Raw genomic sequence first — 114,580 nt, forward strand, 5'->3', positions numbered from 1 at the left:
GCCAGAGCATGACTAGCCACCTCCACATATGACACACCCAAAGAGCAGACTGGGCAGGCACCAGACTTTACCTGTTAAAGTAAATCCTGCTCCACAGAATCAGCCCCTGCACAGCAGCTCCTCCACTGTAGACACGGCCAGTTCTCACAACGAATCAGCTCTCCCACTGATGTCCAAAGAGCAACCAGGCTCAACTACAACAGGAGGGTACACACACCCCACACAAGGGACACACCTGGAGCACTTGGCTCAGGTGACAAGGGAGAGGGCACCACCGGGCTCCACCAGACACCTTCTACATAAGGCCACTCTACTAAAATTGGGAGACATAGCAGCCCTACCTAATACATAGAAACAAACACAGTGAGGCATCCAAAATAGGGAGACAAAGAAACATGTCCGAAATGAATGAACAGAACAAAGCACCAGAAAAAGAACTAAACAAAATAGAGACAATCCACCAGACATAGAGTTCCAAACACTGGCTATAAGGATGCTCAATGAACTTAGGGGAAGAGTAAATGAACTTAGTGAGAACTTTAACAAAGAGATAGGAAATATAAAAATAGAGATAGAAAACATAAAAATGAACCAGTCAGAAATGAAGAATACAATAACTGAAATAAAGAATATATTAGATGAAGCAGAGGATAGAATCAGCAATTTAGAAGTTAAGGTGGCAGAAAACACCAAATCAGAACAGCAAAAAGAAAAAAGAATCCAAAAAATAAGAACAGTTTAAGGGACTTCTGGGACAACATCAAGCATACCAACATTTGTATCATTGGGGTACCAAGATAAGAGAGAGAGTAAGGAATTGAAAACCTATTCGAAGAAATAATGACAGAAAACTTCCCTAACCTGGTGAAGAAAATAGACATACAAGACCAGGAAGCATAGAGAGTTCCAAACAAGATGAACCCAAAGAGGCCCACACCAAGACATATCTGAATTAAAACGCCAAAGGTCAAAGACAAAGAGAGAATCTTAAAAGTGCAAGACAAAACTCCTACAAGGGAGCTCCCATAAGACTGTCAGTTGATTTCTTAACGGAAATTTTGCAAGCCAGAAGGGATTGGCAAGAAATATTCAACACGATGAAAAGCAAGGACCTACAACCAAGGGAACTCTACCCAGCAAGGCTATCATTTAAAATTGAAGGAGTGATAAAGTGCTTCCCAGACAAGAAAAAGCTAAAGGAGTTCAACACCAACAATCTAGTATTACAAGGCATGTTAGAGGGACTTCTTTAAGAAGAAAAAGAAGGGAAAAATATGAACAATAAAATGGCAATAACTATATGTCTATCAATAATTACTTTCAATGTAAATGGATTAGATGCTTCTATCAAAAACATAGGGTGGCTGGGGTGGCCGGATGACTCAGTTGGTTAGAGCGTGAGCTCTTAAAAACAGGGTTGTTGGTTTGATTCCCACATGGGCCAGTGAGCTGCACCCTCCACAACTAGATTGAAGACAACGAGCTGCCGCTTAGCTGCCAGAGGGGCAGACGGATGGCTCAGTTGGTTAGAGTGTGAGCTCTCAATGACAAGGTTGCCGGTTCAGTTCCCCCATGGGATGATGGGCTGCGAGCCCTGCAACTAAGATTGAAAATGGCGAATGGACTTGGAGCTGAGCTGCGCCATCCACAACTAGATTGAAGGACAATGACTTGATTTGGAGCTGATGGGTCCTGGAAAAACACACTGATCCCCAGTAAAAAAAAAAAAAAAAAAAAAAAAAACATAGGGTGGATAAGAAAACAAAACCCTTACGTATGCTGCCTACAAGAGACTCACTTTAGATTGAAAGACACACACAGACTGAAAGTAAAGGGAAGGAAAAAGATATTACATAAGAATGGAAATGGGAAAAAAAATCTGGGGTAGCAATACTTATACCAGACAAAATAGACTTTAAAACTAAGGCTATAACAAGCAACAAAGAAAGACCCAGTAATCCTATTTCTGGGTATTTATTCGAAGAAACTCAAAGCACTACTTCAAAGGGACGTGTGCATCCATATGTTCATTGCAGCATTATTTACAATAACCAAGATATGGAGGTAACCTGGGTGCCCATCAAAATGGGTGAATGGAAAAGAAGTGGTGGTATATATATACAGTGGATTATTACTCAACCACAAAAAAATCAATGAAAACTTGCCATTTGCAACAACATGGATATACCTAGAGGGTATTGTGTTGAGGGTATTCAATCTATAACTAGATTGAAGGACAATGACTTGGAGCTGATGGGCCCTGGAGAAACACACTGTTCCCCAATGTTCCCCAATAAAATTAAAAAAGAAATACTCCAAACAATGGCCTAGGGCCCTAAATTATCTGGCTCTATGCCCATGTCTCCAGCTTCATTTCATTCCACTCCAGTCTCTCTGTATTCCAGGCATACTAACTTCCTTACTGTTTCTTGAACAGAGCCTTCACACATACCCTTTCCTTTGCCTGGAATGTTCTTTTCACTCCATCTTCTTCACCTTGCTGACTCCTATTTAATCTTCAGATCTCAATTCAAACATCACTTTCTCCATGAAGCCTCCTGTACTGACATGCTAGGCTGAGTCATATCTTCACCACCACTACTCCCCATTATAGGTTCTCAGGGCATGATAGATAGCTCCCTAATTGCCCTTATTATAGTTATATTTGTGCATTTATGTGTGTGATTATTTGATTATTGTCTGTCTTCCCTACTAGACCGTAAGCTCCATGAAGGCATCGACTAAGTCTGTTTTTGCTCACCATTGTTCTCTAACACTTAGTCTAAGTCTTGGCACACAGTAGGTACTCAATTAATATTTGTGGGATTAATAAATCACTTAGTGATCCTTGTGTATAGGAAATACACAAAAGTAGGCCAGCTAGTATTTCTCCTTTTGTTATGGCTTCCAGGAAGCTAACAATCATATTTAAAGCTTAATCACAGCAATTATATCAACCCACCAAAAACAGCATATTTGAATTCTCTTTTGATCCTAATAGTCTACTCCTAGTTTATTGACCCATAAAATCTGTTTTGGAATAAGATGTTGTATGTGTGTGTTCATATGCACATGTATATGGATACAAAGATAAATCACTACCTAAATGCAGGGTTGAAAGATTGACACAAACGAAGACCTCATCTTAATCAATGACTAATGGTGCTAATGATGAAGCCAGTATCTCACCAAGGTGTCATTACCATCTTTTCTCTATCTGTGTCATATTTCAATCCTTTCACAGGGCTATGGTTCATCTGTGGATGATTGCAAGGTCACTGGGTAGAGATCTTGTTTCTCTAGATTCTGTAACATGTCTATGGGCTGTTGATTAATGTCCTTCAACTCACAGAACTTACTGTCTTTTTTAACATATCTTTATCTTGTGAAATGTAACACACATCCAGAAGAGTTCCTAAAGCATAAAGATACAGCAAGAATCAATATTTATAAAGAAAACACCCATGTGACAACCACCAGGTTAAGAAATAGATCATTGGTATTTGTTGTCTGTATTATATGTTGGATACTGCTTTATGACACATATAGTATTTACTACTTGACTTTTAGTGCATATGTATCTAGTCTCCCCACTTAGACAGTAAGTTCCTTGAGAATGGAAGCCGTGTTGTATATTTCTTTGTACCTCCTACAGTGCCTAGTGCAGTGTCCTAAGTATTGTAGGTGCACAAAGCATTTTACATGATTATACATCTTAGATTAACTTTATGACTCTGAGAAGACCTCTGAGGACTAATTTTGGCAAACAAGAATTGTTTGAGGAAGTACAAAATTATATCATTTGTCTAAATCAGTGTGTACAAATCAAGGGATAAGGATAACTAGTATATTATGATGTGGGCAATAAGTCCTGCCTTCTCTTGAGTTCTGGCGCTTGCCCAATGTATAAAGCCAGCCTAGGACTATCACAGTAGCCTCCTAACTGGTCTCCCTTTCTCCAGTTTTGCCAATCAGTTCTTCGTGTCAAGATTCAAGTAATCTGTGTAAACAGATTTTGCTGTGTCGTGCCACTGCTCAAAAACCATTCATGCAGTGGTTCTCTGGGTGTGATGTACCTCAGAACCACCTGGAAAGCTTGTTAAAAACCCATACTTCTCCCACACAAAAGATTCTGATTCAGCAGGTCCGAGATGGAGTCCAGACCTCTACATCTATAAGAAGCACCACAGGTGATTCTGTTGCAGCTGGTTTGGGTACCATCCATTAAGAAATGCGGCTTCAAAGGCTCTTTATTCCCAAAGATTGAAACTTCAGCATCCTTAGCGTTGCACACAAGGCTCTTAATGGTGGTCCCTTTTAATGCTGGCTCTGTTTTCCTTCCATGCCACTCCACTCCCATGTCACTGTCACCATCATTTGTAGCCTGAATTGCTACAACAGTGTTTTGACTCCTGAGTCCTAACTGCTTTAATTGCTCTCTGCTCTACTCTTTTCCCCAAGCTGGAGCCAGAGTAACCTTTCAAAATTGCAAAAATGTTCATATCACTCCCCTGCTCATACCCTTAATTGGCTCCTGACCATCTAAGGGACAGTTTCTCCAACTGATTCATGTGGTACAGCATCTGTATGTCATGGTGTCCTTTCCAGAATGCCATAAAATAATTGATCTATTAAATCACACCATATGAAATAAAACACTTTTCAAAAGAACACTTGTGCTAGCAGAAAATATGTCTGCATCATATGTGTGTGCAATATAAAATTATAGCCATAAGCACAGATGTCCATGAAAAATTAAACTGTTGAATTAAGCGTGATCAGCACTGGGATTGTCTGTTTAATATTCATTTGCTACTCATTCATTCGTTTTGTTGCTTGCTAGCAGGTAAGCAGGAGCATCTGCTGAAAATTTAGGAAAATTTTACGGCTAAAAATGTTAAAATAGAGAAATTTCTACCCATTAACTGATTTTTTGTTTTCACTGTGAGCATCCATCTGATTTGCACCAGGCATGATTTCAGACTGAGCAGGCATTGTCCCCGGAGAGCACAGCCTGAGAACCCCCACTCTGGGACATAAAGTCTAAGCTCTTTGGCATGACCAATGAGACCCTTCCAGATCTGACCCCATCTTATCTTCTAGCCTCATTTACAGCCACTGTCCCTTCCTCTGTCACTCTGTCCAGCCAGCCAAGGCTTGGAATTCCCTAAATGTTATCTGTCCTCTTTTTCTGTGAGTTTACACATGCTGGTCTTCTACTGTCCCACATCCCACCCCCCTTGCTGGCCAGATATACTACTACTCATTCTTCAAGATTCAGTCCAAATGACTCTTCTTCAAGGTGCCTTCCCTCACCTCTCTGGGTCCCTACCTCCCTAAGGTCTTGGTCCTGACTGATTATATCACTTATCACATTACTGGTTGTTCGTGGAGCTATCTGGCATGGTAGGAGTTCTTTTCACCCATTTTTTTCGTGAGTCCTCTGGCACTTAGCACAGTGGCTGATGTGTAGTGGGGGTTCAGTGCACATTTGTGGAATGAATGAGTAAAATTGCAGAGGCAAAGTTTATCTTTAGAACCTCACAGCTCCCTACAGGGGTTCCCTCTACATCTTTTGTGGCACCTCTTCCTCAACCCCAGGCATTCTATACCCTCATGCTACCCACAGTAGAAATCCACCAGGATCTGCAACTATTGCTACAGTCCAGGATTTAAACTTTTCCCTCTATATCCTACCAAACTTACCAGTCCTGTGTCCCATCCCCCACATCTAGATTTCAGATAAAACAGTGGTTCTCAAACTTTAACATAAATTAGAGTCCCCTGGAAGACTTGTTCAAACATAGATTGCTGGGTCCCAGTCCTGGAGGTTCTGATGAAGTAGGTCTGGGGTGAGGCCTAATAATTTGCATTTCTAATAACTTCCCAGGTGATGCTGCTGCTGCTGATCCGAAGACCTCATTTTGAGAATCACTGGAATAAACTAATATAAAAGCAAGGGCAGCAGGTAACAGTGCACAAAGGAATCCTTAGCTCATCTTGACTCAGCCCTTTAACTGAGTTTGGGATTCTATAAGCACTGTCTGGATTTGGTTTATCCCACATCATTTCCCTTCTGCTTCACCTTACCCTCCTCCTTCCACTTTCTGATCTTTTCAGATTGTTCTCAGAGCTTCTCTACTTTAGACCAACTCTACTATCTTCCTCTTTCTCCTTTCATAATGCCAAGGTTTCATGACAAAGCCCTATCCTTAGTTCTTAGTTCCATTTCATTGCTTTCTTCCCCCTTCCTGCTCCCCCCGCCCCCAGTCTAGGTATCCCTACCCCAGCAGTCAGAGTGACCATCCTAAAGCTTGGCTCCAATGAGGGCCCACTTCTATCTAGCAGGGGTGGCCATTTCCCCTCCCCGAGGAGTCAGGTTCCACAAACAACATTACTAGCATGCTAATGACAGCGACCTGCTTGTTCTGGGAAGTTGCTGCTTGCTCCAGCTTCCTTAAGGTCAGTGGGAACACTGAAAATTACATGCTTCCGTTCATTTATTCGCTCAACAAACTTTGATTGAGCACCTGTCAGATACTGTGCTGGGCCCAAAGGATCCCGCCAGTACACATAGAACATGAACACATGTTCATGGCAGTCCTGAGACTCCACAACACCTCTTCATGAGGGGGTTCTTTTGGCTCCACTCATCAACTCATCAACAGGGACAGACATTCAAGGAAGAAACGGACCACTCATGAGCCCTCTTGCCTCAGCCCTCCTTGTCTGCCTAGGACCAAATACTGGGAGACACAAACCCAGTGAGTTTCCAAACCTCTTTGTTGAAATAAGCATGATAATCCATACCTCTCAGTTACTGATCCACTGCATTGAGTGAGGTAAGGTATGTGAAGCCCTGAACATAGTGTGCTAAAACCTCTCTACACATACTCACACCTACACTGACACCACACAATGACACATAACAACACACACATTAACATGCACATAGTGACACACACATCTACACACAATACTGGCATACACAGGTTTACGTACATACCGACATACACTGAAAATACACACTGACGCACACATGGACACAGACACACACTGAAACACACACACACTGGCAAACATGCACCAACAAATGCAAACATAGGAGTAAACACATGCCAATACACACAAACATTGAGACATACTGAAACACACAGACACACAGTGGGCACGAACAATGACATACAAATGCACACCTAATCACGCATCAACACCAATCCACACTCCACGGAAACTGGGAGGCCCAGGCACCAAGGGGACTTGCAGATGCAAAAGGCAGGTCTTGAGGGGGGACCAAAGTGTTGCAGGAGACATGAATTACACACTTGGTTCCAGCCTGAAAGGTCCAGCGTTTTGGAGGAGGAGGCCTCCTCGAGGTTCTGAGGGTCCCTACCGATAGGCCGGCGGAGTAGGGCACATGGGCGTGGCACCAAGCATTCCACTCTAAGGCATTGGTCCGAAATGTCCGGAGCTTTGGTCAGCGCGGAGCGCTAAGGCAGGAGGGTAGTGCGCCAGACAGGCAGGATTTCCCAGAGCCGGGTACTCTGTCTGGCCAGCTCCGCAGGCCCTCCCCCAGCTCCGCAGGCCCTCCCCCAGCTCCGGGTATCAGCTCTCAGCTCTGGCTTCCAAATGCTTCTCTTCCCGCCACCACCCCATGTCCAGATCAGAGCTGGTGACCTCGGGCCCTTCCCGGTCCACCACGCCTCAGTCTTTGACAGGGAAGATCTGTCGGCCTCCCAGACAACCAGCCTGGAAGCGGCAGGTCACCTCTGACTCCCCGCCCCCATTCGGTCCCGGCCTACCCTTACAAGGGTTCCTCATATACAGCCTCATTGTGTCTTCTGTTACCCCTACCCCTCAACACACACACCCAAATCCTCTGTCCTCCAGTTCATGACATGCTTAGTTGGTCGCTTCCTGGGTGCCAGGCCCTGAGCTAGGCACGTGGGGATGCATTGTGCGGAGTCCTTGTTCTCCAGATGCACTCCCCACATAAGGAACCACCCGCGAGACGGGAATGTCCCAGCAGATGGAATCAAGTGCCAGAAAAGCGCTTCACGTGGCCACTGCATGTCTCTGCCTTCCCTCCTTCTCCCCAGGTCTGGGCCTCTGGGTCGGGTCCCTTCTCCCTTTCTCTCCCTGGTTTCCGTTTTTCGGCTTTCCTTCCTCCTGCCTCCCCTTCAGCTCCTCCCGCCTTGGGCCGCTACGGGGCCACCTGCCGCGCCCCCATTCCAGATCCCCTGCGGACTCGTCTTTTGCCCATATGCCTGCCTCTCCCGCGGTCCCGGGTGCTGTTCCAGGGTTTGGGTCCCTCTTTGAGACCAGGGCACCTGCCCTTTTGAAGAGTGGATTGGAGTGTCCCGCACGCTCAGGCCTCGAGCGCGCCAAATCTGCCAGGTTTCGCCAGTCCCAGGGAATTAAGCTAGGGGCCACTCCCGGGGGAGGGGGATGGGGCCGTCAAGGCTGGAGAAGTGGAGAGGTGCCAAGGGCAAGGGAGAGGGCCCGCGGAGGCAGCTGACCAGGAGGAAAAGGAAAGCAGATAGGCATAGCCTCTGCCTTGGGAGGTTCTCTCTTCTGTGCACCGCCGGCTGTCTAGTCCCGGGCTCTCCCAAAGTTAGGGGGCAATCAGGGGGCGAGACAGAGCCACCGGAGGCCGCTCCCGGTCACTTCCCATCACCCCGCTTGACACAGCTGGGGACCTTTACCCCCAAGCCCCTCCTCTGACTCCCGGGAGGTCCAGGCTCGAGAGAGAGTGGGCGGTCTGAGCCTCGGATCCTAAGCTGAGCGTCTGGGGCCGGAAGAGGAGAGGAAACGTGGAGCCGGTCGGTATTAAGTACCCAACAGTGGTGGCTCCGCGCCACGAAATTACAGCCCACGGCAACCGAGCCTTAGAAACCCCAGGGCCGAAGGGGCGCATAATTTCTGGACCGCTGGCCTCGGACTCCAGATGTCACAGCTCAGTTTCGGGGCCGCAGTGCGGCTCCCCTCACCGCCCCTTTTCTAACCTCCACCCTGGAGCGGCAGGTGCCGCAACTGCCCTCCCCCTTTCCCGCCTCAGTAGCACTCCGGGGCCATGGGGGTGTAGGGGGAGGTATGGTGGAGCATCGAGACTCTAGAAGCGGGTGCTCGCATCCCAGCACTCTAATATCTCGGTGGAGAGGAAGAAGGGTTTCAGGGGGCGGCGAGGAGGGAAAGGAGGACTGCAGAGCTCAGCAGCCCAGCTGTGCGCAGGAGGAGGAGGGGCGGGGACTCCCTTCCAGCCTTTGAGGGTCTGGGGACTCTAGGATGTAAGGCGAGAGCAGGGGGGTGTGACAATTCAGCAGAGGTCGGGACGTACCACGGAGCCCAGTGGCTGGGGGGGGCGGGACGTGGTCACCGAGGGGATCCCCCGCCCCCCTTTCGCAAAGGCCAAAGACAGAGGTTTCAGGGACAATTGGTAGGGGGCTGGTAGGGGGAAGCGGGGCGTTAAAACCGTCCCCTCCCTAGACCCCACTTCAGAGGGTGCGATAGAGGGGAGGTTGGGGTTGGAGCAGCGGCGAGGGGGCCCCTCCCTTGCACCCCCCCCCACCGGACTTGGTCGCGCCCGAAGTGTAACACTTTCTCTTTGTCGGAGGATCTGTGCTGTTTTCTGTGCTGGAGCTACAGTTGTGGCGACGCCCGTGGCAGCCCTGGCGGACGCAGGAGCGATGGCAGCGACCGATATAGCTCGCCAGGTGGTGAGTGCGGGGCTTGGGTGCCAGAGCCGGTATTGGGGGCTTGGGGGCCTGGGCAGGGCCGAGGAGACCTGGCCGCCACCTACGCCTCCGAGAGGAGGGCAATGGGCAGCATCCAGGAGCCAAGGCACGGCGGGACTTCTGATCCCGGGGTCAGCGGCTCAGTCCTTCAGCTTGTTCTGGAGAACAGTGGCGGTGGCGGGTTGGTGGGGGGCCTGGCTAAGACTGCCCGACCGCGGCTCAACTTGAATTACTCAAGATCTGCAGTAAGCGCCGCCGCTTCCCTCGCTGCAGCCACCGCCCGGCCGCTGGGGCGTTGCGGAATGAATGGCCGCACAAACCGCCAAGCCGTCTGGATCCATGGCACCATGGCCTGTCTTCCTCCATCGCCAGGCCGCGCCCCTGCGCACAGCTGCCCGCCGGGACCGAAGCCTTCTTAGGAAGAGGGGCGCGGGTCTAGGGTTAACCCGGGGCAGGAGGCGGTGAGTGGTGAGGGGGGCGGAGAGTTGACTGGCGGGGGGGAGGGGTCCTCCTTAAGCGTTACCTGTGTGACTGCGTCTGTGAGTGTGTAGCAAGCACTGTGTGCGTCTGAGTGCACGCGCGCGCACTTGTGCCCCCCGGGCGGGCGGCGGCGCCCGGCTGTTCTGTGACCCTAGATGAGTCTGCTAGTTTCTCTGTGTGCCCACCTCCAGGGTGTGTGCCCGTGTGTCCAGACGCCTCTCAGCTTGTGCTGCGTGTCTCTGGGTCCCATCTGTGCGTCTTTGTGGGGTGCAGCACACGGGCCTATAGGTGGCTGGCTGCGTATTTTGGCAGGTTTCTCAGCGCCAGACCCGGGTTGTGCGGGCCTCCGGGGGTCTGTCATGGTGCGTGGTGGGTATAACTGGGCTTGTGCGCCAAAACCTGTGGAGCAGGCTTCTTTCTATGGGGATTCAGGAAAATAACTGAGGTTTGCAAAAACGGTGCTGTATCTCTTTTTGTTGGCAACCGACTCTGGAAAAAAAAGTCTTCATTTAAATAACTGAAGTTTTCCAGCCTGAGATGTGCAGAGAAATCCAATTGAAGTGACCTGAGGCTCTATGCTTGTTTTTTTAGACCAAAAGTTTGGTTGCAAAGGGAGGGCATGATTCCATTTGGGGGAACAACCTAGACTTTCTGTTCATCCATGGGTTTCTGGGATTTTCAGAAGCCCACAATTACTAGCACCCTGAGGCCAGAAAGGAGACTGAAGTAGGGGTAGGTCAAATCTCAAGATGCCAAATACTACTTGATAAAAATCTCTGAAACACACACACACACACACACACACACACAAATGTTTACTTATTAAGGGAAATAGCCCATGCAATGCAATTCCAGTGCAAATAAAAAAAAATAGCCTCTAGGTGTTTGGTGTAATTGAAATTGATTTGTTTTCAAAATGTGAATCTGGAATTCGGGTGTTTTCTCTACAGGATATGTATGAATTTATTCTACCCTCTTGTCCCTGTTTGAAAGGGCATGGTGATTTCTTTGGAACCTCCCCCACTCCCTGCAGACCCCAGCATGGAGTTCTTTATGTAGTCACCATGTGGAAAGACCCAGATAGGAGACAATGCACTGGGATAATGGAATTTGAGAGAATTCTCTTCTCAAAATTGGCACTGCAATATTTATTACTTTAGTGTTTTGAGGGTTCCCAGAGTGCTTTTCTGTTCCTGGTTACATGCATTTTAGAGATGGCATGGCTTAAGTGGAGGAATTTAGTTTCGTGGATTACACTTGCCCCATCCTTAGTGATCAAAAGGGATGCTAATGATTTTTCTTGTCAGCTAATTAATTTGTATTGACCTGTCCATACTCTCTCACCAGTCCCCTTGCCTGGATTAGGATTGCAGGGCAGATGTTGCGAAGGGGAACATTTTAGAAGGTTGTATTTCACCTCGGGCACAACCCGGGCAGCCCAGAGATCCTCTTTGTTTTGCAGATGGAGGTGGGGGTGGTTTAGGGCCACTTGGTTTGCTTTGCATATTTCCAGTTTGCTCTGGCCGGCCATACCATACTATTTGATGAAGGACATAGTAATTGTATGCCAGATTCTGAAGTTCAAAGAGCAGCCTGAGCACTTGAGACCTTGTTATCATGATAAATGGGTTTCTGGGAAAACTGACGTCATTCTCCATGCCCCCCTCCCCCAGACAGTGAAGCTCTTGTTTAATGTGTCATTTGTCTCTGCTCTCCTTTGTGTCTGCAAGAAGTTGTAATTCCCCAGGGGAAGATGGAATTAACTCAGGAGAACTTGGATGTCTGGTTGCAGCTTGTTTCTTCCAGGAAACATGTACCCAGGGGTTGGGAAGAGAAGACTGGAGAATAAACCGAAATGTGCCTGGCTTAAAAGTTCTTTTTAGTGAGCTCTGAGACATGGTGCCATGCAAGTAGTTCTCTGGTATTGTCGTGTGTGTGTGTATGTGTGTGTGTATGTGGGGGGGCGTGTCCTTTCCAGAGTCAGTGGAGTGTCACTCTGGTTAGTAAGGTAACATTGTTAGTGATTAAACACAGGCCTTAGAGTTGTTGGGTATGCATGTAACTTGGAAGTTCAATTCTTGTGTACATAATACAATCCCATCTTATTTGAATGAACACCACAAAGATTCTGTATGACAAAACGATTTTTCCATTGTGACCACAAGTGTTTATTTGATTGACTACTAAGTGTTCAGCACCATAGCTAGCCCTGGTCAACTATATAAAAAAGTAGTTGACATAGCTCTTGGCTTTTAAGCTTACAGTCTGTTTGGAGAGACAAATTGTGGATACAATAATTAAAGAACTATAGCAAATTTTTGGAATGCTCCTACTCCCAACCCCTGCCTATGAGGTGTGTTGGCTGCTATTAATATATACATACTCTGAGAGGTTACATGACTTGTCCAAGGTAACCTAGCCAGGCACAGTGCAGGCCCCAGAGGCTGCATTTCCTAGCTCTTGCATTAAGCTGTTTCTTTCATTGTTGGATTTTGGGATACAGACTGTAAGTACTGGCTCATAGAAATAATGGCTCATTGATTCTGGCTTCAAACAATCCCACAGTATGGGCGATGATGCTTTCCTCCAGTAGGGGCCAGATAATGGTCTTTCTCCCTAACGAAAGAGTTTGCAGGGGCTAACTGCCCTAGCTGGGGTTGGCCTGTGGCCACTTCCCAGAGCATCTGCCTACAGGTGGCTGCCCTCTATCAAATGGCACTTCACCATGATTACCTTTGAAGTTTCCTGCCACAGCCATCTCCACCACCTCACACCAAAAATAATATTGTACCCTAATCAGGGAGAGCAAAACCCCAATATTCACCAATACCTCTACTGGTGATACAGCACTGAAGAAAATTTACATGGCCCTAAATACTAAAGCTTCTTGAATCTAAGTGAAGGTTATATGGATGATCATTGTACTATTTTCCAACTTTTCTGTGTGTTTGAGACTTTTCAAAATAAAAAGTTGGGGGGAAATTGCAATGCACACCCCTAGATACACATGACCCCTTCCCTCAGGGAGTTTACAATCTGGTAGTGGAGACAGACAACCAATAACTTTATAATTATCATGTGGTAAGTTGTGCACAGGAAAGCTATTGCCTGCTATGAGAATTCATTTAAAGGGGACCTAATCTAGCAGTGAATGGGTGTGGTGCTTGACAGGAAAGGCTTCCTGAGAGCTTCAACTAGGAAAAGGGTAGGTGTGAATATGGGTGGGGTCTCACCTCTGCTACTGGGCTGGGAACATTTCCTTTGTTAATTCATGCACTTTTATTTTCATTCATTTCTTCAACATGTGGGAGAAACTTTATTGGGCAGCGACTCTGCCAGGCCCTGTGCCAGGTGCTGGGGATCTAGTGGTGGCCAAGGCCAATAGGACTCTGCCTTCTCGAGCTTCCAGATGAGAGGCAGAAATAAGTCCCATTTCCTTTTCCTATCCAAAATCCCGGAAATGTGTTAGCGGTGTTCTTATTCCAAAACTGCATTATAACTGAGCGATCTGTTTGTGTAGTATAATGAGATTTTGATCTTCAGTTGTGTGCATAGCATTTACATTGTGGAGTCTCTGCTGTAAATTTTCTATTACTTGCTGGCTTTGTTATCCAGCACAGCCCCTCCTTTTGTGCGCGGTAAGGGAGCTAACCCTTGTATTAGCCTGAACAGAACTAATTAGGAAACTAAGTCACTTGGGAAAAGGTATTCCAGAATGAAATAGGACTGATTTCTAGACATTCCTGGGCTCCTGGATTATCAGAGCTGTGGTTTTGTATTAGCATGAACAACTGAGAGGGGCTTCTAGTTGCATGTGCATTAAAACCACAATCAAGAAAGAAAGAAAACAAACACTATGGATAAGTGTAACATGTTTCTTTCAACAATTTCAAAATGCTTCCATATGTATGATGTCATTTTCCCCAAAAGCTTCTTAGACAAGTGTTATTGTTTTCTTCATTTTATGGGTACAGGGAGACCAAGTGACTTAGTCCAAAGTGTTATTGCTGGTCAATGGATGAAACGATGAAACACCTACCAGATGACAGATTCATATAAAAACAAACACTCTGGCCTTTTCATGATGTTTCTAAAAAATGAAAATCCTGCCACATCCCCTCTTGTTCCTCTCTTCACAGCACTTCCCCCACACAGCACACTCATGGGGGTCAGAGGATAATATACTTGGGTGCATTGAAGGCTCTCTGATGTTAAAAAAAATCCGCAGTTTAGATCCAGATAGCACAGTCATGGGTTATGTGTGGGTTGTCTTTCTCCCCCCCCCACCCCATATTGCTTTAAATAAAAACCTTGGAGCCACTAGCCATGTAATGATGGATTATTTTAAGCAACAACTAGTGGGGGGGAGCAGAATAAATTAGAAACACAGACCCTTTCTCCTAGGTTTGGCAGGAGGAGGCTTCTGCTGCTGTGATTTGGGATTTGAAACTGTGGGTTTCTCTGCTGCCTGCACAGAGGAAGGAGGCCACATGCTCAGGAGGGTGAGACACTCTCCTTCAGTGTCTTCTCATTAGAGGCAGCCATCTGCTGAATTATGCAGCATGATCTCAGCTGGCTCTGGAGTTGGCTCATCCGTTCCACTCACTTAAAGGTGACTGGGGAAAAGATTTGTGGGTCTTCTCAAGGACAGGACTCCGGGCTCAGCTTTCTCCTGCCACGGTCCTCTCTGACCTCTGATGAATGCCCTGGGGTAACAGGAACAGAACTCTGCTTTTGCAGCCCTGATGAGGTGTGAGGTTTCCTTTCACAGCAGAGACCCCCAGCTCTGAGCACTGGCACTGAGGCAAGAATGGTTTTCTCAGATCCCCCTTAAACAAGACCAGATGGAGGCAGAGGCAAATTCAGGCTCCCCAGAGGACAGTTGGGCACTCATTCAGAGGCCTGTGAGTAAACTTAAAAAAAAAAAAAAAAGCAGTTTGGAGATAACCATGGCCAGAACACCTAGAAAACTGTTTAAATAGCCTGGCTTGAAGGAAATCTGTCTGGCTTTTCTGGGAAAGTTGACCCACCCTGAGCAGAGGGTTGTCTCAGCCTAAGGTGGAGATATTTTACCTAGAATTTGGCTTGTTGGGTTAGGTAGTCCTGGGGCTCTTGAGCAGAGCTAGGCAGCTGAGCAGGTCGAGGCTTAGGTTGGAGTCAGAAGACAGGGAAATGGGAGAGAGAAAGCAGAAGCAGATCAAAAGCCCCTCCATGACATCCACTGCCTCAGTTGCCTTCTTGTGGGCCATTGCCACCTTGGTGAGCCCATAGTCTTCCGGGTCAAGTTCCATGACCCTTCTCCCTCTGACTAGCATCAAGCCACAAACCCAATGTCCTGGAATTTTAGCAGCTTTAATAAAGACCTACAATCTGCCACTTGAGGCAGCTTTTCCATTTGAGAATGGCAGTCTGCTTGACTGGGCCCTGGATCCTAGCACCACTGTCTGTCACTAAATCACTCTGTGACTTGGGACAAGTCACTTCCTCTCTCTGAGTCTCTTTCCTCTTTTGTAAAACAAGCTGGTTGGATTAGGTGATTTTAAAAGGTGTTTCCAGCTCAAACATTGTATGAGTATTGTGTTTCCTTGTTCTCCAGCCCAATTTCTTTGAGGTCCTTGCTTGCTTCTGCTTCTGAATGAGATGGCAGAATGTAACTCCACCCCTTCCCTGTTTGGACTCCTTGAGCTGGGTGGGGAGAGAGTTGGAGAGAAGGCAAGTCTGGACTTTTAGCTCAGCAGGGTCTCTGTAAGTGGAATAGAGACAACCCTTCAGATATTGTCTGTCGGTGTAGGTGTATTTAACCTTTGTCTTCCTATAAAGGTACACAACAGCTGAATTTTTGTCTGTTGAGTCCAATTTTTAATGTACTAGGAGAGCTGGCTATTTAATAGGATTCTGCTGTGAATCCTTTTATAGAATGAAAAAGTCACTATGGAATTGATCTGGTGAATTAAAATCCAGAGTTTCATCTATTGGATTTGTCAAAAACGGGCCTTCTCCCTGTATCGTGAGGATGGTCTCCTTTGTGTGTCCCCAGGATCCCATAAGTTGCTCCCCCACTGAAGGGCATTTCTGGGGCCCCTAAGGGGATACTGCCAGCTTTTGCAGGCTTTATTTCTCCTTCACAAGCACCCCACCTACCCACCGCCGCAAATTTTTCTCTCCCAGTTCAGGGAATCGATACTTCAGTTTCTGCTTAGCTTAGTTTAATCAGCACGAAGGACATCCTGACATTTGATGTGTGAGGCAAATTGGAGTTTTTGTTTGTTTGTTTACCTCTGGGAACGTATCAGTGCTTTTGTGGTTATTATGGCTGATAATAGAGTGGCATCCACACCCTTGACAACACTGGAGGCAGCAGATGGGCCTGTCATCCACTCGATTGTTTCAAGAATTATTGCTATATTTCAGGATATGTCATTTGACTTCTGGCTTACATGAGTCTTTATAAGTTATAATAATAAGTTATGTATATATCATAATAATGTTATAATGTGGAGAATAATAATGTTTTATTATATTATTGGTAAAATAAATGTTTTATATATAATAAAACTGCCGGAAAGCTGAATACTCAACTGAATTTTCTGAATATCTGTATTTAAATCACCTTTTTGGTTGTGGTTAAAGATTTTGTGATAATATCTGAGGCCACTTTCTTGCCTAGGAAAGTATCATCATAGAATCTTTAAAAAAAAACCAAAACATTTGTATTCTGATTATAAAAGTGAAATATGCCTATTGTAGAAAATTTGGAAAACACAGAAAAGCAACACCTACAGCCCCTCCCCGCGAAAGTGACCATTGTCATCATCTTGGTGTGTTCTTCGAGGCTTTTAAAAATGCATATATACTTTTTCCAGGATTGGGATGATCCAGTACATACAGGTTGTCATTTTGTTTTGTTTTGTTTTGTTTTTGTCTAACGGTATTTGGTAATCACTTCCCCATATCATTAAATATTCTTGGAAAACATTTTTATCAGCTGCTTAATATTCCATTGTGCATCATTGAATTATTCCTTGATATTGACTGTCCTGCAGATTTGCAGGGCCTATCAGAGATCGGTCTTCAGGGCTGGGAATGGATATGGAGAAACGAAAGGTGTGAGAGATCAGATCCACCAGTAAGTGACACATGGGGAGAATCCCATTTCTGTGTTTTTGTCCTTTCCTAGCCTCTACATGCAAAGGCCAGAAGAGAAAGTTTAGGGAAAGCCCATCAGCAATGAGCTCCGAACTTTTTGCTTTCGTCCCATCCTTTAGAATGACAGCTACTAACTTTATTTATTTATTTATTAGTTTGAGGTGCACAAAACAATGTAATAGTTAAACATTTACCATTTATATTCCTCACACAGTGATAACCCCCTTCCCCCCATCCACTACCCCTCTGACATCGCACACAGCCATTATATTTCCACTGTCTCTATTCCTAATGCTGTACTCCGCTTCTTGCAACTATATATAAAATTGTAGTTGACATTCACTATTCTTCAGCTTCAGCTTCAGATGTACAGTGCAGTGGTCAGGCATCTACATCATCCCTGAGGTGGTCTCCCTAATGAGACAAGTGTCCATCGGATACCCAACAAAATCTTTATAACATTATTGATCATATTCCCCAAATTGACTTTCGTAACCCCGTGGCAATCTTGGTTACCAACTGTGCTTTCTAATCCCCTTACCTTCCCCCTTATCCCCAAGCTCTTTCCCATCTAGCAACGCTCAATTTTTCCTCTGTGTCTCTGAGACTGTTTCTGATTGGTTCATTCATTCATTCTTTTCTTTAGATTCCACATATAAGTGAGATCATATGGTATTTGTCTTTCTCTGTCTGACTTATTTCACTTAACATAATGTTCTCTAGCTCCATCCATATTGTTGCAAATGGTAAGATTTCATTCTTCTTTATGGCTGCGTAATACTCCATTGTATAAATGTACCACCGTTTCTTAATCCAGTCGTCTACCGATGAACATTTCGGTTGTTTCCATGTCTTGGCTATTGTGTATAGTGCTGCCCAGAAATAAATCCATACCTATATGATCATATAATCTATGATAATGGAAGGAAGAATTTACAGTGGGGTAAAGACAGCCTATTCAATAAATGGTGCTGGGAAACCTGGACAGATACATGCAAAAAAGGGAAGCTGGACCACCTCCTTACACCATATACAAGAATAAATTAAAAATGGATTAAAGACTTAAATGTAAGATTTGAAACCATAAAACTCCTAGAAGAAAATACAGGAAGAAACTTTACAGACATCACCCGGAGTAAGATTTTTACTGATATATCCCCTCAGGCAAGAGAAGTAAGAGAAAAAATAAATGTGGGATTACATCAAACTAAAAAGTTTTTTCACAGCAAAGGAAACCATCAATAAAACAAAAAGGGATCCTACTGAATGGGAGAAGATATTTGCCAATGATATATCCGACAAGAAGTTAATATCCTAAATTTATAAAAAAACTCACTCAACTCCAAAAACAACAAACAACCCAATTAAAAAATGGGCAGAGTACATGAAGAGACATTTTTCTAAAGAGGCCTTACAGATGGTAAACAGACATATGAAAAAATGCTCAATCTCACTAATCATTAGAGAAATGCAAATAAAAACCATAACAAGATACCACCTCACCCCAGTCAAAATGGCTATCATCAATAACTCAATAAACAACAAGTGCTGGCGCGGATGTGGAGAAAAGGGATCCCTCGTGCACTGTTGGTGGGATTGCAGATTGGTGCAGCCACTATGGAAAACAGTATGGAGGTATCTCAAAAACCTGAAAATGGAACTACCTTATGATCCAGCAATTCCACTTCTCGGTATCTATCCAGAGAAATCCAAAATTCTAGTTCGAAAAAATTTATGCATCCCTATGTTTATGACAGCTACTAATTTTAGCCACTCCAGTTTTAAATGGAGGCAGGAAATTCTCCGATGACAGAGATGCATGCTCAGTTTCTAGTGGCCTCAACTACTGCTTGCTTACTACAAAGGTAGGAAAAGGGGCAGGGGGTTGAGGGGGACAGGAAGGATTTGCCCACTTTGGTGTTTATGGGACTCTTTATTTTCAGAATAACAGGGATGGGAGAAAAATTCACAGTTGGAACCTCTATCACTCATTCTTTATAACATGAACCTTCAACTATTCAATTAAAAAATGAAATTGGTGTGTCTTCAGAGGAGGAGGCGGAAGAGAAAGAGAGCGGTGTTTCTGCCTGTGATATGAAATGTGGTATAACGTATTTCAAAACCACAGGTGACTGCAGATGAGGAGAAAACAGGAAATGTAATTGGGGAGGGGAGTGGGGCTTTCCCAGTTCTCAGGAGCATGCTTTCATTTTGCCTTCCTTTTAGCTCCTCTCAAACTCTGCCTCCTAGTTGCCCCTGCTGCAAAGCTGAATGAGAACTCTCTTTTTTTGTATTAAAAATGTTTTTAAACCAGAGGGTAAAGGGGGTGGGGGGTGGGAGATGAGGGTAAAGGGGATCAAATATATGGTGATGGAAGGAGAACTGACTCTGGGTGGTGAACACACAATGGGATTTATAGATGATGTAATACAGAATTGTACACCTGAAATCAATGCAATTTTACTAACAATTGTCACCCCAATAAATTTTTTAAAATGTTTTTAAATTACATAGGTAATATTTGAATACGTTCATGCTGTAAAAAAATCAAACAATACAGAAGCACACTGACTACCCTCCTGAATAAGCCTCTGTTTTCATTTCCCTCCCCTGAGGTAGTCACAGTTCTTGGTTTGGTGGGTGTCTTTTAGTCCCCTTCATTTGTGCACAAATGTATATATAGAGAGCTTTTTGCATATGTCGTGCGGGGCACCCTGCTTGCTGCGCCATTTGTCGTGCGGGGCATCCTGCCAACTACGCCAAGTGTCACACAGGGCGGCCTGCAGGGTCTCAGCTCCCACTCCCCACATAAGAATGCAGGACATGGTGAGGCCAAAAAGGAACACCCACGGAGCCATAGGTAGGGGAGTCATACCACTATACTCTCACTGGTGGCTGGGTTGGAGACACAGGAACCAGGAACAATACAATTCTCAACCCTCACTGTGCCGCTTGCAGACTCAGCCACCATCTTCTTGCTAGCTCCCCCCCTTTTTTGCTAGCCTAGCCACGGCAGTTATATTCGTGGCTAATGGCTCACTGGTTACAGCTGACGGCCAACTAGCCACAGCTGCTGGCCATTTGATCAGTCGATGGCCATTTACTACCTGAGCCAGCACCTTTCTATGTGAGGCCGAGAGCCTGGAAACTGCTTTTTGGGGCTCTGTCCCCACACTCCACCCCTACAGGGTCTCGCCTCACAATCTACGCGACAAGCGTCTTCCGCGAGGGGCCCTGTGCGAGGAGCCTGGAGGTGAATGCTGTTTCCTGGACACAGCCAAGCTCTCTGGTCACAGCCAGGGTTTCTCAGGGCACCACCAGTACTTCTGGGCACAGCCAGACTTCCTGGAATTCTTAGGGTACCACTAGTCTCCCCGGACACAGTGAGGGCCTCTCAGGTCACTGCCACTCTCTCTGGGCACAGCCAGACTTCCTGGACACAGCCAGGGCTCTCAGGGCACTGCCACTCTCTCTGGGCCTCTCAGGGTACCGTGCTGGAACAACAGCGGCTCACAGTCAAGGTGCTGACATATTCTCGATGGCGGCCGGTCAAGACACAAAAGCAAACATCCGCCAGTTCCACTACATGGTGGTATGTTCCCAAACAGTCAAGCGGTCCATTAAATTAGGGATGGAAGGCAATTCCCCATAGTCCATAGTCATTTGCCAGGGCTGTCCTGGGGGTGAGGGATGACGTTGACTTCACCCTCAGCTCCCACAGAGGACTCAGCAAGCCTTTCCTCCTGGGACTACAAGTCCTGCATCCGGGCTGCCTCAGCAAGCACTTTCCAGCCCACGGGGCCGCAACAACCTTCGCTTTCTCCAGCCTTTGCTGGTTGGGGAACCGTCCACGTCTTTCCACCCCTCCACGGGGTTCCAGCTCTCAGGCAGCTGCTCTTCCTGGTCTTCCTGCAACTGAGTGTTCATATGCACAAACTGCTCCACTGCCCTTCGGGGAGCTTTGGCCGACACCGTACCCTGCTCGCTACGCCATGTGTAGTGCAGGGGACCCTGCTCGCTGTGCCATTTGTAGTGCAGGGGATCCAGCGGGGTCTCTGGTCCCACTCCCCACATAAGAACGCAGGACATGGTGAGGCCAAAAAGGAAAACCCACGGAGCCATAGGTAGGGGAGTCATACCACTGTATTCTCGCTGGCGGCTGTGTTGGAGAAACAGGAAACAGGAGCAACACAATTCTCAACCCTCACTGCGCCGCTTGCAGACTCAGCCACCATCTTCTTGCTAGCTCCCCCTTTTCCTGCTAGCATAGCCACGGCAGTTATATTCGTGGCCAATGGCTCACTGGTTACAGCTGACGGCCAACTAGCCACAGCTGCTGGCCATTTGATCACAGTCGATGGCCATTTACTACCTGAGCCAGCACCTTTCTATGTGAGGCCGAGAGCCTGGAAACTGCTTTTTGGGGCTCTGTCCCCACAGCATATATGGACTCATACTATGCATACTGTTCTCGAACTTCTTTTATCTACATTATATCTTGGAGATGCTCACATCAGTACCTATGGACCTACCACATTCTTAATGGCTGGAGAATACTGCAGAATAGGCATGTACCATAGTTTAGTTAAATAATTTCCTACTGTTGGACATTTATATTTTTTCTAGTTTTCCAGTATTATAAACAATGCTGTAATGAAATTCCTTGTACTACATGGATCTTTGTAGAATAGATTATGAGGGGAGATTGCAGGGTTACAGGAGATGGGCCATTTAACATTTTGGTGACTGCGGCCTTTCTAGCATCTCGGTTCAAGCCTTGAACATGGTACCACCTGCTACCTGCAAAATGATAACTTGAGGTTTTAGTGTCAGATGTACTGGGCCGAGTTGCCAGTTCCATCTCCTTTGGTGTACGTTGTAATCCAAAGAATGTTCAGTTAACTGCAATCAAACTAATCAGGACTTCAATTAATCAGGCCACCTTACAGAGTAAGAGGAAAGATATATCTGAGGTTTAGTGGGGGAGGGGAGAAACTTCTAGGGGCTACCGTGGGATCAGTGTACATTCAATCCAGTGTCCCGACCTTTTTACCTCTGCATATTTAGCTCTGACCAGTGAGGACTGATATTCATAATGATGACTTTGACATCTTATAAGATTCATCAAAGCAAGAATGAATCGTACTTGCTAGACAGGATTTCCTAAAACAGGAACCATATATACAAATACTCATACTACATTTTTGAAGCTTTCTCAACTACAAGCATTGAGACAAAAAGTTTGCTGCTTAAGTCTTGGTGAGGAAAAAAACACATTAAACAGATCTCATGTCCCCTAGTCCCCAAACCTTCCATTTAATTTAGATGCACGTATTAGACCCTGGGTAAAAAGATACAGAAGAAATAAAGATTCTAAATGTCACCAGTGACCTTCACCAAATCCAGATCAATGGTTATTTCTGTGTATTTCTTCCTGACTTCAGCCTTGGCCTCTGGTCATACCCCCTTCTTAGAAGAATCTTCTTCATGTTCCCATTCCTTACTTGTGTGCATTTCCTATATTCAATCTTTAGTTCTTTTCTCTCTGTACTATCTCTTGGAGAACACATCCAGCTTCATACCTCTCACTCCTAAATTTATATCCCAGTCCTTGAAGTCTCCTTGAGCCTACAATCCCATATTGCTAAGTATTTATTGGATTTCTTCTCCTGGATATCTCACTTAAAGTAAAAACTATCTTATTTTTCTTAATATACAAAATGCTTTTAGATACCCAGAAGAGAAAGACAAACACCTATTTTTTTAAAAAAATGGACAAAGACATGAATAGGCAACTCACATATATGTATATATAAACACAATACACATACATAGTTGAACAAGAAAATAGTTCACCTTCACTAATAAAATGCAAATTAAGTGACATGATGCCATTTTCATAATGGTTAAAAAGCTTCAGAAAGTCAGTGCTGGTCTATGGATAGGTAAACAGACACTCTTGTATATTGGTGGTGGAAATAGACATGTGTACTCTTCTCTGTTGAGTGATCCTCAATGTGTACCAAAGTCTTTCAAATGTATGTGCCCTTGGACTCAGTGAGCTTCAATTCTAAGAATTTAGTCAGAAAGAAATAATCAGAAATATATGCACCTGTAAGAATTATTGTTTATATTGTTGAAAACTTGGAAGCATGCTAAATGTCTTGCAGTGGAAGATTGGTTAAGAAAATCTGGTAAATTCATACAATGGAATGCTATGTGGCTAATAATAGTTTTAGAAGTATACTTAATTACTCAGGAAAACATCCATATTATATTATGTGTCAGGTTATTAGTCAGGTAATGAGAAGGAATATACAGAACTATCCCTATTTTGTCAGAAAAAAAAGATATACACACTGGAGGGAAATATATATAAATATTAACATCGATTATCTCTGGAGAGTGATATTATGGGTGACTGTGATTTTTCTCCTTTACAATTTTTCATGTTCTAAAATTTCTACAGTGAACGTTGATTATATTTATAAGATAAAAAGCCTGACAAATGAAGTTTCTTTTGATAATAGCTTATTTGAAACCAGACTCCTCGACTTCCCCACTAAACAAGTTCCCTTTCCTGGCTTCCCTCCTTCATGGTGCCATCAATCCAAGCTCCAAGGCCTAGCACCTTGAAGCTTTAAAGCCTTGATTGCTCCCTCACTCCCTTTGCTCAATCGCTCATTAAGTCTCATCCCTTCTTTAGGAAGTCTCTCAAATTTGTTCCTCCCTCCTGTGTCTCAAGTCAGATCAGTGCACTCTAACCAGCATTTATTGTCTGGTTAGATGTCACTCTGCCAGTTCAAAGTTATTGGAATTACATTCCCCAAATATAAATGATAAATGTCTAACTATTACATTGTTTTGTGTACCTGAAACTAATAAAAAAAATGTTTTTTAAAACAAGTTATTGGAGGTGTCTACTCATGTCTTCCTGCCCCTTATCCTCTCTCTCCTCCAATCAATCAAGCACCCTGCTTCTGGAATGATCTTTTGTTTGAAAACACCACTAGTATCATGGCCCTTCCTGCTGAAAACACTCAAAATGGCTCCCAAATCCCCTGGCCTAGGGAGTAAAACTCATACCCTTTCTTCTGCTGTTTAGGGCTCTTTCCAGCACTGTGCTAGGTGGGAGGTAACGGTGGGCACATGGGAGGTATTTGGTAAGTCTTTGACAATGAAGTATATCTTTAAGAATAAGGTGTGGAGTTCTTTCCTTTCCCTGCTGCGGCCACAGCCATGAGTATGCTCAGGCTTCAGAAGAGGCTTGCCTCCAGTGTCCTCCGCTGTGGCAAAAAGAAGGTCTGGTTGGACCCCAATGAAACCAATGAAATCGCCAATGCCAACTCCCACCAGCAGATTAGGAAACTGATCAAAGATGGGCTGATCATCCGGAAGCCTGTGACTGTCCATTCCCGAGCTCAATGCCAAAAAAACACCTTGGCCCGTAGGAAGGGCAGGCATATGGGCATAGGTAAGCGAAAGGGTACTGCCAATGCTTGAATGCCTGAGAAGGTAACCTGGATGAGAAGGATGAGAATTCTTCGCCGACTGCTCAGAAGATACCGTGAATCTAAGATTGGCCGCCACATGTATTACAGCCTGTACCTGAAAGTGAAGGGTAACGTGTTCAAAAACAAGCGGTTTCTCATGGAACACATCCACAAGCTGAAGGCAGACAAGGCTCGCAAGAAGCTTCTTGCTGACCAGGCTGAGGCCCGTAGGTCTAAAACCAAGGAAGCACGCAAGCGCTGTGAAGAGCGGCTCCAGGCCAAGAAAGAGGAAATCATCAAGACTTTCCAAGGAAGAAGAGACCAAGAAATAAATCTCCATCTCTTTTACCTGTACGTAGTCGCCTGTACTTAAACTCAGCTTTGCTAGCCATTGTCCAGCATATGGATCGATAATTCAATAAAATGGCTTTCATCTGCCTTAAAAAAAAAGAATAAGGTGTGGAGTTCTCCCCACTGCCCTCCACTATCTTCACTTTGAAAGTTCCCTTTTTTCACCTTTTGGCACTTAAACCAGAGGCCTTGGAGCGTTTGACGTTTCATGGTGCTGCATTTGGAGACAGAAAGAGGCAGCCAAGGACAATAAAATATGGCTCAGGAAACCTCAACTCTGAGGTCCCTTCTAATTTCTAATGCCTGCTACGTAGGAGGCTCCATCGAGAAAGCACATTAGTTCTTAAATTTCTGTCTCCCTGCAGTGCTGAGGACCAAGAAGGAACTGTGGGAAACTTACATTATTTTGTTTGCTTTAATAAAAACAATAAGGAGGAAGGGCTGAGGGGATGTGGAAAGCGGTGAATGTAGAACAAGCCCTGAATGATGTGGCCCTCATGAAAGCCAGGTGTCTTCAGGTGCCCTTCTGGGACCCAGAATACTCCAATCTGGACTAAATGATGGCAGATGGTTGTGTTTCAGGACTACTCCACTCGGAGTGTGTGTAGGATGGGGTGTGTGAGGGCGATGAATTTGCCAGGTGGCAGTCACTGGCACCTAGCCTTGTCTCTCACTCTTGGAGGATTTGATAGTAGTAATGGGAGTGGGATCTCAAATTGGGTAAAGGGGTTATCTGGGAACCAGTTCTGACAATGTCATCTGCTGTGAGGCTCCCCCACCAATGCACCCCATCCCTCTCAGTGTGAAAGTATATACTTATAGCCCTTGTCTAAAAGCAGGTCCAGTCCAGGCTAAGGCTAAGAGCTACCTGCTAACAGCCTGGGATGCTGGCTCAGGTCTCCTGGCACTAACCATGCCCTTCTTGGATTGCTCTTGGCACCTTTCTGGTTATGGAAATCTTGGTATAGCCCCTCCTCACAGAAACTCTGACTGCTTACCTAGCCCCCCACCCCTTTTGTCTAGTTTAGCTGTCTCCAACTTTTCTTCTCCTCCTTTCTCCCCTCCCCTGTGGCCATTGGCAGTTAGCACATGTTTTGAGTACATGCAGGCCCCCTTTGTCCTTCCCCGGGCTGTTTGGAAGCCTGCATCAGTATGAAGTTCTCCCTGTTATGGAAAACCATTAACAGTAAGAAGCTTTGGATTTGCAGGCAAAGCAAAGTCCCTCTGTTTTCCTGGCTGTGAATGGCTTGGTTGACTCCGTGGAGACAAAGGAATCAGAGGAAGCAGGGAGGCAGCTCTCTCTAGCTGGAGGGAGCTGCAAGTGTGCCACGGCATCACATGTTATTTGGGGAGTCCAAGTGGAAGGATAACCTCACAGTGCAATAAGAACAGCAGCTACTATTGATGGAATGTTTACCACATGCTTGTCACCCTGTTCAGTGCTTGAGGAGTATTATCCTATCTAATCTTCATACCAGTCTTATGGAGTAGTAGTTACAAGATCCTGATTTTACAGATGGGGACACTTTGAGAAGTTAAGTAACTTGTCTGAGGTCAGAAGGTGGAGGAGGTGGGATTCTAACTCAGACCTGCCTGATTTCAAAGCCTAGTCTCTTAACCTTTACACAATGCCACCTTTGTAGAACCCCAAAAGACCCTAGAGAGAGGAGTAATTGAAGTCCCTTTGTAATATTTACTGAACATTTATGCATGTACCAGGCATTGTGCTAAGTTCATTACATATATGAGCACATTTGAGTCTCCCAATCACCTGTAAAATAGGCAATATTATCTCATATGACAGACAGGGAATAAAATGGAGTCTTTGAGAGGTTGCCCAGCTTGTAAGCAATTTGAGTTGAGAGTTAACCCAAGTCGGTGAACCTCTGGCACCAGCGGTCTCATCCCCTGACCTTGTCCTCCCATCCCTTATAAGCCCCTCTATAGTTTGCTCTGTCTGGAATTATGGTGACATTCATTATGGAGTCTGGGCGGGTGTTACTTCCTAGCACGGGGATATTTTTGGATGGAAAAGTGAGACCCAGATTGCTTGTAAGCACGTTTTCATTTTCTCCCCTCCCTCCCCTTCCAAATTAGGGTGAAGGTTGCCGAACTGTCCCCCTGGCTGGACATGTGGGGTTTGACAGCTTGCCTGACCAGCTGGTGAATAAGTCAGTCAGCCAGGGCTTCTGCTTCAACATCCTGTGTGTGGGTGAGTATTTCCATAGCAGGAAATTCTGTTACAGAATATGGATCCTTAATGGCTGGATGTGGCTTTGCAGGTAATTAGGTTAAATACTGTGTCATTCTATTCTAGTTGCAAGAGTGTTTTTATTCTTTTATCCCTCTGCTTGTTTTTGTAAACAGTCAGTTGTAATGACATTTTTCCCTGGTCAGACCAGACTATGGGACCATCCCTTGGGGGAAATTGAGCTGTGTGACACCCAATGGAAATTTTGCAAGGGAGCTGGCTGGCTCAGCTATTGCTGTCAGGTTCATTTTGACTGCAGAAAATAGGAGCCAGAGCAGAACTGGGAGGGAGGCAACAACTGTGGGCAGTGGGCTGGGTCTGTCTGTTTCCTCTGCAGCCCTGCTATGCTTGGTACAGTTTGAGCTCAAGTGCACACAGCTGTGTGCAAAGTTCTTTTATCCCCTTTGAGTATATCTCTGCCTGGACTTTTAGTCTCAAGTGTGGGAATCACATCTTAATCAATTCTAATGTGCTAATCACAGCACAAAGAGAGTTCGATAATATTTGTGAAATGAATGAATGCGTTAACCCCACAAAAACCACTCATTATGCTTCTCAAACACTTTCCCATAATAGCAATTTGGGTCCTTACTAGGGCTTTTCAAGGTGAGCAGAGCAAGTAACATTCCATCTTCATCAAACAGATGGAGACCCAGAAACTTGGGGAGGATAAGGGATTACTTGAGGCAACACAGAATAAGTGGCAGAGCCATGACAAGGACCCAGGTCTACGTGATTCTTTGTTCCTCCCTCTACTTCTCTAACTGCTGCCAACAATGTCTCTTGAGAACATGAAAGCATTTTGGAAACTGTCAGGCACCAGCTAAATATGAGGAACAACAGTTTCCTGACATTCTTTAAGAATCTCTCCTTGGACCTTCAAAAATCCCAAATTTTTAAACACTATCATAGCATATAATTTTCACTATACAGTGCAGTAAAGCATACCTGCATATTTGCAATGATCTACTTCCAAATCTTAATGATTATATAAACACCATAATAAAGCCAGTTTTCACCCTGATTGGAACACTCAAACACTTCTGCTAATTGCCTTTTCTCATTTTTATATAGAGCATATGGGGATCTCATTCATGTTGAGGATCTGAGCCACTCCTGAATTGGCTCTTTTATTCTTTAATGTAGTCTAAAGTTCTGTTTTCTAACTAAGGTCATTCATTTTCTTGGACTCTATTTTTTCTTCATCTGCATCCACAGTACTCTTTTCCAGATCATTTTCTGTAGGAGAATAACTGCATACTCAAGGGCAAGTAGAGAACAGCAAAGTCACTTTTAAATATGGACGGCAAGCAGTCAGCTAGGCTCACTCACTAGCTAAATGACTTACACCCACACACTGGCTTTGGAACCTATGAAATGAAAATATATGCTTCACAGAATTTCATGTCATGGGCCTTAGAGTCCAAATCTAGGCTGTTAATTCTTAAAATGCCAGAAGTACACCAATGGTTATGATTATTTGCTATTAGGAGAGGGATACAAAATAAATAAGTCATGGTGGGTGACATAAGATCAAATGCTATCACCTCCAATATTAGTGCTCTGATATTTGGCTCTACTCTAATCTTTGACTGACGGCCAACTTACTTCACATAATATTTGATTACTGAAAATTTCCACACAAACTTACTGGATTTTCTTAGTATTTCTCCCAGAGCTCCGTATGAACTGTAGTGAAGTTGAGGAGATGAGGAGTGAAATGACAGACCCACCCTAAGCAACCTTTTAACCAATTGGGTGGGCTAGTGAAGCTTTAGGAGGGAGGCCATATAAATCAGAGTGACCCTCTGTGGATACATAGGGTAATTGGACATGTGGGCCACAGGCTCCCTTAGGGCCTGGAGGAAGAGGCAGCCAAGCTCATGGCAAAGTGAGTGGGAGAAATAGTAAACCCCTATCGTCAAGTTTGCATCCAGCCATTGTACAGCTACAGCTGCTTCAGCATGCACCTACTGGAATGGAAAAGCTCAACTGCCTGGGACAGACCCTCCAAGAGTGGAGGGGTAGAAAGGAGGCCCTCACCCACAAGCAGTTACCTACTCTCTTTCTTTCTCCTCATGTAAAGTTTCAGGTAATGGCTGTCCTAATAGCTCCCCTCTTAGCCCTATAGGTGCAACCGTTCGATGCACCAGCCTGGACTGGGTTAATTTCATTCTTTATCCCTGATCCAAAAAAGCCTACAACTCATGCATCCTGCTCCCGAGCTGTACTTGTGACCCTGTCATTGCTCAGAGAACCCACAATTTGGGCCAAAGTCATGAGCACCTTATACTGGCTCTAAGGTTGCAATCTCAGTCCCGCCATGGGGCTGAGTCCTGTAGCTGACTTGGCAAAGGGTTCATAGCTTGTCTGCTAAATGTGATTTTTTTCTTTCACAGGACTTTCAGTGACCATACTTTCATGCCTACCTACTGCCTGTGCATAACTGTCAGGTTTACTTCCTTAATGACTAGGCATAGAATATGTTCTCCCAGAGGATTTTCTTTTCTTTTCTGATAGGGCATTTTAAGTGTACAATTATGGTAGCACTAGCTTCCATTATTAACAGAGACCTAGGCTATTTTTAGCACAGTATTGTTTATCTTGGTTCTGGACTGCTGATCACAGGCCCAAGCTGAGCAGAGTGGCTACCCTACATGCATACGAGGCCTGACAATTAAGTTCACGACCTTGTTGCACTGATGTTGCTAACCTTTTTTTGATATCAGAGGGATTATTCATTATGAATTTGTACCAACTGGACAAACAGTTAACCAAGTTTACTATTTGGAAGTGCTGAAAAGGCTGTGTGAAAAAGTTAGGTGACCTGAACTTTTCACCAAAAATGCATGGTTCTTACATCACGACAAGGCACCAGCTCACACGGCACTGTCTGTGAGGGAGTTTTTAGCCAGTAAACAAATAACTGGAACAAATAACAGTAAACAAATAACTGTATTGGAACACCCTCCCTACTCACCTGATCTGGCCCCCAATGACTTCCTTCTTTACCCAAAGATAAAGGAAATATTGAAAGGAAGATATTTTGATGGCATTCAAAACATCAAGGGTAATACGATGACAGCTTTGATGGCCATTCCAGAAAGAGTTCCAAAATTGCTTTGAAGGGTGGACTAGGCGCTGGCATCTGTGCAAGCTTCCCAAAGTGAGTACTTTGAAGGTGACCGTAGTGATATTCAGCAATGAGGTATGTAGCACTTTTTCTAGGATGAGTTCGCGAACTTAATAGTCTGACCTCGTACGTGCATGTGTGCATGTTTTTATGTGTGTACGTTAGGATTGGGAGAGAGAATTTTTATGAATCCAGAGCCCAATTTACATGTCATGGTACCAACAAACGGCACCTACAACAATTATTTTTAGAGGGCTAGGCGCACAGTTATGAGCATATTATGACTTTTCTTCAACAGATTCTGTAAGGTTGACAATAATTACTGAAAGGGGTGAAGTTCCCCCCGCCCCCGCCATGAAAACATCTACTAGTCCCTTAGCTTGGAAATCACTAGGATCCCATGATCCTAGATATAGTACAGGAGGCCTCAGAGGAGCCACCAGAGCCAGCAGTACAAATGTTTTGCTGGGAAGGAGCCCCAAAGAGACTCAGCCTTCCGAATGTGCCAGCAACAGTAATGCCTATGAGGAAAACAGAGGGTCATAATGATAATATTTACTTTGAAGCTGTTCAGGATTCCAGTCGCAACTGGGTTCTGCTGAACTTGGAGAAAAAAAAAAACATACAAGAGAAGCAGGATTGAGGCTCACTGAAGGAGAAGGGGACGGGCAGCTAGTATTCTATCAAGGTCAGTGGTCGATTGGGAAAGGCAGCCTACTCACCTGTCTAGACAGGCTGCCAACAGTGGTGTGCTTGTCAGTGTCTCACAATCCGATGTCAGGAGAAAAATTGCCATGGTTTGCAGCACTTGCTGATTTCTGTGATGTCGTTATTCCCACGATAGCTGGTTTTTAGCTGCCAACCTGAGGCTGGACAGAGCAAGGTCACAGAGCCAGGCATGACCGGTCCCTGCCCATAGGCTCCCTTGGCCAACTGGAGTTCCTAAGCACTTTCCTTTTAGATACCTCCCTCTTGAACTCAGAGATGTTTCTCTTGCTTTATTCCAACATTTGGAGCTGGAAGAGACTTTAGCTCCATGTGACTTGTGAGCTCTATGCAAACAGGGATTGGGGCTGTCTTGTTCATTGCTGTACCCCTGGCCCCTAAAACTATGCCTGGCTCCTATTAGAGGCTTTGTAAATCTTTGTCAAATGATCAAATGAAGCAACATATCATGACTATGGGATGCACTAGAGCATATTGGTTATAAGCATGGGTTATAAGCATAAGCAATGTCAGACTGCCTCGATTCACATGCTGCTGGCTCTGCCACTTACTACTTTGTGACCCTGGACCAGTTACTTTGTCCATATTTTATCGATGAGGAAGGTAAGTTGCAGAGAGGTTGAGAACTTGGGCAAATTCACACAGCTGGGAAGTGGCTTGGTTAACCCATTTGTAAATTAAGGACAAACAATAGTAGCTACCTTATAAGTTTATTTTAGGGGAATAAATAAGGAAATATGAAGTATTTATGAGCAGTGCCTAGCATATAGTAAGTACTCCATAAATGATAGCTGTTATTATTACTACTATAATCTGCTCATTTTATGGAAAAGGAGACTGGGGCCCAGAGAGAGAAAAGGGCTCAACTCAGGTCACACAGCCATTTAGTGATAACCTGGCTGGGACTCTGCATTTCATCATTGGCAAGGACTTAATTGCTCAAGGTGCCAGAGGATACAAATATTAACATCAGATGAGGAAAAGGGCTAAGCTTTTCTTTATTACAGTGGTTTTTGACTCAGGATACAAAGATCAACATCAGATTATCCCAGGAAGTATAGTTTGAAAAAAAAAGTATATTTCGTAGTACGTGTTTTAAATCAAAATTCTTTTTTTTAAAAGAATCCGTTGTTTCCAGAATACTATCTACATTGAGCACAGCGAGATGAAATCCTCTTGCATGGTGGCAGTGACTTAAAAAGGGTTAAGAAACCCTGCTGTCCATTATGAGGAGGACAGAGAAATTGACCCCTTGGGACTCCTCAGATTTCCTGCTGGAATCTAATTTCCAAGTCCCTACCTTCTTGCTGACCTGATCAGAGTTAGGCCACATGTGTGTCCCTGCCCCCCACTGCCCACTCAATGCTGGGCCCAGGGCAGCATGGGAAGGAACAGCATCCTAGGCTCAGGTTGAGCCTGTGCCAGCCATTGAGAGGGCCCACCCGAACCCCCACTCCAGGCTCCACATTGATGGAAAGCTGGAACAGGAATATTCAATAGCCATAGGACAGCTCACTTGATTTTCTGCCCTCTTCTCATGTTGCATTTATCATGATTCCTTAGACACCTGCGAGTCCTTTTCTTCCAGTCATTTGTCATTGGGCATCTAATTTTCACAGCCCGTTTGTGCTGGCAGGCATTCAGGTGGTCATTTTCCCTGCTGCCCCTCCCTGCTTCCCTGCCCTGCCTGCTGGCCTCCATTTCTCCAGCTGTGCAAACAGGGTGGGCCCCTCACTCTGTAGTTCTGCTCCTGAGACCTGTGTGAGTCTCGAGTCGGCAATACAGGAAGCTGCCCCCTCCCCTGCTCACTGAGAACCCTTAGGATCAGTGAACCAGAGAGCCAGCTCTGGGTGCTGGAGAGGCAGGGCCCATCACTCTCTAGCAGCTGTCAGGCATTCAGCGAAGACCTCATGGAACAGAAGAGGGGGTGGAGGTGGAGATGTACACAGCAAATTCATTTGGCACATACAGACAAGCTAAAATGTAGCTTGAACCTCAGTGCCCAGAGGGAAGGCGAGTTAGGGTAGAGGAGCCACCCTTGTGTTCCTGCCCCAGAGATGCTGGCCCAGTTTGCAGTTAGCTGCACCTCCACCTTAGGCAGGGAGGGGGTGATACATTCCATTGCTTGGCCAAGTCTGTCACCTCCCCTTGCAAAGGCCTCACCTCACCAAATTTTTCTTGAGATCCAAATACTTCCTGTTCCTTTAGGGAGGAACAAAGGGGCCTCTTCTGGGAGAATCTTTGCTGTTAATAGGTGTAGCAGACCCGGGCTGGAAACATGATCTGTGTGAGGAGCCGTGTCCCTGCACTCTGGCAATCAACCCCATTAGTCAGACCTGGCTACAAAATTGGGCTGGGGGGCTGGGGAGTTAGGCTGAGTTGAATGTTTCCTTGTTCTCTCTCTCTCACCAATCTCACAACACGCAGAAGCTCTCATCATCAACAGATACCTTAAAAAGCACCTCCTGTATTCATAGCTCATTTTTCGGGAGAAAAGAGACGTGGAAGATACAAAGCCAAACGTGCCCAGATAGACCATTTGCAGTCATGCATTGTGCAGCTCTAACTCTAGCCTTGGACCGCTTTGCTGATACATGCTATCGGTTCCAAGGGGGCATTTACTTGGCCAGGATTTGCCCAGTGCAAACCCACTCTTGCCTGTGAAGACAGTCAATGCTCACATCTCAAGGTTTGGAAGGGGAAAGGGGAGAAGAGGAGTGATAAGCAGAATGGCAAGGTAGTCTAGGTATTCAAAGGGCAGTCCAAGGTAATTGACAACTGAATCTTGTATTCCTGAATCACTTGGGATGGGGGCCCAAATACAGTCTGGATCCATAGAGATTATAAGCAGCTGAAGGGCTCAGTCCAGTTTGTGGCCTCACATCAGATGCTGAAATTCCGTGCCACCAGTTTCCCTCCAATGTTCTCATTCCCAGAAGACTCCTTGGCTCATGGCAGTGCCTTGACATCCCTTGGGTCTTCCAGGAATAACTTTCAAAAACCTTCACCAGTCCCCACAGCCCTTACCCTACTTGTCTCCTTGGTGTGAAAGTCAAGACTTTTGAAATTCCAATGGTTTAATTTATTAGTATCATGCAGCATATTAGTTAAAAAAAACAAATGACTGGTTTGTTTGAAATTTAAAGGGAAGAATAATTTGTGGTCTGCTACATTCTCTCCTTATTAGCTAAAAATGGTCTCACTGACAGCTCAACCCCCTGGGAGGAGAAGCTGAGGGATGCACAGTCTTCTCCCCACTGGGACACACATCTGGGCATCTGCAGAGCACTGTGTGGGCCAGACAGGGAGGTGATGTGGGTATTGAGAGGAAATTTATTTGATGAAGGACTGCTGTCCCTTTCTTTTAAAATGTAAAATAAGCTTTTAATTTTTATTGCAAAAGCTATACATATTCCTTGTAGAAAATTTGGAAAATGCAGAAAAGCATAAAGCAAGAAATGAAAACTATATAACCCCACCACCCAGGCCTAATCATTGGTAAGAGTATATTGTATTTTCTTCCAGTCTTTTTCTAGGCACAACTCTACCTCTTCATCACTGCCTATAACATAGTTTCTTTTTCTAACTATAAAAACAATGCATACTCAATTTTCTAATACAAAATATGAGGAATAGAAGGAAAATTACCCCAATTCCATTATCCTGAGATGACTACTGGTAATATGTTGGTGTGGTTCCTTTCAGTTTTTTTCACTTAACTGAGATCAAACAGTCTGTGTAGTTCTATATGCTTTTCACTTAGTGTCTTGTTGTGTACACTTTCCCATGTCAATGAATATGCATCCAAAACATGATGTGGAATGGCTTCACATTCATCGTGTGAACGGACCATAATTTATCATTTTGCTTTTCAGGAGAGACAGGTTTGGGCAAGTCCACCCTCATGGACACCCTGTTCAACACCAAATTCGAGGGGGAGCCAGCCACCCACACACAGCCAGGTGTCCAGCTTCGGTCCAGTACCTATGACCTCCAAGAGAGCAACGTGGGTCTAAAACTCACAATTGTTAGCACAGTGGGGTTTGGGGACCAGATCAACAAGGAGGACAGGTAAGGAAGGGGATGGAGTGGGGAGGCTGGTGGGAAGCCACGGGGAAGGGCTCATGACAAGAGTTTTGGAGAGACCGCAGATGTCATGGTCCTGCCTGGCTCTCCTCTCAGAGTGGTGTGGGCAAGCAGCAGATACCTCACAAGCACCATCTCCACCCAGGGTCCCTGTCTAGAGCAACTGTTCTTCACACGCTTTGCCAAAAGAAGAGTGTCTTTACAGGATACATGGTTGAGGTTTCCATTTGGCAGGCGTTTATTGAGCTCCTACCTTGTGTCTGGTACTGCTGTACTCTAACAATCTGAAAAGGAATAACTTTGTCTCTGCCCTTCAAGCACTCACCGGGAAGACTGGTTTTAAACAAATTAGTTCCATCGAGTGTGATATGCTCTGTAAAGGACAGGGTACAAAGAAGTAAAGGACAAATTACAATGAGAACACGAAGGAGAGAGCAGTCAGTTCCATATGGGGAGATCAAGAAACCTTCACAGAGGAGGTGTCCCCTGAGCTGGTCCTTGAAGGATGAGCTATTTTGCTAGACAGACAGGGCAGGGAAAGAAGGGCATTCCAGGAAGGTGTAACAGCTTGGACAAAGGCAAAGAGATGTGGAACATTATGGCATATTCTAGGGAACTTCAGCTTGCTCTGTTTGGCCAGACCAGAGGCAGAGTTACTGCAAAGCTAATGAAATGAAACTTAAGCTTCAGAGCCCTCACCTACACAGGCCCCTTCCAAGGCCTAATTTTTAGTCATAATGTTGTACTATTTTTCTTGGGACCCTTCAAATCATATAAGCTCCACAAAACCTGAGTCTGTCCCTAAGCGAGTGGTTGGAGTGAGCTGGGGGAAAAGTAAGGGAGATGAGCCTGAAAAGGTAGCAGGAACCAGCTCCTGGAGGGATTTATAAAACATGCAGATGTGGAACCACTGAAAAGTTTTAAGAAGTAGAATGATGTCGTCTGATTGGCTTTTGAAGAAGGTTCTTTGAGATAGACTAGAGAGCAAGAAGAACAATTAGGAGACGATTGGACCAGTTGGATCAAGGCCAGAGGTAAATCAAGTGCTGAGATAGGGACAAGGAGATAGATTTGATCAATATTGAGTAGATAGAATCAACAGGACTTAGAGTGGGATTGTGAAGGCAAAGAAGAATCTAGATTTCTGGCTTTGGAGAGTAGACAAATGGTAAGAGAGGTAACACAAGAGAACCAGCTTTTAAAGGAATCAACTGTTTTAGACATATTGAGTTTGAGTTGTCTATGGGCCTTCAAGAGACATGATGACCTTCAATGGTAGGCAGCTGAATATACAACACAAAGGTTAGAGGTCAAGAGAGGGTCTGGGCTAGAAATAGAGATTTGTGTTATCAAGGTATGGGTGATCTCTCCCAACTGTGGACACATGTAAGATCACACAAGGATCAGAGTTGAGCAAGATAAACACTGGGCTAAAGACAAACTCCTTGAGATGTTAAGTCAGCAGATGGAGAAAAAGACATCCTGAAAAGCAAAGGAGCAGAAGTAAGTAGAGAGGTAGGAAGAAGTCTGGGGTATTTGAGAATGGTGAGTGAATGAGGGATGGGGAAAACTCAGAGATGAGGATGTGATGAAGGCTGGGGCCAGGGAGGGGTTGGGGTCAGGCACCATCTGCATTTAACTAGAAGTTACAGGGTAATCACATACACTCCTTCCAGAAAAGGCCATTCATCATTTTGAGCAGTGTCTGCTCATTCTTTGAGGATTCTCTTGCTTCTTAGATGAAATGTATCCCAAGTTCTCCTATTTCTTCCTTGAAGTTACAACAGCTACACCCATTTTCTTATAATTAATAAATATATTTAGCTTCTTTATAATTGAACTGATTTCTGTTTTCTATTTGAAATTCTAAACAAAGGACAGCTCTGTTTTTTATAGGCTTGCTTTTTGTGCTAATCTTATTTGGTTGAGAATAAATTAGACCCTGGGGAAAGGGGATATTTAGGTCACAATGTGAGTGCTTAATCTCAGCTGCAGATTGCTCAGGATCCCCTCAGTTAAATTCCTCACAGTTCTCAGTAACATACATTCAGCATATTTAACATTGGAAAACCCCTTGATGATGGTTTGGGAGGACTGAACTGATATGGCCCCTTAGAGGCTAATCTACTTCCATTATATTTGTAAGATCCTTATTGTTTTCCCTGATTATAAATATGATACATACTCATACAAAATCAAACATGGTAGTCCTCCTTATCCATGTTTTTGCTTTCCGTAGTTTCATTTACCCGCAGTCAACGCAGTTTGAAAATATTAAATAGAAAATTCCAGAAATAAACAATTTATAAGTTTTAAATTGCACACAGTTCTGAGTAGCGTCACAAAATCTTGCATCATCCTTGTCTGTCCTGCCCAGGATGTGAATCATCCCTTTGTCCCACATATCCATGCTGTATATACCACCCTCCCGATAGTCACTTAGTAGCCATGTTGGTGATCAAATCGGCTATCACAGTATCACACTGCTTATGTTCGAGTAACCCTTATTTTACTTAATAATCACCCTAAAGCACAAGAGTAGTAATGATGGCAATTTGGATATCCCAAAAAGAAGCTATAAAGTGCTTCCTTTAAGTGAAACGGTGAGTACAGTACATACAGTACAGTAAGATATTTTGAGAGAGGGAGAGGGAGAGATCACATTCACATAACTTTTATTACAGTATATTGTTGTAATTGTTTTATCTTATTATTGTTGTTAATCTCTTTCTGTGCCTAATTTATAAATTAAACTCTATCACAGATACGTACGTATAGGAAAAAAAAGTATATATAGGGTTTGGTGCTATCGGTGTTTTCAGGCATCCACTGGGGGTCTTCGAATGTATTTCCCGTGGATAAGGGGGGTACTACTGTAATATAAACTTAAATAAGTAGAAATGAAAAGCCTTTCTGAAACTGGGCTGGGAAACAGAGGTGAAGTAATACAATAAAAGGCAGTGATTTCTCCATACTGACAGGGCAATTTGGGCATAGATGTATCAGTACAGCTGCATGGAAACAGCATCAGAGTGCCTGCTTTACCCAGGGTGCATGGATAGACTGAGAGCAGTGATGAAAGCCATATCTTGGGGAAAGCCACCATTGAAAAGATGCTGGAGCAGAAGGAACCCAAGAGGGAGACAAGATAGGCTGGAAAGGGGAATGCTTAGGAACTTAGGCTTTGGTCTCAGACAGACCTGGGTTCAAACCCCATCTTGATAACTTATTGGTCCAGGGATCTTGGACAAGTGTTTTGTGCCAGTCTCAGCACTAGTGTTGTAGCTGGATTGCCCCTTGTGGTTCTTATTTTGATTGGAAGACACCCTCAGCAAAAACCACCAGGAAACTTTGGGGTAAAAAAAAGTTTATTATTCATAGGTCCTGTAAAGCACAAGGTACACTGGCCAAACAGTGAGGTCGCAGGTAGAGAAAGAGAGAACACATGGGCCTGGGGTCCTCCTTTGTTTGGAGTTGAAGTTCTGGGGCTAGGGTTTTGTGGGCTCACGTTTTATTGGTGAATTTAAAACGTAAGAGCAGGAATTTAAATTGTGGGAAGAAAACTAGAATTCTAAAAGGTCAGTTATGGAAATCAACCAAAGTCTCTAAAACAAAGGAGCTTCCCCTGGGAGTGGGAGCATCCTGGCTCTTTATCTTTCTGTGGCTGGTCTTTGAAGTGGATGCCTCTTTGAAGTAGATGCCTCAGCAATCAAAGCTTAAGCCAGACACTTGCATTACGAAGAAGAAAAAACAACTGTCTGGGCTTACATTACAAGACACTTAAATTCTCTGAGCCTCAATTTTCTCACCTTTAAAGTGGAGATGGTAATAGTACTATAGACCCGAGAGGGTTGTGGTAAGACATACTTTACATGTATGGCATATGAAACACTTAGTGCCTGGCACACTTAAGTAACTAATGAACAGACGATATTGTTATGATCATGACTTTTATTGATAGAAGAATCAAGGGAGAGTTGTATCACATATGGGAGAAAATGATGAATAGTATCCAGGAAGATAATACCTGAAAAAATATCCATTGGGTTTGGCAACATGAAGGTCATTACCACATTTAAGAATAATTCCAAGGACATAGTGGGTCGAAGCTGGATTGTCGTGAATGAATGGGAGATAAAGAAGTAAAAGCATCAGAATAGCAAAAAAAAAAAAAAAAAAAAAAAAAAAAAGCAATAGAAAAGAGAAGTGAGTCCAAGATCAAACTCATGTTTATATGGGAACTTAGCATAACTAAGTCAACAGGGAAAGAATGGACTTTCAAGAAAATGTGCTGGGAAAATATGCCATCCATTAGGAAAAAATAAGATGAGACCCTCCTACACAAACAGTGACCAAAAAATAGATTCCAGTTGGATTAAAAACAAATTCTAGCACAAGAGCCCATAGGGGCCAAGCCTCATTTGAGCGGTCAACCCACACGCAAAAGATCATCCACTGTGGGCAGAGCCAAGACTCACAACTAGTCAGCCTAGGAGTCAATTTCACCTACTGACAAGCCAAAAATCAATTAAAGATCAACTTTAACAGGACAATACACACAAAACAAGGGTCACCTTTGGAGCACACACACAGGAAAACAGGAAAGTGGTGCAAGTCAAATATAAAGGACACATACTACATGACACATACTACAAGATCACCCATAAAAAACCAAGAACTCTAGGGGATCTACCTAATCCTTCGAAGCAAACACAGAGAGTCAGCCAGAATAGGGAAACAAAGAAACATGTCCCAAATAAAAGAACAGGAGAAACCTCCAGAATTGGAATAAAATGAAATAGAGGTAACCAACCTATCAGAGACAGAATTTAGAACACTGATGATAAGAAAGTTTAAGGAGCTTAGTGATGACATAAAGAAGGATAGAGAAATCATAATGAACAACCAGTTAGAACTGAAGAATACAATAACTGAAATAAAGAACACACTTGAAGAAATTACCAGCAGGTCAGATGAGGCAGAGGATCGAATCAGCGACTGAGAAGACAAGTTAGCAGAGATCACTCAAGCGGAACAACAAAAATAAAAAAGAATAGAAAACAATAAAATGGTTTAAGAGACCTCTGGGATAACATCAAGCTCAACAACATGTGCATCATAGGAACACCAGAAGGAGAAGAGAGGGAGCAAGGGACCGGGAACATATTTAAAATAATAATGACTGAAAACGTCCCTAACCTGGTGAAGGAAACTGACATACAAGCCCAGGAAGTGCAGAGAGTTCCAACCAGGATGAACCCAAACAGGTCCACACGAAGACAAATTATAGTTAAAATGGCAAAGGTTAAAGACAGAGAGAATCCTAAAACAGTGAGAGAAAGACAGTGGGTTACATGCAAGGGTGTCCCGACCCGCAGGACACTACACGAGGGACCCCGAAGTACCTAGAAGGGAGGAAAATGGGAGACACAAAGACCGGAGACAAGACAGGAGTTCTGATCAAGTCTCTCTTTATTGCAGCTCAATCATGGGTTATATACATTTTTGTGCTGGGTGGAGGGGCATTAACGTAAGCAGGGTTGCCTCAGGCTGATGGTCTTAAGCCATCTGGACATACCCTACAGAATGTGGGTGTTACCTAAAGACCCAAGTAACTTCCTCTATCTCATGCTTCTCAGTCATGTGATGGTGCCTTACAGGCACCCGCCCACTACAGGTCCCCCTTTTCTGTTTTATAAAAAAGAGCTCTGAGCCCCTAGGGAACTGTGCCTGTCTTAGGTTGGGACAGTCCATCTCTGTGAAACCTGGTACAGCGACAGGTTTTTGATTTTTTATGTTACTTAGAGAGCTGTCCTCTTACCCGTCATTGGCTATCCAGTTCATCTCACAGGGGAGGAGTCCTGTTTTATGACTCCTGTTATTGGAGATAGGGATCTCCTCGCTCTTGCATCTCCAGTCGGGTGTAATGGACCTGTATGGGCTTGGCCTGCAAGGCCTCTATTTGTTGTCTGAGAAAGCGCATGAGTTTATTGAGGAGTATGGGTCCCAGTGATAGTAGGATAAAGCACCCGAGTATGGGGCCAAGCAGGGGTAGTAAGTAGGGTAAAAGTCCATTGAATCCGGTCCAGAGAGGGTTGGAAAGGAGGTCTCGTCTTCTTTTTTCAAGGTCTTCTTGTAATTTTTTGACTCTGTCACGAACAATTCCAGATTTGTTAGCATAAAAACAGCATTTTTCTCCGAGGGCCAGACAGATGCCCCCTTTTTCTGCAGTAAGTAAATCTAATCCCCTCTTGTTTTGGAGGACAACTTCTGCTAGGGAATCAACCTGATCTTGAAGATCTTGGATAGTTTCTGAGAGTACCTGGACATCTGATATGAGTTGTCCAGATAATTTATGGTATTGTACTAGGGAATGTCCTATCCCCGCGGACCCGGTGGCAAGTGCGGTGGTGATGCCTAGACCCGCTAATAAGGGAATAAAATGGACTGCACGTTTAGTGCGTCCTGCAATATGTTCGAAAGTTGGGATAGGGACTGGCTCATCTCCTGGAATGATGGATACATCTGGGAGGAGGGAGCCTAGGGTACAAACTCCTGTCCAGTTTTGTGGTAAATAGGTGTAGGCATAATTATTTCCACAAATATATACCAATCCATTGGATGCACACATAGGAGAGGATTCATTAATGAAGGAGGAGCAATTTGTAAAGGAGAGGCTTCCTAAATTAACCTCGGTAGTATCGTTTTGAGTGGGAGAGAGGATGCACGGGGTATTGTTAAAGCCAAGGGGTTGGACTAAAAAAGGGAGAGCTATGTTGCATGAATTATTGGTAGTAGGTGACAAAGGGGTAGGGTATAGCTAATGGTAAAGGGGTGCCTTGTAGTAAACACAGCCAGCAGTCTGTGGCGTAGGATGAATTAACAGAAAGCAATAACTTGTGGGTAGAACTAAGAATGTCAAAAGTCTGAGGATCAATGTCCACGTGACCCGGTTTTTTAGGGTGGGCCAAAGGGTGATAGGTAAGTTTAGGGTTAAGGGTCTTTTGTATTTCAGCAAATTTTTTAATGCGTTTTTCATTGGATTGGAGATCGGCTGGACCCCCGCCGTCAAAAACATGTGGTATAGGGGATTCGATCTGCCAGCAAATATTTTTTCCTAACATATTAGATGCCGTGCAGGGTGCGGGTTTATAGGAGCCAATGCCAACCGCAGCAGGGCTGTTAGACCAGTCAGAATGAGGGACAGCGGGAGCAGTGCTTGTCATGACAGCCGTATAATAAGAGGAGTTATCTTTTGTACATGTTTTATAGGTATTGTAACAAGAACTATGAATAATAGGGTAAATAGTAGAGCATTCAGCGGGACAAGGCTGAGGTTTTTCTTGTTTATATTGGGGAGAGGAAGTACAGACCCATTCTTGCCAGCTATTAAGATATCATCCATATAATGAATAATATAAAGAGAGGGCCACTGAGTTCGAATGGGATCGATGGCCAGAGCAACAAATTTTTGACAGAGTGTTGGGCTGTTGGCCATGTCCTGAGGTAAGACCTTCCACTGAAATCTCTGCATGGGCCCTTGGAAATTAGTTATAGGTATGCTGAAAGCAAAACGTTGTCTATCTTGAGGGTGTAGAGGGATAGTGAAGAAGCAGTCTTTGAGATCAATAATGATTTTTAAGGATCCCGAGGGAATAGCTACAGGGGTAGGTAGGCCTGGTTGAAGGGCGCCCATAATTATCATTGTTTTATTGACTTCCCTAAGGTCTTGGAGAAGTCTCCAATTTCCAGATTTCTTTTTTATGACAAAGATAGGTGTGTTTCAGGAGGAATTACTGGGCTCTAGATGCCCTGCCGCCAATTGTTCCTGCACTAACTGATTGGCAGCATTTAGTTTTTCTGAACTTAGTGGCCACTGATCCACCCATATGGGCGAGTTGTCTTTCCAGGATATAGGGTCAGCATGGGGTGCAGGTTGGTCAGAGGCCACTAGTGAAAATGTCCTAAGCCTAATTGAGGTGGGCGCTGGGCAGTAGACAGGGGTTTTTTAATTCCCTGTCCTTGTTTTCCTAATCCCTGACCTGGGAGAAACCCTTGTTTTAACATCTGGGTGGTTATCTTGGAATTGGGGCTGAACATGATTACTCCCATTTGGGATAATATGTCACGGCCCCACAGATTTACTGGGAGGTTGGGTACAACGTAAGGTTGTACTGTGCCAGAGTTATTTTCTTTATCTAGCCATGTTAGGAACTTTGCACTTTGTTTGGGGTTAGTTGTTTGTCCTATGCCTTGTAGGTGAGTAAGTGTGTCAGAAAGGGGCCAAGAAAGCGGCCAGTCTTCTTGTCTAATAATGGTTGCATCAGCACCAGTGTCAATAAGACCTTTAAAGGTTTTTCCATCAAGTTTTAAATCTAGCATGGGCTTATTGGGGGAGAGATTTTGAATCCAATAAGCATCTGAGGATCCAAAATTTTTGTTGTTTCTAGGCTCATTGTTGGCAGATTTATGGGTGGTCTGGAGTGGGAGAAGGAGTAGTTGAGCTATTCTCTGTCCCTGTTGTATAGAAATGAGAGAGGAAGTGGAGGAGGCTACAATCTGTATTTCTCCCATAAAATCATTATCTATAACACCAGGGTAAATATATAGGCCTTGTAGGCTCGAACTACCTCTTCCGATTATTAGATCAAAAGTGTTTGGTGGTAGGGGTCCGGTGACACCCGTAGGTAGTATCTGAGGTCCCATGTCAGGAGTTAATATTGATTTGGAGGAGGGACTGAGGTCCAGTCCTGCACTGCCGGGGGTTGCTCGGAGGAGACTTGAGACGGGAAAAAGTTTTGTTGTGGATGAGCAAACCGAGTCGCCCCAAGGTTTGGATTCTCTGTAGGGGCCTGGGGCTGGCCCCTCAGGAAGTTTCCCTGCTGGGGCAGGAGAGGATTGCCGTGGGCATCTATTTTTGATCTACATTGATTGGCCCAATGTTTGCCTCTCTTGCATCTGGGACATACTCACGGGGGCAATATGGGTGTGGGAGTGGGTTGGCCTAATGGTGTCTGGCGAGGGGTTGGGCATTGTTTGGCGAAATGTCCGGGCTGGCCACATGAAAAACAATTGTTTTTGCCTTTAGACAGATTAAGTAATGAATCTTTTAAAGCTGCCCCGATAGCAAGGCCCATTTGGTGACCAGGACCAATATCAGTGCATAGGCGAATGTAATCAGAGAGTGAATCCTTTTTTCTAGGGCGGATGGCTGCCTGACAGGCAGAATTGGCATTTTCAAAAGCTAATTGTTTGAAAAAATCACTATCAGTTTCTGTGCTACCAAGGAGTCTTTCAGTGGCGTTGGTTAGGCGACTGATGAAGTCAGCATAAGGTTCATCTGGCCTCTGTCTAATACTAGTGAGTTGAGTTGTGGCCGGCCGCTTAGGGAGAAGTCTTTTCCATGCCTTAGTAGCGGCAAGGTGAATTTGAGAAAAAAGGCCAGATGGATATTGTAGTTGAGCTTCATTTGTATCGTAGGGCTTAAAGCCCCTGAGCTTATCATAGGTCCAATCAGTGCACTCGCCTCCCGCTTCTGCGTTGCGGCGTGCAGTTTCTTTACAGGCCTCAGAAAACTCAGATTTCCAGAGAACATAATCGCCCCCCGATAGGGTGGCATGGGCCAAATAGTGCCAATCATGGGTGGTTAACCAGAGGTCGTCTAGGGATTGTAAAATTGAGAGTGTAAAAGGGGCCGTGGGGCCATATTCGTCCACCGCTTTTTTGAGTTCTTTTGTGGTTTTTAAGTCAAGGCGTTTATAGTGTCTGGAGGGTTCTTTATTGTCTCTGTCGGGGTCTTCATCACTATCTGCACTGTCTCCTTCAGTTTTTATTGGGGGGAATTCAATAACGGGGAAAAGATTAAGAGAGGGTTTTTTATTTGAGATGGGAAATTTTTTTGTAGGATTTATGGAAAGGGGGGGAATTTTTTGAGTAGCAGCAGAGGAGAGTTGTAAATCTAATTGTTGAAGTTGTTTAAGGAGAGTTAGATGTTGTTTTTTGAGTTGAACGGTTCTTTGTAATTGTTGGACTTGGTGGGAGAGGAGAGTTTGATCAGGATCGTGGATAGGAGCTAAAGGCATTTGGGGATTATAAGGAGGGGGCAATTGATTAGAGGCCAGAAACTGCCAGACAGGATTATGATATTTAGCGGCAGCTTCCTCTAAATCAGCCTCGTCTTCAGGGCTTAACTGATCGTCCTCAGGTGGGCTAGAATTTACATTAAGATCAGGACAATTAGGTGGTAGGGGAGGATATAAGGGCTTACTAGGATCTTTTTTGGTGGTCTCAGGATCTTCAGGAGGCATTGAAATAGAAATAGAATCTGAATCGTGGGAGGACTTAGAAGAGGGGTCCTGTAAGGAGGAGGAGGGGTGGGAAGCGTTTTGTAAAAATGTGTTTCCTTCTTGTAACACTCGGTCGATGTCAGGGGTGTAGCGATCTACCATAAGTAGCTCATTAATGCAATGCCAATAAGTGAAAGCAGTGATGGGGATTTTTTCAGGGCCAAAAGTTTTATAAAAGTCATTAAGGGCATCTCCAACCCTTTTCCATCTTTTGTGGTCTATGGTTCCTTCCTGAGGGAGCCAAGGGCAAACATCTTTTAAGAAATTAAAAAAGATAACTAAATCTTTTTTCTTGACTTTAACTCTCCTTATTTGTAAGGACTCTTTTAGTCCTGAGATAAACTTGTCATGAACACTAACCTCTTGTCCCATTATGATAAGGAATAAAGACTCTCCTCACGTAGGCAGTCGGTTGGTACAATCCGCCAACACGGACCCAAACGAGAGGACACGGATGGTAACGACCCGCAGACGAATGTCTTTTGGGACTCACCCGGCCGGAGCGATGGGGGTGTTGGGGTGAGAGGAGAAAAAGCCCTTATGTGAGCAATCGGTTGGTATAATCCGCCAACACGGATCCCGAGAGGCGACGCGGCTGGTAACGACCCTCAGGCGAAAGCCAGTTGGGACTCAACCGGTCGGGAAATCCTCTGGGTGGACGATTGGAGCTCAAAGTAAGCAGGCAAAATCTCGCTCAAACGGTCCCAAACACCTAGAAAACTGTCTCGTTGGTGAACGACTAAAACCCAAAGTTAGCTGAGAGCAGATAAAAAGGGAGACTGGGACAACAGGTTAGGGGAACCCTAGTCTAAGTGTCTGAGGGGAAGCCTGTAGACTATACATAAGTCTAGAACACAAATATATGTCCCATTTTTTGAAGGAGTCGTCCGCTTACCTGTACAGATCTCCCACAAGTTGGGTAGTCTTATGGTGATCAAAGAAGAAATATGCTGCAGCTCCTTAGACCGGACGAACTCAGGCGTCTCGTCTTCTAGGAGACTTCAGGCCCCACGTTGGGCGCCAGTTGTCCCGACGCGCGGGACACTACATGAGGGACCCCGAAGTACCTAGAAGGGAGGAAAATGGGAGACACAAAGACCGGAGACAAGACAGGAGTTCTGATCAAGTCTCTCTTTATTGCAGCTCAATCATGGGTTATATACATTTTTGTGCTGGGTGGAGGGCATTAACGTAAGCAGGGTTGCCTCAGGCTGATGGTCTTAAGCCATCTGGACATACCCTACAGAATGTGGGTGTTACCTAAAGACCCAAGTAACTTCCTCTATCTCATGCTTCTCAGTCATGTGATGGTGCCTTACAGGCACCCGCCCACTACACAAGGGAACTCCTATAAGACTATCAAATCACTTTTCTACAGAAATTTTGCAAGCCAGAGGGAGTAGCAGGAGGTTCTCAAAGTGGTGAAAAACAAAGGCCTACAACCTAGATTGCTTTCTCCAGCAAGGTTGTCATTTAAAATTGAAGGAGAGATAAAGAACTTCCCAGAAAAAAATAAGCTAAAGGAATTCATTACCACCAACCCAGTAGTGCAGGAAATATTAAAAAGACTTCTGTAAGCAGAAGAAAGATGAAAACAATCTAACTATAAATAAAAAATGGCAATAACTACATACCTATCAATAATCACTTTAAATGCACATGGATTAAACGCTCCAACAGACATAGGGTGGCTGAGAGGATAGGAAAGCAAGACCCTTGCATATGCTGTATACAAGAGACTCACCTCAGATTAAAAGACACACAGAGGCTGAAAGTGAAGGGTTGGAGTAACAAAGTTCATGCAAATGGAACTGAGAAAAAAGCTGGAGTAGCAATGCTTATATCTGACAAAATAGACTTTAAAATGAAGAATATATTAAAAGGCAAGTTGGGCACTATATAATAATAAAGGGATCGATCTGACAAGGGACATAACCTTAGTAAACATCTATGCACTCAACATAGGAGAACTAAAATACATAAAACAGATATTGACTGACATAAAGAGAGAGATCAACAGTAACACTATCATATTAGAGGACTTCAACACACCTCTGACAACAAGGGACAGGTCTTCCAGACAGAAAATCAATATAGAAACAACAGCCTTAAACGACATATTGGACCAGTTGGATTTAACTGATATTTTCACAGCATTTCACCCCAAAGCTGCAGAATACATGTTATTCTCATGCACACATGGAACATTTTACAAGATAGACCACATGTTAGGCCACAAAACAAGTCTTGATAAATTTAAGGAAATTGAAATCATATCATTTGTCTTCTCTGACCACAATGCTATGAAATTAGAAATCAACTACAGGAAAAAAAACTGGAAGACACACAAATTCATGGAGGCTGAATAACATGTTACTAAATAATGAGAGGGTCAACCATGAGGTCAAGGAAGAAATCAAAAGCTATCTCAAGACAAACGAAAATGAAAACACTACGACCCAAAATCTATGAGATGCAGTGAAAGCAATCCTAAGAGGGAAATACATAGCAATGTAGGCCTATCTAAAGAAACGAGAAAAATCACACATCAACAGTTTATTGTTACACTTAAGGAAACTGGAAAAAGAGGAGCAAAATAAGCCCAAAGGGAGCACAAGGAAGGAGATAATAAAGATCAGAGCAGAAATAAATGAAATAGAGACCAAAAAAGAAAAAAAAATACAAAAGATCAATGAATCCAAGAGCTGGTTTTTAAAGAAGATAAACAAAATCGACAAACCTTTAGCCAGATTCATCAAAGGAAAAAAAGAGAGAGAGGACCCAAATTAATAAAATCAGAAATGAAAGAGAAGTGACAACAGACACCACAGAAATACAAAAAAAATTAAGAAATTACTATGAGCACATAGTAATTATGTGCTCATAGTAATTATGTGTCTAACAAATGAGACAATCTGGAAGAGATGGACAATTTTCTAGAAGCATACAACCTTCAAAGGCTAACTCAAGAAGAAACAGAAAACCTGAATAGACTGACTACCACCAGGGAAATTGAATCAGTAATCAACAAACTCCCAACAAACAAAAGCCCTGGACCAGATAGCTCTAAAGGTGAATTTTACAAAACAATTATCACCTATTCTCCTCAAACTATTCCAAAAAATCTAGAAGGAGGGAAGTCTCCCAAACACATTTTATGAGGCCACTATCACCCTGATCCCAAAATCAGACAAAGACATTACCAAAAAAGAAACCTATAGGCTGATATCCCTAATGAACATGGATGCAAAAATCCTCAACAAAATATTAGCGAACAGAATTCAGCAATGCATTAAAAAGACAATACACCATGATCAAGTGGGATTCATTTCAGGTATGCAAGGATGGTTCAACATCCGCAAATCAATTAACTTGATACACCACATTGACAAAATGAAACATAAAAATCACATGATCATAACAATAGATGCAGAAAAAGCATTTGACAAAATCCAGCAGCCATTTATGATAAAACTCTTAAGAAAGTGGGAATAGAGGGACCATATCTCAACATAATAAAGGCCATATATGATAAACCCACAGCTAACATCATACTCAATAGGGAAAAGCTAAAACCATTCCCCTTAAGATCAGGAACAAGGCAAGGTCGCCCCCTTTCTCCACTTCTATTCAACATAGTTCTGGAAGATCTAGCCACAGCAATCAGACAAGAAAAAGAAGTAAAAGGCATCCAAATTGGTAAGAAAGAAGTAAAATTGTCATTACATGAAGATGACATGATACTACATAGAGAGAACCCTAAAGACTCCCCCAAAAAACTATTAGAACTGGTAAATGAATTTAGTAAAGTAGCAGGGTACAAAATTAATATTCAGAAATCAGTTGCATTTCTATATACCAATAATAAAATGTCAGAAGGAGAAATTAAGAAAACCATCCCATTTATAATTGCTTCAAAGACTATAAAATACCTGGGAATAAATTTAACCAAAGAAGTAAAAGATCTGTACTCAGAAAAGTATAAGACACTGAAGAGAGAAATTAAAGAAGATACAAATGAATGGAAATACATACCATGCTCATGGATAGGAAAAATTAATATCATTCAAATGTCCATACTGCCTAAGGCAATATTGCATTGAATAGATTCAACGCAATTCCTATGAAACTACCAACGACATTTTCCACAGAAATAGAACATATAATCCTAAAATTTATATGGAACCATAAAAGACCCTGGATAGCCTCGGCAATCTTAAGAAATAAGAACAAAGTGGGAGGTATCACGATGCCTGACATCAAAACAGTATGGCACTGGCATAAAAACAGACACATAGATCAGTGGAAGGGAATAGAGAGCCCAGAAATAAATCCATGCCTATATGATCATTTAATCTATGGCAATGGAAGCAAGAATTTACAGTAGGGTAAAGACAGTCTATTCAATAAATGGTGCTGGGAAACCTGGACAGACATGCAAAAAAATGAAGCTGGACCACCTCCTTACACCATATACAAAAATAAATTCAAAATGCATTAAAGACTTAAATGTAAGATCTGAAACCATAAAACTCCTAGAAGAAAATATAGGGAAAAAGTTTACAGACATTACCCAGAGTAAGATTTTTACTGATATATCCCTTCGCGCAAGGGAAGTAAGAGAAAAAATAAATGTGGGATTACATCAAGCCAAAAAGTTTTTTCACAGCAAAGGAAACCATCAATAAAACAAAAAGGGATCCTACTGAATGGGAGAAGATATTTGCCAATGATATATCCGATAAGGGGTTAATATCCCAAATTTATAAAAAACTCACTCACCTCAACTCCAAAAAAAACAAACAATTGAAAAATGGGCAGAGGACATAAAGATACATTTTTCTAAAGAGGACATACAGATGGCAAACAGACATATGAAACAATGCTCAACCTCACTAATCATTAGAGAAATGCAAATAAAAACCACAATGGGATTCCACCTCACCCCAGGCAAAATGGCTATCATCAATAAATCAACAAACAACAAGTGCTGGCAAGGATGTGGAGAAAAGAGAATCCTCGTGCACTGTTGGTGGGATTGCAGATTGGTGCAGCCACTATGGAAAACAGTATGGAGGTATCTCAAAAAACTGAAAATGGAACTACCTTATGACCTAGCAGTTCTACTCCTAGGTATCTATCTGGAGAAATCCAAAACTCTAATTCAAAAAAATTTATGCACCCCTATGTTTATTGCAGCACTATACACAATAGCCAAGACATGGAAACGACTGAAATGCTCATCAGTAGACGACTGGATTAAGAAACAGTGGTACATTTATACAATGGAGTATTACGCAGCCATAAAGAAGAACGAAATCTTACCATTTGCAACAATATGGATGGAGCTAGAGAACATTATGTTAAGTGAAATAAGTCAGACAGAGAAAGACAAATACCATATGATCTCACTTATATGTGGAATCTAAAGAAAAGAATAAATGAATGAACTAATCAGCAACAGTCTCAAAGACATAGAGGAAAAACTGAGGTTTGTTAGATGGGAGGGGGTGTGGGGATAAGGGGGAAGGTGAGGGGATTAGAAAGCACAATCGGTAACCACAAGATTGCCTCGGGGATATGAAAGTCAATTTGGGGACTGTAATCAATAATGTTGTAAAGATTTTGTAGGGTATCCGATGGACACTTGTCCCATTAGGGAGACCACTTCAGGTAGGATGTAGATGCCTGATCACTGCACTGTACACCTGAAGCTGAAGCTGAACAATGATGAATGTCAACTATAATTTTATATGTATATATAGTTACAAGAAGTGGAGTACAGCATTAGGAATAGAGATAGTGGAAATATAACAGCTGTATGCGATGTCAGAGGGGTAGTAGTTTGGGGGCGGGGGGTCATCACTGTGTGAGGGATATGAATGATAAATGTCTAACTACTACATTGTTTTGTACACCTGAAACTAATGAAAAAAACAATTTGTAAAAATATATGGAGAAAAATAACTTTTGGGATAGAGAATGCTTTTCTAATCGTGTCAGAAAATCCAAAAGTCCTAGAAGAAAAGACTGACATTCAAATTCATTAAAACAAAAAAACCCTTTGTGTATTGAAAGACGCCATAAACAAAACTGAAAACAAACTACAGATGGGAAGAAAATATTTGCAAGGTATATAACAAACAAAGCACTTTTCTAAAATGTAAAAAGAACTTCTACAATTCAATGAGAAATAAACAAGGGGAAATATAAATGGCCAATCAAAATATGAAACGATGCTCATTCAACATCACCTATAATTAGGAAAATGCAAAATGAAACACAAATATATTTTTATTCATTAGATTTGCAAAAATAAAAATACAATATCCACTAACACCTGGTAATTTCATTCATGTTTCTGCGAGTGTAAATTGATGCGAATTTTTTTAGAGAGCAAATTTGGCAGGATCTATTAAAATTTGAAAAGTGACCAGCATTTCCACTCTTAGGTATATAGCATAGAGAACCAGTTGCATGTATTCATGAAAAGCATACAGAAAGGATGCTCACTGTAGCATTCATTATGGAATAAAACTTTTTTTTTTTAAGCCGTCTAAATTTCTACCAATACAGCGACTAAATGAGCTATGGTACAACCATACTATGGAATTCTACTTGGCAGTTAAAAAAAAAAAATGAAGTAGATCTATATGTACTCATGTGGAGATGTTAAGTGAAAAAAAGAAGTTACAGGTTGATGTACAAATCATGATGCCATTTACATAAATCAGCCCCTTCCCGATAAAACTACAGACCTCTCTCTATCTCTCTCTCTTTCTCTCTGTCTCTCTCTGAATATAAATGCATAGAAAAAGTTCTGCATGGATAATCAACAATCTGAAAATAGTTACCTCTGAGGAGAGGAGAATAAGTACATGTATTGCTCACATAATTAAAAATAAAAATAATTGAAAAAATTTAAAGGAAACAGATAGAGTGGGTGGTGACTGCTCATTTAAAAAAGCTTTTCTGAACTGGGGAAAAGAGATAAAGTAGAGTCCAGAGGGAGGCAAGGAGGTCAGGGGTGATAGAGATGATAAAGGCTTGAACAGCAACAGAAGCTTAGAGGATAGAAAGGAGGGGGCAGATGTGAGAAAAAGAATCCACGAGAATTAATAACCAAATCGATGTGGGGGACCTAGTTCAGTTTATAAAATGCTAAATGTCAACTGTGTGCCAGGTACAGTGTAAAGGTCCAGGGATACTAAGAAACAAGGCACAGTCTTTAGTTAAGGAGCTCACAGTTTAGTGCAGGAGACAAATAATGTATACAAATTCTACATAAGGTGAAGTACAATAACAGGTATGTGGGGATGGGAAGAGTAGCAATCAGTAAGTATGGTGGTGGGAGTGTAAGGTGGAGGTTGCTGAGAGAGAAGAGGTGATCAGGAATGGCTGTATTAAGTCTTGAAGTCTTGTAGGATGAATACAAGTCAACTGGCATATAATAGGTATTCAGTACAAATTTGTTGAATGAACAAGTGAATGAATGATATATACATTGATGGGAAAAATAAAACACTAAAGAGAATACCTCTAAATTTTTATCATTGAAAATCAAATGTATCCAATGAATGTGTTGATAAGTAGGATGCTGGTGAAGGTAGGAAACATCTATAATGTGTTGAACAGTGAATGAGAAGTATATTTAAAAAAAAACGAGTACATTATTCTTTCAAAAAATCTCCATCCTTCCATTAAATATTTATCAAGCACTTATATGGTAGGCCCTGTGGTAGGTGCAGAAGACAAACTTGACTGTTAAGGGAAGAAAAGGCATAGGGTAGTATTTGGGAAGAAATGTATGATTGAGAAAAGATTTTTTTTTTTTGAGATGAGAGAAGACTTAAGCATATTTATAGATTGAGAGGAAGGAGTCAGTAAGAGGTGAGGAGCTGTTCGATGAAGCAAGGTTTTCAAAGAGCCTGAAATGAGATCAATTGCACAGGGGTGATGGACCTTGAACAGGATGAAGGACCCTTCATCCTCAGAAACTAGAGAGAAACAGGGAAGAATTGATTCATTTTTAAAGGGGAGGGAGTGAGGCAGGAAGTTGGGGTAGTGTGAGCCTGGTGGCCTCGATTTTATTGGTAAAGTAGGAGTCCGACCATCTTGTGAGAGTGAAAGTGTCATGAGTAAGTTTTGCAGCTTGAGGAAAGTAGTCAAAGTTTGGAATGGTCAGTGAATGCAATGGGAAGGGAACCAATCAAAGGTGAGTAAAGCGATTGTCATGTTGTTTTAAAGGCCCATACTCATATGGGCCATGGACTTGTAGTGGTGCCAAGACCTATAGTTTTCTGATTGCTTCTAGCCAACTTGAGCAGCAGCAGTGTAGGAGCAGAGAGAGCAGATCCTGAAATTCATTTGGCACAGCAGTTTTGCTAGGCAAGTTGGGTAGAAGGCAAGGGTGCAATGGGAATGATGGTGTTGATAAGAGTGATTCAGGTAATCAATTATGGGGTTCAGCCTGGGATGAGAAGGAGATGAGGCCAGGAAGAGACTGATATCCTGTGAGATAAGGGAGAGGTCAAGGTACCAAAAGATTCTATGTAGTGAAAGATCAGGTTTAGGACAACTGAAGGCATAAGAAAGCCAGAAAGATGTGAGGTGGTCAGGTAGTGGGGTACTAGTGGTAAGGTGTGTAGGTGGCTGAATTAGAGGGAGCTGAAGTTTGTGAAGTTGAGGCTGTCAAGGAATAAAGAGGCCGAAGGTTTGATGGGTTGTCCACAGCACATTGCTGTCCCCCAGAAGAGGATGGAAGAGGTTTAAAATGAAGAAAGGGCTTTACATGGAGGTAGAGGAGTAACAGTCTAGGAGTGGCACTGAGGAGCTACATGAATGCCCACTCTACTTACCCCGAGGTACACAGGTCATGGGAGAATGAGAAGCCTACACTGAAGAGGGCTGCCAGGTATTGGTGTCCTCAGGGTTGTGGTGTCCTCGGGGGCGAAGGAGGTTTCCATTAGGGTGAAGAGGTAGGCAAGTTCTAAGAGGCAGATGATATAGGCCAGAACTTCTCAAACTTTAACGATGCACACAAACCATTGAAGCTCTTAATAAAATGTAGATTCTGTTCCTGTATGTCTGGGTTGGGGACTAGAGAGTCTGTATTTTTAACAAGCTCTGGGGTGATGCTAGTGTTGCTGGTCCAAGGACCACACTCTCCTACTCTGAGTGGCAAAGATGTAGGCAATTTTGTTCATCGTGGTACAGGGATTTCAGAGGGCACAGTGGAAGAAATGTTATTGAAGGAAGATAGCTGCAGCAGGACAAATCCATGGAGGATAGAGCAGAATAGGGATGAGTGTGTAGGGAAGGAGAGGTAACTGGAAGGATGGTGGTAGAGTGAATTAGCTGTTTCACTTTTGGCATTGTTCCAGTAGATCTGACCTTACGATATCTTGAGTTTGGCGCCTGAGATGGTGGTGTTCAAGTATAGTGTCTGTGACCAGGCCTTGTGGGTTTCCAGCAGGGAGCTTCTGATGGCTGTGTTGGCACAGAGGACTGGCACATGGAAGATGAAGGAGGCTAGGATGACTTCTTAGGTGTGTAGGAAGTGCAGTACGAAGACGGTGATATGTGAGGCCATGGGAATAAGTGGGGCCACTCAGGGACAATGTGCATGTAATGTGTAGAAAGACAACAGAATACGGTCCAGAATGGAACCTCAAAGACAGGCCAAGAATTTAAGGTAAGGCGAGTGAGAAGGAAGAGTTACAGAAGTAGGATATAATGGCAGTGAAGCCACAAGACAGTGTTTCAAGAAGGGACTGGTCAACATGATCAAGAAAGATGACAATTGAAAAGCATTCACTGAGAGATAAAATTAATATTTTTCTATATGTCTGTTTAGGAAACCCAAGGTAATTAACTGAAAAACAATTCTAATGAACAATTTCAAAATAAACCTGCAGAAAGCCATAGGCTTTTTATCAACCAACAATAACCAATTAGAAAACATGGAACAGAAGACCCCCTTCACAGCAAAAAAACCAAACCAAAACAAAACAAAAACGCTTACTATACCCTACCCACAATACCCTATATGATCTGTCCCTGCTGCCTCATTTGCTTCATCTCTTATTATTCTTGTTTTTATTGAGGTGAAAGTCACATAATATAAAATTAACTATTTTAAAGTGAACAATTCAGTGGCATATAATACATTCATAATGTTGTGCGACCACCATCTCTATCTAGTTCAAAATATTCTTATCACCCCAAAATGAAACCCATTAACAAACATCTCCCCATTTCCCCCTCCCCTCAGCCCCTGATAACCACTATTCTATTTTCTGCCTCTATGAATTTGACTATTCTAGGACATCAGATATGTGGACTCATACAATATTTGTTCTTTTGTGCCTGGCTTCTTTCACTTAAGGTGTTTTCAAGGTTCATCAATGTGGCAACACGTATCAGAACTTTCTTCCTTTTAATGACTCAGTGATAGTCCACTGGATGGATATTCCACATTTTGTTTATCCAGTTATCAGTTGATGGACACTTGGGTTTCTTTCACCTTTTGGCTATTGTGAATAGCTTATTGTTCTTCCTCCTTTCACTAATTCCCAGCTCCTTTGCCCTCTTCCTATTGTTCAAACTTGCCTCATCAGGACCATTACGTGTATTATTCCTCTTCCTAAAATGCTCTTCTCCCAGATTCTCCATGGCTCTCTCATTCTCTTTTTTGCAGCTCAAATGTCACCTCAGAGAAGCCTTCCCTGCTCACTATATTTAAAGTAGCTGAACGCTCAGTTACCATTTATCTCATTATCCTATTTCATTGGCTTCATAGTACATATCACTAACTGAAATGAATAAGTAGTGTCTAGAGTACAGGTTTTGTGACTTTGGTCCCTTTAGTAATCTAGTGAGATCTGTAGTCTCATTCTTAGAATAACATTTTTAAATGCCTAAAATACACCAATTACACTAAAAATACAATTAATACCAAAATATTTTTAAATTGTGATTTAATAATCCATGTACTTCTCTATTCTTGAAGTAACACTATCTATATGCAGGTCTAATAACTATCATAATTATGATGAGTATAAATGTTCAACTGTATTAGGAAACAAAAATATCAATGATTTTTATTGGTTATGAAATCTCAGGTATTGCTAAAATTACTGTAGGTTGTTACCTATGTTTGTACCCGAGGAAAATGGTAAACTTCAGTTAGAGCCTAGTGACAAAGATGTGTTTTCTTCCCTGTCCAAGTTCATGGATGCTATGAGTTCTATCCACAGACCCCTTGGAGGTCTGTGGACCCCAGGTTAAGTAAAAGATAAAACAGCAGTGATGAAGAGGGGTAGAATATGTTGGAGCTGGGTTTTGTAGGAGATGGAAGAGATCACACTAAGCCAGGGAATCACAAGCTAGAAGAAAGCTCCCTCTTTACCCCTTCATGGAACTTTGGTGTGAGAGATACAGAAATTTCCAGGTGAGAAGGATATGAGGGGAACAGTGTCTTTGAAAGTGAGTCAGGTATCACTTAGACGAAGAAAGCATTTGGTGAGGAGGTTGCCTATGGGATTTTGTTTACCACGGACTGGAGTCCAGTGAGCACAACAAAGTAAGGTGGGATTTTGTTTACCATGGACTGGAGTCCAGTGAGCACAACAAAGTAAGGTGGGCCACTGTGGGAAGATGAGCCATTGGGAGTGGGGGTGGAACCCTTATTGTATTCCAGATACTGAAGAGACAAAGATGAATAAGACAAAGATGAATCACCCATTTAGGATTAGTTTAAACCAAATCCTGTTGGTTGGTTGGCTGGTCTAATTCATGCAACTCTCCAGAGACCCTAAGAGCCAGAAGCAGCAGCAGAAAGATAGGTCTAGTGTAGCACTAGATTCAGGGGGGGAAACCTAATAATATACTCTTTTCCTCCCTCCTTTGATCCCTTTCGTAGAGCAAAATATGAAGTAAAAAAAGTTTTGTAACGGAGGAAAAAAATGAAGCAGTGCCATGATTAGGTCATTGAAACCAACCAGTCATCCCAAAATTAATTAGATGAATCTAAGGCTGCATTCCCCCACCCTCACTCCTGATTCTTTAGGAACCTTCTAAGGATCTCTGCGAACAATAGATTCTTTGATGCTTTTACCCTTTAGAACAATGTTTGAATTAGAGGGCTCAAAGGAAGAAATAAAGGGCTATATTTTTAGACTTTTCTCTGTGGTCCAGAGGTACCCTGAACCTGGATCTCTTCTGTATGAAGCTCCCAGAATCTAGGATTTTGTGATTCTCTTTTTTTCTTTCTTTCTTTCTTTTTTTTTTTACATTTTTAATTCATTTCCTTTTTTTAAAAATTTATTGGGGTGACAATTGTTAGTAAAATTACATAGATTTCAGGTGTACAATTCTGCATTACATCATCTATAAATCCCATTGTGTATTCACCACTGAACAGAGTCAGTTCTCCTTCCCTAACCATATATTTGATCCCCCTTACCCTCATATCCCACCCCCCACGCCACTTACCCTCTGGTAACCACTAAACTATTGTCTGTGTCTATGAGTTCTTGTTTCTCATTTCTTTGTCTTATTCTTTTGTTGTTTTTGGTTTATGTGCCACATATCAGTGAAATCATATGGTTCTCTGCTTTTTCTGTCTGACTTGTTTCGCTTAGCATTATACTCTCAAGATCCATCCATGTTGTCACAAATGTTCCTATATCATCATTTCTTACCACCTAATAATATTCCATTGTGTATATATACCACTACTTCTTTATCCATTCATCTATCGAAGGACATTTTGGTTGTTTCCACATCTTGGCCACCGTAAACAAAGCTGCAATGAACATTAGAGCGCACGTTTCTTTATGTGTAGATGTTTTCAGATTTTTTGGGTAGATACCCAGGAGAGGGATTGCTGGGTCATATGGTAATTCTATTCGTAAGTTTTTGTTTGTTTGTTTTCTTTCTTTTTTTTTAATTTATTGGGGTGACAATTGTTAGTAAAATTACATAGATTTCAGGTGTACAATTCTGTATCACATCATCTATAAATTACATTGTGTGTTCACCACCCAGAGTCAGTTCTCCTTCCATCACCATATATTTGATCCCCCTTACCCTCATCTCCCACCCCCCAACCCTCTTACCCTCTGGTAACCACTAAATTACGTTCCCCAGATTAATTTTCAAAACCTCGTGGCCATCTTGTGGTTACTGATTGTTTTCTAATCCCCTCACCTTCCCCCATACCCCTAGCCCGCCCGCCCATCTAGCAACCCTCAGTTTGTCCTCTTTGTCTCCAAAACTGTTTCTGATTAGTTCATTCACTTATTCTTTTCTTTAGATTCCGCATATAAGTGAGATCATATGGTACTTATCTTTCTCTGTCTGACTTATTTCACTTAACATAATGTTCTCTAGGTCCATCCATGCTGTTGCAAATGGTAAGATTTCTTTCTTCTTTATGGCTGAGTAATACTCCATTGTATAAATGTACCACATTTTCTTAATCCAGTCATCTACCGATGGGCATTTTGGATGTTTCCATGTCTTGGCCACCGTAAACAACGCTGCAATGAACATTGGAGCACACGTGTCTTTTTGTGTAGATGTTTTCAGATTTTTTGGGTAGATGCCCAGGAGAGGGATTGCTGGGTCATATGGTAATTCTATTCGTAATTTTTTGAGGAACCTCCACACTGCCTTCCATAACGGCTGCACCAGTCTGCATTCCCACCAACAGTGTATGAGAGTTCCTTTTTCTCCACAGCCTCTCCAACACTTGTTACTATTTGTCTTATTGATGGTAGCCATTCTGACTCGGGTGAGGTAATATCTCATTGTGGTTTTTATTTGCATTTCTCTGATGATTAGTGATGTTGAGCATTTTTTCATATGTCTATTTGCCATTTGTATGTCCTCTTTGGAGAAATGTCTCTTCAGTTCTTCTGCCCATTTTTCAATTGGGTTGTTTGTTTTTTTGTTGTTGAGTTTCATGAGTTCCTTGTATATTTTGGATATTAGCCCCTTATCGGAGGCACTGTTTGAAAAAATCTCCTCCCATTCAGTTTGTTGCCTCTTTATTTTGTCGATGGTTTCTTTTGCTGTGCAGAAGCTTTTACGTTTCATATAGTCCCATTCGTTGACTTTAGCTTTTACTTCCATTGCCTTTGGAGTCAAATTCATAAAATGCTCTTTGAACCCACGGTCCCTAAGTTTAGTACCGAAGATTTCTTCTATGCAGTTTATTGTGTCAGGTCTTATGCTTAAGTCTTTGATCCATTTTGAATTAATTTTGGTACATGGTGACAGATAGCAGTCCAGTTTCATTCTTTTGCACGTGGCTTTCCAATTCTCCCAGCACCATTTATTGAAGAGGCTGTCTTTCCTCCATTGTATGTTTTCAGCTTTCTTGTAAAAAATTATCAGGCCATATTTATGTGGTTTTATTTCTGGGTTCTCAATTCTATTCCATTGGTCTATGTGTCTGTTTTTCTGCCAATACCATGCTGTTTTGATTATTGTAGCTCAGTAGTACAAGCTAAAGTCAGGGAGTTTGATACCTCCAGTATTGTTCTTTTTTCTTAAAATTGCTTTGGCTATTCGGGGTCTTTTGTGGTTCCAAACAAATCTGATGTTTTGTTTCTATTTCTTAAAAAAATGCCATTGGGATTTTGATGGGGATTGCATTAAATCTGTATATTGCTTTGGGTAATATGGCCATTTTAACTATGTTGATTCTTCCAATCCATGAGCACAGAATGTCTTTCCATTTCTTTGTGTCTTCTTCAATTTCTTTCAAAAATGTCTTATACTTTTCAGCATATAGGTCCTTCACATCCTTGGTTAAGTTTATTCCTAGGTATTTTATTCTTTTTGCTGCAATTGCAAAAGGAATTGTTTTTTGTATTTCTTTTTCTGAGATTTCATTGTTAGTATATAGGAATGCAATGGACTTTTGTACGTTGATTTTGTAGCCAGCAACTTTACTGTATTCGTTGATTGTTTCTAATAGCTTTTTGGTGGAGTCTTTAGGGTTTTCTATATATAGCATCATGTCATCTGCAAAGAGTGATAATGTAACTTCTTCATTCCCAATGTGGATGCCTTTTATTTCTTTCTCTTGCCCGATTGCTCTGGCAAGGACTTCCAACACTATGTTGAAAAGCAGAAGTGATAGGGGACAGCCCTGTCGTGTTCCTGAACGTAGAGCAAAGGGCTTCAGTTTTTCACCATTAATTATGAGATTAGCTGATGGCTTGTCATATATGGCCTTTATTATGTTAAGGTATTTTCCTTCTATACCTATTTTATTAAGTGTTTTAATCATAAATGGATGTTGTATCTTGTCAAATGCTTTTTCTGCATCAATTGATATAATCATATGATTTTTGTCCTTTGTTTTGTTTATGTGATGCATCACATTGATGGATTTGTGGATGTCGAACCATCCTTGTGCCCCGGGGATGAACCCCACTTGGTCGTGATGAATTATCTTTTTAATGCATTGTTGTATTCGATTTGCTAGAATTTTGTTTAGGATTTTTGCATCTGTATTCATCAGAGATATTGGTCTGTAGTTTTCTTTTTTTGTGTTGTCCTTACCAGGTTTTGGTATCAGGGTAATGTTGGCCTCATAAAATGAGTTAGGGAGTACTGTCTCTTGTTCAATTTTTTGGAAGATTTTGAGCAGGATTGGTATTAGATCCTCTTTGAACGTTTGGTAGAATTCACTAGTGAAGCCATCTGGTCCCGGGCTTTTGCACTTGGGAAGGTTTTGGATGACTGTTTCAATTTCATTACTAGTGATCGGTCAGTTTAGATTTTCCAGTTCTTCATGGTTCAGCCTTGGAAGGCTATATGTTTCTAAGAACTTGTACATTTCTTCTAGATTAATTGAACTTGGGGGTATATAGTCCTTCATAGTATTCTTGGATGGGATCCTTTGTATTTCTGTGGTGTTCGTGATAACTTCCCCTTTTTCATTTCTGATTTTGTTAATTAGTGTCTTCTCTCTTTTTATCTTAGTGAGTCTAGGCAACGGTTTGTCAATTTTGTCAATCTTTTCAAAGAACCAGCTCTTTGTCACATTAATTTTTCCTATTGTCTTTTTGTTCTCTATTTCCTTTAGTTCTGCTCTGCTTTTTGTTATTTCCTTTCTTCTGCTGACCTTGGGTTTCACTGGTTCTTCTTTTTCTAGTTCTTTTAGGTGTAACATGAGGTTATTTATTTGGGATTTTTCTTGTTTCCTGAGATAGGCCTGTAATGATATAAATTTCCCTCTTAAAACTGCTTTCACTGCATCCCAAAAATTTTGGTAGGATGTATTTTCATTGTCATTTGTTTCTATGTATCTTTTGATCTCTCCTCGAATTTCTTCTTTGACCCGGTTGTTCGTTAAAAGTATATTGTTTAATCTCCATGTATTTGTGTTTTTTCCTGCTTTTTTTTTGCAGTTCATATCCAATTTCAACGCCTTGTGATCAGAGAATATGCTTGGTATGATTTCAATCTTCTTAAATTTGCTGAGGCTGATTTTATGTCCCAAAATATGGTCTATCCTTGAGAATGTTCCATGTACACTAGAAAAGAATGTATAGTCTGATGTTTTAGGATGAAGTGCTCTATATATGTCAATTATGTCCATTTCATCTAATGTGTCATTTAGGTATGCTATTTCGTTATTTATTTTCTGTTTGGATGATCTGTCCATAGCTGTCAGTGATGTATTTAGATCCCTAGGATAATTGTGTTTTGGTGAATTTCTCCCTTTAGTGCTGTTAGTAGTTGCTTGTTATATGTCGGTGCTCCCTGATTGGGGGCATAAATATTGATGACTGTTATGTCTTCTTGTTGTATAGTCTCCTTTACCATTATGAAATGTCCATCTTGGTCTCTTGTTATCTTTTTCACCCTGAAGTCTGTTTCATCTGATATCATTATGGCTACACCTGATTTTCTCTGGGTACCATTTGCTTGGAGTGTCAATTTTCACCCTTTCACTTTGAGTCTATGCTTGTCCTTGTAGCTGAGATGTGTCTCCTGGAGACTGCAGTTGGTTGGGTTTAGTTTTTTCATCCAATCTGCTCCTCTGTGCCTTTTCATTGGTGAGTTCAGTCCATTTACATTTAAGGTGATTATTGATATGTGAGGATTTCCTGTCATTCTATCTTTAGTTTTCTGGTAAGGCTGTGTCTCCATTGTTTTTTTGCCTTTTTGTTGTTGTTTATTATTTCTGTATGGTGGTATTCTGTGATGTTTCCTTCTGTTTCTTCTTTTATTACAGTATGTATTTCAGTTCTGGATCTTTCTTGAGTGGTTACCCTTAAGTTTAAGTAAAAGAAAGCTTGATATTTAGAGTATTCCATTTTCTTCAGCATGCTTACTTTCTCCATTTCCATATTCCGGTTCAGGCCTTTACTCTCCCCCTTTTTATGTGTTGGTTGCCACAAATTGTCCCTGTTGATGGTGGTCGAATAGGCTCCTTTCGTATTTCTTGTAGTGCAGGTCATGTATTAGAAAATTCCCTCAGCTTCTGTATGTCTGGAAAGGTCTTTATTCCTCCTTCATATCTAAAGGATATCTTTGCTGGATTTCCACCCTTTCCCTTTGAGTCTATGCTTGGCTCATAATTTCTCTCTTTCAGTAGTTTGAATATTTGGTTCCACTCCCTCCTGGCTTGTAGAGTTTCTGCTGAAAAATCTCCTGATAATCTAATGGGCTTTCCTTTGTAGGTTACCGTCTTCTTTTCCCTGGCTGCCTTGAGGATTCTTTCTTTGTCGTTGATTTGAGATAGCTTCAATACAATGTCCCTTGGAGAAGGCCTGTTGGGATTGAGGTAATTAGGTGTTCCATTTGCTTCTTGGATTCGAGGATCCAGTTCTGTCCACAAGTTTGGGAAGTTCTCATCCACAATTTGTTTGAATATATTCTCTGTTCCCTTCTCTCTTTCTTCTCCTTCTGGTATGCCTATTATTCTTATATTCCTCTTTCTGATGGAGTCAGAAAGTTGTTGTAGAGTTGTTTCATTTCTTTTAAGTCTCAAGTCTCTTCATCCATCTGTGTCATTTCTAGGTTTCTATCCTCGATGTCACTGATTCTTTCCTACATCTGGTCAACTCTACTACCTAAGCTGGTTATTTCATTCTCAATTTATTCTATTGAGTTCTTAATCTCCAGAAATTCTATTTGGTTCTTTTTTAAAATTTCAATCTCTTTCGTAAAATGCTCATGTTGTTCTTTGATTGTGTTTCTGAGTTCATTAAACAGCCTTTCCGTGTTTTGTTGCACCTCGTTGAGTTTTTTCAGAACTGCAATCTTGAATTCTCTGTCGTTTAAGTCACATATTTGCCTACCTTTAAGTTCCTTTTCTGGAGACTTTTGACTTTCTTTCTGAGCTGTCTTGTTGCCTTGGTTATTCATGGCAATTACTGATTTATTATTTCTCTTTCTAGACATCTACAGGAGTGACCTCTGCAACAGGTTGATAGGAAGAGGTCTTTCTTTTGTTTTCCAGTACTTTTGGTAGAGTGTTTTATTTTCTCTCCGACTGCAGCCTTTTTTTTCTCTCACACGATAGTGCTATGTTTTCTCTGCACTGTTCCAGCTTCTCACACAATGGGGGTATTCCCTGGGAGAAGTTCTTCTCCTCTGTTAATAGTTCACTTGGGTCACAGGGCGCAGTGTCCGTGTGGGTATGCGGAGAGCTTTTGAAGTTCCAAAGCCCTTCATGCAGCAGATTCAGAGTCCGTATGTTTCAGCAGTTCGGTTTACTCCTGCAGGGATCCTCCCAGATAGGTGGGGCCGTGGGCGGGGTGAGTTGTGAGAGGTGGCCCAGAGCAATGGCGGTGACCACCACCACAGCCGGTCCTGGTTCCACAGCTCCCTCCCCTGTGCCGGAATTAGTTGGGCTGCGAATCTGTGTCTGCGGTCCTCAGTTCTCAGAACAGCAAATATTCTGTTCTTTTGATCTGACACTGCTACTGTTCTGCTTCTAGCACCAGCCAGGTGGGGGCGGGGTGAGCTCTGGCAGGATAAGGAGGGGGCGGCTATTCTCAGTGCCTGAGGCTTCCGTTCTCTGCTCGGCAGTGAGGGCTTACACCACCATTTTCAGCCTTCTTCCCTCAGTCTTTGCTCCGAGGTCTCTGCCGTGAGCATTGGGTTCAGCCGTGTTATATGCTGCCCCCTCAGCCCTGTGGGCCATAAGCGGAGCCCTAGCAGTCTGAGTTCTTCCCTCTCCCGCAGCTGCGGTAGTTCCGGGATGCAGCGAGCTCGGAGCACGGAGCTAGGTCTGCGTCCTGCGCCTGCCCGCGCGGCTCCGTCTCCGTCTCCACACTTCTCCCTTCCCTCTTCCCCCCCCCCACTGCTCGCGCGATTAGCCCACCTTTCGGTGAATTCAGTAGTGAGCCTCTTCATCTTGTCTGTCTGCTGTGCACAGAGTCCTTTGTGGAGTTATTGTTGTTCGATTAGTTGTAAATTCCAGGGGAGCTTTACAGAGGCTCATCTCACGCCGCCGTGTTGATGATTTCTTGATTCTTTTTTTAAAGCCTATTTTCCCTTCTCTACTAAGAGGTTTTTTCAAAAAGGCTTAGGTTGGGGGCTGCTGCAGGTAGGAGGCATTGGCTGGGTCCCACTCCTCCTTTGATCATGTTTCTTTCTGGCAGTGCTATCTGCAAACTCACTGCCCTAGGCCAGATAATAAACCTCTTCTAGCCCGAATGGATGAATGAAGTCCTCCAGATGGAGAAGCAGCAGATGGACTGGGAGATGAGAACAGAGGTGGGGCAGAAGTGAAACTGACCTAGTTAGAGCAGAAAGAGGCTGCAGGGACAGTAGGAATGGCTTGGGATAGAAGTGATAAGCTTCCCAGGACAGGGAGGAGCAGAGTACTGAATGTTGTTTAAGAAGCCTTGGGAAGAACTTAGGGCCACAAAGGAGGGCTGTGTGTGGAGACTTAGTGAGCTCAGGTGTGTGTGTACATCTGTGAAAGCTGTTGCTGGGGGGTATCCTTATCAAATTTTGCCCCAATACTTAGACTTTAAAGTCACAACCTTGGAGGAAATGAGAACCAGAAAAATCTGGATCTTAGGTGTGCCAAGTGGGGAGCACCACTGAATCTTGTAAGACTGATCAGAACCAAAAATATTCTAACAGGATTCCCCAGCAGTGGGTCAAGGATAGGTCCTGGCCACCACTGGGTACCTAGCTCCCATACTAGGCACTGGGGAGGGACACAAGAAGCAAAGACTCAGATACTGCCAGTGGGCTCCATGCTGCATCAGGGCCCCATGGGAGATAAAGAAGTGCCCTTCACAGTCCCTGCCCTTCAGAAGGACACAGTCTATTTGAGGGAACACTAATCTTAGTGAAGGTAGAGTAAGTGCTTCAACCAAGTAATTATTTTTTATGCTCCTGGATCACAGAAGGTATTTCTGGCATAATTGGGGAAGGCTGTATGGAGGAGGGGGGTATTCAACTGGGCTCTGAGGTCTGGGAGGCAAGATTAGGATGAGAAGAGAGAAATGGACATTCCAGAGTGAAGGCATACAGATGGGCATAAGTTTCGCTTATGTAGGACAAAGGGGGTGACCAGCCTGACGGGATTGGAAGCCTACTGATGAGGAACATGGAAAAATCCAGCTGGATGGGATAGATTATTGAGGGCATTTTAAATTTCTTCAAGGAACTTTATCAAAATCTTCATTTTTGAAGTGGTTCGGCCATTTCCTGACTCTCCCCTTTAGCTACAAGCCCATCGTGGAATTCATCGATGCCCAATTTGAGGCTTACCTGCAGGAGGAGCTGAAGATCCGCAGGATACTGCACACCTACCACGACTCCCGCATCCATGCCTGCTTGTACTTCATCGCCCCCACGGGTCATTCCCTGAAGTCTCTGGACTTAGTGACTATGAAGAAGCTGGACAGTAAGGTATGGAGGCAGGGGTGAGGGCAGAGAGGAGGCTGGGCAAGCTGGATCACTCTTACTGGTCTCTTGTGCAAAGTAGAGGCCAGATTCTAGGAGAGGTTTTTTTGTGGCCTCTTCATTCTCTCCTTATCCCCTCTCCCTCCATAAAGATGGTGCTATTGATCCCACACCTGTGTCAAGTACTTTGTTTTACCAGCATGGGGCACAGGCTTGCCCTGAGTTATCTCTCTGCCCAGGTCCCTCTTGGGAATAAGAGTGGATACAAGCAAGATCTCTGTCCGGGTCTAAGGGCTCAGGCTTTGGCAATGAAAAGGTGTTTTTTCTTTGTTGCAGTGTTAACTGGCCTGTACTAAAATCAAACATGTAAACTTGACTTTAAAGTTATTATTCTTAGTATCAATACTGATTTTTATAATTTTTATAATACTGATTTTTATAATTGCAGCTGACATTTGTTAAACTCTCATATGCCACCACTGTGCTAAGTACTTCATGGATCAGCTCATTAAATCAACGACCCTATGAGGCAACCAACTATCATTATCCCCCATTTTATAGAGGAGAAAACTGAGGCTCTGAGAGGTTAAGTGACTTGCCCATTGTCATGTAGCTGGCTATTAGCAGAGTTTAGATTCGAATTCAGATCCCTGGCACCATGTTCTGTTGCCTCCATACCTGAGAAAGATGGCTGCAGGAATCAGGCATGTCCTGCTTTAAGAGTAACTGAAAAATGTGAATCCCACACCAGATGTAAATCAGACAATGATTCTTCATGTTAAATGATTATTTGTTGTACAAAAGAATTGACCATGGAATTCTTTAAAAAACCTAATACTGGTACGTTTTCCTCCTAATATTTTGTAGGTGCCTGACACTGTGATGAGCACTTTATATACATTATTTTATCTTTCTAGTATCCAGTGTGGTGGATACTATTATTATTCCCATTTTACACATGAGACACAGAGTCAAAAATCTTGCTCAGCTTTAGACAACTTGTTATGGGCCTGAGATTCAGACTGAACTCTCTCATACTCCATGGTATTTTTTTTTTACAAAAATCTAATTTATATGCAGTGATTTAGTAGCACATCCACTATAAAACTGAATTTCAGCTATAATCAAAATAGGAGCAATTTTCCCGCAATGAGCTCACCGCCCGTGAGTAATTGACTGTTCTGGAAATGTTGTCATACCCCGCAATGACCTGTACAGGGCAGCAGAGAACCAGTCCGCTGGTGAGGGGGCAGGTACATAAGCAGCCTTTGGTATATGTTTATAGTGTTTCCATGGAGATGTGATAAAAAGTGACAAGGAGGGCGGCCGGTTGGCTCACTGGTTAGAGCACGATGCTCATATCACTAAGGTTGCTGGTTTGATTCCCACATGGATCAGTGAGCTGTGCCCTCCACCACTAGATTGAAAACAGCAACTTGACATGGAGCTGATGGGTCCTGGAAAAACACACTGTTCCCCAATATTCCCCAATAAAAAATAAAAAATACATCACAGGGGTTGGCCTGGTGGCTCAGGTGGTTGGAGCTCCCTGCTCCTAACACTGAAGGCTGACGGTTCGATACCCACATGGACCAGTGGGCTCTCAACCACAAGGTTGCCGGTTCGATTCCTCGAATCCCGCAAGGGATGGTGGGCTGCGCCCCCTGCAACTAAGATTGAAAGGAAAACAACTTGACTTGGGAAAAGCCCTGGAAATACACACTGTTCCCCAATAAAATCCTGTTCCCCTTCCTCAATAAAATCTTAAAATAAATAAATAAATAAATCACAGAACAACAACAACAAAAAGTGACAAGGAGAGTTGGCTCTGCCTGGTGTTTCAGATCCAAGTTTAGCCTTATTCTTAAGTCCGGAGTCTTAACTATGAGCTGTCTACCAGCTAAGATCCAAATTAATGGGCTCTGTGGTATCTTAATATCAAAGTCACTGCTCAGGTGATTTGAAGCAGAAAGATCACAGTTGATAATCTGTGGTTGACAAGAGGTGAGGGCTTTGCCCCCTCACCCACCCACCCTCCCAAAAAAGACTTCAAGGGAGGTCCCTCCAAGGTCTAATGTTTGCTTGACTTAGCACCTGAAGCCCTGTGTGGTATCAGCCTTTAGAGGCGCTCCTGAGGCAAAGTGCAAAAGAGGCAGAATTTGTCTCCCAGCCCTCCATTTCAGAGCTCTTTTCAGGACCCCAGCTCCATCCATGCCACCCCATTGGAAGCTGCTGGCAGGAACGACTGAGTTCTCCGTGTGAACCTTGGGGGTGCTCTGTCTCACTAAATCACATGCATTTCAAGTTCCTTTACCTTCCAGCAACAAAAGCCTTGTCCCTTCTTGGAGGAATTTCAAGGATCAGGGTTCAAGTGGCTTGAACTGAGGGCAGCATTAGGCCTTTCTCCTGCTGCCTGAAATTGGGCGTTAATGCCTGCTTTCTTTATGCAGAAATTAACCACAAGACTCAGACAGTATAACTCTTTGCATATGTCTCGGATCAAATTGGAAACTGAGAGGGTCTTCTTCACCTAACTGGATTGGTTCATCAGTGTTTGCTGCCAGAAATAAGGCCAGATGTGCATTTTCACTGAGCTCCACCCTGCCTCCCCTTCCTGCCATAACCTATGTGGGTCTCCATCACACTGGCTGGGGCTAGCCTGCACTGGATGGGTTGGGGCAGTTAGCAAGGAGTTGCCATTTCTCCCCTTGTCAACCACAGATTATCAACTGTCATCTGTCAGCTTCAAATCACCTGAGCAGTGACTTTGATATTAAGATATCCCACAGCCCATCAATTTGGATCTTAGCTGGTAGGCAGCTCATGGTTAAGATTCTAGACTTAAGAATAAGGCTAAACTTGGATCTGGATCCCAGTTCTGCTACTTATCTGCTCTGTGGCCTTGGACAAGTTATTTAGCCTCTCTATGCGTCAATTTCTCATTGGTAAAATAATGGTAATGATACCCCCTGGGAGGGTTATTGTCAGGATTAATTGTTTTAATCCATGTAAAGCACTTACTTCAGTGCCCGATACTTTGTAAGCACTCATTGTCATTTATTATGTTGTTATTTGGCTTCCAGAGGTGGCCAGTCCTAGACCACTGGGTTGAGCTGCTCCCTCTGGCAGCTGGTGGAAGTCCTAGGCCATGCTGCTATAGTTGCAGGTTACCAACAATGATCCCACTTTGCTCCCTCCCTTCCCTAGGTGAACATCATCCCCATCATTGCCAAATCAGATGCAGTTTCTAAGAGTGAGCTAACAAAGTTCAAGATCAAAATCACCAGCGAGCTTGTCAGCAATGGGGTCCAGATCTACCAGTTCCCTACAGATGATGAGTCAGTGGCAGAGATCAACGGAACCATGAATGTGAGTGGGGGCACAGGGGTTCAACTTGCTGGCCACTTGCTCTTTATTTCTATTATTAGTTCACCAAATTAGCAGTCAAACTTCTTCACCATTTATCTTAGTGTACTCAACTCTTGGTTATCTGAGTCTCAGGTATCAGTGAGAGAGAATCCAAAACCAAACAGATCCTCTCTCCTAGCCCCTCTCTCCTAGCTGTGGCTACTTCAAAGCCTCAGAGATTAATACCATGTTTCCCCGGAAATAAGACCTAGCTGGACCATCAGCTCTAATGAGTCATTAGGAACAAAAATTAATGTAATACCGGGTCTTATATTAGATAAGATCCAGTCTTATATTATAGTAAAGTAAGACCAGGTCTTATATTAATTTTTGCTCAATAAGACACATTAGAGCTGATGGTCTGGCTGGGTCTTATTTTCGGGGAAACGCGGTAGCCAGAGACTAAGGCAGGGAAAGGCTGACTCCAGGAAGAGTCTGAAGCAGGAGATTCAGACCTCTCTCCCTTCCACCCTCCACTTTGATGCTGCTCGGTCTAGGCCAGGAAGCCCCCAGGGACATTCTTTGTCTCTGACCCAAACAGTGCGGTGACAATTGACAGCAGTTCAAGAAGGAAAGGCTAAACAAGTTGGCTGGCTTGGGACATTCAAGGATAATCTATACTCAGATAATCAAGCCCTCTGCCTCTGGCAGGAAAAATGATATATAGCCTCCAATTTTCCTGGTGACTAGAGAAATGTTAGTTTCAAGTTTCACTGTTATGCTTTGGCTTATTATTAAATGTGAATGAATTTAAAGAAACCAACTTTCCATCTTGCCTCTCCTCCCCTTCTTCCCCCCATTAGAGGAATGAGTAATGAAGAAGGCAGAAAGTCAAACATCTCCTTGTGATTTTTCACAATGTGTTGATGCTGTTGCCCTGAAATCTTCAATGTTGTGATTTCAAGGAGCCAGCTAATAACTTTCAGAAAGCCTCTGCTTTGGGAACAGATTTCTTTTTCTCTATTGAGAGGCATCAGTTTTTCCTAATGACATAATGCCTGGGTATAGCCAAACTCAGGAAAACCTTGTAATAAAAGCCATTTTTAGAAAACTTTTCCTGCTGCTGCTGCTGCCCCAAAAGTTATCGTTATAGCATCAGCTGACACCTCCGATGAATTGGCCAACAAATTAGCACAGCAGGGCAGAAGTCATTGTCTCGCCTGACTTCCCACCCATCAGTATACCCGATATGTTTGTTATTAGAAGTCCCTCATCATCTTTGACAAATCTGGCCCAAAAGTAAGGCTATGCAGATTGTGTTAGGTGGAGTTATACCTCTGATCAGTCGTGAGCATTAAGAGAAAAAAAAATATCAGTGCTTATCCTGTCAAGCTGTCAGGGTGTTTGAATGGAAACCAGGTTCTGTCATAATGAGAAAACCTGAAAGGGTTCCTAGCCTACAGAAAAACGGGAGGTAGAGAGTAGTGTCATCTGATGTCACTAGCACTGATGTCTGGAAGCACCTGTCACCTCAGAACATCGGGCCCCGTGGATATACCTTCAAACTTGGGTTCCCTAAGTCACCAAGCAATTTTCAGGCTGTGGTTTGCTTTGCTTAGAAAGGGGCTAAGAGTGCTCAGCAGTTTCAAGGTGTCACACAAAACTACATTTCACTGTTACCTAACTCAAGTTTGGTGCCGATTACTGCCCAAAGAGCCCCAAAAAACTAGAGTGACATGGGTTGGTGAGGAGAAAAATGTCATTTATTCTAGATGTCCGCAGCTAGAGAAGATGGCAGACTAATGTCTAAAACCCACCTTCGTGGAGCCAAAATGATTAAGAGGTTTTATTGGCAGGTAAATGGGAAAGAACAAAGGAAAGCAGGCCTCCGGGCTAATAGTTGAGAAGTCATCTCCTGCGGTCTTCTGAGGCCTCAGGTCTGCCTCAAAGTTATGTTCAATCTCATTGTCCATAGCCATCTGCAAAAAACTGCTAGGGAGTTGTGATCATGGGTCCAGGCGCCTGAGGATTAAAGAAGCTGCTCTTTTTAGGTTAGGATGTTGTTCATTAATGAGGTATGGGCAGCCTTGGAGAAGGAAACACACTGAGTTCTTCAGTTAATCAGTGGGAAGAGAAACAAAGAGGAAACAGCTGGATATCAGTATGGATCAAACTGCAAACTAGCTAAGTTTAATTATATTATTGATCTACCAAATTTCACCCTTAGCAACTGCATTTTGGATCAGGGGTGACAACCATTGTGGCCTCTGCTCTCAGCTCAGCTCTGTCCTCCTATTTGAACCTAGGATAGGCACGGCCTTAAGGGTGGAAACTTCTCATGCTATGAAGCAGTTCTCAACCACATTGTATGGGCTATGAAAGGGTTCTGGGTCCTTTCTTACAATAGTCGAAAGTTTGCCAGTGTTTCACTTTGAAAAACTAATTTTTTTCCTTTTTTAAAATTAAAGCATAGTTGACATACAATATCATATTAGTTTCAGGTGTACAACATAGTGATTTGACATTTATATTCCTTATGATATGATCACCCCATAAGTCTAGTAACCATCTGTCACCACACAAAGTTATTACAATAATATTGGTTATTTTTCTTATGCTGTACATTACATCCCCATGACTTATTATTTTTTATAACTGGAGGTTTAGTGGATTTAGGGTTGTCCCTATAAAAACATCTCTCATTCCCTGGCATTCCACCACACTTTTCTGAGTGGGAAAGAGAGGGGTGGCCTCCCAGCTAGTGTGCCTGGAATTGGGCATGCCTGTGAGAGGGAGGCATTCATGTGAATGCTGTGTGTTACATGTGTTGTGATGGGGATAGGGTGGGGAGTCACTGCTATAAAATACATACACAGAATTGCCTAGCCTGCCCAACACCACTACAACTGTGTCGAAAGTTCCCAGGGTTTTTGGAAAAGCCATGGTATGTGATGCTGCATCATCAGAGACCTGGGCTTGGGTGGTAGGAAGAATGGCTTCTGGCCTTTCAATTCTGGATTTGACTTCAGCACCACAGCTTCAGCCACCCCAGCCAATTACCATGGGAACTGGATTGGAAGCAGTGGAAGAAGCCTCTTGTGTAAGTGGGGAAAACCATACAGCCATTCTGTTGCTTACCACTAAGGATTTTCATGGCAGGAAATGAAAATAATGAGATCTCAGCCTCCCCCTTGGCTTATGGGTGGCTCTTAAAACCCTGATTTCAGATTGAGGGGGCAAGAGAAGGGAGTGAGAGGTCTTGTAGCATACTACTTCCAACTTAACATTCTGATAGCTCTCAAAGTTGTAGACTTTCATACTAAAAATTGCTGTGTTCTTCACATTGAATCTTGTTCTTGGAGTGGCTCAAACCATGGCCAGGGACCAGGAAATAGGTCCAGTTACTCTATCAGCTCAGTTGGTTGGTTATCAGTGAGGTCTTGGGTTTGACTCCTGCCTGGGTGACCAGTAGGGTCACAGGAAGACTCACAGGCACAAGCTTGTCCCTTCTCCTGAGGCAGTAGTCCCATTTCCATTGTACACACTTTGGTGGGAATCACCAAGGATTGACTTAAGAGGGAATCGAGCAATGCTCTTGCTTACTCGCCAGTGGGAGCCTGATATGGGGGCAAAAAGCATGACTGGGAAATACTGTCTACCCTGGGAGGAAGCCACAACCAGTTGGGATATTATCAGACGAGGAGGAAAGTGTCCTGAGTTTCTCTTTCACCGAGCTGAGGTGAACGATCATCTACCTTCCCAAGTATAATGGATGTGGCCGAACCAGAATGGAATAATTCATGCCAATTGGATCATCAAACACTTTAAAGAGTGCCGAGAGGAATTTTCTTCTTTTTTTTAATTTATTGGGGTGACAATTGTTAGTAAAATTACATAGATTTCAGGTGTACAATTCTGTATCAGATCATCTATAAATTACATTGTGTGTGCACCACCCGGAGTCAGTTCTCCTTCCCTCACCATATATTGGATCCCCCTTACCCTCATCTCCCACCCCCACCCCCCTTACCCTCTGGTAACCACTAAACTATTGTCTGTGTCCATGAGGTTTGTTTCTCATTTGTTTGTCTTGTTCTTTTGTTGTTTTTGGTTTATATACCACATATCAGTGAAATCATATGGTTCTCGGCTTTTTCTGTCTGACTTATTTCGCTTAGCGTTATACTCTCAAGATCCATCCATGTTGTCACAAATGTTCCTATATCATCTTTTCTTTCCACCGAATAATATTCCATTGTGTATATATACGACAACTTCTTTATCCATTCCTCTATCGAAGGACATTTTGGTTGTTTCCATGTCTTGGCCACCATAAACAACGCTGCGATGAACATTGGAGCACACGTGTCTTTTTGTGTAGATGTTTTCAGATTTTTTGGGTAGATGCCCAGGAGAGGGATTGCTGGGTCATATGGTAATTCTATTCGTAATTTTTTGAGGAACCTCCACACTGCCTTCCATAACGGCTGCACCAGTCTTCATTCCCACCAACAGTGTATGAGAGTTCCTTTTTCTCCACAGCCTCTCCAACACTTGTTACTATTTGTCTTATTGATGGTAGCCATTCTGACTCGGGTGAGGTAATATCTCATTGTGGTTTTTATTTGCATTTCTCTGATGATTAGTGATGTTGAGCATTTTTTCATATGTCTATTTGCCATTTGTATGTCCTCTTTGGAGAATTGTCTCTTCAGGTCCTCTGCCCATTTTTCAATTGGGTTGTTTGTTTTTTTGTTGTTGAGTTTCATGAGTTCCTGATATATTTTGGATATTAGCCCCTTATCGGAGGCACTGTTTGCAAAAATCTTCTCCCATTCAGTTGGTTGCCTCTTTATTTTGTCGATGGTTTCTTTCGCTGTGCAGAAGCTTTTACGTTTCATATAGTCCCATTCGTTGACTTTAGCTTTTACTTCCATTGCCTTTGGAGTCAAATTCATAAAATGCTCTTTGAACCCACGGTCCCTAAGTTTAGTACCTATGTTTTCTTCTATGCAGTTTATTGTGTCAGGTCTTATGCTTAAGTCTTTGATCCATTTTGAATTAATTTTGGTACATGGTGACAGATAGCAGTCCAGTTTCATTCTTTTGCATGTGGCTTTCCAATTCTCCCAGCACCATTTATTGAAGAGGCTGTCTTTCCTCCATTGTATGTTTTTAGCTTCTTTGTCAAAAATTATCTGTCCATATTTATGTGGTTTTATTTCTGGGTTCTCAATTCTATTCCATTGGTCTATGTGTCTGTTTTTCTGCCAATACCATGCTGTTTTGATGATTGTACCCCTGTAGTACAAGCTAAAGTCAGGGAGTGTGATACCTCCAGTATTGTTCTTTTTTCTTAAAATTGCTTTGGCTATTCGGGGTCTTTTGTGGTCCCAAAGAAATCTGATGATTTTTTGTTCTATTTCTTTAAAAAATGCCATTGGGATTTTGATGGGGATTACATTAAATCTGTATATTGCTTTGGGTAATATGGCCATTTTAACTATGTTGATTCTTCCAATCCATGAGCACAGAATGTCTTTCCATTTTTTTTTGTGTCTTCTTCAATTTCTTTCAAAAATGTCTTATACTTTTCAGCATATAGGTCCTTCACATCCTTGGTTAAGTTTATTTCTAGGTATTTTATTCTTTTTGCTGCAATTGCAAAAGGAATTGTTTTTTGTATTTCTTTTTCTGAGATTTCATTGTTAGTATATAGGAATGAATGGACTTTTGTACGTTGATTTTGTAGCCAGCAACTTTACTGTATTCGTTGATTGTTTCTAATAGCTTTTTGGTGGAGTCTTTAGGGTTTTCTATATATAGCATCATGTCTTCTGCAAAGAGTGACAATTTAACGTCCTCATTCCCAATTTGGATGCCTTTTATTTCATTCTCTTGCCCGATTGCTCTGGCAAGGACTTCCAACACTATGTTGAAAAGCAGAAGTGATAGGGAACAGCCCTGTCGTGTTCCTGAACGTAGAGCAAAGGGCTTCAGTTTTTCACCATTAATTATGAGATTAGCTGATGGCTTGTCATATATGGCCTTTATTATGTTAAGGTATTTTCCTTCTATACCTATTTTATTAAGTGTTTTAATCATAAATGGATGTTGTATCTTGTCAAATGCTTTTTCTGCATCAATTGATATAATCATATGATTTTTGTCCTTTATTTTGTTTATGTGATGCATCACATTGATGGATTTGCGGATGTTGTACCATCCTTGTGCCCTGGGGATGAACCCCACTTGGTCGTGATGAATGATCTTTTTAATGCATCGTTGTATTCGATTTGCTAGAATTTTGTTTAGGATTTTTGCATCTGTATTCATCAGAGATATTGGTCTGTAGTTTTGTTTATTTTGTGTTGTCCTTACCAGGTTTTGGTATCAGGGTAATGTTGGTCTCATAAAATGAGTTAGGGAGTACTGTCTCTCCTTCAATTTTTTGGAAGAGTTTGAGCAAGATTGGTATTAGGTCCTCTTTGAAGGTTTGCGAGAATTCACTAGTGAAGCCATCTGGTCCCAGACTTTTGCTTTTGGAAAGGTTTGGGATGACTGATTCAATTTCATTACTGGTGATCGGTCTGTTTAGATTTTCCAGTTCTTCATGGCTCAGCATTGGAAGGCTATATGTTTCTAAGAACTTGTCCATTTCTTCTAGGTTATTGAATTTGGTGGCATGTAGTCCTTCATAGAATTCTTGAATGATCCTTTTTATTTCTGTGGTGCCCGTGATAAGTTCTCCTTTTTCATTTCTGATTTTGTTAATTAGTGTCTTCTCTCTTTTTATCTTAGTGAGTCTAGCCAACGGTTTGTCAACTTTGTTAATCTTTTCAAAGAACCAGCTCTTTGTCATATTAATTTTTTTCTATTGTCTTTTTGTTGTCTATTTCATTTAGTTCTGCTCTGATTTTTGTTATTTCCTTTCTTCCGGTGACCTTGGGTTTCACGATGGTTCTTCTTTTTCTGGTTCTTTAAGGTGTAACATGTGGTTATTTTTTGGAGATTTTTCTTGTTTCTGGAGATAGGTCTGTAATGATATAAATTTCCCTCTTAAAACTGCTTTCACTGCATCCCAAACATTTTGGTAGGATGTATTTTTATTGTCATTTGTTTCTATGTATCTTTTGATCTCTCCTCGAATTTCTTCTTTGACCCGGTTGTTCGTTAAAAGTATGTTGTTTAATCTCCATGTATTTGTGTTTTTTCCTGCTTTCTTTTTACAGTTGATATCCAATTTCAAAGCCTTGTGATCAGAGAATATGCTTGGTATGATTTCAATCTTCTTAAATTTGCTGAGGCTGATTTTATGTCCCAATATATGGTCTATCCTTGAGAATGTTCCATGTACACTAGAAAAAAATGTGTAGTCTGATGTTTTAGGATGACGTGCTCTATATATGTCAATTATGTCCATTTCATCTAATGTGTCATTTAGGGCTGCTATTTCGTTATTTATTTTCTGTTCGGATGATCTATCCATAGCTGTCAGTGATGTATTTAGGTCCCCTAGTATAATTGTGTTTTGGTCAATTTCTCCCTTTAGTTCCGTTAGTAATTGCTTGGTGTATTTCGGTGCTCCCTGATTGGGGGCATAAATATTGATGACTGTTATGTCTTCTTGTTGTATAGTCTCTTTTACCATTATGAAATGTCCATCTTTGTCTCTTGTTATCTTTTTCACCCTGAAGTCTGTTTCATCTCATATCATTATGGCTACACCTGATTTTCTCTGGGTACCATTTGCTTGGAGTGTCAATTTCCACCCTTTCACTTTGAGTCTATGCTTGTCCTTGTAGCTGAGATGTGTCTCCTGGAGACTGCAGATGGTTGGGTTTAGTTTTTTGATCCCATCTGCTACTCTGTGCCTTTTCATTGGTGAGTTCAGTCCATTTACATTGAAGGTGATTATTGATATGTGAGGATTTCCTGTCATTCTATCTTTAGTTTTCTGGTAAGGCTGTGTCTCCATTGTTTCTTTGCCTTTTTGTTGTTGTCTATTATTTCTGCATGGTGGTATTCTGTGATGTTTCCTTCTGTTTCTTCTTTTATTACAGTATGTATTTCAGTTCTGGATCTTTTTTGAGTGGTTACCCTTAAGTTTAAGTAAAAGAAAGTTTGATATTTAGAGTATTCCATTTTCTTTAGCACGCTTACTTTCTCCATTCCCATATTCCGGTTCATGCCTTGACTCTCCCCCTTTTTATGTGTTGGTTGCCACAAATTGTCCCTGTTGATGGTGGTCGAATAGCTTCCTTTAGTATTTCTTTTAGTGCATATCGTGTATTAGAAAATTCCGTAAGCTTCTGTATGTCAGGAAAGGTCTTTATTCCTCCTTCATATCTAAAGGATATCTTTGCTTGATATGTTATTCTTGGCTCATAATTTCTCTCTTTCAGTAGTTTCAATACTTGGTTCCACTCCCTCCTGGCTTGTAGAGTTTCTGCTGAAAAATCTGATGATAATCTAATGGGCTTTCCTTTGTAGGTTACCGTCTTCTTTTCCCTGGCTGCCTTGAGGATTCTTTCTTTGTCGTTGATTTTAGACAGCTTCGATACAATATGCCTTGGAGAAGGCCTGTTGGGATTGAGGTAATTAGGTGTTCTATTTGCTTCTTGGATTCGAGGATCCAGTTCTGTCCACAAGTTTGGGAAGTTCTCATCCACAATTTGTTTGACTATATTCTCTGTTCCCTTCTCTCTTTCTTCTCCTTTGGTATGCCCATTATTCTTATATTGCTCTTTCTGATGGAGTCAGAAAGTTCTTGTACAGTTACTTCATCTCTTTTAAGTCTTAAGTCTCTTTCTTCTTCCATCTATGTAATTTCCAGGTTTCTATCTTCATTGTCACTGATTCTTTCCTACATCTGGTCAACTCTACTACCTAAGCTGGTTATTTCATTCTTAATTTCTTCTATTGAGTTCTTAATCTCCAGAAATTCTATTTGGTTCTTTTTTAAAATTTCAATCTCTTTCATAAAATGCTCATGTTGTTCTTTGATTGCGTTTCTGAGTTCATTAAACTGCCTTTCCGTGTTTTCTTGCATCTTGTTGAGCTTTTTCAGAACTGCAATCTTGAATTCTCTGTCGTTTAAGTCACATATTTGCCTATCTTTAAGTTCCTTTTCTGGAGACTTTTCACTTTCTTTCTGAGTTGTCTTGTTGCCTTGGTTATTCATGGCAATTACTGATTTATTATTTCTCTTCCTAGACATCTACAGGAGTGGCTTCTGCAACAGGTTGATAGCAAGAGATCTTTCTTTTGTTTTCCAGTACTTGTTGGTAGAGTGTTTTATTTTCTCTCCGACTGCAGCCTTTTTTTTCTCTCACATGATAGTGCTATGTTTTCTCTGCACTATTCCAGCTTCTCACACAATGGGGGTATTCCCTGGGAGAAGTGCTTCTCCTCTGTTAATAGTTCGCTTGGGTCACAGGGCGTAGTGTCCGTGTGGGTATGCGGAGAGCTTTTGAAGTACTAAAGCTCTTCCTGCACCAGATTCAGAGCCGGTATATTTCAGCAGTTGTGTTTACTCCTGCAGGGATCCGCCCAGATAGGTGGGGCGGGGGGTGGGGTGAGTTTTGAGAGGTGGCCCAGAGCAATGGTGGCGACCACCACCACAGCTGGTTCTGCTTCCACAGCTCCCTCCCCTTTGCCTGAACTAGTTGGGCTGGAATCTGTGTCTGCGGTCCACAGTTCTCAGAACAGCAAATATTCTGTTCTTTTGATCTGACACTGCTACTTTTCTGCTTCTAGCATCGGCCAGGTGGGGGCGGGGCGAGCTCTGGGAGGGTAGAGAGGGGGCGGCTATTCTCAGTGCCTGAGGCTTCTGTTCTCTGCAGGGCAGTGAGGGCTTAAATCACTGTTTTCAGCCTTCTTTCCTCAGTCTTTGCTCCGAGGTCTCTGCCGTGAGCTTTCGGTGAGCGTTGGGTTCAGCCTTGTTAAATGCTGCCCCCTCAGCCCTGTGGGCCATAAGTGGAGCCCTAGCAGTCCGAGTTCTTCCCTCTCCCGCAGCTGCGGTAGTTCCGGGATGCAGCGAGCTCGGAGCACGGAGCTAGGTCTGCGTCCTGCGCCCGCCCACGCGGCTCTGTCTCCGCACTTCTCCCTTCCCTCTTCCCTCCGCCCCCCCCCTCCCCGCCACTGCTCGCGCCATTAGCCCACCTTTCGGTGAATTCAGTAGTGGGCCTCTTCGTCTTGTCTGTCTGCTATAAAGGGAGTCCTTTGTGGAGTTGTTGTTGTTCGATTAGTTGTAAATTCCAGGGGAGCTTTACAGAGGCTCACCTCACGCCGCCATTTTGATGACCTGCCGAGAGGAATTTAAGGTAGACATGAGACAGGAAAAGTAGTGAATCTGGCATTAGATTTCCAAAATGAAGCTTGAAGCTATCTCTTGTTGAAGTTTTCTGAGACTGGGGCATCTGACCTCTGGGGGGGTACCTCATCAGAAGTCTCCTAGGTAAGAGAGTGTCATGCAGGGCATCCGGCGGGGTCTCTGCTCCCGCTCCCCACATAAGAACGCAGGATATGGTGAGGCCAAAAAGGAACACCCATGGAGCCATAGATAGGGGAGTCATATTACTATATTCTCGCTGGCAGCTGGATTGGAGACACAGGAACCAGGAGCCACACTGTTCGCAACCCTCACTGCTCCACTTGCGGGCTCAGCCACCATCTTCTTGCTAGTCCCATTTGCTGCTAGCGTAGCCACGGAAGTTATATTAGTGGCTAATGGCTCACTGGTTACAGCTGACAGCCAACTAGCTACAACTGATGGCCATCCAATTACAGTTGATGGCCATTTACTGCCTGAGCCAGCACCTTTCCACGTGAGGCCGAAAGCCTGGAAACTCCACTCCTGGCTCTGTCCCCATACTCCACCCCTACAGGGTCTCGCCTCACAATCTATGTGACAAGTGTCTTTCACGAGGGGCCTTGTGCGAGGAGCCTGGAGGTGAATGCAATATCCTGGACATGGCCAGGCTCTCTGGACACAGCCAGGGTTTCTCAGGGAACCACCAGTCCTTCTGGGCACAGCCAGACTTCCTGGGCTTTTTAGAGTACCACCAGTCTCCCTAGGCACAGCCAGGGCTTCTCAGGGCACTGCTACTCTCTCTGGGCACAGCCAGACTTCCTGGACACAGCCAGGGCCTCTCAGGGCACTGCCACTCTCTCTGAGCACAGCCAGACTTCCTCGACTCAGCCAGGGCTCTCAGGGCGCTGCCATTCTCTCTGGGCACAGCCCGACTTCCTGGACACTGCCAGGGCTCTCAGGGCACTGCCACTCACTCTGGGCCTCTGAGGGTACCGTGCTGGAACAACAGCGGCTCACAGTCAAGGTGCTTACATATTCTCAGTGGTGGCCGGTCAAAACACAAAAGCAAACATCCGCCAGTTCCACTACATGGTGGTATGTTCCCAAACAAACAGTCAAGCTGTCCATTAAATTAGGGATGGAAGGCAATTCCCCATAGTCCATAGTCATTTGCCAGGGCTGTCCTGGGGGTGAGGGATGACCTTGACCTCACCCTCAGCTCCCATGGAGGACTCAGCAAGCGTTTCCTCCTGGGACTACAAGTCCTGCATCCGGGCTGCCTCAGCAAGCACTTCCCAGCTCACAGGGCCGAAACAACCTTCGCTTTCTCTGGCCTATGCTGGTTGGGGAACCGTCCACGTCTTCCCACCCCTCCATGGGGGTCCAGCTCTCAGGCAGCTGCTCCTCCTGGTCTTCCTCCAACTGAGTGTTCATACACACAAACTGCTCCACCGCCCTTCGGAGAGCTTTGGCTGACACCGTACCCTGCTCGCTGCGCCATTTGTCGTGCAGGGAACCCTGCTCGCTGTGCCATTTGTCGTGCAGGGTGGCCTGGGGGGTGTCAGGCGGGGGATCCTGCCGACTACGCCATGTGTCATGCAGGGCGTCTGGCGGGGTCTCTGCTCCCGCTCCCCACATAAGAACGCAGGATATGGTGAGGCCAAAAAGGAACACCCACGGAGCCATAGATAGGGGAGTCATATTACTATATTCTCGCTGGCAGCTGGATTGGAGACACAGGAACCAGGAGCCACACTGTTCGCAACCCTCACTGCTCCACTTGCGGGCTCAGCCACCATCTTCTTACTAGCCCCCATTTGCTGCTAGCGTTGCCACGGAAGTTATATTAGTGGCTAATGGCTCACTGGTTATAGCTGACAGCCAACTAGCTACAGCTGATGGCCATCCAATCACAGTTGATGGCCATTTACTGCCTGAGCCAACACCTTTCCACGTGAGGCCGAGAGCCTGGAAACTCCACTCCTGGCTCTGTCCCCACAGAGAGTTACACAGATTCCCCTTAGGAGCCTGTGGCTATTTCAGCAGCAGCACTGTCTTGCATTTATTAGAGTCTCCTCCCTCGGCCCACACATACGTGGTCGGACCATTAAGTTCACGAACTCACCCTAGAAAAAGTTATACATACCTCATTGCTGAGTATTACTACGGTCACCTTCAAAGTACTCCCCTTGGGAAGCTATGCACCGACGCCAGTGCCTAGTCCACCTTTCAAAGCAATTTTGGAACTCTTTTTCTGGAATGGCCATGAGAGCCATTGTCGTATTACCCTTGATGTCCTGAATGTCATCAAAATGTCTTCCTTTCAATATTTCCTTTATCTTTGGGTAAAGAAGGAAGTCATCGGGGTAGATCAAATGAGTAGGGAGGGTATTCCAATACAGTTATTTGTTTATTGGCTAAAAACTCCCTTACAGACAGTGCCGTGGGAGCTGGTGCCTTGTTGTGATGCAAGAGCAGTGAATTCTTGGTGAAAAGTTCAGGTCGTCTAACTTTTTCACGCAGCCTTTTCAGCACTTCCAAATAGTAAACTTGGTTAACTGTTTGTCCAGTTGATACAAGTTCATAATGAGTAATCCTTCTGACATAAAAAAAGGTTAGCAACATCATTGCAACAAGTTCGCGAACGTAATTGTCAGTCCGCATACAAAATCTCACCCCTGGGAGTATGATGAGGGTGGAAGGGCGGTGGTTACCTTCTCCCTGCTCTTCTTGACACCATACTGGTTGTCATAGCTATCAGTCTCTCAAGAGCAGCAGAAAGAGGACCAGAGCCTGTCCTCATGATTTCCTGCCCTTCATGGTTAGCTGACTTCCAGCAAATTCCATTTAGCCAGGAGGCAGAGAAAGCTCAGGCCACCCTGGGTGGCTGGGGGAGACTGACAGCTAAAGTATAGTGTCCTCACTACTCCCTGGGAAGATTTGGTCATGGGAGTTAAGGACCTGGGCCACTCGTTTAACCTTTCTGCGTGCCAATTCCCCCAAATCATGAATGGGGTTGATAATAACCACCCTGTAAGTCTGTTGTGAGAATCAAATTAAATCTGCCTGGCAGCACTGGGAAATGATATCCTTGCACACACTTATCAGAACAGAATTTTATGCCAGTTACAAAGGAGTGGGAGGTCTCCAGAGCCATTTGAATATGCCTGGGGTGGGGGTGGGGGGCTGTGTGTTTTAGAGCGGGGAGGGGTAAAATGATAGCATTTTAAGGAAGAGGGGAAGCAAGTGACCCTGTCATTCTAACAAACAATGTCTTTTGGAGATAAAAATGACAGGCCCAAGGGAATACTGACATTTTTTAAATGCCTTTATTCTCTTCTTGTTTTTGTGTTTTGTTTTTTCTCGCATTCTCTTGAGCCCAGAGAAATACTTCCCACTTCACACGCCTGCCATCACTTTCAGTTGAGAGCCCAGGATTCCTGAGGATGATACAATGTGTTTTCTCTTTCTCACCTCTTCCCTCAGTCTAGCCCTCTGCCCTCTGCCATTGCTTCCCCTTGGCTCTTTTGTGTCATGTGGCTGAAGATTTGGGGTCTCTATAGGAAGGGCAGCATTTTCCTGGAAAGTGTTTAGGGTGGATTTGAAGCTCCCGACATGTCTTGGGTCCCTGAGTGGGAATGAATTGTGCCCAGGTGACCCCCCTACAAAATCAACTGGCAGAGGTCAGCGATCTCCAGCCTTTGAGCAGGGTTGTTCGAGATTTCACTGCCCTGTAATGTCCCATGTGTCGCATGCCCAGTAACCCTCTCGATCATTCCCCTACTAGGATTGATGCAACATTTCCCACCTCCACCCCTCTCCTACCTTCCGTATCCATAACCTCCTCTTTCCTTCCTTCTATGTCCCTGTTTCAGAGACAGTCAGTGGAGTGGGAAGAGGTGAACTGAGATGATACTGTGAGAGCAGCTGAGAGGGGGTGAAGGGAGAGCCACTTCAGCTGAATGGCCAAGTACCTCTGGGGATTAGCAGAGGTCCTGGAGCTGAGCTCCTGATTAAGTCCTGTGTTTTTTCCACCTGAAGAACATTCTTGTGGTGCAGAGCTAGAAGAGAATAGAGAGAAAGGACTGGTTGTGAAATCAGTGTACAGATTAAACAACCAAAAAAACATTTTGCTGCAGGTTTTCCAGAATTGAACTGCCTCTTATAATCTGGACTTGACAACCAGTTCACCCCAGGGTTTGGAGTGCCACCTCTTCTGTTGCTCTACCCCGTAAATAGGTGTGGAAGACCAACAGGGATGGTCTTTGAAATCAGAGACCTGGATTCCACCCTTTGCTCTGCCCCTTACTACTGTCATGTGGGGCGGCCTGTGGGTTCTCAGTTCCTGCTCCCCACATAAGAATGCAGAATGTGGCTAGGCCAAAAAGGAACACCCACGGAGCCATAGATAGGGGAGTCATACCACCATAGTCTCACTGGAGGCTGGAGTCACCCAACATGCGACCTGCTGTCCGCTTTTCTGCCAACCGACCGACTCCCCTCGACTCACCAACCAGCGCAGCCGCGGCAGTTATATCAGTGGCCAATTGGCTAACTGGCTACAGCTGACAGCCAACTAGCCACAGCCGACAGCCATCTACTACTCGAGCCAGCACCTTTCCACGTGAGGCCGAGAGCCTGGAAACTGCTCTCTGGGACTCTGTCCCCACACTCCACCCCTACAGGGTCTCGCCTCACAATCTATGTGACAAGCGCGTCTTCCGCTACGGTCCCTGTGCGAGAAGCCTGGAGGTGAATGCAATATGCTGGACACAGCCAGGGTTTCTCAGGGCACCACCAGTCCTTCTGGGCACAGCCAGACTTCCTAGACTCCTTAGGGTACCGCCAGTCTCCTCCTGCCATCCTGGCAGGCGGTACTGTCGCTCCGTAACCACGCATCGGGGCTGTGGCAACACTTGAGGAGGGTGGTGAGCATGCCCGCGTGTCACTGCTTTCACCACCCGGATCCGGAGACAGAACTCTCCTACCGACATCTGTAAACTGAGGCCATGTAGCACGTCCAGCCCTAGAATATACTCCGGAACGGGGGAGACATAAACCTTGTCGGTACGAGGGGGAAGCCTTCCTATACCCAGGGGTAAGGAAACAGCTTTGACAGTCACAGTCTTTCCCCCGTAGCTATCAATGCAGATTGCTGGTCCGGGGAACAGTTCTGGGTTCCCATAAACAAGACTGCTGTCTGCCCCAGAGTCAACTAGGGCCAAAACCCTCTGCACATTACAAAGGGAGCAATGTATGGACAGTTCCATGTGAGGCCTCCGGTCCCTGCTCATCCCCTCTGACGGGGTACCTTGGCCCCACCCCTAATCAAGGTGAAAGGAGTCGGCCTCAAGCAGTTGCATGAAGTACTGGAGGGACAGGGGTTGTGCTTTCCCAGACTTCTCCTTTAGGCTTCTTCGGAATTGCTGTTCCAGATGCAACTGTTTCCAAAGTTCCAACAAGAGTGCATTGGGTTGTCAGTCTATTTTCTCCTGATCGACCCCTGCTGCCACGAGACCACGCCACATCTGTGTGCGTGTTACTCTCTGAGGCCCATGACCTCGCCCCTTTACTTTTGATTTGGGCTTCCAGGTCTCAACTGCACAGACCTCCTGTCTTAACTTCCTTCGCCTCTGGCTTTCAACATCCCCTAGGGAGGCCATGGCAGTTGTAACTTCATGGATCCGTTGCCCCACATAGGGCGTAAGAATGGCAACCAAGGATCCAAAAGCACTCGCAGCTGCAGTATCAAAAACCAGATCTCTCATGCTAGCTGTAAAAAGCTCGTCATCCGTCCCCTGCATGTTAGGGTTGAAAATAGCATGTCTCATACCCATTTCATGGATGATTTGCGTAAGTTCCGTATATGACTGCCATTGACTCACAGTGTCTGGCAGCTCGCCATCCTGTCCCCATACTGTGCGTACCGCAGCAGTGAGCCACTCCATTAGAGAATGGTTGCCCTGGTCGTGGGCCAACCTATGGCAGTTCTGTAACCTTTGTCACAGGGATGGATGCACTGTCACGAAGGCTAGCTTTTCCATCTCGCCTGGGGAGCAGAGAAAGTTGTCTGCTCCCTCATCCCATAAACGTAGTAGCCAAGCAGAGATTGGCTCTCCAGGGCGCTGTTGGTACTGCCTTCCCAGCTCCTGCAACTCAGTGGGAGTGAAAGGGGTGTAGGTTGTGAACTCGGTCACAGCTGGATTGCCTGCAGCAATGCCCCCAGGGCCCAGAGGTTGCTCACGTTTTACCCTTTGCTTCCAGATTGGCTGAGCTTAGGGGTTGGGAGCTACGTTGTCTCCACTCGCTTCCTCCGCCTCTGCCTCAGAGTCTCCACTGTGGGGCTCCTCTTCTAACAGGAGGACCCAGGCTTCCAGAGCCTCCAACCGGGACACCTGGTCCAGCACCTGGGCCATTTCATTAAGCGCATTTTCCATCTTGAGACTCAAGGCCGTTAGGAACATCCAGCCCACGCGGCCGGCTGTAGCCTTCTCCTCCTCCGGCAACCGCTCAGCCAGAGGCTGCAGGGCCCTCTCCACACTGGCCGGAGAGCCATCCATGTCCTCCCACCCCTCCTTGGGGGTCCAACTCCTGAGAACAGTGGCCACCGGACACCACACACTGTGTGGGGGCCACACGTCTTCCTGCCCAGAGTCAGACTCCATCCCTACCTGGCCGGAATCTTGCTCACCGTGCCAGGTGTCTGAGTGGGTGGAGACCTCCATGTAAGATGTCCACAACCCTCGGAGCCTAAGGCCGCAGCACATCACCAAAATGAAGGCAACACCTTCCATTGCCAAGAGGGTGGTGTGCCAGCTGGAGGCTTGAGTCTCCCAGGCAGACCACGCCTTCTGTTCCCGGTGTCGCTCCTCATGGGCCTGCCGAAGCTGAGCTCTCACGCGCACAAACCACTCCACCATGCTTTGGTAGGTTTTGGCCGGCACCGTACCCTGCTTATGAAACTGAGCTTTTATACGTATAAACTGCTCCAGTACATTCCGAAGAGTTTTGGCCGACACCACACCCTGCTCTCTATAGGCCATGTGTCGTGCGGGGCGGTCTACGGGGTCTCAGCTCCTGCTCTCCACATAAGAACGCAGGTTGTGGCTAGTCCAAAAAGGAACACCCATAGAGCCATAGATAGGGGAGTCATACCACTATAGTCTCACTGGAGGCTGGATTCACACAACGTGCGACCTGCTGTCTGCTTTTCTGCCAACCGACTGACTCCCCTCGACTCAACAACCAGCGCAGCTGTGGCAGTTATATCAGTGGCCAATTGGCTAACTGGCTACAGCTGACAGGCCAACTAGTCACAGCTGATGACCATCTACTATCTGAGCCAGCACCTTTCCACGTGAGGCCGAGAGCCTAGAAACTGCTCTCTGGGGCTCTGTCCCCACACTACTGTGTGCCTGCTGGCAAGTCTCTTAGCCCTTCTGGAACTCAGTTTCTTCTTCTATAAAATGGGATAATAAGTGTGTCTACCTCCAACATTGTAAAGATTTAATGAGATAATGCAAAGTAGAGCACCTGGTATAGAGTACACAGAGTTGAGTGAATTGCTATTGCTGTTAATACCAGTTCTATAGCTACCAATACTATTAGTACAATTGCTACTGCCTACTCTGTGAAGCCTGCTTTGATTCCCCACGAAGTTAGCTGCTCCTTCCTCTGTGTTCCTCTAGCCCTCGAGCCTGTTTATATTCTGAAGCTTACTGTGTTAGCATTGTTGGCATGTCTCTGCCCTACCAGACTTTGCACTCTCCAGTCGCAGCCTCTGACCTTTTTCAGTATTGTATTTTTCTTAATGCCCAGCACATAGCAGGATCTCAGTAAATATTTGTAGAATGGATGAATGAGCAAATGGGTCAAAATATCTGTGATCGAGGCCTTTTTCTCCAAGCAGGCTAAGAAAGCTCCAGTGGACTTTTTACTTATCCTTGTAAAGCCCTACTCGGGATCACCTGGTTTGTAAACAATATTTACTCAGTGGTTCCATTTGGCCAGTGATCACTCAGCACTTTAACCTGCCCAGCTCCCTGCCAAAAATGTGCTAAAGAGCGTTTCCTGGGCCCACACTACCAACTGCAGGCAGATGCCTCCTTCTCTCTAACCCACAAAGTCTTCATCAGCCTTTGCTCTTCATTACCCCTGCAAGCACCAAACTCAGAAGTTCAGACCCTTGTTTGTACTTGGCCTTCCTTTTCTCTTTATTATTTCCATGGCCCTGCCACTGCCATTCCAGGAGTATTTATGAAGCACCTACTATGTGCAGGGCACCAGACCATACATTTGCGCCCTTGGTCATATTCTGTCTTATATGATTTTAGGATATGTAATTCAGGCCTCCCCAACAAAATTGTAAACTCCTAGAGGGAGAGGGGGTCTGTCTTTTTCTTTTGTCTCCATATAGCACCCAAAATAGAACCCACCACAGTCATGGGCATGTGGATAAATACTTATGGACTTGACTTCTAGGCTCAAGCGTTCAGTGTGAACTTTTGCTCCAGGGAAAGATGAGAACAAGATGCGTACAGCTCAGTCAGCAGTGTGGTTTCAGTATATACCTATTCTCGGGGCTCTTTCTCTCTCTCTAGGGAAGGAGGAGTCCCAGTGATCCCAGTCCCCTCCATTCTCCTTTAGCCTCTCAGTCTGCACGTAGCCCCCCTTATCCCACTCACCCACTTTCCAAAGGATTTTCCCCTCAGCAATTATGAATACTGAAGAGCTACCTAATCTGTGTATCTTCTTATTCTCCTGATTTTCTATCTCTGTCTGTTCTCTATGCATTCAGCCATGTCATTATTACCTTCTGTTGTGAATTTCTGAACAGCAGAAGCCTGGACTAGGCCTCTTATCCCCACACAGCTTGGGAGCTTAAGAAATGCCTCTTGGGCGGCCGGTTAGCTTAGTTGGTTAGAGCGTGGTGCTCTTAACAAGGTTGCCGGTTCGCTCCCCGCATGGGCCACTGTGAGCTGTGCCTTCCACGACTAGATTGAAACAGCTATTTGACTTGGTCCTGGAAAAACACACTGAAATAAATAAAAGTTAAAAAAAAAGAAAGAAATGCATCTTGATGTTGACGACAGTGAGGGACACTGCAGCATGAGGGCCTGAGGCCTAGGTGATGAGCGCAGTTGTATTATGGGAGCCTCTGCCTTTCCCTTGGAGTCCTGAGCTTTTGTTTGCCTTCCGTTTCAGGCCCACCTGCCTTTTGCTGTCATTGGCAGCACAGAAGAACTGAAGATAGGAAACAAGATGATGAAGGCCCGGCAGTACCCTTGGGGCACAGTGCAGGGTGAGTGAGTCTCCAGGAGACAGGAAGAAGGGAGCCCCTTCTGTCTGTCTCTTTGCTTGTCCCCAGCCACTGTGTGACCAGTCTGTAACTTGTCCCTAGTCTCTACTCTTTTGGCTTTGGCCTCAAACAGCCATAGGGGTCACTAATGGGCAGACTGTCTCCATACCTGCATTATCTGCTCTTTGTCTCCAACAGAGAAAGCATTCCTAAAACAAAAACAAATGTACCTGGAGCGAGGGGGGAAGGAGTGTGCAAGAAAGCATGTGTGTACCTGAGTGTACCAGGAGATGTACAACAACGTCCAAAGCAGTGTTGTTCATAATAACAAATAATTAGAAGCAACTCAGATATTCATTAAAAATAAATTGGATGAATTGTGAAATATTCAGATAATGAGATATTATACCACAGCGAAAATGAAAGGATTACAGTTACATCTTCATGAATGTATCTCAGAAACATACTGTTGAGCTAAGTAAGTCATAGAATACATGCTGTGTGATTCCATTTATATGAATTCCAAAAATAGACAGAACTAAGCAAGATATATATCTTTAAGGATTAATATGTAAGTGGTAAAAGTATAAGGAAAAACAAAGGAACGATAAACCCAAAAGTCAGATTAAGTGTTATGGTGGGGAAGGGGAGATAAAAGGAGCTTCTAAGGTGCTGGTAATGTTTCACCTTGGCTGTGGATACATTGGTATTCATCTTAAAAAATTCTTTAAATTGCACATTTCATACACTCTTTTGTATATATGATTATTTTTCAATTTAAAAACAGACATATTGTATTTACACTAAGGAAAATTCCTTTTGTGGTCTGCCTGATGTGTGTTACACTTGGACTAGTCAGTTCTGTGGATAAAACAAAACCTAGGACTCTGCCATCAGTGGAAGAGGTGCCTGGCCCCCTGAGTCTGTAGCTATAAGCCAGGTCTGGGATTGCAGGCCACCATGTGTGCGAGTGGTTAGCTCACTGCATACTTACCCCTGCCACAGAGCAAACAACTGAAAGCAGGTGGGAAGTTGTCCACATTGTACCCAAAGGCCAGCATGATTTAGGGCATACAAGAGACCCTCCAGTGGCAGCCAAATTTTCCATAGGTACAACAAGACTGGTTGTCAGAGCTCTGCTAGATTTAGGTCTTCTCTGCCAAGACTGGGGAAGCTCCACTAGGAATATTTGCAAATGGTTTCTGGACCAACAGTCCTACCCTGGGAATGAATTTGTGGTCTGAGAGACAGGAACCTGAGGTAACATGAGGAGAAGCCAGCAGGCATGGTTCCAATGACTTCCTCCAACTTATACACATATCTAACCAACAAAGTGTTTTTGAACATTTTTCTTGTAAGCTGGGGTTCACTGTTCTGTTCGAGTGAGGAAGAAGCTGTGTATTATCTGGTCAGCTTGTGGGGGCCTTGGAAGTCACTCCTTCTGACTCTCCGGAGATGGTCCTGAAAAGTTTCTTGACTGATGCAATTTTTGATATTACCTTATGTTCTATGAGAGTGAGGAGCGTTATCCCAAAGGCAATGGGTCTTAAGCAGAAAGGTTATGTGAACTGATTTGAGCTTTGGAAAGTTTACTCTGATGACTGCAAGGCAGTCTGCTGCAACTATGCTCCATTCTGTCATCCCACACCCCCTCCCTGCCCCCACTTCTCTCTCCCTTACCCTGTGAGACAGAATCTGGGCTGACTGTGCCTGCTTATCATCTCATACCGCACTGTCCCCACATGCTCAGGCCATTCCCATTCTGACACAGTGGAGCCATGCCTAGAGACAAATGCCAGAGCACTGCTCACAACCTTATATTCCAATCAGAAGTCCATACTGCTGTGATTTGGTCGACATCTCTGTCCTTCTTGGCCACTGCCCCAAATGCAGACCTTTGCTGCACTCTTTTGAGGAAGGGGTATGTTCACTCAGGCTGGAAGGTGGAGCCCACTTTGTCCTGGTCACGATTGCTGCTGTGAGGCCATTATCCACCCTCTAAAAAAACACCTCCTTTGAAGTTTCTACCAAGATGGGCCCTCTTGTCACCATTGTCTATTGATGTCCTAGTTCTTTCCCCTTGCTCCTTGAGGACTTTGGCACCTAGTCATATCCTTTACCTCTGCTTTAGACAACGTGGATTGGAATCCTAGCTCTGCAGCTTACTAGCTATGTAACCTTGCCTAAGTTCATTGAGAGTTTGCAAAGACTATTTCCTCATCTGCCTGATAAATTCCTATTCTTCCTTCAAGAATCATCATAAGGGTTGCCTCTTTGGTAAAGACTTCACTCTCCCAGGAGTTCTCAGCCCCTTCCTCTTCTGGGCTTTTATTGCACCTTGGCTATATACCTCCATTTCTGTAATTTTTGCACTGCATTGTATTTGTCTATTTGCAGCTATTCTTCCACTAGCTCCTGATGGCAAGACTCCATGACTTCATTTCTGAATTCCGAGTGCCTCATACAATACTGGGCACAGAGAGTCCATAAATATCTATTGGAAGGACAGCCGAATGTGCATGTGCCATTGTCCTAAAAGTGGTGCAGACCAAACACTCCTGTGTCTGGTGAATCGGAGTTGAGGTGCTACTGAATGTCTTTGTAGATTTTTTTTATGGCATTGCAGTTTTCCAGTACTGTCATTCTTGTAACTTTTCATTTTTTTTTTTTTTAGTAGAAAAGCAAATCAGGAGACAAATTCACAGGCTGTATATATGCAGATTGAAAGGCGATATCAATGTTAGACATTTCACCTCTCATTTCGTCCATTTCTGCTTCTTACGGCCTTTCTTGAAACATACTTTTAATCCCCCAACCCTTGCTATGCAGTTGAAAACGAGGCCCACTGCGACTTTGTGAAGCTGCGGGAGATGCTGATTCGGGTCAACATGGAGGACCTCCGGGAGCAAACCCACAGCCGGCACTATGAGCTCTACCGCCGCTGTAAGCTGGAGGAGATGGGCTTCAAGGACACCGACCCCGACAGCAAACCCTTCAGGTACCTCTCCTGCCAGCCCAGCTCAGCCCAGCCCACCCAGGGGTTATAGAAGCTTTGCCCTGGAGCATACATAGGGTCTAGCCACAGGTACCCAGATGAGAGTGGCAGGGCTCAGTCACTCGCCACTTCGACCTACCTGTCCCTCTCTGCCTCTGCTCACCTATACTGGGGAGCTGTGGCCAGGCGGACTTAGTAAGCACAGGGCCAGGAAGGAGGCCCACAGGCCCAGCAAGGCTGATGGTCTCACTGCCACAAGTGCGCCTGCTTGGGCACCCACTCACGGCAGCTAGAGGGGGCCCTGATCTGGGGTCTTGTTCTGCAATGTGGCAGTTTGTGATTGTCCTCTGCCCCCCTTTCTTCATCGGGCTCCTGCTGCTCTGTTGGGTTTCAGTGTGCTCTTTACTCTCCTGCTGATTATCAAAACCAGATAGAACCAGGTAGCAGTCATTGTACATGTGTTGATGAACTTCAGGCTCTTCATTCACTGTCATTAGTATTTGCATTCGAGGGCATTTTTTTTTGACCACAGGATGTTAATAAGCATTGACAAACTTCTCAAATCAGAATTTAAGATGCTTCCAGAGAAAAGGAATGTTTTTGAAAGGAGTTTACTATGCCAATAAGTGCGATATGCCAAATAAAAGTGATCTGTTAATATATGCACGATGTGTGACATAAGCCCCACATTTTAAATGACCATGTGGTGCCCTTTACTGGGGGTCTGTCTGTCTCCTTTTAGGAAATGCCAGGCATCAATAAGCAAGTGAGGGCAGGCTTGTGGGCTAAGAAGGCTTTCAAATGGCCTTTGAGATTCCACTATACAGTAGAAAGCCCGCCTGGGGGCAAAGCACAGCCATTCCTTCAGGGGTGCCTGGTTCTGGAGGGCCGGACTCACTCCCTTTCACCAATAGGAGCTGCTGGAGCTCCTGGGGTTAGAGGAAGTTATGGTTGTCTCTCTGGTGGATGCTCCCTTATATTTCTTTCTCCTTTCCTTCTGCCAGCTTTAATCCTCATCTGTGGCAGAAGAGTTGTGCCTCTACCTGTTCATCTAGTCCTCTCCTTTGCTCCATCCTGAACACCTGTTATCCACATCTTCACCCTTTGTACTACCTCTCTGCTAGCTCCTTTCCGTGTTGCATGCAAACATTCTCATCCTAAAGAAACTTGCCCCTTAGTGCTCCTCCTCACCATCCTCTACCCTGTTAAGAAGTTTAACTCTGACAGGAAGGAGAAAGAGTTGCTCTGTATTTACTAGTTTCTGACCCCATCACGCCACCAAAATGCCTCCCTCCAAGGTCAGCAATCACACGTTCATGGCCAGTTACAGTGTGACCTCTGAGTCCCATCTTTTTCAATCTCATCGTTTGGAACTCCTCCCTTCTGCCTCCTTCCCAAAGTTCTCTTTGCCTTTTGCTTTTCTAGCACTGGTCTGGCTGATTTTAGTTGTCTCTTTCTTCCTACTCCTTCTCAGCCTCATTGGCAGGCTCATTTTCTTCAGCTTATTCCTTTAAATGTTGTGCCCCAGGATTCTTTCCTAGGGTCTCTTGTCCTTTCACTCTCTATTCTTTTTGCGTCTGGTTCTTTCTCCTCTTACAGCCCTAATTACCACCTAGAAATAGATGACTCCCACGCTTTAGCTCCAAACCCATTGATCTAACTGTATACTGGATGTTTTCACTTGGATGCTCCATAGGGGCATACCTGAAACTCAAGCTGTCTAAAATTTAAATCATCTTCTTCCTTCTTAGCCATACTCCTTCTCCAGTCCAGTGTTCCCTGTTGCAGTTCATGATACCACCATCCATCTGGTTACCCAAGACAAAAAAACGGAATCATATTTGAGTCCTCCCAAGTCCTGGGAGTTTTGCTTTCCTTACTGTTCCTCCGGGTCCCCCATTCCCTATCACACCTTAACGTTAAGATCCTGTCATTTCTTACTTGGATTGTTGGAAAGTCTGTCCTTCATACAAAAGCCAGAGTGGTCTTTCTCATTTTTAAATTGGGTCAAGTCCTCCTGCATAAAACCTTACAGTGGGTAAATGTCCAAATCTAATATGGCATTCAATGCCTGCTCTCTCTTGGCAGACTCAGGAACCTCATCTCCCACCATTCCATAGCTTACATCAGACTCTCCAGCCACGTTGGATTGTGCCTGGCTCTCAAGTGTGCCAGTCTCTCTCCACATGTGCTTTCCCATGTGCTGCCCTTTTCGGAACACAGTTCCTTGTCTTCTTCACTAGGCTTGCTCCTATTTATTTCTAACTAAGTCCAGGCTGGGGGCAGGGAGACTTAACCCAGGCATCTTCCACTAGACTGAATTCCTTGATGGCAGGTACAGTGGCTGTTGGCTCTAGTTGTTGAGAGCGACTAGCATACTATTACTCAGTCCTCTGTCTAGCACATGGTGGAGTCTCATCAAGTGTTTATTATAATAGTTCATTAATGTAGTCAGTTTCAGAGCCAGGACCTGGCAGCAGAGTTCAGTGGGAGGACCCAGAATGAAAGAAGAGGCCCAGGTTCTGGTCCCAGCTCTGCTTCTAACTAGCCAAGTTAGAAGTGGTCTTGAGCAAGTCACCTCACCTCTCTGGGCCTGTTTGCTCACCTATAAAATGAGAGTATAGAAGCAGATGTTCTAAGTCACTCCCAGTTCCAAATATCTCTCCAATTCACCAGGGCTGCCCCATCCTCCTCAAGGAGCCCTGTGATCCTGCTGTCACATGCCAAGTCAGCTGCCCATAGCTTTGTGATTCTGTTTTTGTACCTCTCCCAGAATTGGGGAAGGGAAGATGAAGGAACCCAGGGCGGATCATTGGGGCCCATTTTCATCAAATAAGAGCCATTCCAAGGGCAGGGTAATTAACCTCACCATGTTCACAGTTTGCAGGAGACGTATGAGGCCAAAAGGAATGAGTTCCTAGGAGAGCTCCAGAAAAAAGAAGAGGAGATGAGACAGATGTTTGTCCAGAGAGTCAAAGAGAAAGAAGCTGAACTCAAAGAGGCAGAGAAAGAGGTAAATGTGAGCCTAGGTGGTACGTGGGAAGGGAAAGGATGCTGAGCTTTGGCATGGCAGGGCCTTTGTCCTGAGAGCACAGTTAGCAGGAGACTTGTAGCCCCAAGGCAGGAATGGGGCACGACATCTGTAGCTCTGCCTTGGTTGCCACAGAGGAGGTTGTGAGAGATCTGTCTTTTTGATCCCTCATTCCCCAAGGCCAGGATATTTTCTCATTGCATGTTACTTAATTCTCTAGAGCTGCACTGTCCACATGGTAGCTGCTAGCCACATGTGGCTATTTAAATTTAAATGAATTAAAATTAAATAAAGTTTAAAACTCAGTTCCTCAGTCACATTAGCCACATTTCACATGCTCAGCCCTCTTGCAACTAGTGGCTCTTGTATTGGACAGCAGATACAGAATATTTCCATTGCCACAGAAAGTTCTATTGGGCTGCATTGCTCAAGAGTCAAGACCTGACATAGCCCCTTGAGGTAAGGTGTGAGCTGATTCTTTTCCTTCTTCCTGGGAGCTCGGAGCTCAGTAGGAATAGTTGATCACATTGTTGGCTGTCCTGCCCCATTCCAACTGCTCTGATGGCCATGGGGAATGATAGTCCCAGGCAGTCCTGGGTACCTTGCCGAAACCTGAAACAGTGACAGCTGGGGCATTTCTTTAGTCACTTGGACATTCAGTTGCATTTCACGGTAGCATTAAAGAAACATCTGTGAGGCTCTAGCGAATTTTTAAACTAAGATTTAATGATTCTTCTGGAGTTTTCATTACTTAAGCCGTGCCTAATAGAGAGTAGTTAGTTCTCTAACAATCACCTTGGGTCCAAGGTCCCCCTACCAGTTTGTCTACTGATGCTCCATTAAGTGGCCTCAGCTACAGTTTTGGGCACATCAGCAACTGCTTCACCTCTCTGAACCTTGAAACCCATGATGAAGGGAAGTACTTAATTACTTCTTAAGTCTTTTCCCCCACAATCTGCCGTGACTCTAGGGTTATCACCAAAGCCTGGGGCAAGGGTATTGATTTTATTTCACTTTCCCTTTTCAAAAGAAAAAACGTTACCCAGTACTTTTAGGAGAGGAAAGAGGATCTCAAAGAAGAATGAATGAAAAGCCAATGAGGGGTGGGGAAAAAAAAAAGAAAAGAAAAGCCAATGGACAAAAGCCAGATTAAAACAACTGACAGACAGAGCTTCCACCACCCTACCCCAAGTCACTATTAAAAGCTGGTTTACCTGGCAAGTCTTTCATCTGCCATGCCTTGCTAAATGACAGTTTAAAATACCTCTAGGACCTGGAGACCTGACCTCCTTCATGGTATGCTGCAAGTGCTACAGAATCCTAAATTCTCTCCTGAATCTTCAAAAGAAAATGAAACTATGCTTGGTCTGCTCTTACTATTCAGGGTAGTTTATCACATTCTAGTTTGTTACCAACTGTACCTCTTGCTCCCTGATCCACTTACTACAATGGCATGCCAGAATATTCTTGTTGTTCTCCTTTGGGTGTCTGGCTCTACTCAGGGCTAGTTAAGCGGGGACCCCTTGATCAAGGCTGAGGTCTCCGCACATTCTATTTTATATATATATTTTTTATCTCCTTCCATATCCAAGGGCAAGTATTTCCTTCGACCAGCTTTGGCATTGTTGAAGTTTGCTCTGCGATCCATGGTGATCTTCCCTGATTGAAGATAATAAAAAGCAGGGGCCTCTTTCATATTGGGAGATCTCACTATATAATCCTTTAAAGAATGCATGGACCTTGGTTGGGCAAATTCCTTAACTTCTCCCACCTCTGTTTCCTTATAAAATGCAGATAACAGCACCTACCTCATAGGAGTATTGAGATGATTAAATGAGTTAATACATATAAAGTGCTTATAAAAGTCAGTACGTGGCCTATAATAAGCACTAAATAAAGGTTATACTATTATAATTGATATTACTAACTGTCATGCAGGGTGTCATGCAGGGTCTCCTGTCCTGCTCCCCACATAAGACTGCAGGACATGGTGAGGCCAAAAAGGAACACCCACGGAGCCATAGATAGGGGAGCCATACCGCTATAGTCTCCCTGGCGGCTGGGTTGGAGACACAGGAAGCCAGGAGCCACACTATCCACAACCTGCCGTCCACTTCTCTCTGCCAACCAACCCCACTTGCTAGCTGCAATCCGCCGTGCTAACTGCAATCCGCTCTTGCTAGCTCATCCACCATCTTCTTGCTACCCCCTCATTTTCTGCTAGTGCAGCCACGACAGTTATATTAGTGGCCAATGGCTCACTGGTTACAGCTGACAGCCAACTAGCCACAGCCAATGGCCATCCAATCACAGTTGATGGCCATTTATTACCGAGCCAGCAGCTTTCCACGTGAGGGTGAGAGCCTGGAAACTGCACTCCTGGCTCTGTCTGAATACTAACCATGTGTGGCAACTTTTTTTTTTTTAAAAAATAAATTGTTTAATTAAGCAGAATACATGGTTCCCTGACCATATTCAGGAGCAGAAACTTGGAGGTAAAATGGCAGGAGGAGAAGTGGACTCTCTAGAACATGGTGCCCCTTGGTGCCATCATAGCTGTCCCTGGCAGAAATGTCTCCGAAGGTCCCAAGGTCCTGCAGGGTAATAACCCTGCCAGTCTCCAGTTGCCCTGGTGTGGGGACAGAGCCCCAAAAAGCAGTTTCCAGGCTCTCGGCCTCACATAGAAAGGTGCTGGCTCGGGTAGTAAATGGCCATCGACTGTGATTGGATGGCCATTGGCTGTGGCTAGTTGGCCGTCAGCTGTAACCAGTGAGCAATTGTCCACTAATATAACTGCTGTGGCTACGCTAGCAAAAAAAGGGGAGCTAGCAAGAAGATGGTGGCTGAGCCTGCAAGCGGCACAGTGAGGGATGAGAATTGTGTTGCTCCTGGACCCTGTGTCTCCAACCCAGCCGCCAGAGAGAATATAGTGGTACGACTCCCCTACTTATGGCTCCGTGGGTGTTCCTTGTTGGCCTAGCCATATCCTGCGTTCTTGTGTGGGGAATGGGACCAGAGACCCTGCAGGCCGTCTAGTGTGACACCTGGGCTTGGCTCAGCTGGGAGCTGCTCACGGGGGACTACCCCCAAACTCCCTGTGCTTTCCTGCTAGCTGCACGAGAAGTTTGACCGTTTGAAGAAACTACACCAGGATGAGAAGAAGAAGCTGGAGGATAAGAAGAAATCCCTGGATGATGAAGTGAATGCTTTCAAACAGAGAAAGACGGCAGCTGAGCTGCTCCAGTCCCAGGGCCCCCAGGCTGGAGGCTCACAGACTCTGAAAAGGGACAAAGAAAAGAAAAAGTAAGTGGGAGCCTGCTCTGGGGTGATGACTTCTTTTTCCTCCTGTTCATCCCTTCAGGGCAGGGTCTGGAGACTGAAGAGGCAGAGACCCGGTGACCAGAGGTGAGCTGTGGGCTTGTTAGACCAGTTTGGATACCTGTAACTGGTTTCAGTGTCCCCATGGGACGTAAGGATTCCCTGAATTTGGGGAACTGAGAGTAGGGGAGTGGTTGGTCCCAAAGGCCCATCCCTTCTGTTTGGCCTACTTAGGAAAGTCCTGCAAATTCACGTAGGAGGAGGAGAGGGAGAGAAAGGAGAGGAAAAGCAAAAGGAATGTGAGAGGGAGAAGGAAAAAGAGAGGAAACAATGAGAGCTACAAAGTTATACGAAAGAGATGGACAAAAAGAAGAGTAGATAGAGGGAAATGGAAGAAAAATAGTCTTCCCAGAAGCCTCTGGGCACTCTCTTCCTCCTCCCGCCCCAGAGGTTGGAGCTGATTGGGCTTACAGGCCTGTTTGCCAGTCCTATGTCTGAGGTGTTCTCTTCTCCGTGCCTGTAAGCCAACCTACGCTCTGCCTCAGTTCTCACTAACTGCAGCCAGCAGTGTTTAACTGCTGCTGCTGAAAGCTGTAGCCCAGTTTTGATTTCTCACCTCTTTGCTGTCCCTCCTCTTGACTGCTTAGTTGTTCCCAGTCTGGGGTACTGAGGACTTGGTGGGGAGCCTTCAGATGCTGGAATACTACGGGTGCCCCATCCTTAACCTGGGGAATGATTTTACAATCTATCTCTCTCCACTGGTAAGGCAGCATAGCATGGGTTCCTGGTTACCATGTGGGTCAATTATCCTGATCCAATGCATTCCTCATCCCAGAACCAGAGAAGAGAAAAGCATTTCTGATGGGGTCTACAAAACAGTAGGAAAAAACCCAGTGGTCCGTTGTGCTCTGTAGTTGTTTGTGCAGTGTGACTCAAAGAGACCTCAGGTGGCATGTTAGGCAATGTCCTTATTAAAGGGACCTGAGGATCTGAAAGATGTCCATGGTCATTGCCCTCTGTTCTTAGCCACTTGTTCCTGACTCAACTATTGGATATTTATCAGAAGGAGGAAACACCTTCCTTTCCTCTGTGCATGACTTATCATTTAGGAATAAGACGGTGACTTTTGTACAATATTAAAATATTTTACATTTGAAGGCACTTGGTTTAGCAATCCAATTATTCTTTATTCAAAAGGGTAATTTGAACTTTTTCACCAATTAGTCTAGTGATTTTTGTTACTATATGTTAAATTCACTAATTAACTTTTTTTGGTATTGCCTAATGTAAAGTTCAACTAGCCAAAACAAAAACAAAAACGAAAAGCCTCTTTGGACACACTGTATATTAGTTGATTTGTCATGGTGTGTTAGTTGCACCAGCAGACATGGATTCCTATTTTTAAGATCAGAAATGTCTAAATTTGTCTTCCAGGTCTAACCTGCTTCCTTCATAGTCCTGTGGTATTTGTTAACTTAATCCCTTGGGTAGTTTCACAGCCTCCTTGTGGGAATTAGGAGATTCGTTTTTTTGGACCCCACTGACACTAACCTATAAATATTCCCTGTTTAGATGTTCAGGGGAAGTTACTCCCAGATCAGGTTTTCTCCCAGTTGTCTGAAATTACCTGACCACCCCCAGCCCCAGGCAGAAGACCCTATGTGGAGTGATACCTCTCTACAGTCTCCAGGAATATTTGGGATTGGTTACAGTACCTTTTTCCAATTCTGAGATGGGTGAAAACCTTACTGGCCTGTGGCATCTCATATTTGCAATAAAGTCCTGACAAAATAGACTGCCCCCTTCCATACTTTCAGATGTATAAGTGGCCCCAGGCTTGGGCTTTTTATATAATTTCATAAACAGCTAACTTCTGGAAGACCTATCATGAGACCTGTGTCACTCTGGTCCCATGGTGATGATGGCAGTGGTGGGGTTTGAAGTAGAAGTAGTGATAGTGGCATTTCTTGACAGATGGTGGTTGGATCTAATACAATCACATATTCAGAATTTCCTTTGGCTGCCCTTAAAGATGTTAAGAAAGAGTACCTGTGTTTGGGGTCCCTTCCACTCTTCCTAATCTCCTTTGACCTCTAACTCTTCATTGTTTGTGTGAATTCATAACATTTGAATTCTCCTCAAGTTCACTCCATCTTCATCAGCTCTTACTGTTTTACAGTTAACTCTGCTGTTTGCTGCATGCTGCATGAGACCCAGGGTCCCGGTAAGCCTTATTAACTCTAAATAGAACTGGCAGTGGCTTCTAGAACATGTCTCCCCAAAACCTGCCCCCCCAACACACTTATCTAATCATAAAGGAAGTTGCTTAATTGTCCTAGCTGGTTTCCTCTTGTGACTTAGAATATGAAGAAACAGTCTGGTGTGGTTTCAAGTATATATGTGGAATGTTTGCCTGCCTGATTAAAAGTGGGGTATTTTCTGCCTCTAGAACAGCTGGCTAGCATAGGTAGATCAACATTTGAGGTTTCAGTTTTGGCCATTTTTTTCTTAAAGAGCCTTAATCATTACTTGCATAATTAACTAGACTATAGTGAGGAGGGAAACTGTTGGGTTCAGGAGATCTGTCTTGCAGTGTCACAGTGGCATTAACCTCAGTTTTGGGAATGTTCCCAGCCAACTGAACTTGCTTCTCTGTCTGCCTCTGGTGGCTATCCAAGGGGTTCAAGTTCTCAAATTTCTTTTGGCTATGTAACCCCTCAAGATGATAATAAAAGTGGAAGAAAATGAAGAGCTCTCAAATATTATAGAGAATTCCTTAAATTTAATTCTACAAGTACCAGCTTTATGAACACCTGCCTTTGCTGAGATGGATTCCTGAGGGCTAGGTGTTGTATCTACAGAAGTGAGTACAGCAGTCCCTGGCATCACGTAATTTATAGGTTGGTTATAGCAATGATTAAACACCTTCTATCTGTTCTACTGTACTCAGGTAGTAGGTAGGAGGGAACATAAATATATTTAATTTAACACAATTAGACTTTTTACTGGTTTTTGAACTTTACCATAGAAACTTTCAAACCAAACAAAAGAAGAGAGAGGATAGCTCATTGCAGCCCCAGGTACCCACAACCCAGCCCCCAAACATAGAGCCAATTCTGTCTCATCTATTACCCCAAACCTACTGGATTTTTATAAAGCAAATCCCATATCATTTCATCTATAAATATACTATTAACATGTATCTCTAAGAGATAATGACTCCTTAAAAAAAAAAAACCAAAACAACACAACCACAATGCCACCATTATCACACTTACAAAATTAACAATTTATTAGCATAAAATTCCTAGTCAGTGTTCAGAATACACCAATTGTCTCATAAATGCCTTTACATTTGGTTTGTTTGGATCAGGGAATATAAAATATTGAGAAGACTTCTCCCCACTCACCAGTGTAGTTTATAATTTAAAAGGAGAGCCTGCTGTTATCACCAAACTGATTGCTACATCTGCTGCACTGGGGACTTGGAGCAGCTGGTAAAACATCGTATTTTCAAGCAAATCCCAACGAGGAAGTCCATAGAGGCTTCTGACACATAAGGCCAATGAAATTGGGCCAAAGGAAAGAACCCTAAAATAACAATGAAAAGATTTATTGTCTAGCTTAAAGGCAAGTCTTTAGAGCTCCTGTTAGTTGACTGGAATTAAACAGCAGATTTTCATTTAGGAAGATTGTGACTTCATAGAGTGTCCAGTGCTGTGGTACCAGTGCCTAGCAAAGTGTCTGACACCTGTAGAAGCTCAGTTCACATGTATCTTCTTTGTTTCCCATTTCCAATGAGGAGAGCAGGGAAGATGTATCCCGGTAAGTTAGATTTTAGTTAATGAAATTGAATTAACATGGTTTGACACAGTTTGGTTCAGGTTTCCTTGAGTAAATCACTGATAGTGGCCATCACTAAAATGAATTCTGGCAAAACTATACTTAGAGCCTTACTTTATAAGTGAGAGACAATTGGCAAACAGCTGGGACAGCCAACCCCAACCCAAGTAGGTTGGCTTTTCCTGGCAGGCTTCTCCCCACCAGACCACAAAAGAAGTTCCAAACCAAATAGGGGGGAAAAGGCCTTGGCTCTCTGGGATCCGAAAGCAGCAAAGGCAGTCTGTCCCCTCCCTAAAGCCCTCATTCCTAGGGGTAGATCACAAAGGCCACCTCTCATTAATCAGAGCAAAGCCTACTGTTCTTCACTGATTTTGAAATTGCTTGAGACACTACTTGTAGCTGTCTGCAACTGTAAGAGAAATAGTTCTTCTGTGACCTGTACACAGTTGGTAGATACTATATCTCAATGGTTACTGGCCCTCGACCCTTGAGGGGTGCATGGTATATGAAAGAGTGTACACATATCAAAGTATGTCAGCCTTCCTGTGAAGCCCAGAACATAGGCCTTTGCAGTTTTGTTTAGGTTTCCCTTCCTGTAGGAAGTAGACAAAATAAAATAAGAGGTGAACATTCATGTAATATTCTAATACTTTTCAAAGTATGATATCTCATTTTCGCCTTATACCAGTCCTTTGAGGTAGAGAAGGAAGGAATAATCTTCAGTTGACAAGATGAGTAAATGTAGAAGTGGGGAATTTAAGGATCACACAGTAAGTTAGTGGCAGAACTGGAACAAGAATGTAGAACTCCCAATGAGAGAGAGAGAGAGAGAGAGAGAGAGAGAGAGAGAGAGAGAGAGAGAGAGAGAGAGAGAGAGAGAAGTGTGGATGTATTCACTCTGAGGAAGTGAGGAAGTGACTGTACAAATATACTCACATATGAATATGCTTCTAACGATCCCTCCCAAATATCTAATAGTCTTTAATGAGATAAATGTATTCTTCAGGTAAGAAACAGGGGCTTAGATCCACAGCCAAGGAGTTATTGAGAACATTGAGGTGTGATTAAACATCTTCTAAGGGATTCAGGCTTTAATTCTGGCTGTGACTCTTTATGATCATGGGCAGGACAGTTGATTTCTTTGTTTCTCAGTCTCCTCAAATGTCAAATGAAGATTGATATTACTTGCCCTGTTTATGTCACAAGGATGAAGTTTAAATGGAAGACAGGTCAAAGTGCTACGTGAACAAACCAACCATGGATTTCCATAGTTCAGGTTTTCAGATAACTGTGGTCTGGACCATCCCCAGACACTTCTCAAACAGCTTTTCCTTATGGGTACCAGTTAGCTGACTGGGACTGCTCTGAAGGCTTCCTGAGGTGAAACCTCAATCTCCTCGCCTTCCCTATGGGACAAGGCAATCGGTAGCTGAGAGCCTGGTGCTCTATCCAGTGGCCAGAGGCCACCTGGAGATTTGCTGAAGGTATTCCTGCACAAAGTTTCTAGTTGGAGGCGGGGGGCATTAGTCAGGACCTAGCAATTAGCAAGAGAGAAAGTATTCTTGAGGCTGTTGGTAATTATTTTGCTAGCTAATACCACTACTGCTGCCACTCAGAGGTGTGTGTGGGTGTATGAGTGCGAAAGCATGTTCCCAGGAATCAATGTAATGGGACCTTAAGACCATCTAACATAGCTATGTATTCTAATTTATCCATTAGTCATCATGACACACAATTTTCTTCTAACTTTTTTTTTGGACATTAATCCACCCATTCATTAACCCAACTTCTCTTTTCATTTTCAGTTTGGGCTTCCTATAGATGCTCTTTTCCTGCACAACACAGCTTGGTCTCCCTTTCTCTAATTACCCCTGGGGGGCATACGACCCCTGCCCTCCCCACTCCCTGCCCTCCCCACTCTTCCTACCAAGGTTTATAGAAGCCTGAGAATCTGAGGATAGTATCTGGCCTTTGGTCAAGCCAGCAGTCATGTGATGCATCATGCATCTCAGTCTTCCTCCCAGCACCCCCAGCCACCCACTCCCTTCCCCCATCTTTGCCAGGCTATAACCATGGTCCAGGGGCCCATCTGCTACTCTCTACCATCAGCTTCCCTGTTTCTGCTCGCTTCTCTGAGGTATTTGCATCCACCGTGGCTGGGTAAGCACCAGTCAGCACTGCTTTCCCCCTTAGTCTCCAGTCACTGAGCTTTCCTGAGCATCCCCTACCCCCAAACAGGAGCGACAGCCCCTTTATAGAGGGCTCCAGAAGGAGATCTTTTGGTGCCTTTTCTTTCTCGCCTCGTAGCCCAGCCCTTTCCACTTCTGATTCACTCAAAGTAACTGTACTCAAGCTGTGTTAAAAATCCAGAACAAGTTTATTTACACCACACCCTTCCCAGAAAACATGACTACTGAAGAAAAAAAAGCATAAATTGCCCCTCTCTGGTTACCCCACAAATGAGGAAGTGAGAATAAATCTGAATATTATTACCAGTCTAGTATCATGAATGGTAGACTTAAGGAAATATTCTGAGGTGTCTCAGCATCCCCTCTGTAATCTCCTAAGGGGCTCCACACAATGCTCCAAAGGCAGAGCCAGTAGCAGGTCATAAACTCCCAAACTGAGTGGTCAAAGAATCAGTGTTTTCAGTTTAGCTTTGATGAGTCTTCCAGTCTATTTATTTGGTGAACGTGATGAGATTTAATCTGTATTTTGTATGTGTCCCCCCAATCAGAAGAGGTGAGATTATCAGCTGGAAGGTGAAAAGACGAGTTGTTTCTTGGAAGGTCCCTAACTTTATCTCCAGTCTAAAGATTTGGTTTCTTAAAAATATTCCAGCCCTAATTTTGATAATGGCTTTGGGAAACCTTTGAAGTAGAGAGTCCACTATTGTCGGGCACAGTGGCCTTTGGTGTTTGGCCAGTGAGAGAGTGAGAGCTGGAGGTAAGCTGGCAATGATCTGTGGCTAACACGCCCTTTCTCTGCCCTTCCTTTGCAGTAATCCATGGCTGTGTACTGAATAGTATTCCCCGCTACAGCTGGACTGGACTCCATTTAGCTTTTAAAGCCAAGGTTCCTATTTTAACTGACAGCATTCCTTCGGGGTGCCAGGCAGCCAGGTCCCCCTCTCCTGCCACGTACTTCCACTTCAAGCCCCACCTCTTCTTTTGAGTTCTGCCTCCCAGTCCCACTGGCACTGACCATGACCTTCATCTTCTTTTTTATTTTTTGAGGTGGCTTTTTTGGTTACTTTCTTTCAAATACAGTCTAACAAGGCTATGACAAATATTCAGGCCTTTTTGAAGTGTTGAGAATGGGGAGAGGGTTTCTCTCTTCAATAATAGATAGTAATAGGCAGTGAAAGGTAGAAAAAATGAAAAGCAAATGTATGCACACACTTTATGTATGCACACACTTTATCTTGTTGGCAAAGCAAGAGTGCAGTTTTGATGTATTGTCTGGTGAGTAGCTGATTGGTTAGTGGCCAGAGGCGAGTGTGAAGGGATTGCTGCCAAAGCATAAGCTAGTTTCTTGAAAAATCCAAGTCTCATAGTGGAGCATTTTAGGAGACCCTGTGCTTGGCAGTTAAAACAACAACAACAACAACAACAGACAAAAAAAAAACTTAGATACTCAGCCAGTAGCTCAGAGAGATGCTAAGCTAGGGCTGTCAAGTCTTCCTGGGAAGACTTTGCAGCTTTGATATTTTCTTGTCCAGTTTCACAACTGCTTCCCATGAATCCCAAAGGTAAAACAACCACCAGTCTCTATCCCTCTGGGTAATTATTTGCATCACAAATAGAGCCCCCTCATTTGCATTTGTTTACAGTACTTGAGGCTTGAGGAACTCTGAAAACTTCAAAAGTTTGAGAGCCACCCACCCTTTGAGAGACCTTCAGAGACTACGTACGCAGGAATTTTGTATTAAGGGAGAAATTTTGGTCGGCTAGACAGACATGACCCACTTTTTTCATTAGAGAAAATTGAGGCCCAGAGAAGTGAGGGATTTGCCGGAGGTCCCAGCACTGTTTCATGGCAGAAGCCAGGCTAAATTCAGTGTCTCCTGATTGCCGATCCATTTCACAAAGAGATTCAATCTGTTCACGTGTGTTCCTGGAGACAAGGTCTTTTGATGCGCTGAGAAACTGAATAGTTAGTATTAGAGGGTCTTTGAGGGTTTTTTTCCCATAGAAAAATATCCAAGGATGGGTGGATAGGGGCGGGCAAAGCAGAAGACTCCAGACCAGCTCCTGAATTGAGTGCTGCTGCTGACGGTAGGGATCATCAGCACCTGTGAGCTGGTCAGCTTTCCTGGAAGTATGGAATGGGGCCCAGGCATGCATGCCCTAGATGATCCTTATAATCAAGAAAGTATAATAAACAAAAATCTAACCCGTGAGCAAGCATAAGGCCTTTAGGAAGTCGATAAATGCTATGAAAAGAATTAAAATAGTTGTTTTATCATTATAGACAGAAAGGTTTTTTTTTCCCTTCAGTGAAAAGGCCTTTTAATGAATACAATTGTGACTGTTTTTTTAAAAAATACCCTAACTACTCTGTTACTTCTGGTGAAACAAAACCAGTCATTAGAAATGGTCAGTGCTTTTCTTTTTCCAGACTAGAATGGTATGCCTGAAAAATCCCCATATGTGTGTACACACACCCGTCATTTCTCTTAAGCCAAGAAATTTACTTTTCCTAGCTGCAGTATAGATCACTTTGTTTTCTGTTTTAATCACTTGACATTCACACGGCTGTTAATATGTGCTTGTTTTTTAATTAAAACAAGAAGCTTTAAACTGGTGTGTGGTGTTCTTAAAACCTTCTCAGCAGATTTCCTGGTGGTGATGGACCCCATTTCTAACCTGTCCTCTACAAGTATAATCTGTGCTACCTTACATTGCCCCTCCCTTTGCCCTGTCTTACTTTGAAAGTTCTTTTTCTTTGGCTAATTTCATGTTTTCTTTTCTTTCTCTCTCCCTTTCCAGCTTTTTTTAATCTTGTCTTCAGCAGCTGCACTAAGTTTAAAGGAGAAGACTGCCATTATAGAAGAGTTAGGGTTCCATGTTGTCTCAAACCAGAAACCAACAAATTCCCTCTCCCCCCAAATTGCGCACGCACACACTCAGCAAGTTTTCATGTGTCCCTGTGTCCAGGCAAGAAGCTCTCTCCTGAGTTACATGGTATTTTAAATGGAAGTGTCTTGTCCTAACCTAACAAGGCAGGAAAAGAAACATCAGAGCTGGAGAATGGACCAAATGTAACTTCAGAGAGACAACTGCAGGATGACTCACCCAAGTGTAAGTGACTGGGGCAGGAAACCTCACCTGTGGGTGTGGAAGTGCTGTTCACAAGCTTTTGTTTGAGTTTTTTTTCTTTTCTTTTTAAACACAAATTCTCCGGTTCAGTGGGTTGACTGTCTATTGCCACTATTAAACATTTCTGAATATGGAAGAGAAAGTCAAGTGACATTTGTATCTTCTTCTGCATACATAGATCTTCTGCAGACCCCCAGCAAGGGGGAGAATGGATCCACTAACACCCAGTGTAGAAGGGAAAGATGGGAGGGGTTTTAAGCTTAGTGAGAGCAAAATTTACTCCATTCAACCTTCCAAGGTCTGTTAGGGTTTTGAGAGAGGTTTCTGCTCAACTTGAAATCTGGAGGGACAGATCTGATGTTGATAAATCTGCCTTGAATTCATTGGTTTAACTTGCATCAAAATACCATGTGAATGTGTGCTCATTCCTAAATATCCCTATAACCATTGCCATCCCACTATCTAGTGTCTCTTGAGAGAGTCGTTTTTTGCATGTTTTCCAGAATCTGTGTTTGTTTTTCCTTTCTTCTTTGTTGTTTTTGCTCAAAGGTGTGACCAGTCACTGCCCCTCTGGGGCTTTCATTTGTCAGAAGAAACATCCTGAAACCAGCACTATTTAGCTTGATACCTTTCTAATGCCCATGTCAATTTTCAATAAAATTCAAAGAAATGCTCAATGGCTGTGTGATCTGATCTTAAACCATTAGGTGAGGTGGCCCATCACGGTTTGCCTTAGGAGAGGTGAGTAGCTATCTTCCAAGTGGGTGACTTGAGGGGCTCAGGGAGGCACCATCAGCCCATATGCAACCTTTCTAGGTGGGCTGCTGTGCCCCGTTTCTTCAATCTGAGATTGAAATTCCCACAGGGTGGGGTGGGAGTGGATAGGAAGTCCTCTACTTTTCCTTCATTAGCATGGATTTAACTGATCCGTTGGGCTCATGATCATCTAGGATAATCGATGGAGGAAGTGGAGTGCCAGATCCTACCGAACAAGATTCTTTTATTTAATTCTGTGATTTGAGATTCCTGAAAATTCATGGATATGACTGTTCTTCATGACTCAAAAAGCGTTCTAAAGATAGCAAGTAGTATTTTATGTCCTGGGTGTACCAGGGAGGGAAGCTCCTATCCCCACCTCAGCCTCCCGCCCCCAGCATTAAAGTGGACGAGAGGCAGAGTGGTCAGTTTTCATAAGTCTGCTTGCGGTCGAGGTGAAGTTTCCTTTCCTTGGCTTCATTTCCCGGATGGCGAGATGCTGTGGACAGGACAGTGGTCCATAACTGCTTGGTACCCAGACCTGAAGGAAATGACACTGACCTGCGTCTGCGCAGCTCGCACACTAGGGGGCAGCCGAGTGAGACATCAATCGCCTGTGACGTCACTGAGTAGCGGCAGGCACTGAGGTGTGGAAAAATACAGGCTCTTGAACCTGACAGTCTTGCTAGCGGTGTGTACGATGGGCAAGTTGTGTTAAAAACTTCCCTATAAAAGGAGACTATCAGTAACTCTCTTATAGGGTGATTGTGAAGCCTACATGAGCTAATGTAAATTAAAGACCAGGTGTTCCATAAATGATATCCTTTATTAAGGATGGAGTTTCTCCTTTACTAGAAGTATTTTAGGTTTCTCTCTAATCCACCGTTTCTCAACCTCAGCACTACTGACATTTGAGGACAGATAATTCTTTGTTGTAGGGACCTATGAATTGTAGCATGTTTAGCAGCATTCCTACCCATTATATGTTAGTACCACATCACACCACACCACCCTACCCCCAGTTGTGACAACCAAAAATGTCTTTTCCCAATGCCAAATGTCCCCTGACGGGCAAAAATCCCATGTTGAGAATCATTGCTCTAGGCCAGGGGTCAGCAAACTTTTTTTGGTAAAAGGCCTGCTGGTAAATGTTTTAGGCTTTGCAGGCCATATGCTCTCTGCAACTATTCAACTGTTACTATAGCACAAAAACATCCATAGCTGATATGTAAAAGGTTGAATGTGGCTGTGCGCCAATAAAACTGTTTATGGACACTGAAATTTGACACACACAAATTTCACTTTCATATCTCCTGAATTATTCTTTTGATTATTTTAAGCCTTTAAAAAATGTAAAAGCCATTCTTAGCAGGAGGGCCATATAAATACAGGTGGTGGGACCAGATTTAGTATGTAGGCCATAGTTTGCTTACCCCACCTCTAATGCATTTTAGTGCTTGTTGATGCATCATCAGACTAAAGGTGTTTGAAGGGAGTGGCTGGTCAAAAGAAATAAAAAATGAAGTCAAATGCCTGAAGTTTTAATGCAAGTGAAGGGAAAGAGAACATGGATTTGATTAAAATTTGCATACAGTTTTGCTAGAGCACAGATGGGGGGCAAAGCCTGCTGTGTCAAAGAGAGCCTGCTCCTGGGGCAATGCTGAGCAGGTGAGAATGCCAATTACTTCAACTACTTCTGAAGAGAGAACCAGGCCTCTAATATCCTCAAAAAGGCCCAACAACCAGGATTCCGGTGTAAACACTGAGGTTAAGCAGTGTCCTCTCCTGTCTGAAATGCCCCCACTTTAGGAGAGTCATACCTATGCTGAAAGTGTTGCAGAATCACCTCCCAAAATTCAGGTTTTGCCAGCTAGACCTACTTTCCATCAGTGTTCATCCAAGTCCTGCACTACCTCTTAGCTTGTATGACTTGAGCTTTAGAAAGTCCTTGCTCTGGGCTCAATACCTATAAAAAATTGTATGTATTATCTGTTATGTATATAATTGGGGACAAACTCCATTTTGGTTTGGGGCTTATCAAATTATTTTTCCTTAATCAAATGGTAAGGGCGTATTTAACATCTCCAATGGGTTTGGACTAGTGCCCTTTGCTATGGGGGATACTTTGCATGAGCTCTAGTTAGATGCTATTTTTGAGTAACTTAGAGATTGGCCCCATCTTGCCTACTCAACCACATTTTCCAATACTTCCTAATATCCAGTCTCCTTCCCAGTATACTCAGTCCAGAGACCTCTCCCTGAGTTACACAAGTGATTTGTTGACTTTGTCTGAATCCTCTACTGATTTAAATCCTGCCTTTGAGGCTCAGGCCCTACCTTCTCCTTGAAGCCTTTCTTGATCCCATCTACCTATCCTGATCTCTTCCATTTTTGAACATCCTAGTTGAACTTTTATAATCTTCTCTGCTTCCCATTTGAGGGACTTTCCTCCTCAAGAGATGTTAAGTTTCCTAAGGATAGGAACATCATGCATAGCCTTCCAGAGGGCCCCATACAGTGCTGGACACACAACAAAATGTGATTAAGAGGTAGCTAGATTGAGATTCTTCACCAATGTAGGGAACTATTGCATTTTCCTAGCATTTAATTTTGTAATCGATAACATTTTGCCCCTTCTACTTTATCATTTGTGTGTTCTCCCCGCCCTACACACACACACACACACACACACACACACACACACACACACACACACGGTCTGACAAGTTCGCGAACTTGTTGCAATGATGTTGCTAACCTTTTTTGATATCAGAGGGATTATTCATTATGAATTTGTACCAACTGGACAAACAGATAACCAAGTTTACTATTTGGAAGTGCTGAAAAGGCTGCGTGAAAAAGTTAGACGACCTGAACTTTTCTCCAACAATTCATGGCTCTTGCATCATGACAATGCACCAGCTCACACGGCACTGTCTGTGAAGGAGTTTTTAGCCAGTAAACAAATAACTGTATTGGAACACCCTCCCTACTCACCTGATCTGGCCCCCAGTGACTTCTTTCTTTACCCGAAGATAAAGGAAATATTGAAAGGGAGACATTTTGATGAGATTCAGGACATCAAGGATAATACAACAACAGCTCTGATGGCCATTCCAGAAAACAAGTTCCAAAATTTCTCTGAAAGGTGGACTAGGTGCTGGCATCGGTGCATAGCTTCCCCAGGGGAGTACTTCAAAGGTGACTATAGTGATATTCAGCAATGAGGTATGTAGCACCTTTTCTAGGATGAGTTTGCGAACTTAATTGTCTGACCTCATATATATATATATATATGCACATGTATATAGTATATACTAGATAGATATATGTATTTTTTCTGAACCATTTGAAGGTAATTTACATGTATCATGGTCCTTTACCCCTAAATGTTCCAGTGGGTGTTTCCTAATAATAACGATATTCTCTTATATAACCACAGTTATGAATAATATGCTATGTAGTATTTTTTCTTGCCATATAGGATTAGGTCTGGGATCACCCATTGTGTCCTCTTTAGTCTCCTTTAATCTGGAACAGCCTTTGTCTTTTATGACATTGATATTTTTGAACTCCCATTTGAAAAATAGATTGTTCTCATTTTGGGTAAAGGTGTTGCCCAATTTCTCCACTATATAAATTACTTTTTTTTCTTCCTTCTTCTTTACTACTAATAAACAATCTGTGGGGAGAAACTATAAGTCCATGCAAATATTTTACTCTTCATAAAAAATTTTCCCCTAGATTTAGCATCTATTGATAATTCTTGCCTGTGCCAATCCACAAAATGATGATTTTCCAACTCCAGCACTACCTTCATATTTCCTAGTAGGCACATAGTATTCTATTGTAAGCAAAGGTCCTCCCTCCTTCCTCATTATTTGTCTATCTACTTAGTGTCATTATGGACTTTTGGCTTCATATTTTTTCGATGGTTTACTACTGTCCTTAATACTTTTGGTGCTCAAATAACCAAGATTTGGCCAGTGGGAGCTCCTAGCTATTGCTTTTAATCTGTTAGTAAACATTCCTCAGGAGGATATTGTAGTGCAGACTATTCTGGTCAAGAACTTTTGTGACCTAATTTATAGGGGTGGTGCTTAGCTAGGCTCCAAGTTTCTCCCTTTCATCACTCACCAACTGCCCCTTAGGAAAGGGCAGGGAAAGAAGCTCAGAGCTGTCGGTGTGTGTGTGTGTGTGTGTGTGTGTGTGTGTGTGTGTGTGTGTGTATTAAAGACAATGACAGGAGTCTGTGTCCGAACAGAAAAAGTTAATGGAGGAGAGGAGGCTGGATGACTACGGGAGGTTTCTGGATTATTTTAGGATTGCGATGGCTGCCTTTATCATCACTCCCTCCTATACCGCTCTTCAACCATTATTCAGATAATCTGTTTCTGCTTAGGGATTTCAGTTCCTGCTCACTGAGAAATCATCTGTGGCTTGTGAGAAGGGAAGGGGCTGGCATAGGTTGGCTGAAGGATTTTTTTTGATCAGAATGATTGCCAGGGAAATAAGGTCATTGATAATCATGCAAATTTTTGTTTAGCTTTCTATAGGGATGAAACTATGTATTCCATAGTGGGAATTACAAATGGAATTCACTTATGGCTGTTCCAGAGCAAATGGCCTCTAACATCAGTTCATTGCCTTTCATTTTGTAACCCAAGTTCAAAAGTCAGGTTGCAATTATTTGTTCCTATACGATGAACAAGTTTTCATCCAAGCGGAGAGGACCTAGTTTTTATTTTCTCAAATCTTTTTCTGGGGAAGATATATATTGATGACAATGCTGTTTTTTATGAAGGTTGGCAGCTTAGGCTGAAATAAATCCAACTGTAAAATAACAAATCAACTTACAATGTAGGCTCCAAGAAAATGAATTTCATGAGGTTGGGACAATGGAAAAAGCCTTCATTCATTTTGTCATTCATTTAATTCAACAAATATCTATGGAGTGCCCACAGTAGCCAGGTGCAGGTGCTAAAAGCAAGACAGATGAGTTCCTCATTCTCCTGGAGCTGAGACTGGGGGGTGGGTAGTCAAACTAGAGAAAAGTTCAGAAGGTGATACATGCTGTGAAGAAAATTAAACAAAACAAAACAGGGCAATAGAATGGCAAATGGCTGGGGGAGCAGTGGATGAGAGTGAGGTGACATAGATTCTGATCTCAGCATTGCTACAATCTCTACAGCCTTTAGCAAAAACACTTTCATCCAATGGTCCTGTTGCCAGTGGGACACTGATTTTATGCAGAACTATTTCTCCCCACCAAGCTTGTAATCAGTTGCAGGACAACAGAAAACGTAATTTGTTTTTCCTTTGTTTTTCTACTACATTGAGCACAAAGTAGGCGCTGTGTAAATTCTTGCTGACACTCATTGACTGACTAACTACTTGAATAACACAGGTCGGCAGACAGGGATTGAAGGAACAGATCCACCGGTAGAATAACACGTTTGGCTACAGTGATTTCGCCATATGCTGCTGTGCAGCTTTTAAGCCTCTTTTTGGGGGGCCCCTTTGTATTATTTTGCACGTTTTAAATCGATACGGGAAATATAAAATTACTTGCAATCATGATCTGAACTGTGGAAGCATGATGTTTCTATTTGTCTGCAATTGGAATGGAGTATGTACGATAAAAGTGGTTGAGTAGTGGCGCTGTGGATGATTTTCTTTGCAAGTATTTCATTTTTCCTGTTTTCATAATA

At 43.7% G+C, this 114,580-nt stretch overlaps 1 protein-coding gene and 1 pseudogene across 6 annotated transcripts; both read left to right on the forward strand.

Moving 5' to 3' along the window:
• The first annotated feature begins 9,382 nt into the window (after positions 1–9,382).
• Positions 9,383–108,787, forward strand: SEPTIN6 (septin 6). Of its 6 annotated transcripts, none has more exons than XM_033107807.1 (10): positions 9,383–9,716; positions 27,302–27,416; positions 35,190–35,385; positions 66,464–66,650; positions 69,852–70,013; positions 89,512–89,608; positions 92,435–92,603; positions 95,481–95,613; positions 98,744–98,934; positions 107,784–108,787. In XM_033107807.1, exons 1-10 carry the CDS (start codon positions 9,687–9,689, stop codon positions 107,791–107,793), a joined length of 1,290 nt encoding a protein of 429 aa, XP_032963698.1. In that variant the 5' UTR covers positions 9,383–9,686; the 3' UTR covers positions 107,794–108,787. The 6 variants fall into 6 exon arrangements, with proteins under 6 accessions (XP_032963698.1, XP_032963689.1, XP_032963707.1 ...); XM_033107798.1 differs by lacking the exon at positions 107,784–108,787 and adding an exon at positions 105,794–106,399 and having other exon boundaries at positions 9,437–9,716; XM_033107816.1 differs by lacking the exon at positions 107,784–108,787 and adding an exon at positions 101,129–103,198 and having other exon boundaries at positions 9,437–9,716.
• On the forward strand, positions 24,572–25,185 carry LOC117023308 (60S ribosomal protein L19-like; annotated as a pseudogene).
• Positions 108,788–114,580: the final 5,793 nt, after the last annotated feature.

The sequence above is a fragment of the Rhinolophus ferrumequinum genome, chromosome X (genome assembly GCF_004115265.2).
Source record: "Rhinolophus ferrumequinum isolate MPI-CBG mRhiFer1 chromosome X, mRhiFer1_v1.p, whole genome shotgun sequence".
In the NCBI taxonomy this organism is placed as follows: domain Eukaryota; kingdom Metazoa; phylum Chordata; class Mammalia; order Chiroptera; family Rhinolophidae; genus Rhinolophus; species Rhinolophus ferrumequinum.

What these genes read in the sequence shown, in the direction of transcription:
- SEPTIN6 (XM_033107798.1), top strand. Translation starts at nt 9,687, where the DNA reads ATGGCAGCGACCGATATAGCTCGCCAGGTG. An exon ending in CCCTTGGGGCACAGTGCAGG is followed by an intron (nt 89,609 to 92,434) that starts GTGAGTGAGTCT and finishes CTTGCTATGCAG; the next exon opens with TTGAAAACGAGGCCCACTGC. An exon ending in TCAAAGAGGCAGAGAAAGAG is followed by an intron (nt 95,614 to 98,743) that starts GTAAATGTGAGC and finishes CTTTCCTGCTAG; the next exon opens with CTGCACGAGAAGTTTGACCG.